Raw genomic sequence first — 124,790 nt, forward strand, 5'->3', positions numbered from 1 at the left:
CACACTTCCATCCCCAGCTAGACCATAGCAGGCAGAGACAACACCTTCTCCTTCGTAAGGCCCTTCCCTCCAGGGCACTGTAGCCATCCTTGCTGACACTGTGAAACTCCAAGCTGGCCCGGGCATCCCAGATTTATCACCCCAGAAGGCAAGTAAGTTTGTAGAAAGAACATGGGTTCTAGAATTAGAAAGATTTGTGTTTGGATTCTGACTCTGCCAATGACTAGCTTGGGAGACCTTGGGTAAATTACTTAGCTGCTTCAATCATCCTTTTTTTTTCTTATCAAAACTAAAGATACGAATATCCACGTTGCAGTGCTGCTGAGGAATAAATGAGTTGACAGTTGAGAAAATGCTCAGCACAGGGCTCAGCCCACAGGAGATGCTCAAAATAGTCTCGTTCTGTCCCTGTTTGTGTTCTAAGGGGCTGCCTGCCTCTCCCTAATGTCAGAGATCAGGAAACTCCTTTGGAATTCTGAGGTAGCAATGGGCATCTACGTGCCCCTGATTCCATGCTTATAGCTATTGAGAAGGGGGCATAGGGACCATCATGGGTCTAACCCTGGTTTGATTCAAACAAGAAGATGTAGAAGTTGAGTTCCAGGCTTCTCCTCCCAGGAGCCCGGATGTCTTGGGGTAGGTGGCTCGATCTAGTACTCATGAAGCTGTGTTCAGGCCTTCTTTATTTGAGGTTGAGGGTACAGGTTGGCTGCACAGATTCCAAAGTGTGCCTTGTACAGAGAATTTCTGCAAGTCCCTTTATATCTCCAGGTCTCCGTTTCCCCATCCTTACAATGAAGGGGTAAACACCCTATCAGCTGTTTGCCAACTGAGCTCGGGGGAGTGTGGAACGGGTCCAGTGTTTCCCCTGCTACAGCCAGAGCAGCGCTGAGTTTAGCAGTTTTACAGGAAGGCCTTAGTCACTGCTGTCATTTAAAGGAAGGGCTCCACAGCTACAAAAGTTTGAAATCCACTGTCATAGAAGCTGTTCTCAAAGGTTACTTCCATCTCTCAAGTCTGTTTCAGGCCCAGCCCGGCAAAGCTGTGGCCTCTCTTCTCCACCAGATGGCAGCAACCTGCCTGCTGCTGCAGGTGCCAGGCTGTGTTGACAAGCACAAGATGTTCAGAAAAATATCCTAGGGAAGGGACCAGGAGGACATTAGCACCAGCTCTAAGGGTAAGTAAATAGATTGAGGTGACCGTCTGCAGGCGACTTCCGGATACAAAACCCCCTGGGCATCTGTGGCTGTAAACATACCAAGTGTCCTGCCCCAACCACCAGCCAAACTGGTGCTGCCCCTCTCTTCGCCAGGTGGGAGATTGCCACCAGCTCAGCTTAACTCTTTCTAAAACCAGGGAGGCTCCAGGTATGCTGGGTAGTGAGGCTTTGGCAGCCTGAGGTCAGCTTGGGGAGCTCAACAGTTGTTAATGAATTTGTGAGACACAGAGGAGACATCACATTCTCCTTCGAAGGCCCCAAGAGTTTCCTTCCAGCTTCCCCAAACACTCGTGAGGAGGAGCAAAATCAAATCTGATAGGCTTAGGGGTGGTTTGACCTTCCACCTTGCGGATACTCTATGAATGAACAGACCTGAAAAGGACAAGCGTCATGTACACAAGTTGTTCCATTTATTCATCCAACAACTATTGAGCACCTACTGTGTGCAGTCCTGGGCTAGATGCTTCAGGGGATTAGAAGCTGAATCAGATACAGGTCTTTTATAAAGAAGCGAATACAAGTTAGTCCAAATGACAGGTGATCAGGTCGTGTGTATTGAAGTCATATTGTATATGTTCTTCTCCCTTCAGATTTCTGTTTCTTATTGTTTGGTTCAGGTCAAAAGTTAAATGATGAGGGCTTCCCTGGTGGCGCAGTGGCTGAGAGTCCGCCTGCCGATGCAGGGGACACGGGTTCGTGCCCCGGTCCGGGGGGATCCCACATGCCGCGGAGCGGCTGGGCCCGTGAGCCATGGCCGCTGAGCCTGCGCGTCCGGAGCCTGTGCTCCGCAACGGGAGAGGCCACAACAGTGAGAGGCCCGCGTACCGCAAAAAAAAAAGAAAGTTAAATGATGAGGCCATGAAATGGGGGAAGACACAGGGAAAGGGAGTGGTTAAAGGAAACCAGAGACAGCTCAAACATTTGCCATAAGGAATCCACAAAGTGGAATGTCAAATGGCTCTGCTGTTACTGATGTGTACTGATCTTAAAGCAAAGCACTTTCCCCATCTCCTCCATCAGTTGTCCTTGAGAATGTATGATCCTAGCTCTACCCTGTTTCATCTTGCAAATGCACACTGCCCGATTCTTTAAACTGGCTTAAAAATAATACTTATAGCTTTGATATTTTTTATTTTAAATGATACAGAGAAGTACAAAGAATTAAACAGAATGGACCATAATCCCATTGCCCACAGGTAATATTTTTAAAATATGTATATCTATCTCAATATCATATATACATCACTTTAAAATGCAAATGGTACAGGAAGATACATAATGAACACTGAATGCCTTCCCACCGCTTTTCTTTCACAGTTCCTCTCCCCAAAATAACCGCTGTTAGGTTACTTAAATTTCCTTCCAGTAAAAAAAAAAAAAAAAAAAAGTCACGCATTCTGGAGCACATACATCTCTAAGCCGATATGAACATGTCCTCTGCTGTTCATTATTTGCAGAAAAGGGACCACGCTGTTCTGTATCTTGCTGCTTTCATTTACTGAAATATCTTGGACATCTCACCACAGCAGCACAAACAAATCCACCCCATTGTTTTTCATGGCTACAGCGTTTCCCCCAGTATGGATCTAGCATGGTTTTTTGTCACGAATCGGCTTTTGGATGACTTGTCGGTGGTTTTTCGTGTGTTTTGCTGTTGCAAACAAAACCACAATGAATGTTGCCCCATTTTTCAAAGGGTCCAATCTCTGCACAAGGTTTTCTGACAAGGCAAAAGGGTTGTGTCCAGGGTCCTAGGAAATAATCGTTGGGGTGGGGAGGTGGCATTCCTTGAGCCCCTGGAGCTGCCCAGAGGCTTCCTATTATGAATGTGTGACTCTGACTTCTTTGGGGAAGTCATTACTCCACCTCTTTACCCTGCCGACCTGGCATGGCTGCTACCAGGCTAGCCCTCCAAGTGTGGCTGCCCTGGGATGGGTCTCTGCTCTGGAGTCCCAGATGGTTGAGGACTTGCTGGGTTGGTTGGTGGGTCTCCCTGGAACTCTGGGCTCAGGCTGGGCTTGTTCTGCTTAGCTGGGGTTCATGGCTGCACGGTGCTGCTCTGAGATTCACAAACAAACAGGAAGCCAGGCCACTTCCTCCTTGCTGGGGCTGGTCCCCCGTCCTTATCGCCCAGTTGGCCCAGAGGGGAAGGGGCAGCCCAGGATTCACAAGGCAGCTTCCTGGCAGAGGTGGCGGGGGAATTCTGGGTCCCACTGCCAGGATGAGCTTCCCAACCCTGGGCACCGATTTGTTCAGCTGGGACAGCCCTACTGAGAATCAAAGTTAGGCTCCAATCTCCCCATTTCAAGAAGACTTTTCTGATAAAGCCCACCCTGTTTGGCTCCCCGTTACCCCTCTGGTTCTGAGACGGAGTTCTTTTGAACTTGTAGTAAGCAGCTCTCTGGGTGTTTGTGGTGGGAGAGTGTTTTCTCCCGAAGACAGCACCAACATTTTCTTGACTTTTCCCAGTAGCCACGCAGCACGGCACTCTGCTCATGCGGGATGCCCAATAAATGTTTGTGGACTGAATGACTGACCAACTCCAAAAGGGGTGCCAGGGAACAAGCGAGACGGAACAGGGCTGTAGTCCCAGCTCATGGTGGGGTCAGAAGGCTTCGCTGCTCAGGACCGGACCACGGGGGCGTCTGACCGGCGGGAGTGGTGGGGACTGTCAAGAGAGTGTGAAGCAGAGGTGTGGCTGGGGCCGAGGCCGGGGTTGAGGGCTGCAGATACTATAGTCCACAAGTCCTGAAGGCCCACTAGACTGCCCGGAACATCAGTTCCCTGGTTTCCAATCAATAATCAGTTAGTTGCTATATACACTACACCCGGGGTTGGGCGGGGGGTGGGGGGGGTGGGGTGGGGGGAGGGTGCCCTTTTTTTAACAAATTCAAATTTATAAAGCACAGTCAACATAAAAACAATGCTGACTATACTTTTAATCCTTCATGGTGACTCAGAGGGCGCAGTAGGACACCTCGGTGCTTGGGGCTGTCCTTACGCCTATCAATTACTTTAGAGAACATTAGCCGTGGGCCCAACAGCCTGCAGTGAGTCACTATCAGTTGCTTAAAAACAAAAATCTCGGCTATCAACTCGTTTAGTTGCCACTGTTCTCTTTTTTTTTTAAGAAAGCCAAGGACAGAAACCAAACTTAAAAACAAACAATAACTAGGAAACCCTAAAAGCTCAGTTATCTTCCCTTTGCAGTTGTTTGGGCTTCAAACAAAAGTTTCTCTGTTAAGCACCCGTGGTGCAGAGAAGCCTGTGGAGGTTGGAGGCCATCCGTGAGGACTGAGCGATGGGGGGCCAGGCTGGGGCTGAAGCGGAAGGCAAAGCAAGAAGGGCTGCCTGGAGGTGGGGACCCTGGACATTACAGGAGGGCAGAGAGGGAGTTGGAGCTCCCTGAGCCACATCTCCAAAGCTGCAAAGATGGTGCACACCACGGACCAGCAGCTCCCCCGACTCCACCTAATGTGGGTCACACAGGTGGACCGAGAGGTGACCCTGGAGGCCTGGTGAGGTTCCAGCACTCGTGACCTTCACCTGGCTCCATATACAATCTTATAGCACCGCGGGAGGGGGTCAGCTCCCTACGTGTCCTGCACAGTTTCCAAAGCTTCGACCAACAGCCAGTTTAGGGTGTTTCCCCCGAAAGTAGAGAAGGGGGAGCTTTATAGAGATGGCTAAGGGTGAGGGCCAAGGCTGGGCCCAGCATGAGGCCACAAACTGTAGCCTCCAGGGCTAGCAAACTACTGGACAGTAAGAGATGAGTGGAAACCTCAGCTTAAAAATACCCAATCTTGTTGTAAAGAGAAAGAACAGGAAGGAAGCGTGGGCAGGCAAGGCAGAATAGACAAAAAGCCCCAGAGAAGAATGAGATATTATTAATGGCCAGAAGCTGATCGGGTAGAACAGGTGGGGAAAGCCCTCCAGGTGCCCGAGGGGCTGGCGGGCAGGGGAGGGGATCATGTGCATGGTTCAGCCACACCCTCCCAGAGAAATGATTTGGACCTACTGAGACCAGGATTCAGATCCCCCCCAAAGAGCCCTTGGCCCAGGAATGGAGTGGCTGGGCATGGGGCCGCCCCAAAGGAGAGTGGGGCAGGGGGGACCAGAGGTAGACTGTCATGTCTGTCCTTCCCTCTCGGGGGAGAGAGCCACCTGAGCCACCGGACCCTCAGCTCACACCTGGGCAGGGTGGAAGGGTGTTCAGTTGGCCTTGGAACAGCAGCCACTCTTGTGGAGGGAAGGGAGAACCGTGAGAGGGCTGAGTGAAGTGGCATGGGACCGACTCCACGCCACAGAGGTTACAGTCAGGGCTCCGGATCCAGGGTGCTGAGTTTCACTCCTGACTCAGCCACTTACTAGCTGCATGACCTGGAACTGATGCATAACTTCTCTGTGCTTCAGTTTCCTCATCTGTAAAGTGGAGATGCCAGGAGTGGCGACCTCATGGTGTTGTGGCGAGGAGAGGATGAAGTGAGCAAATGTGCCCAAGCCTTCTAGAACAGTACCTGGTACCTAGTATTGTTTTTTAAGTGTTAGCCTTTGGGGGGTGGAGTAGGGGGCAGTGCAGGTGATGGGTGGGAAGAAGCTCCCAACACCTCCTGTCCGTGGGACAGCTCTTCACAGAGAGCCTGCACCACACCACGCTAGGAAGAAGGGGATAGAAATAAGATAGATGTGGTCTAAGCTCTCAGGAACCAGTGGTTTACGGAGGACACAGACAGCTAACCAATCACATTTCAGCATAATACAAGAGCGTTTCATACCAAGTGCTGGAGCGCTTGGAAGATGGAGTAACTTTCCCTGCCTTCAGTGTTTGGGAGGTGTGGGGCATGCTAGTCTTAGAGGTTTAGTAACATAAGTCATCAGGCCGAGAAGGGAACATGGTATTCGAGGTGGGGCTCCTGGGCGATTGCCCAGGGGCCGAGAGCAGGGAGGGTGGCTGGGAGTGAGCAGTTTGGAAGGGTCAGCAGGGCCTGGGCTGGCAGTACTCTGCTAAGAGTTCGAACTTTAGCCTCTAGGCCTGAGGAAGTGGAGAGGCTAGGAAGGGGGGACCCAAATCAGACTCTTGTATTTGAAAGAATTCTCTGGCAGAGATGTGGAGGGGAAATGAGCGGGGACGAGAACAGTGGCAGGGAGGCCAATTGGTTAAGTAACCCAGCAATGGTCAGGGCCAGAGACACCAAAAAGAGGACCCTTAGAAAGTAGACTAATGGGGGGTAGGGATAAATTAGGAGCTTGGGATCAACATATACACGCTACTATATCCAAAACAGACAATCAACGAGGACCTACTGTATAGCACTCAATATTCTGTAATAACGTATATGGGAAAAGAATCTGAAAAAGAATGGACATATGTATATGTATAACTGAATCACTTTGCTGTACACCTGAAACTAACACAACATTGTAAATCAACTATACTCCAATATAAAATAATTAAATTAAAAAAATAAGCTACAAGCATATATAGTACAACACGGGGAATACAGCCAATATTTTATAATAACTGTAAATGGAGTATAACCTTTAAAATTTGTGAATCACTATATTGTACACCTATAACGTATCATATTGTACAGCAACTATACTTCAATTAAAAAATAAAATAAAAATACTGCTCAAGGGAAAAAACAAAAGAAAGAAAGTGGACTAATTTGGAAGGATGGCAAGCAGAAAGGAGGGGAAACTGACCCTGTGGTTTCTGGTCTGGGCAACTGAGTGTTTAGTGGTGTCCTTTTTGGAGATGGGGAAGAAAGGGAGCAAGGTGGGCTTGACAAAGAAGGTTTAGAAAGGGTGAGCTTGAGGCAATTCCCCGGTGGTCCAGTGGTTAGGACCCCGCGCTTTCACTGCTAAGGGCCTGGTCAGGGAACCAAGAGGCCCGCAAGCCATGCATCGTGGCCAAAAAAAAAAAAAGAAAAAGAAAAGGAAAGCAAGCAAGCAAGCTTGAGCTTGAGGTGGCTGATATAGCCAGGAGGGGCTTGGAGAAAGAGGAAATGGTGGTGCAGTGATGGAAATGACGTGGGGTTGCAGAAGACTCCCTTCAGAGTGAATCAGGGAACCTTGGACATGGAGCCATGGGCAATGTACGACACGTGGGGTCTGCAGGGGGAAACACAGAAGCAAGGGTACCAGAGGGGTTGACAGGGCTCCCCCACTCCCTAGCTCATGGCTAGAAACCTGCAAATTATCACAGTTTCCATTGCCTAGTTAAATGACATTGCGGATTATATTATCTAAATTGAACTAAATTAACCTTCACGAAATGGACACGGGGTTTAAAAAGATTCCTGCAAAGGAGCTGCAGGTTAAAGATCACACTAATTCAGCAAAGCACTGCACTGGCACACAAGAAAGTGTCACCACTGGCGCTTGTCACACGAGCTCTTTGTCAGCCCCATCAGGAGGTTAACACGGGGACAACCCGATCAGGTCTGACACGATGACAGCCACAAAACTTTTTTTTGTAATTTGTAATTATCAAGGTCACTATTTGATATGTGAATTATACTTTCCACCATGGTTAAAAACAAACCTCACCCAAGTATATACTGTGCCCTGAGATATAAGGATAGTAGGCTGTGTGTACACTTTGTAAGTAATTGAACTTATATGAAGGGCGCATGCTCGAATTTTATAATTGATGAGACGTAACTTCTCAGTTTGAGAGTTAACATCTCACTCAGGATTTGATTTGGGGGGAAAATTCTTAAGTCATAGGTTTCGGGTCCCAGGGCACGAACTGCTTTCCTACTTTATCAGTTCCACACATCTGCAGTGCTGTGTATTGTATTTACCTCTTAGAACAAAGGATGCTTGTACTCAAAGTGTGGCCGCAATGGCTCACTTCTCTTTCATTGCCATGGTCCTTCTCTTCTTTCTGGGGATGAGGGAAAGATTAGTTGAGCTCCCTGGAGAAAAGCATTAAGTAAATACAAGGCGTTGCCGAAGTTATTCTTACTGTTATTAACAACACTAACAGGCAGCAGCAGGGAACACGGCTCCAAGGTGTTCTCATAGGATCCAGGTGAGAGGCTTCGAAACACATCCAACCTCTCATCTCTTAACAACACTTGAATCCAGGGGTCCTGCTGGCATATGAGTCCCACGGCACATGGAGGCTGATGGGGCTTAGAAAAACGGAAGCCCCCAAGGGATGGGATTGCCATTCTCTGAGGAAGGGAAGAGCTCGCCTCCTGCTAGGCAGCGTCCAAGTTCAGACTGGACCAGCGACTGGTTGAGAAAAGCCTTCCGCATGTCGGCCCAATGCTAGGGAGCTAATACCTTCACCGGATACTTGGGTACCTGCGTTCCACTACCCCGAGGAAACTGGGGAGAACACACATGCGTACAATTTTATATTAAAATAATTACTTTTACTTTTTCAAAGCACATTTGTGTGGGGAAGTTAATAGGGTGGGGATGATTATTTGCCACAATTTATGCCCGACACTTATTTATTGAGCATGTGTCGTGTATGCAGGATGCTGTACTAGGCGCTATGAGGACACAGAGGTGGAGACCTCAGCACACTGACGACCCCAGTGGGCAAGCTGAGATATGCACATAACCAGGGCAGAGGGTGGACCCAGGGACTTGAGGTTCAGACAAAGAAGAACCAGCATTCCAAGGTGGGAAGAGAGTCAGGCAGTCATGGAAGCAATGATCTCTGGCCTGGACCTCAAAGGCTAGGAAGGTCTGGCCAGGTAGAAATGAAGAAAATGACATTCCCAAAGAAGGATGGCAACCCCAGAATGGGAAAGCATGGGATATGCATGACCAACAGCAGGGAGTCACTTGTGGCTGGCATCTGGAGGGTGAAGAAGAGTGGGGTTGGAAAGGTGAATTAGAACCAGATCTTTGGGACTTCCCTGGTGGTCCAGTGGTTAAGACGCCACGCTTCCATTGGAGGGGGCCGTGGTTCGATCCCTGGTCAGGGAACTAAGATCCTGCAGGCTGCACGGCACGGCCAAGAAAACAAAGAACCGGATCTTCAACAGCCATATGCTGGACTACGGGATTCAGAGTTTATCTTCAGTGAACAAGGGGGAACCTTGGAAGTTTTGGGGCAGGTGAGACAGTGAACCCAAAGAAGTTAAAAACAAAACGAAACTTGCTCAAGGTCCTACCGCGAGTTAATGTGTGGCCCAGCCAGGACTTGAATTCTGATTTGTATTGACACAGGCAAAGCTCCTGGACCTCAAGCTGACCAGACAAAAATGGGTCTGTGGGAAAGCGCTCCAGGCCAGGGATGGCCAGAGTGCTTCTCTGGGAAACCCAGGAGCCCAAGCCTCCAGGGAGCCTGGCGTCCTACCCTCGACCCTCTAGTCGAGCTCACTCTTCCCATGGGGAACCTGGGGGCTGGATGAGCCAGGAGCTGGACTGCAGTCCTTGGGAACCCAAATGGATTGGGCTGGGAATGGCTAAGTGTGGGATCACTGCAGTAAAATCAAGGGAAAGGAGCCCTCGGAGTGTCTCGGGGTGTGGGGAGCGCAGGGCGTGGGCCTCGCATTCCTGGACGGTTGAGACGCCACAGCCGATGATTATCATTATTATTCCTGCTCTGGCGTCTCCGAGCTTTCATCCTGCAGGACCCTGCCTTGCTGGCCGGGCTTCACCAACTAGCAAGTCCTCCTGGGGTGGGGCAGGGCAGGGCGGGCGGCTCCTGGCTGCAAGGGAACACAACACCATTGTGGGTTTCTTCCCCAGTGAGACCAGGGAACTTCCGAACCCTGGAAGCAGGGGCAGACTTTCTCAAGGGGGAAACTGAGGCACAGAGCCAGGGTATGATGTGACCGAGATCATGGGGGCCTCCCTCTCCTGCTGCTACTCATTAGACCATACTACTTATCCTTCCCCAACTGGAGCAGATCTTGTCGGCCTGGAGGGGAGCCAGGGAAGGCGTGGATGCTGGAAGAGAGAATTGGGTCTGGGCCAGGACAGCAGAACTGGTACCTTCCTTGCCAGGTGCTGTGGGCATCACGAGGTCAGGCTCCTGGTTTCTTGTCTCTCTGGAAGTTCCTTCCTTATGGGTGGATCTTCCCCAAGCCCCTGAGGGAGGCCAACGCTGCAGACACGGATGTGCAAAATGCCTGGCTCTCTCGCCTCAGATGCTACCTTCAGCACCTGGAGAGGAAGAGCCCCGGCCTCATAAAGATGGGTCAGGCCAGGGGCAGAGGCCCAGATGACGGCTCCGAGACAGGGAAAGGGTCGTGTGTGCCCGCACGCACACATCTGCTTATGCCAGGCTTCCAGCAGTGACACGTCCCTGCCTGCCCAGATGAGATCAAAGAGAGAAAGACTAGGAGGAAACAGCACCTGATGGCTGGGTGGGGGGCTGGGTGGGATCCTATCGGCAGCGGGAACCGCAAGGAGAAGGGAGGGAGTGACCTGACCAGCTGAGGCTGAGACCCAGTTGGCAGGCGCTAGAGTCACCTTTCCTACTCTCTGCTGTCCACCTAGGGAGCCGCGATCTTTGGGAACATCTTCTGGCTTAAAGCAGAGGTGGGACGACACAGAAGAGTGGGCTGAGGAGCTTGGAGGAGAGAAGACAGTAAACAGGGCTTCAGGGGCCCGCACAAGCTCTCACATCCTCAGTGCCTCCCAGAGCCAGCCAACCAGCATTCATTTATCTAGCATTTACTAAGCAGCTACTGTGTGCAAGGCGCTCACTCTGCTTGGAGCTGTGGGTGTAGATGCTTAAGACACGGCCTCTGCCCTCGGGAGAAAGACACATCTTCCTATTTGGTTTCACCCCCACTCCACACAGCGCAACGCCAGGATCCCGGGCTGGGTCCCAAGGCGTCTTCCTCTTTGGCCATTTTTGGCTATTACTGCACTGGCTCTTCTGTTTCCACCGTCAGCTCTGAGTTCACACAGCAGCAAGGCTCCCTAGAGCTCTTACCGCATTCTTGACACTCACCCGGCTGAAACATTCACCCTTCAGCCACAAAAGTCATCTCTGGAGCTCGCCACTGCGATTAGGTGGCTCCCAGAAGATGCACTGTTCTTCGGGTAACCCTACCCTCTTCCAGATCAAATACAGCCTGTAAAACCCGCGCCCGCTTGCCTTCTCCTGTCGGCGATCCGAAGAACCTGCAGGGGTTCCCTGTTACTCAGCAGATACAAATGGAACTTTGGGGCTATTTTCCAGAGCCCTTCCATGCATTTCTTACCCAATGGTGTCCCTACGCACCCCCAACACACCCATCTTGTAATGTAACTCAACATCTAAGCAAGAGCGAAGAGCTCTTTAAGGGAATCACTTCCACATTTATAGTTGATTTATTCAACAAATATTTAATAACAGCCGCTCTGTACCAGGCACTGTGATACACACTGAAATGGCTCTATTGGTGTCTAGGGCACACATGCCTCCTGTCCTGGGGGAGCCCATGAACTAGCAGTCAGGACAGACACTAATAATGAAAACAGAATGGTATGTGTGGTCAGACTGGATGACCATCCGGGGTTCCTGAGAGTCTGGGCATTTCCACTGTGGCCGCAGAGATCTCCTTTACTTCCTGCCTGGATTCTTCACAGAGCAGAGTGTGCCTTGCTGGGGAGGAGTGAAGAATGTTCCAACAGGATGTCCACATGGTAAGACCCCAAGGGCATCAGCCCCCATTCTGTTCTCTCCATGGGGGCGGGGGTGCCTAGGTCCCGCCCTTCATGAATTCAGTCTCCTAGGGAAGTGACACAGGAAGCAGGGACAGAATTAAGAGCTTAAGAATTCCACGTCCATATATGTATACATATAGCTGATTCACTTTGTTATAAAGCAGAAACTAACACACCATTGGAAAGCAATTATACTCCAATAAAGATGTTTTTAAAAAAAAAAAGAGAATTCCACGTCCAAACAAACCATTTGGGCCATGAAACTGACAAGGGCTGCAAAAGGCACTTCCCGATTTCACCATGCTGGGAAATACCAGGTCCCGCCACCTCTCCAGAAAGCAGCCACCTTGTTGAGGGTGAAATCCACTCTCCTCTGTTCTCTGACTACATCGCCCATGAGAGGTAGTACCCCTGTTTCATTTGGAAACTTGTCCATGAATGAAGGCTCTAACCTCTCATGCAGATGTTGGATGTTGAGTCAGTGTTTAACCACTGTAATTGGCAGAAAAAGTCCTCCAACTATCTAACCAAGAAGAGACACTGCAAATTCCACCCTCTTGCTCATCTGCTGCTCTCTGTGGGATGCAGAAAATAAGGAAAAGTTATAAAGCATTCCCTACTCCTGATGTTCCCAGAAAACTTCTGTAAAACTGACATACGGGGCTTCCCTGGTGGCGCAGTGGTTGCGAGTCCGCCTGCCGATGCAGGGGACACGGGTTCGTGCTCCAGTCCGGGAAGATCCCACGTGCCGCGGAGCGGCTGGGCCCGTGAGCCATGGCCACTGAGCCTGCGCGTCCGGAGCCTGTGCTCCGCAACGGGAGAGGCCACAACAGTGAGAGGGCCGCGTACCGCAAGAAAACAAAACAACACCTGACATATTTTAAAGGGCTTCAGATCTGATGACCCTCATTCTCTCTAAGTGTCAGCATCCCATATGGAAATTTTTTTAGAGGTAGTGACGGTGGGTGTAGGTGGGGGGGACACATTCTTGAATACAAGCCTCCTGGGTGCTTTCCTGGGCCCCTCTCCTGGTGGGGGTCTCTCCCTGTTTGGTGCCTCTGACACCTGGTTGTGAAACTGGAATGGGCCCCAAGAATGCTGTGGAGGTGGCAGGCGAGGCGTGGCTGGCATGTGCAGGGCAGCAGCAGAGCATTGCTTCTGAGGGGTGCCTGGTAGAAGTGAAAGGGGCTTGAGCTCTAAAACAAGAAAAGCGTCAGAGAAAGAAAATGTTCAAAGGCTGCTGCCCTATGTTTGTGGGAGTTTCCTGAATCAACGGGCAAATCCTTACATTAGAAAGAGTTTCTTTCCCTCCTTCCTCCCTCCCTCCCTCCCTTCTTTTCTTCCTTCCTTTCTTTTCTCTCTCTTTTTCAAGGGAAACACCTTTCTCCTCTCTTCCAGCCTCAATTCTACCATCCTTTCAGGTCAAGCTAACGGCCAACCTCTTTCATACAACTTTCCCATCTAGTCAGTCTCTGGTGGTCCGCTCCTTTCTCTGAATTCCCATTGAATTCTATTACACTCCGGGGTTTGGTATGACTCCACAGTGTCTCGTGTTCCCCAGCTGTTTTATGTACATGAGTCTTGTCTCCCCAACCAGGCTGTAGATGTCTAGAGGGCAGAGGCCATTCCTTACATTTTGGAGTCCCTCAGCCCAGGGCTGGGTATGTAATAGGCCTTTATTGAGACCTTCATTTGCCTTTTGCTTCTCATTAAACATCAGATAATTCACACAGGAAAAAAAATTCATAAGTGTAATAAATGTGAATAAGCCTTCATTTGGGGAGAGTCACCAACCGTCTTATACAACATCAGAGAATTCTTACTGGAGAGAAACCTGTATCTGATGTGTCCGTGCGAGAGCCCTCGGGTGAGTCTGGAGGCTTGGACGGCACATCTGACTCAGTGGCCAGGAATTTAATTACATAGAATGTGATGTGCGGAAACCTTCGCTCAAGATGAGACCCAACATCGGCGTGGACATTAGAGAGAAACCATGAATCCGAAGAATGTGGAAAAACCTCCCTCGAGATCTTCACCAACCAGCATCAGAGGATTCACCTGAGAATCAAGAGCAGTGTAGATGCAGGGGATACAATAGGCCGCGAAGTGGCCACAGCTCCTGTCTCCGTACAGCTCGTCTCTAGACCCATTTCCCAGCTGAAAAAATTGAGACTTGGAGAGGAAGCATTGTCTACCGTGGGTACAGCTGGAATATCACAAAACTTCGATTAGCACTTCTTCTTTTTTAACTTGAAACACTCCCGTGTCTCACTTTCTTTGTCATTATCTCTCACTAGGGAAGGGAAGGGATGATTTCCCCCCTAACGCTTGTTATCAACGGAGAAACGGGGCTGGAGGGGCTGCATCACTGGTCCAGTGCACAGGTCAGGATAAGAGCTCTATTCTCTGGGGACCTTAATTTGATGTGCTGGGGACCACGCTAGGTACTAAGGGAGACCAAAGGTGAGAAGAGAGGTCCTGTGCCCTCAAATAGCTTTTAACCCAGGGAGGGAAGTGACCGGTCCTTAATATCTGCTTTAACAAAAGTGCACATGAATTGCAGCAGAGGCATGAAATGCAGGAAAGGAGCCCTACGTTCCTTTGGGGGAAGTAGGAAAAGCCTCACAGAGGAGGTATTGTTTTAGCTGAGACATAAAGGATGAGGAGTTTGCCAGACAAACAAGGGAGGATAGGGTGTTCCAGGCAAAGGCGTTGACGTAAGAAAGGGCACGGCTGTCGAGGATCCTGAAGAAGTTCAGTATGTAAAGCATGGGGTGGGGGGCATAAGCTAGCCAGGCACTCAGACAGGGGGAAGATAACGTGAGGCCCTTGAACGCCTTGCAAAGCAGTTCAGATTTCCCTTTAAGCAATGGAAGCTGTATTAGTTTCCTACTGCTGCTGTAACACATCACCAAACACTGAGTGGCATGAAACAAGACAGACGTATTATCTGACAGTTCTGGAGGCCAGAAGCTTCACCTGGCCAGAATCAGGGCGGCAGCGGGCTGTGTTCCTTCTGGAGGCTTTAGGGAAGGGTCCGCTCTTTGCCTATCCCTGTTTCTAGAAGCTGCCCACATTCCTTGGTGCTTGTCCCTCTCCCATCTTAAAGCCAGCAATCACACCGTTCTGACCACCGCTTCCTGGTCACATCTCCTTCTCTGACTCGCATGTTCTTGCCTCCCTCGTCTAAGGACCTTTGTGATTAGATTGGACCCACTGGATAATCCAGGCTAAGGTCTGCATTTCAAGATCCTTAACTTTAATCCCATTTGCGAAGTCCCTCCCACCAATGTAAGGTAACATAGTCACAGGTTCCAGGTTTAGGGAGCCACTATTCTGCTTATCACAGGAGCCGTTCAAGAATTCTGAGCAGGAGAGTGGTGTGACTGAATTGGGGTGTCGGGCAGTACAGCATTGTGGTTCAAAGGAGTCTGACCCCCTGGGTTCAATCCTGAGTCTGTCACCTAAGGCTTATGTGACCTTAAGTTATTTCCTACTTTACTTCCCTCTGCCTTGGTTTCCTCATCTGTGAAATGCGGATACCTACCTCAAAAGGAAGTTGGAAGGATTCTATGGGATAACAGAGGCGCAACATTTAGGACAGTGGAAAGCACTCAATAAGCTGGGGACATCTAGGTGCTTAGTAGGTGCTAAGAACAGCAACCTGGTCAGGAAAAAGACATGCACAGTCAATGCCACGCAGAGCAGAACCAAGCTTCCTATGGGGCCCATTTCCACAGGACCATCAACACGACAGGAAGGAGGTCTCCAAGCACCAGGGGATTCTTAGGCACAGAGGAAATATGCAGCTCCTCCGAATGGCAACACATTGCTCAGGGGAACACGCACCTTCTTCGTCTCTGTTGGCAAAATGAAATGAGGGATGTAAGTTGCCCCTGTCTGTTCCCATTCTTAGGTGAGGCTCCGTCTGTGTTGGATAATATTAGAGAGTAGGTGATGTTTTGTCTTAAGCTCTTCCCTGAGATCTCTGAAACAGCTGTTTGGTTTGACACAGGGCCAGTTAAAGACCTGGTGACATCTTACCTATGCACCCAGTGTGATGGTAAGCGTGCTTCTGAGTCGATGGGCACCTGGTTTAGGGCCTCTTGCTTCCCTATCTCCTCTGTCCCCATTTTTCTGTCACCAATGAACCTGAAGCTATATGAGAATATCTCTTTCCTGTTGCTTTTTTCTCTAAGGAACTCCAAAGGAGTGGCTTTGGATCTCCTAGAAGTTTACCTGCAAGTGGATAAAACACAGGACACCCAGTTAAATCTGAACTTTTGGATAAGCAATGAATAATTTTAGTAGGTCCCAAATGTTACTATGTGTTTAGTACTACTTTAAAACCAGATTATTTGATTAACCAGAATACTCCGTTCCCTTAGTCCACCATATAACACTTTACTCTATGTTCTGTGATGTAATCTGCAAGGGAGATTGGTATTCAAGCCCTGAAAGTTCTAGTACCTTCTAGAAGGTGGCTTTCTCTGGACTAATACAGGGAAGGCAGGGAAGGCTGTGTTCCTAGAGGGATGGCAAGGGTCAGAATAGTAAGGACTGGTCCCTCTTATTTCCCTGATACGAATGGTGATAGCACTTCAGCTGTGACACAGTTTCTTCTTCTGCCCAACTGTGAGATTCAGCGAAGCTCAGATCCTGCTCTGTATCTCACCTGCCCTCGCCATTAATGGGGAGCATCATTCCCACTGCTCCATGACCTAAGGATACCCATTCTGTTAGGCATACTGAGATTTTTTTGTCTATATTGCTGTCTTTGATGTTGAATAGGTTAACGAGGATGACTCTCACCATCTATGGCATGTAAGTGAAAGTCTGTCTTCGGATTGAGTGTGTGTCATTGGTAGTCACTGTTACGTGAAACACACAAATAAAAGAACGGTTGAAATCTGCAAGGGTAGTCACTATTGGCACTAGGTTTGCTCAGCGTTTGGCTCCCAGGCTGCATCCCATATGACTCTGCAATCTAGAATGATCCTCCTTTTTTTACTCACCTCTAGCTCTCACTCTAAACTTCCGTCCTTGGTCTGTGGGGGGGTAAACACCTGAAATCCTCCAATTTACCTTGTTTGCAGGCCAAGGCTCAGCCTTGCCACCAGTTCCGGCTTCAAGCAGATGGTCAGTTCCTGGTCACTCCCTGGTTATCTGCAGGCCACTCTCCACTGCAGCATATTATCCAGCCTGGTGCTGTCAGGTGGGACTTGAGTTTTCACATCAAAGCTGTTTAGACGTGTTGTGATGGCTGATTTCTACATCTCTATACGCACCCCATTTAAGTATCATTTCAGAGACCCTATAAGTAAACGCAAAAGATTATAACAGTTTATGAAATGGGAAGTGAACCCTGGATTTTACCCCCCTGGATGTGAACGAACCCACCCAGCCAATGGCAGGAGGCTGGGCCCCACAGGATTAACTGTGTCCTCTAGCGCCTCCATCACTTCTAGAAAAAGGTGGCCCTGAGGGGCCAGGGGAATTAATGACTTAATGCCTACAAAGCTCTAGGAACAACTTGCTGCAGGTAAGGTCTCATTATCGTTAATTGTTGTTATTATTGTTGTTATTGTTGTTCTTAACCCAACTCCTGTGAAAAGCTGCCACAGCTTAGTTAACGCCCTCAGGTCAGGGGTTTAATGAATACCTCTGAATGCCAGAGGCCCCAGGCACTGGGTTCCCGCCCCCCCCACATCCAGGCTCCACCTCCTCTGAGCTCCACCTCCTCTGAGCTCCGCCTTCAGGGTCCTCTCCACCCCCAGATCTTCCCAGGCGCTACCTGAGGGGCTCCATCATTCTTCAGTCCTGCTAACAACTCCAGGTCCCACTGCAGCCCCCAGTTTCAGACACCCTCATCCCCTTTGCCACCCCTCCCCCATAATCTCACACACCTCCTTTGGCCATGCCTTCCCTTTTCTGCAGTTTTCTGGCCCCCCCCAACACGATTATTGGGGCTCCCAAACTGTTCTCCTGAGACGAGCCTTTTGAGGGTCACAAAAGCTAAGAGGGGGTTCCCTGAGCCCTGTCCTTCCCCCTTGCAGCCCCCATGTCCTGCACTGCATCCCAGGTCTCCCATCCCACCTCTGTGAGAATTTGGGGATTGTTCCTCAGGTAGCGAGGCCGGTTGGGCGGATTGCCAGGTTTAGGGTTGCGGAGTCTGGCATGAACTCACAGCCCCGTGCAGCCGCCTTCTTTAATTAATTAATTCCAATTTTTAAAAACCATGTCTTCCATTGGACCTCAGTGCATGCCTCTGGGGCATATGTCACATCAATTACTGACAACAATTAAGCACGCTGCCTAAAAGAATCCCAGAACCTCTTTAAAGACTCCAACACAATTCGGGCCTAACTGCCTTAGATCACTCCCCTGCAGATGAACCTTGAGGCAGAACCCCCCCAGGGGAGGAACTGGGCTGCAACAGTCCATTTAGAGATGGGAGATGTTCTCCTGCTGTGGGTCCCTGCCCTGGGCTGCCCACACTCCCTAACCCCAGGATTCCTCTTGGCCTTTGCTTAGATATCCAGGAAGCTAAGCTATTGCAGGTAGTGTGGTAGCCTGTTTTCTCTGGGGTAGTACCAGCGTCCCTCAGATCCCAAAGCCCACCTCTCTACTGTCCTAACTGGCCATCTTGCATGGATAAAGATGAATCTCAGACCCTCACACAACAGGACAGAGACTAAGTTAATCTGTCCTTCCATCCGTAGAGATGGTAGACGCAGGGTTAACTGATGCTTTCACAAGTGGTTTGAATGAGGAGGATGGTTAGAGAGGCTGCTTGAGGGCAGAGATGATTTCTTCATGGTCCTTGATTCCCACCTTGCATGACAGACACTTAGTAGTTATTTCAGGAAGGTTGATAGAATGTTGAAGACAAGAAGGGGAAAGAGCAGCAGTGCAGCTGCAAATAGTTTTTCCGCGCGTGAAGCAAGTAGGCAGAATGGGATTGGCCTAAAACCTTAGCCTCATTAACACTGTCCTTTCTACCCAACTGGAATTTAAAAAATCATTAATAGGCCAGCTAAGCATGGCTTTCCTTATCTATTTAACTCATTTCTTTATTGGCGTATGTGAGTCGACCGTGAATCACTTTGTCCTTTTATGTTGGCCAGAATCGTGGCTGGCCATCTGAGTCCAAACTTCCAGACAGCAGAGACCACATCTGTTCCATGTGCTTTGTATGGTGTCCAGCAAAGGGCTGCAGTACCGTGTCACAGACAAGTCCTGGACTTGGACCCTGGAGACCCAGGATTTCATTCTGGCCATGTTACCCTTAAAATCCGGACGTTGTTTTTAATTTGCTGTGAAAAATAAAGCGCAGAAATGTTTTCTGCCCTTCCTACCTCCCAGGGTTGAGGGAAGGATTAAATGAAATACTGTAAAAGAAAGATTTGTAGAAACTGTCACATATGTGTTTTCTGTTTGTTTTTTGGGTTTTTTGTTCGGTTTTGGTTTGGGGTTTTTTTGGCTGCATTGGGTCTTTGTTGCTGTGTGCAGGCTGTCTCTAGTTGCAGTGAGCGGGGGCTACTCTTGGCTGCGGTGCGCGGGCTTCTCATTGCGGTGGCTGGTCTTTGCTGTGGAGCACGGGCTCTAGGCGCGCAGGCTTCCGTAGTTGTGGCACGTGGGCTCAGTAGTTGTGGCTCGTGGGCTCTAGAGCACAGGCTCAGTAGTTGTGGCGCACGGACTTAGTTGCCCCGCAGCATGTGGGATCTTCCCAGACTAGGGATCGAACCCGTGTCCCCCACATTGGCAGGTGGATTCTTAATCACTGCGCCAACAGGAAAGTCCCCATATGTGTGTTTTCTTTTTAATTATGAAATGCATTTTGATGATAAGGACACCAGAGGAATCATGATCCAAACTCTGAGATGTTTCAAATGGAGAAGCTGATGTATAGAGACCACAGCTGTAGGGAACTATGAACCAAATGATGGTCCCAGGCCATGCTATGGCTAAAACCAGCCGAGACTGAAGTGACACTGGCTATCTCAATGGCCTCCCTCATCTCCATCCCCAAAGCAAAACAGCTCCACTCACATACCTGGCCTTGTGGTGCATTCTGGCATTTGTTTTAACTTTTCTCTGGAATTTTAGTGGGGGTGGTGGGAGCTGAGGGGGCACAGAATGAAAGTGCCCATGGACCACATATACACATGTCCACAAGTGCACGCACACGTACGAGCCCCATGACAGACAAGCCAAAAGTCCAGCTTTCTGAACTGTCTTTAAACATTATTGCTTAAAGATCTGAGAAAAAAGAAGTGAATACAAAATGGGAGTCCAGGACAGCTTTATCCATTCTGTAAAAGGGGCAGTTTCCAAAAGGAAGGGCTTAAAGATGAGAATTGGATAGTAACTCTTAGGAAAGGAATGGAATTCCAAGGTATTAACGAACACAGTCAACTTTCTAAAGTAGAATCCTAGGTATCAGCTCTGGAAGGCACTAAGAGCCATATAATCCCCTCTTTTTACAAAGCCTCAGAGGTGGAGTGACTGTACAAAGGTCACAGCACTACAAGTATTAGGGCCTAGGAGACCACGACCAGGGCTCTGGCCCCAAGTCCGGTGCAGTAGGACGGGGTTACATTAGTTAATGGGTGGGCAGGGAGCCACAACCACTGCCCCTCTATAAGTACAGGTGGCAAGAACTATTACTGACTATAATTGACTGGGGGTACACCCCTGGAAACTTGGGGAGCAAAGAAACGCAGTGAATAGGGAGCTTGTACCAGCCTGTCCAGCTCACCTTACAGGAACAAGATAACTCTGCTGCTGTTTAAATTAAATTTGTGAAGGTTTCCAGAGCTGTCAAAATATAAAGAATTTTCACTAAAATTTTTAAATCAAAAAAAAAAAAAAATGGTGGGCCTAGTGGTTAGGATTCCAGGCTTTCACTGCCATGGCCCAGGTTCATTCCCTGGTCAGGGAACTGAGATCCCGCAAGCCACGTGGCGTGACCAAAAGAAAAAGGCGGGGGGCAGGGGGTTCTGTTGGTTTCTGCCCACGGCCTTAATGAGAAAGTTAGTGAAGAACTATCCAGGGCCAGGAAACCAGGATGACAGAAGCCTCGTCTTCCAATAAGGCCAGATGTGGGTGCTAAATGTTGCCTATAATGACTGCTAAGACGAAGAAGGGAGGCACTGGGACTAGCAAAGTGATGACAGCCCTTCTTCCTGTAGCTTCTCAAGGGGGAAGAGTTAAGGGAGAGCAGAGGGACTGGGCTCGCCTTGCCAGGCCCAGGGCCTTCCAGAGTACCAGTTGCCAAGGCTTCAGATACACAGGGCAAGTGCCAGGGTCCTGGAGAGAGCAAGGATGAAAAAAACCATGAACTAAAGGAGATGCAGATGTAGAACTGAATATTAGAATTATCGTCCCTCACATGGCCAGGCTACCTGTTTTAAATCCAGAGGAATATGTAGCTGTTTTTCCGAGAAGGCCTGTTAAACCCTTTGACAGGACAGCACATTGGGAGTCCTGCTTTGCCTCCATTGTTGACTGGGCTGGGTGACATGGGCTGAGCCAGTAAACACACCTTGGCCTGGATTTCCTTCACTGGGAATAATACCTGTTCTGCCTGCTTCATGGGGTTGTTGCAAGATCTGATAATGGACATAACCTTTCTGCAAAAACCATAAAGCATGCTTCAGATGGAAGGTGACAATATTACTATTCCAATGACTAGGAGCCCTTCAGAGGTTTGGCCTGTGGGTAGAAACTCCTAGAGACTTGGTTCTTTAGCCGTCACTCTGCATACCCCTCTTCCAAGCAGGATAGCCCTGACAGGCAGAGGGTGGGGGATGGATCAAATGTCCAAGAAGGCAAAGCTGGACACCTCAGTCAGATATTCTAGGCTCACCAGCCTCCACGGATGCCAAGTTATTTCTCACACTGAATCTAAGTCTTTTCTCTTACTACTTATGCTTGCTTCCTCCTGTTCTGCCTGAAGATTTTCTCTACTTGCTAAAATATGATATCATTTTTAGTGTTTACCTACTGAAGACACTCACTATTGAAGAACACGACCCAAAGTTGCTAAATTGCAATCCCTAGAGTATGGAGTCCAAGTGTAATAAAAACCAAGCATAGGTTTTTGGAAGTAGCTAAGGACGGAGTTAACCCTCAAACCCCTTTATAAAGTTTCCATCTCTTCCCTAACCTTTTCCCAGACTCAGGTCATTTTACTCTCCACAGGAATTTTTGGGGGGTGCTATTTTGGGGAGAAATACCTGCATGTGTCTTCAAAATGTTGAGAGCTCAGCCTCAGTGCAAGAACATTTGTTAAGTGTGCTTTTAATAATGGAAGGATAGGGCTTCCCTGGTGGCACAGAGGTTGAGAGTCTGCCTGCCGATGCAGGGGACACAGGTTCGTGCCCCGGTCCGGGAAGATCCCACATGCCTCGGAGCGGCTGGGCCCGTGAGCCATGGCCGCTGAGCCTGCACGTCCGGAGACTGTGCTCCGGAAGGATAATAAGGAATTCCAAGTAAGATAAAATTTGGAGGGACTTCCCTGGTAGTGCAGTGATACCGGTTCGCTACCTGGTCCGGGAAGATCCCACATGCCACAGAGCAACTAAGCCCATGCGCTACAACTACTGAGCCTGCTCTCTAGAGCCCACAAGCCACAACTACTGAAGCCTGCGCGCCTAGAGCCCGAGCTCCACAGCAAGAGAAGCAACCGCAATGAGAAGCCCCCGCAATAAGCCCATGCACCGTAACAGAGTAGCCCCTGCTCGCCGCAACTAGAGAAAAGCCCGTGAGCAGCAACGAAGACCCAACACAGACAAAAATGAAAAAATAAATTTATTAAAAAAAAAAAAAAAGGGGTTTCCCTGGTGGCGCAGTGGTTGAGAGTCCGCTTGCCGATGCAGGGGACACGGGTTCATGCCCCGGTCTGGGAAGATCCCACATGCCGCGGAGCGGCTGGGCCCGTGAGCCATGGCCGCTGAGCCTGCGCATCCGGAGCCTGTGCTCCGCAACGGGAGAGGCCACAACAGTGAGAGGCCCGCGTACCGCATAAAAAAAAAAAAAAAAGTTAAACTTTGGAAATCATCAAGGAAGTTTGGTTTATGGTGGGAAAGGTCATGCCTTGGTTCTACTCCATCTAAGGCCTTTACCTTGCTGGGTTCATTTCCCCTCTCTGTACTCCAAGCACTTTCAATTATGGACTACTTCTCTTGGCTATGAACTTGGATAAATGCTACCTTGTTAGCTAATAGTACCCTTAATTATATTAATGATTAATAGCTAATTAGTCATAATGCTATAATACTTAAATGGAGGCTTCCTTTCTTTCAGCAGCTCCCTGTCTCAAGCGCACACGCGTGCGCGCACACACACTCACACACATATCCCCTTCCCTATTTCTGGCCACAGAACAAGCACGGCTCTAAATATGTTCTTCTGACCACCCTGGGTGATCTCTAAATTTCTCGTTTTATTAGCTGTCCCATTACTCTAGCGAATGACCACTACTGCTTATATTTTGCTTCTTTTATTTCTGTCTTCTGTCACTCACACAGCTCTTCAGTAACAAGGAGGGCAGAGTCAAGTTGTTTGTTTTCTTACCTTATTTCATAAACCAAAGAAGTTCTTTTACTTCTAAATCTCACTCGGGCCTACTTTTCTTCACTTCACCTTTCCCTAATCTTAACCCGCCCCCCACTTCGTGGAATCCCACCCCCCAGAACCCAAAGCTCCCTCCCACTCTACATTTTGGCTTCCTTTCAGCAGCCACGCCCCCAAACCAAGAGCGGTGCGCACGCGCACTCCACGCCTTTACCTGGGTGCCCGGGAGTGGGTGGAGTGGGGGAGGCGGGGGTGGAGCGGGAATCGGCAGTTTTGTGGGCGGCGGAGCGCTCACAATGTGAGCAGGAGGGAGAAAAGGTGCGCCGGAGCCAGCCCCGAGGGCTGCGCATGCGCGCCGCCGCGCCCAGCGGCCGGGATGCCAGGGGGGCGGGCGGAGGGAGGTGTCGGGCTCCCCGTAGGGCGGGGGGGCCGGAGAGGGAAGGGGCCGCGGGCGCGCGCGCGCTCTCGCCGGCGCTCGCCCTCCCTCCCTCCCTCCCTGCCCTCCTCTCCGCACACACAAGCACACACGCACACCCCCTCCCCTGCCTCCCTCCCCGCGCGCCGCCCGCCCCGCCGGCCCCGCTCGCCCTCGCGCGCTCGGAAGGGAGTCGCGAGACGTCGGAGCGGCGGCCACGTAGCGCTGCGGCGGCGGCGGCGGCGGCGGCGGCGGCGGCCGAGGCCGGGACTGCGGAGCGGCCCTGAGGACAGACGTTGGGCAGGGGGGAGGGGCCGGCCCGGCCGGCGGTTGTTACTCGAGCGCCGCGGCTACAGGCCCCCCGCCGCAGGGATGGACCGCCGAGGCGGTGGTCGGGGCGGCGGAGGCGGAGGCGGCCGGCCCGGGTGAGTAGGGGCCCCTGCCCCCAACGCACACGCCACAGTCGCGGCTGCGCCCCTGGCAGCAGCCCTTCCTCTCCGCCGCCCGCTGAGCCGACTGGGGCTCTGGGCGCCGGGTGAGCCCTTCGCCAAGGCAGCTGCGTCCAGTAGGCCGGAGCAGCCCCCATCCGGCGGGGAGGCCCGGGGCGCTGCGCTCTTCTGGCCCCGAGCCTGGGCCGGGGGCGCCCGCTTCTGCACCTTCGCCCCCTCCTTCCCGGACCCGGGCCGGACTCCAGTTTTGCAGAGTCCGCTCGCCCCGCGGCCCGAGGAGAGGCTGGTGTTGCACGGGTTAGCGGGCCGAGGGGGAGGTTTGCACCGGTCCTCGTCCGAGGATTCGCCTGCCCTGAAGCTGGTGGCTTGCACCCCCTACCTCCCCTTCCTTCCCTGCGGCTGCGCCCAAACCCCCAACCCCCGGGAGTATTGTGCCGCCTGAGATAAAATGTATCTAGTGTACAACCGCCCAACACTCACCCGGAGGGTAATGCAGACCTTTCTCCACCCCCACCACCTCCTCCCCTCCAATCAGGCTCTGCTTGAGATTCTTAGATGGGAGCCACTAAAGGTAGTGACACCCGCGTTACATCTGCACAGAACATGTTCATTGTCGAGGAATGTCTCCTGTAGAAATGATAAATGCCCCTGCCTCACCCTCGAAGACTGTCTTCACGATTTAAGATCCCATATGCTCTTCTTGAAGAGAGCCAGTCTTTGATCACATCTAGCATATCCCTCCCCCACAAAACACACACGCACACTTCCTGATTGCGGAACAGTCCCTGTCATCGCGGATCCATTGTCAGGAATGGCTTGTGCCAATCAAAGGAATGTGCTTTTGCCTTTGGAGAAGGGTGCCTTCCACAACCATGTTCTCAGGATGGTGCTGCGTGAGTCTGGCTTTGATTGTCCCGTGTTCAAGCATCATTATTACAGTGTTTCCCCTATATGCATCTCCCATGGACCCTCAGTAATACCTGAGTGATGCTTTTTTCCCAGTTAATTACATACATATGGTGTGTGGGAATTTCATTGTATTTTAAATTTCGTTTATTTTTGTTGTAATTTTTAACATCTATGGTCAAGGCATAGTAAATATATAGGGTAATATTTTAGGAAGAACGTGTATTTTTTCCCAGAGATGGTCAGATCCATATTGTTCTGGGAATGGCAACTAGCACGTGCTTTGTTGACACATGTATATGCTTAGGGAATGAAGAGCTGCTGTGGCTGGCATGTGAGAGTGTGTGCAGGTGATGTTCCCATGTAGGGCTGATTTGAGAGTGGTGAGCTGTACTGTGATAGGGCTGGCAGGCATCTTGGATGTTTGTATCAGGACTGTGCACATGTATTCAGATAGATACTACCTTTAGTATAATTTTGTTTAAAATGTTCACTGCTGAGTTTTAGGGATTCTGGAAAAGTCTACTTCAGTGGTTCTTAACCTTTCTTTGGAGTCATGGAAGCCTTTAGGACCCTCTTCTGGGTGAAATAGACACACATAATTTTGTATGCAATTACAGTCATCTTGAGCCTGGTCCTGGGACCTCAGGTTAAGATCTATATTATGCAAAAGTGAAAGGAATTTGAGTTTTGTGTTTTGCTTTGTTTTGTTTGTCTCTTGAGGATTGGCATTACTTTGATCCTGAGCAGTAAGCAACAAAATAGATTAAATATGTATCCTTGCATTCTGTTCTTTGATTACAGTGAGTTAGGTATTTGTAAGGTATCATTTGCCTGTCTTCCTGTAAAGAGATGTATGTGAGAGTTTAAGAAACAGTTAAAACTGAACTCAAAAGAACTTGCCTAAATTTGACCAGTTGATAACGTATATTCCTTGCACTATCTTCTAAATGTAGTAAATTTCAACAACAGTCAGTGGTCTGTTTTGTGATGTGTATCTGGAATTGTTTTGTGTTCTTTGAGGTTGATCCCATCTCTTAAAAGAAGGCCTTATCATTCCCCTAATAGAGCACCTGCTCTGTGAAGGTTTTTCAACTTTATTAAATATGATTTCATGTCTTTTTTCAGGGTGATGTTGCCATCAGAATCATCCATTTTTAAATGTTTTAATGGAAGGATTTTCAATAAACGTGATTGAAGGGGCTTATATTACAGGTTATATATTTTTTTCATGTCATGCCTAAAGTTTTACTGTCAGAAATTATTTGCCTATCCTAAACTCAAAAGTATTTCAAAGTTGCAAATTTGTTGCTTTTCTTTGTCAGCGTAGTATAGTGACAAATCATTAAAATCTCAGGGGACAGTGTGTGCTTCCTTGATTTAATATTGCAGAACCTCTTCTAACCAGTCACTTACTTAAACACCCACACACCACAAAGCAGCTGATCATGTAACTCATATGGCTGTGAGAACAGCATTCTCTCTGCCAGATTCAGAGCTTGGAAGCTGGAAAACAATTGCATAGCAGTGAAACACTTACGGAGTAGTGGTGCCAGCAGCTCACTCTCATTAATACAAACAGCTTTTGCTTTAGTTTTTTCAATGCTCTTTGTCAGACACCCTTCTTCAGACACCCTTCCCTTGGGAGGTTTCAGATCAGCAGCTCCTACTCAAGGGAAACAGCACCTACTTTCTGCAACTGTGGCCTCAAGATCTGATTCGTGACACCCAGAGCTGTTTCCATTTCTGCTCTAAGTATGGGAAGTAATCTTGTAGTGTGGTAAGAAGATACTTTTCAAGTCTGTAGAAAAAAGTTGATTAGTAACGCTGCGGATGTGATTTTGTTTTGGAATGTCTGAAGCCTATCAAAGAAGTAAACTGTAAAAGTGAATTGCTTCAAGAAATCACCTTTTTCTCAAGAGTTTTAGAAAATTTCACCAAAAATGTGAATACACTCTTGAGTTTCATTTCCCTTGTTCCAAAAAGTCAGTTGATTTTGAATCATAGCCTTTGGAACTAGTTATTCTGAAGGAGGTGACTGAGTTTCCTCGCTGGGAATTCCTGGGTCTTGTGCCATGGTTTTAGGTATGATATTTTTCTCATCTTTGTCATCATTTCAGACAGTTGGCCCTTGAATTTACTTTGATAAAGGAGAGCTGCTGTTGGAGTTAGTGACTTTAGCTGAGGGAGGATCACAGAGGTGGCTCTTTGGAGCCAGGGAGAACGAAGTTTGAATAAAGCGCCACTGGCTTTATGGCATTAGACAAGTCACCTTGACCTCTCTAGCCTCAGTTTCCTCATCAGAACAGGATTTGTTATAGGTATTAGAGATAATGTATGCAAACTTCTAGAACAGTTCCTGGCACATATGCACATTAAGGACTCAATAAATGGTAGGACACAAGTGATGTGGGAGTGAAACTGCAGATCATTTTGGCTTCCAGGATTTCGAGGGCTGGTTCTGCGATCTGCATACTTTCATCTGTGCTGATTTGGGATGAAAAAATTGCAAATATTTGACTTGGAGCATACCTAAGACTTGCAGGTGCACTGTGCTTATTGGAACTTTGATTTGTTGCTCTATGGCTGGCTGAACTTCGTGGAGACAATAAAACTTGGCTCCAAATTCTACAGTGTTACCCACAGGCTGTGCTTGTTTTAAGCCTTTACAGAGCTTATGCGGTGAAAGGGGTGTTTTAGGACATTAATGTAGCTCAATAAGTTCTGTGTCCAGAGTTGAATCACGTGCAAAGCCTTGTGTAAATTTTCATGGTTAATGCAAGCCATAAAGTGCTTGGTAGAATCAGTGAAGACATCAGATGCTTTAGTTAATCTGTTTGTTTATATAGCAGTTACCTTTGATTTTTGAAGACGCTTATGAACATTTTTTCTTAAAGAATCCCCATTGCTCTTCTGAGGTTTTTAGTCAGAAAGGCAGTTTTATGGTAAAATATGACATTATCTTTTTCCTTTTTTAAATATAGTTTAAGAGACTGGTTACTCTGAAAAGTAGATTCAAGAGCATGTATACAGCTTTATTCAGTGCATAGAGCTTTTAAAATAGGATTTCTTGGGTTCTATAGAATTAAATTATTCTGTCATTTTTGCAGAATATCACTGTGTTAAGTCTGTGAACCCACCAAAGTTAGCTAGAGACTTTTCAGATAAGGTAGACACATCAGTAATGCATTAGAATTTACCTCAAGGGAATCTGCTAAGCCTTATTTTCTTTTATTATTGAGCCACCTAGGGGCTTGCCCATCAGTGGAATCAGTCACTGGTATTGGGTTGCTGATAAAGAGGGATTGGCAAATAATGGTCTTAGACTCTCCTTAGACTTTGCAGAACACTTGAAAGAACTTAACTTCGGCCAGAATGTATAATATTAATAACACCATCATTAATGCTGTGTGAGCCCAGACTGACTAAACAAATGAAATTTAGATGATTGAGTTACATATTTTTTTCTCAACTATAATACATTTTGCTAAGTAAAATTTTTCTTGGAAAGGGGTGCTATTTTTTTAATTATTATTTTTTCTAGTTTACCAGAGTCAAATGGCTTAGCAGATAGCTAGTTGCTTTTGTCAGTTTCTTGATAGATGAATCAGTGTGTGGTGAGCAGGGTTTGTTGGAAGAGAGTAAGAATGGAAATGATGCAAAGAATGGCTCCTTAGCCTGATTCTTTGGTCTTTACTCTGCATGTGGCATCAGAGGGTTGTGACTCTACCTGGATTTCACCAAGACATGCAGTGGTAGGTGATTCCTTTTGTCTTTAATGCTAGTGTAGAACATAGTCTTTTACACATTTATACTTTTCAGCTTTGGAATGTTGATTCAGTTTGGGGAATTCAATGGAATATAACTTCTTAATTACACTGCGTGAGCTATAAAATGAGTTCTCTAACTAGGTCCTTATGAATTGTTTTCACCCTTCTGAATGTGTCATTTTAATAGATCTAGAGTAGTATCAGTGGCCTAGAAACACTGAAATACATGGGAAGTGTTTCATTTTTTGAGGAGGTGGCAAGGAGAGTGTTTATGATCTCAATTTTGTGCATAAATAAATATGTATTTCTTCCCAGTTCCTCTTAAAACTGTGACCCAGATGCCCAGGGACTTTTCCTGTATTAATATACTAGGAGCTAGAGTTTGAAGTTACCTTGTCTGAAAGATCCTGAGCCCTTCAGTTTTCTTTTTAGCATACCAAGCATGCAAAGTCATTTAAATTAACTCATCAAAAGTTTGGAAAGAACCTAAATGCCCATCAGTAAGAATTGGATAAATAAATTAACATATATTCATGCAATTGAATAAATTTTATATGGCTACAAAAACAAATGAAGAAACTGTATATTACTGTGGAAAATCTCTCAGCCATATGTAAGTGTAATACAGTGTGTACTCGTTTGAGTATGGCTTATAAGATGCACCCATATCATTATATGTAAGAATAATTAGTTTATTCTCGTATAATATTCCATTGTATGCGTATATTATAATTTATTTCTCCATTCTACCATTAATGGACATTTGGATTGTTTCTGGTATAGCTGTCATGAGTAATGCTCTAGTCACTGTATTCTCTTCTGTATTTAAAATTTTTGATCCATGCAAGTGTATACTACATAATTTTTTTTTAATTTAAAAATTACCTCATTTCAAATGGCTAGTTTCCTCCTGTCAGGTTGCGGTAAAGAAAGTATACACTTCTGCATCCATTCCAACTTGTCGGGGATTGTAACAATAACCAAAGGACAGTTTGTTCTGCCTTTCAGTATCTCCTCAACCTTTTCATCACCTCAAATGGAAAGTTAGATTTTTTTTCTTTAAGATGACTTGTGTCTCTAAGGTCAGGTGGTGCAGTGAGTACCAAAAAACATGTCCAGAGAAGCCAACTGTTGCAGGGTTGTACTGTTCTAAATCTAGAGCTGATGTTTATTTAATCCCTGTAACACTGTTTCTCGAACTTTTGGACCATGATCCACAGTAAGAGCAGTATATGCATGCCTACGTTATTCACTCGCATACATGTCCCCACCCACAACTGAAACAAAAGCTTCATGAAACAGTATTTACCCTTACCATCTGTGAGGCAGTCTGTTATTTTATTCTATTTCATTTGTAAAAATTGGGTTGGGACAGACAGTTTGAAAATCACTGCCCAAAATAGAGCTTAACAAAAAGTGTTTTCTTGAAGTAGGTGCTAAGCAAATGCTTACTGGATTAAATGGGGGTGGGAGAGTGATAAAACAAAAAGCTGGGCTTAAAGGTATGAGTTTGAAAGTAGAAAGCTAAGAAATGTGGCATGAAGAAAATCATCATGTTTATGACCTTACTCCATATAGAGGGGTAATTCTTAACGACCTGAAACTCTGGAAAGGTTAAGGTTAGATTCTCATTTTGCCTAGCATTTAAACTGTGTTCTTCTGAGAGGTAGGAAACCTACTATTACTTAATACACACACACACACACACACACACACGAGAGCACTGGCTACCTGTCTATTCATTAAGTTAGGTAGAATTAAGAGGACTACGAAATACATACAAACAAATATATACAAATATATACAGTGTAATCTTCTTTAACACAGAGTCTGGTTTAAACAACAATTTATTTGTGTAGAGTGGTTACAGAATAAAAATACATCAAGGACTCAGTAGTGAATTTTTACTTCTATGTGAAAATCAGACGCCGGGCTTGGACTGTATTTCAGAGACAGCTCTATCAGAAAAGCAATCTTCAGAACCTGGTTCTCTGGAAGGACAAAACTTAAAAGTTACTTGGTTGGAGTTGTCTTCCATTTCCATACCCAAAGTTATGTATACTGTGAATATGTCTGTATTTTTATTTATTTATTTATTTATTTATCTATCTACCATTTAATTCTCATATAACCCTTTGAGGTAGGTATTATTATCCCCATTTTGCCAACGGAGAAATTAAGACAAAATGAGGCTGTGTAACTTGCCAAGTTGAATGTATTCTTTTCTTGGCATTGAGATTTTATAGGAAGAGACCCATCAAATCATTTTATTTTGCTAATTGAAAAATTAATTTTAAAATTGAATTTAAAAATCCATAAATATTTCTGGCTTTTAGAAGCCAGAGACTGAGTAAGTAATTTGTTTTAATTTTTTTATTTTATGTATTTTTTTTTTTTTTTTGGCCACACCATACAGCATACGGGATCCTAGTTCCCCGACCAGGGATTGAACCCATGCCCCCTGCAGTGGAAGCGCAGAGTCCTAACCACCGGACCACCAGGGAAGTCCCTGGGGTTTTTGTTGTTTTGGGGGTTTTTTTGGCTGCATTGGGTCTTCGTTGCTGCACGCGGGGTTTCTCTAGCTGCAGCGAGTGGGGGCTACTCTTTGTTGTGGTGCACGGGCTTCTCATTGCAGTGGCTTCTCTTGTTGCAGAGCACAGGCTCTAGGCGTGCAGGCTTCAGTAGTTGCAGCATGTGGGCTCAGTAGTTGCAGCACACAGACCCCTAGAGTGCACGGGCTTCAGTAGTTGCAGTGCGTGGAAGGAAGTCCCTATTTTAATTTTTAAATTAATGTACAGTAAAATTGACATTTTGACATGTGTACAGTTCTTTGAGTATCAATACCTGTATAGATGCGTGTAACCACCACCACAATCAGGATACAGAACAAGTCCATCACCCAAAGACTCCTTCTGTAATCCCTTTTCATTCATACTCTCCCCCACCCTCCACTCTGACAACCATTGATCTGTTGTCCATCTCTATAGCTTTGTCTTTTGGAGAATGCTATGTAAGTGGGATCATTCAGTAGGTAACCTTTTGAGACTGGCTTCCTTCACTCAGCATGACGCCTATGAGATTCATCCAAGTTTTTGTGTGGATCAACAGTGTGTTCCTTTTTATCACCAAGTAATGTTCCACTGTGTGGATGTACCACAGGTGGTTTATTCATTAACCGGTTGAAGGACATTTGGATTGTTTCTAGTTTGGAGTGAATGTAAGTTCTCATTCCTCTAGAGTAAATACCTAGGAGTGGGACTGCTTGATGCTATGGTGTGTGTATGTTTCACTTTATAAGAGACTGCCAAACTCTTTTCCAGAGAGAGTGTGCCCTTTTGCATCTCCACCAGTAACACATGAAAGTCCCATTTGTTCTGCATCTTGGCAACACTTGAAATTGTCAGTGTTTTTAATTTTAGCCATCCTGATGGGTATGTAGGAATAATTCATTTTGAGCCTTATGACCAGAATCTGGGTGATAGGCCCAGCTCTGCCATCAACTAGCTGTTGACCTTACAGGAACCATTTAACATTTTAAAGCCTCCTCTTCCCTCATCTCTCATATAATGGAGAATACTGAATGTGTTATAAGTTCTCTTGCAGCTCCCCAATTCATTGGTACGGAAAGATAAACCCTTGGCAAGAGGACAGATTTCTGTTGCTTGTGCAAAAAAAAAAATCTATTGACTGATCTCAGCTAAGGTACATATTTATAAATAGAATCTATGTGAAATAACGTGATATTTATAACTATAGTGTAGCTCTAGCTAAGCATAATAATACTGTGACGTGTCATGTCTGTTAGCTATTATATAGCTAATGTTGCAGTTAACATTGACAACCTAGAGTCTTTGGCTAATGTCTGATGTTTTTATAGTAGAACTATTCTCAGCTTTCTACCTTTATAGTTTACAGTAAGTTTAATAACAAATATTTTGCCTTTTTCAGTTGTGAACAGGGGATCGCTTTTTAAAAATTACATATTTGGGTACTTAATGTCTTATTTGAGTGTGACACAAATTGCTTCTATAGCATTATGAAGAATAGCTTTATTATTTTTCTAAAAAATTGTACAGGTTTATCCAAAATTATTTAAAGGGCTTTCCTGGTGGCGCAGTGGTTGAGAGTCCGCCTGCCGATGCAGGGGACGGGGGTTCGTGCCCCGGTCCGGGAAGATCCCACATGCCGCGGAGCGGCTGGGCCCGTGGGCCATGGCCGCTGGGCCTGCACGTCCGGAGCCGTTGCTCTGCAGCGGGAGAGGCCACAGCGGTGAGAGGCCCGCGTACCGAAAAAAAAAAAAATTATTTAAGGATTACAGAAAATATAAAGAAAGAAATAAAATATCTCCTTCCCCATCTTTACCCCTGTCCTGAGATATCTCTCAATATGAGCATATATATGCATGATTGTATATGCATAGTTTGACATAGTGAGATTGCATGATTCCATTCCCACACGTTCTTTAGTCTTTTTTTTTTCCATGTGGACATATTTCTGTGTCTTTTAATATAAACCTATGTCATAATTTGGTTATGTAGTATGCCAGTGTCTGTGTATATCATTATTTATGTTTCAAATTTTTGTTATATTAAATAGTGCTATAACGAATGCCCTTGTGTACACATCTTTGTATACCTGTCGTATTATCTACTAATGAGGAATTCTCGATGGCTGGGTCCAAAAATATGCACACTTCACAATTAGGAAAATAGTGCTAAGCTGTTCTAAGGAAGGTTATTCCATATTCACATAGCATTCTGAGCTGTAGTCGGCCATACCAGCTGATGTCAGAAGTCAGTCAGGTTATCTTGGCATTAGCCATTTTGGGATTTAAGCCATAAAACATACCTATACGTGTTTGTAGGTGAATCCGGCTGAAAAAACCCAGCCCGTTTCATAATTGATAGTCTTTACCAAGTAAACCTGAAAAAGTTTAAAAACATCAAAGTTTAAAAAAACAGTTTTTTAGAGAATTCCCTGGTTGTCCAGTGGTTAAGACTCTGAAGGCCCCGGTTCAGTCCTTGGTGGGGGAACTGAAATCCTGCAAGCCTAGCGGCACAGCTCGCACCCCCCAAAAAAAAGTTTAAAAAAAACTCACTTTTGAGAAAAACTAATAAACCAACTTGCTTTTTTAATTCAAAGAAAATCTTTTAATTAATGCGATTATGTCAATTTGTGTTATCCCAGTAAGTTATGTGGCCTCTCCCGTTGCAGAGCACAGGCTCCGGACGCGCAGGCTCAGCGGCCATGGCTCACAGGCGCAGCCGTTCCGCGGCATGTGGGATCTTCCCGGACCGGGGCACGAATCCGTGTCCCCTGCATTAGCAGGCGGACTCTCAACCGCTGCGCCACCAGGGAAGCCCAAGTTCTCTTTTTTAAAATAAAAAATTTAAAATTTTGGAATAATTTTAGATTTACAGAAAAGTTACAAAGAGAGTACCTATATACCACCTCATCCAGTTCTCTTCTTTTTTCTTCCTCAAAATGAACACATATACATTTATTTCTTGGTTATAAAAAAAAAACCTTGGATTAAAATCTACACTTAAAAATATTATAATAACAGAGTACAACTAACTATATAGAAATATTATAAATGGTGATTGATAATCTTTAATAACTGTGTGGTCTTTTTGTGGTTTATGGAATAATGGTAGAGTTTAAGGTCCAGTGCTCTTAAAAGTCTATTTCCCTTTTTTCTATAACTATGCTTCCATTTCCTAACCTATTACTGATACTTAGAGTTTTACCTAACAGCCATTTAAGATAAAATAATTTAGTCTTCCACATTACTCTGAAACCTAAATTGAAAACAAATATTTCTTTAAAAGCAATTACATATTTCCGTGCTTATTACTTGCTCCACATATATTATAAAAGTTGAGTGCTTTATATTAGAGAAGTTAATCTGAAATCATTCTTAGCTAAATTCATTGTTATAATTGTTAGAACAGGTAAAATAAAATGGTAGGAACATTAAAGTTGGAATATTTTTATTGTATGTTTGGCAAACTATGAAAATTAACATTTGAAAATTACTTCACTGTGTTGACATTTTGTTGTTTAGTTATAAAAGTAGAAATATGAAAATATTGCAGATGGTTATATCTTATGAATAAAGTAGAAAACCATATAAAAAGCATAATAATGAGTATAACGTTTGTATAGGATTTTGAGATATTTTTCACATATATTACTCTTTAAAAACTTTTTCATTTAATTTAATTTTTTATTGAAGTATAGTTGATTTACAATGTCATCTTAGTTTTAGGTGTACAGCAAAGTGATTCAGATATATATACATTTTTTCTTTTTCAGATTCTTTCCCTTATAAGTTATTACAAAATATTGAGTGTAGTTCCCCTCATCTAGTTCTGTTATTGTTTACAGTCTTAATTACACTAAGAAACCAATACTGGTACATTACTATCAACGTAACTCCAAACTTAATTCAGATTTCACTAGTTTTTCAACTAACATCAGTTTTCTATTTGGAAACATCCTAAATCAAGCTTTTAAACTCTATACTTGAATAAGCTTGAATATCTGTTCATAGATTAAGTTTAGTCATACAGTGTACCTATGTATATACCATATATAATGTATCTGGATGTCTATATTTGTTTAGACAAATTTAAGTTTTCTTTGACATTATTATCTTTGAAAGTTATCTTTTGATGTTCACAGTCATTCTCTCCAAGGCTATTTTAGGGTAAGTTTGAAGGTCTTTTTCCCCATCCTTCTTGTGTCCATGCAGAAAAATGGTTTATAACATGGATGAGTCTAGCTCTTGCATAGTGATAACCCTTTTCAGTCCAGTTACGGGTCCCTGTCTCCAGGAGCACATGGAAAACAGCCACCTTTTGTTTACTAGAAAATTAACTTGTGCCAGATGGTTACGCTGTCTGCAGTGTCTGGCTCTGAGAGAATATAAGTATTAAGCAGTTCTTGAAGGAGAAAAAGGTGCTGGTCTTGAGGCAGAATACCATTACAGATGGGGTACTACTTGAGTATCTTTCACTCTGCGCTTGCTAATGCAGAAAATCCCTCCCGAGGCAAACCATGACATCCAAACTCTACATTAATTTAAATCATTCCCTGAAACAGTTTATTTTATGGAAGAGGAGGAAGAAATTGACAATATCACATGGATATGGATTTTTAAAAATCACTTTCCTCCCAGCCTAAACAGAACTGTTGCGTATTCTTTCCATTAGCTTACACGTCCTTTTAAAAGGAAATAAAAATCCTCCTGAGCATTCTACGAAACAAAAATGGTGGTCAAGGAAAGCTTCATGAAGAAGGTGCATTTGAGCTAGGTCTTGACAGGCGGCTAGGATGTTATGGTCATGTGGATGGCAGGGGGAGGGATGTTCTAGGTAGAAGGAAAGAATGACATAGTCAAAGGTTTAGAAGTGGAAAAAGTCAAGGTTCATTTGAAAAATAGCATGAGGATGTTAGGTGGGCGGGGAGGACTTTGGGAGCCAAGACTGAAAAAGTCAGCTGGGCGCAGGTGGTGGAGGGCTTCTGAATGCTTTGCTAAGGAACTGAACTTTACTCCAAGGCTCTAGAGACCAGTAAAGGTTTGTAGCTAGGGAGTGACATGATCCAAATTCTTTAGGAAAATGGAGTTTAAAAAATCTCTGTGTAAGGGGGTTTGAAAGAGGGAGGCAGACAGACTGAGGTGATGAGGGCCTGAACTCAGAGGTTACGTTAGCAATTGGAACAGGGAGGACAGGGCAGTTTTTAAAAACAGGACTTGTTGGTTCCTTGGATATTGGGGTAAGGTAGAAGGAACAAGCCCCAAATGAATATGAGGTTTGGATCCTCAGTCAGAGACTGTAGCTGCTTCATTTGGATCTTCCACAAACTTGACCGTAAAATAAGAACTTAACATCAGTAGCATCCAGGGCTTCCCTGGTGGCGCAGTGGTTGAGAGTCCGCCTGCCGATGCAGGGGACACGGGTTCGTGCCCCGGTCCGGGAAGATCCCACATGCCGTGGAGCGGCTGGGCCCGTGAGCCATGGCCGCTGAGCCTGCGCGTCCGGAGCCTGTGCTCCGCAGCGGGAGAGGCCACGGCAGTGAGAGGCCCGCGTACCACAAAAAAAAAAAAACAATAGCATCCTAGAACTGAGGAAAAGTATGTAGCATCCTTGTTTTAGAAACAATAAAATGGAGCTTAGAACTGAGAATACATGATATTTGCTGGCTCATGATGGAGGGAGAAAACCAAGGAAGGAAGAAGGTAGTTTTTCATTGAATGGTGAGAACCGTGGCTATGGCCTGTGCTTACATCTGACTTTTATACAGTGAAATGCTTACGGCCATTGCACTTACGGTGATAGCAACACCACAACACTGACTGAATAAGAAGAGAATCCTGGTCACCTCATAGTACAGCAGATTTAGAAAATCATCTAAAATGGTCTTCTGCACACCCACAAGTCTCTCTGTATAAGCATACATGTATTTTGTTTGGATAATGGTTTCTTAGTTCGACCTGTAAGTATGAAGGTGGCAGAATGTACTGTGTAGCATATCAGCTGGAGAACACACATAAAGCAGCTTTAATGGCAGTTCTTACTAAAATATTGGCTATGTACTTAAGCAATATAGATCTAAAACCTTACCTGTAGCCAGGTCTACATAGTAAGTTCCACATGAAGACAGAAGTTTGTGGTTCAGTTTTATTGTCCTGTCACTGAAACATTAAAAGCTAACTTAGTATCTGGGATACAGTAATGTCTACTCTCTAAAGGCTGGATTCTGATCTTGACTGAGTGATGACCTTACTAGGCAAATTGTTTTACTTCTAACATGTTTAATTTTTCTTTTATACTTTTGATCATTCTGTGTTAGCGTATTTGGGATTAAAGTTTTATTAAATCAGAAATATACCATAAGACCTGTATGCAGAAAAGTATAAGACACTGATGAAAGAAATTAAAGATGGTACAAACAGATGGAGAGGTACACCATGTTCTTGGATTGGAAGAATCAATATTGTGAAAATGACTATACTACCCAAAGCAATCTACAGATTCAATGCAATCCCTATCAAATTACCAATGGCATTTTTTACAGAACTAGAACAAAAAATCTTAAAATTTGTATAGAGACACAAGAGACCCCGAATAGCCAAAGTGGTCTTGAGGGGAAAAAACAGAGCTGGAAGAATCAGACTCCCTGACTTCAGACTATACTACAAAGCTACAGTGATCAAGACAATACGGTACTGGCATAAGAACAGAAATACAGATCAATGGAACAGGATAGAAAGCCCAGAGATAAACCCACGCACCTATGGTCAACTAATCTATGACAAAGTAGGCAAGGATATACACTGGAGAAAAGACAGTCTCTTCAGTAAGTGGTGCTGGGAAAACTGGACAGCTACATGTAAAAGAATGAAATTAGAACACTCCCTAATACCATACACAAAAATAAACTCAAAATGGATTAGAGGGGCTTCCCTGGTGGCGCAGTGATTGAGAGTCCGCCTGCCGATGCGGGGGACACGGGTTCGCGCCCCAGTCCGGGAGGATCCCACGTGCCGCAGAGCGGCTAAAAAAAAAAAAAAAAAAAATGGATTAGAGACCTAAATGTAACACCAAACACTATAAAACTCTTAGAGGAAAACATAGGAAGAACACTCTTTGACATAAATCACAGCAAGATCTTTTTTGATCCACCTAGAGTAATGGAAATAAAAACAAAAATGAACAAATGGGACCTAATGAAACTTCAAAGCTTTTGCAAAGCAAAGGAGACTACAAACAAGATGAAAAGACAATCCTCAGAATGGGAAAAAATATTTGCAAACGAGTCAGCGGACAAAGGATTAATCTCCAAAATATATAAACAGCTCATGCGGCTCAATATTAAAAAAACAAACAACCCAATCCAAAAATGGGCAGAAGACCTAAATAGACATTTCTCCATAGACGAATACAGATGGCCAAGAAGCACATGAAAAGCTGCTCAACATCACTAATTATTAGAGAAATGCAAATCAAAACTACAATGAGGTATCACCTCACACCAGTTAGAATGGGCATCATCAGAAAATCTACAAACAACAAATGCTGGAGAGGGTGTGGAGAAAAGGGAACCTTTCCTCTTGCACTGTTGGTGGGAATGTAAATTGATACAGCCATTATGGAGAACAGTATGGAGGTTCCTTAAAAAACTAAAAATAGAATTACCATATGACCCAGCCATCCCACTACTGGGCATATACCCAGAGAAAACCATAATTCAAAAAGACACATGGGGCTTCCCTGGTGGCGCAGTGGTTGAGAGGCTGCCTGCCGATGCAGGGGACACAGATTCGTGCCCCAGTCCGGGAAGATCCCACATGCCGCGGAGCAGCTGCGCCCATGAGCCATGGCTGCTGAGCCTGCGCATCCGGAGCCTGTGCTCCGCAACGGGAGAGGCCACAACAGTGAGAGGCCTGCGTACCGCAAAAAAAAAAAAAAAAAAAGACATATGTACCCCAGTGTTCATTGCAGCACTATTTACAATAGCCAGGACATGGAAGCAACCTAAATGCCCATTGACAGACGAACAGATAAAGAAGATGTGGTACATATATACAATGCAATATTACTCAGCCATAAAAAGGAACAAAGTTGAGTCATTTGTAGAGGCGTGGATGGATCTAGGGACTGTCATACAGAGTGAAGTAGTCAGAAAGAGAAAAACAAATATCGTATATTAATGCATATATGTGGAACCTGGAACAATGGTACAGATGAACTGGTTTGCAGGGCAGAAATTGAGACACAGATGTAGAGAACAAACGTATGGACACCAAGGGGGGAAACTGGTGTGGAGTGAGGGTGGTGGTGGGATGAATTGGGCAATTGGGATTGACATATATACACTACTATGTATAAAATGGATAACTAATAAGAACCTGTTGTTTAAAAAAGTAAATAAAATTAAATTTAAAAAAAAAGTACACACAAAGTACTCTACACTTACCATAATGTATAGCTGGGTTTATTTCTATTTAATAATAAATATTTTTTCTCCCGCAAAAAAAAAAAATATACCATACTGCTTACATTATAGTTTTTAGAGATATAAAATTTAAGTTGTATAAAAGAATATTAAATGTAGTCATAATACAGAGGGATTTTCACACTATATTTTACTTCTGTAATTCCTTAGTCAAAAGATTAATTTAGAGTTAATTGTACTTGTCATAAAATATATTTTCTCCATTGTTGTCAGGTTAACAGTGTCCTGTATGTTTCTAAATTATGATATTATTTTTGGTTTTTCAAAACCCTTTTTATATTATAGAAATTCTCAAATATAAAAACAGGGAAAATATAATGAGCCGAAATATACCCATATCCCAGCTTCAACAATTATTGTACATGGCTAATCTTGTTTCATATATATCCACCCTCACTATAATTCCCTCCCTCCAATTACTTTGAAGCAATTCTAAATGTCATATCATATTATTTTTATATACAAAAATTCTTTTTTAAAAAAAAGACAGGGCTTCCCCGGTGGCGCAGTGGTTGAGAGTCCGCCTGCCGATGCAGGGGAATGGGTTCATGCCCTGGTCCGGGAAAATCCCACATGCCGCGGAGCGGCTAGGCCCGTGAGCCGTGGCCGCTGAGCCTGCCCTTCCGGAGCCTGTGCTCCGTAACGGGAGAGGCCACGATAGTGAGAGGCCCGTGTACCGCAAAAAAAAAAAAAAAAAAAAAAGACAATACCATGATTATACTAAAAGACTTCCTGACCATCATTAAGTGTTCAGTGTTTTTTTAAGTCTTTTGTCATTTACAGACAGTTCTGGGTGTACTCTGATGCTTTTGCAAAAATGTTCCTATAAAAGGGTTTCATCTTCAAGGAATTCATGGAAAAGGCTCTGACAAGTACAGGTTTCTGGTAACTGACTATACTGCTGAACTGAATGAATAAGCATTTTCAGAACTCTAATGGAAAACTGATGATTTCATAAAAGTGCTAACAAAAGATCAAAATGAAAAAAAATTAATTACGTGGGACTGAGTGAACTGATGAGGATGATTATAATTTTTGTGACTTTCTGTTTGAATAAAAAAAAAATCCCACAACGACTCAGAGGCAAAAAATATACACATCAATTTTCACTGCAAAGTAAAGGAGCTGTTACGGTGGAGGATTATTGGACTGAATGTCAATATTATGACGTAGTATGAGAGTGTTTCGTGTTTGGTAATTGCAATCATTGTTGCTTTTGTTGTGGTCATCCATTTACAATGCTTGGTGTCAGTTTATCTCCTGTAAAAATAAAATACAGTGTGTGTGTGTGAAAAAAAAAAAAAGACAACTTAATACTATGATTATACTAAAAGACTTCCTGACCATCATTAAGTGTTCAGTCAGTGTCTGTACTTCCCAAATGACTCATAATTGTTTTTTCAGTTAGTGTTTTCAACATTTAGACACAGGCTAGAATGTTGAATTAAGTTCAAAAGAAGTGATTGGCTAATATGTCTGTTAAGTCTCTTTATAAGTTCTCCTTCCTTTCTTTCTCTTTTTCCTTGGAATTTTTGTTGAAGAATCCCTATCATTTGTTGTATAGTCTCCCATAGTCTGGATTGTGCTGCTTGTACCCACGTGATATCGGTTAACATGTTCCTCGGTGCCTTCCTGTAAATTGGCTTTTAGATCTACAGGCTTGATCAGATTAAGGTTCAATTTTTCTTGTGGGTGCGGAGCAAGACTAATAGCTGGTGGTGTGTAATTCTACCAGGAGACGTACAGTGCTGGTTGTTTCTTCTTCGGTACTGTTACCAGCCACTGATGATCTTTGCCTATATCTATTAATTCATCATGGGTTGCAAAATAATACCAAACACTATAACTTCTTCTTCAATTATTAGCTGGAATGCTTCTATAAAAAGAAATTTCCCCTCGGGCTTCCCTGGTGGCGCAGTGGTTGAGAGTCCGCCTGCCGATGCAGGGGACACGGGTTCGTGCCGCGGTCCGGGAAGATCCCACATGCTGCGGAGCGCCTGGGACCGTGAGCCATGGCCGCTGAGTCTGCGCGTCCAGAGCCTGTGCTCCGCAACGGGAGAGGCCACAACAGTGAGAGGCCCGCGTACCGCAAAAAAAAAAAAAAAAAAAAAAAAAAAAAAACTTTCCCCTCAACAAATATTTAGTTTCCTTGAGGTACAGATCTCATAGGAATGGCAGACTAAATGCTTGATTCTTGCCCTTCACTTACCAGTTTTCAGAAGAATGAGTTGGTTCTCTTAGCATCCTCTAAAGGTGACCAATGGATTTAAGCATATTTGAAGTGTTGCAGTGCATTACTGTTATTCATCCTTGTTGATACTCAGTTGTCCTGTTTTTGTCCATTAGGAGCTTATCAGGCTGGCTCCTGAGTCTTTTTTTTAATATATAAATTTATTTATTTATTTATTTATTATTTTTGGCCGCGTTGGGTCTTCGTTGCTGCGTGCAGGCTTTGTCTAGTTGCGGTGAGCGGGGGCTACTCTTCATTGCAGTGCGCGGGCTTATTGTGGTGGCTTCTCTTGTTGCGGAGCATAGGCTCTGGGCATGCGGGCTTCAGTAGTTGTGGCACGTGGGCTCAGTAATTGTGGCTCGCAGGCTCTAGAGCACAGGCTCAGTAGTTGTGGCGCACAGGCTTAGTTGCTCTGGGGCATGTGGGATCTTCCCGGACCAGGGCCCAATCCCGTGTCCCCTGCATTGGCAGGCGGATTCTTAACCACTGCGCCACAGAGAAGTCCCTCCTGAGTCTTTTTTTTAAAAATTTTTTTTTATAGATTTATTTTTATTTATTTATTTTTGCCTGAGTTGGGTCTTCGTTGCTACAATACAGGCTTTCTCTAGTTGTGGCGATTGGGGGCTACTCTTCGTTGCAGTGCGCGGGCTTCTCATTGCAGCGGTTTCTCTTGTTGTGGAGCACGGGCTCTAGGCGCACAGGCTTCAGTAGTTGTGGTACATGGGCTCAGTAGTTGTGACTCACAGGCTCTAGAGCACAGGCCTCAATCTGGACCTCATTATGTTCTCAGTACTGATCTAGACACAGGCTAGAATGTTGAAGTAGTATTTTTAAAAGAACTATCTCTCCTCAAGGGGCTTATAGTCTTTAAAGTTTCTTTTTTATTCATTTGATTTGTTTACTCTGTATACATGTTTTTAAAATAAATTTATTTATTTTTGGCTGTACTGGGTCCTTGTTGCTGTGCGCGGGCTTCTCATTGCGGTGGCTTCTCTTGTTGCAGAGCACGGGCTCTAGGTGCACAGGCTTCAGTAGCTGTGGCTCGTGGGCTCTAGAGCACAGGCTCAGTAGTTGTGGCTCACGGGCTTAGCTGCTCCACGGCATTTGGGATCTTCCCGGACCAGGGCTCGAACCTGTGTCCCCTGCATTGGCAGGCAGATTCTTAACCACTGCGCCACCAGGGAAGTCCCTCTGTATACATTTTGATGTGGTAAAATCAGATTTTGATTTTCTCTTATTTGATTAAAGCAAATCTTTGATTTTATTGTATGACAGGTATATATCAGAATGAGACGAAGGTCTAAAATAAGTTACTTTGTATAATTTAAGAAAATCTAATGTGTAATAAAAATGAATAAAATGAATTTAAAGAGATAAAATCTGGAAATGATACACATTTTACAAACCTATTGCCATATAGGAACAGTAGTATATTTGTTTTTTGCATAAATGGTAACCATTTATTCTCCAGACTGGGAGAGATATGTGAGAGGGGCATTATTAACGATTAATCTGGGCTTCCCTGGGAGAGAAGGGAGTCTTGGTCATATGTCCCCTCTTTTCTGGGAGAAACAGGTATAAACCAGGACTTTGCTCATTAAAATAGGATATAGGGCCACCCTGTCTAATTGGCGATATTGTAAGCTTCTGAAACCGGGGTCATATGTATCATGTCCGTAGTTATGTCTGTGGCACCTCATACATGGTAGGTACTCAATAAATGTTTGTTGAGTGTTACTGAAAGTCTGCTGGTATTTTGAGGCTTGGTGTAGATGTAAGTGCTTTTTATGTTTAGTTAACTTACGTTTGCACTTTCATCAACACTCGCATCTAAATGATCTTTTATGTTGAATCTGAATTGGTTTGATGAATTCATTTAGTTTTTAAGTTTAGGATCAGTTGTTTGGTTTATTATAGAAATAATAGGGACTTCCCTGGTGGCACAGTGGGTAAGAATCAGCCTGCCAATTCAGGGGACACGGGTTCGAGCCCTGGTCCGGCAAGATCCCACATGCCATGGAGCAGTGAACTACCCCGTGCACCACAACTACTGAACCCCGCCCCCCTAGAGCCCACGCTTCACAACAAGAGCAGCCACCACAATGAGAAGCCCGCGCACCACAACAAAAGAATAGCCTCCTCTTCCCGCAACTAGAGAAAGCCTGTGCACAGCAACGAAGACTCAACGCAGCCAAAAATAAATAAATAAATAAGTAAATTTATTAAAAAAAAAAAAAAAAGGAATACATGTCCATTGTAAAAATATTAGAAAACCTAGATTACATTACCTCTTTACCAGCAACCCTCACCTCCACTTCCAAAAAAAGTCATCTGTCCTCCGATTGGGTTTTATTTTAAGGGAGAAAAGAGCATAGCAGTTATATACTCAACTAGTTCTTACTCTCTCAGAGCCCCTCTCACCTTTTAGTCAGCAGGCCTTAATTTCCTCTATTTATGAAAGAGACTAATACTTACTTGACAGGGACTTTGTGATCATAGATAGTTGTGGGGTTTTGGGGGGGAGGAGCTGGGGAAGGAGGGAGCAGTTACTAGAACAATGGTTCTGTGATCAGAACTCTGATTGCCCTAGCCACATTTCTTAAAGGTATTGCCAAAAGTAGTTGGTAGAAATTTTACATTGATGTGAACCAGTGTGAAAACTCTTTGATTTTGGTGAGGGAAGTATATTTAAAGATATTACAAGAAAAACCCACATTACTAATTAAAATATTTTCTTCAGCATAAACAGGTGCAGGGGAATTCGTCTTGGTCCTGTGTCCCCAGGCCTTTAACTGGGCAACCTGCTTGGTCACGTTGGCTTGATTATCTTGATCACGCATTGGATTTGGGTTGTGACAAAAGTTATTTGAAAACAAAACAAGTAGGCAAACAAGTATTTATTCAGGTTTTTGACTGATTACATCTATTTATAGCACCTATATTGCGAAGAGCTGTGGTTTTCTTTAGATTAAGAGAAGCATCGTGTAAAAATCATCCTCCCCACATAAATATTTCCTCCACCCACTCATTTGTCTGCAAGCCAGGAGTCTGTTCACTTCCTCTTGGGCTCAGTACCTTTGCTGTTCATAGGCTCATTTTTTAGACATTCCAGTGCAGTTAAAATATAAATGTCTAAAGTGTGTATTGTTACTAATTAATTTATTTTATACCCTCCAAGTAACTTCTCTGGGGCTTATAGGGAGATAGTGTCTTGGAACAGGTTGTTCACTCAGAAATGCGGTGTTTGGGATTTTTGTCTTTCTGAAACATGCATAGTATTCACAGCTCAATATAGAGAACCATGTTTTGGGAAAAAGTAACTAAGAATTCTATGTGGAAAAACCTTTGTCTATTTGAACATCTTCCACCAGCTTTCTCTGCTCAGGTTATTACTGACCAATTATTGACCCAGGGAGCAAATAGTCAAGCGGAATTTTGTGTGATGCTGGGGATCTTCGCGCCTCAGAAGCAGATTGTTAAGTTGCCACATGTTCTATAGGTTAGCCTTGAGTTAACATTTTAGTTTTATGTCACCAATAGCTAACAGAAGCTTATCAATGTGATACGTGTATATGTGTGCGTGTTTGTATATGTATGTGTTCGTAAGTACTGTGCTTTTCTTCCCTTAAACTGAACAGTTGAGATGTGTTGTAGCATGAAGATGTACTGACTTTTTTTCCTCCTCTGCTTTACCTGTTATATGGCATTTAATGAAAAAATCTTGCTCGAAAGTTGCAGATCCCTTGAGGGCAACAAACACTACACTCAAAGTGAAACTAGGTTACTGCTTCTGCAACATGCAGTGGTTTGTATCAAAAGCTGTTTTTGTCTTAACTTTGAAATTATCCCCTTTTCTTTGAAGTGGTCATATTTTAGTTTGGAGTGGTTTTAAATTTTAGAATTTCCTGAAGTGAACATTAAAATGTTTTAATATTTTCTTATGTGGCTGTGTACACAAGCTTATAGAAGTCTTATCTCCGGACAGCGTATTTCTTCAATAAGACCAAAGGGAAAAAATACTTCAGATTTGAGAATGTATTAAAGACTGATACAACGACGTATCACCTCACACCAGTTAGAATGGGCATCATCAGAAAATCTACAAACAACAAATGCTGGAGAGGGTGTGGAGAAAAGAGAACCTTTGCTCTTGCACTGTTGGTGGGAATGTAAATTGATACAGCCACTATGGAGAGCAGTATGGAGGTTCCTTAAAAAACTAAAAATAGAATTAACATATGATCCAGGAATCCCACTACTGGGCATATACCCAGAGAAAACCATAATTCAAAAAGACACATGCACCCCAGTGTTCATTGCAGCACTATTTACAATATCCAGGTCATGGAAGCAACCTAAATGCCCATCGACAGACAAATGGTTAAAGAAGATGTGGTACATATATACAATGGGATATTACTCAGCCATAAAAAGGAATGAAATTGGGTCATTTGTAGAGATGTGGATGGATCTAGAGACTCATACAGAGTGAAGTAAGTCAGAAAGAGAAAAACAAATATCATATATTAACGCATATATGTGGAACCTAGAAAAATGGTAGAGGTGAACTGGTTTGCAGGGCAGAAAGAGAGACACAGATGTAGAGGACAAACGTATGGACACCAAGGGGGGAAAGTGGTGGTGGGGAGGGTGATGTGATGAATTGGGAGACCGAGATTGACATGTATACACTGATGTGTATAAAACTGATGACTAATAAGAACCTGCTGTATAAATATATATATATATATAAAAGACAAAGTGTTTAGGAGGGTATTCCGAACAGTTTTAGGTAGCTATGTTATGAATTTCCTTAGCTTTAAAAATATCTGAGCTTTTATGATTTAGTACTTTGTGTTTTAATATTGGAATCATCTTTAGTATAACCAAGAGAAGATTAGGCACTTTTTATTAACTATTTACTATTACTACTTATTGTGATAGATAATCTTTTTTCTTTTGGTTGATAGGTTCTGAAATGAGGTAGAGATTAAGCTTGTGGCTTTATTATACTTTTTCATCTGTATTTTTTTTTTTTTTTTTTCTGTACGCGGGCCTCTCACTGTTGTGGCCTCTCCCGTTGCAGAGCACAGGCTCCGGACGCGCAGGCTCAGCGGCCATGGCTCACGGGCCCAGCCGCTCCGCGGCATGTGGGATCTTCCCGGACCGGGGCACGAACCCGTGTCCCCTGCATCGGCAGGCGGACTCTCAACCACCGCGCCGCCAGGGAAGCCCTGTATATAATTTTTTAAAGCTTAATAAACTAACCTACTCTAATAAATTCCAAAATGTTTTCTTGTAATGGGTTCCTTGTGGTAAAAGGTGTTCCTTCCCATCAGCGTTTAAACACGCTTAAGTCTCTCCCACCTTTAAAAACCGAATGCAAACTTTTTGTCTATTTGGAGTCCAGTTCCGGCTGCCATTCCTCAGCTGCCATTCCCTCCTCCTCACAGGGCAGGCCCCACAGCTAGGAGTGGTAGCTCCAGGACTCAGCCCAAGTCTGAGCCCTTAACCATTATACTAATTAACTCAAGACGGCTGTGTCTCCAGGGCGAAGGAGGCTGTGGAAGGCCAAGGTGGCCTTTATGTTAAGGAATTACCCAGCCACTACATTCAGTGGTCATTCTTCTCTTACTCAGTGTTTTAGCAGCATTTGATGCAGCTGAACAGCTCTTTCTTGAAGCTGAATCTCTTGGCTTCTGCGTATTGCAGTTTAGTGTTTTCATTTTACCTCAGTGTTAATTTCTTCTCTCTTCCTTGTTGGCTTTTTCTCCTCTGCCCATAGGGTGCCCTAAAGCTTTCTTGTCTCTATCTGTCCTGTCTTCCCAGCCCTGAAATGTAAATTCTTTCTGTATGCTGCTGTCTCCCAAATATATGGGTCCAGTCCTGACTTCTCCCGTGATCTTCTATCCAATTGACTACTTGATGTCTCTGCATAGATGTCTAATTTGCATCTCAAACATGACTCTATAAATTAGGATGCCTTGGGCTTCAAATGATAGAAAATCCAATTCAAAATAATTTGGAAATAAGGAAAATTGATCATAACAAGTGACAAGATGCCTCAGTCTAGGATTGGCTTAAATCTGTGGTTCAGTGACATCATCAAGGACCCACATCCTTTCCACCTTTCTGCTCTGCCATCTTGGACTTGTCTGCTTTGTCCTTTAGCCAGTTCTCATCATGGATGCAAGTTGGGTACCACAGTTCCAGGCATCATATCCAGACAAGATGACATCCAGCAGAGGGTGGTGGTTAGTGCTTTCTTATGCTTTTTTAAGAGTTTGGAAATCTTTCTCAGAAGCCTTCCATGATTTCCTTTAAATCTCTCTGTCCAAAACTTAATCATGGACCCGCCTCTAAATCAATCGCTGGCAATGGGAATGTGGTCATATAAACAAATTTTATACAATATGGGATGAAATAAGTATAATAAAGCCAGGAGTAGTAGAGTAGAAATACACACAGGAAAAGTGATAGGGGCTGGGGATTTTTAGAAAGAGTTAGTGGTGTTTGAACTGAATATTGAGAGATTAGTGAGATTCAGTTGATAGGGAGAGAAATAAGGGCATTCTTGGCTGATGGGGCAGGATACACAAGTGACTGGCATGAGAAGTCGTATGGCATGCTCAGGGAACGTTGAGTAGACAGACCTTAATAGAGTTTGTGGAGGGATGTGGAGGGAAATGAGGTTAGAAAGGTAAAGTGAGGGGTCTAATCTTTTTTTTTTTTTTGGCTGCGTTGGGTCTTCGTTGCTGCACACAGGCTTTCTCTGGTTGTGGCGAGTGGGGGCTACTCTTCGTTGCGGTGCTACTCTTCGTTGCTTCTCATTGTGGCTTCTCTTCTTGTGGAGCACGAGCTCTAGGGCACGCAGGCTTCAATAGTTGTGGCGCGTGGGGTCTAATCTTGAAGGAGGTTTGGACTTAATTTTTTTGGTAGTGGTTGTCATTGCAAAGGAATGTTAGGAATATTTAGCAAAAAACTTGTCTAGTCACTCTGCAAAAGATAGAACTAGATCTCTGGATTGAGGCTGACTGTCTTAACAGTAATAAAAAAGATGTGCTCTCCCACCTGTATTTTCCTGTTAGATATGGGTATGGAAATTCAAGTTGTCTAAATCATCTTTGATATCTTTCTTTATCCTTCACATCTAATGAGAAAGCTCTGTTGATTTCCCCCTTTTTTTTTTTTTGACTCTCTCTGCCACTGTTCGTGATGCCCACATCTCTCAGCTCTACAGTCAAACCCTTCCATTTTCTGTCCCTACATTGACTACGTTTATAACCTTATCACCAGCTAACCCCTGGTAAAGTCCCTTTGACTGGGCCTAAGTATACTGTGCTTCTTCATGGTAACAGCCTTACTCTCCTCATCCTGTCTTCTCATTTCCTGTCTGCTTCTTCAGATCCCTCCATCATTCAGGACCTAGCTCAGATCTCATGCTCTTCACAAGGCTTTCCATAGCCTGTCCATTCTACATCTTTCTTGCCCTTTTAAATAGTTATGTGGCACCTTTTTTAAAAATACCATTTGTTTTATTTGGCAGTTGTGACTTTTTTAATAAATTTATTTATAATTTTTTTTTTTTGGGCTGCACTGGGTCTTCGTTGCTGCGCGCAGGCTTTCTCTAGTCGCAGTGAGCAGGGGCTACTCTTCGTTGCGGTGCGCGTGCTTCTCATTGCGGTAGCTTCCCTAGTTGCGGAGCACAGGCTGTAGGCGCACGGGCTATGGTAGTTGTGGTGCGTGGGCTCTAGAGCGCAGGCTCAGTAGTTGTGGCGCACAGGCTTAGTTGCTCCGTGGCATGTGGGATATTCCCAGACCAGGGCTCAAACCCCTGTCCCCTGCATTGGCAGGTGGATTCTTAACCACTGAGCCACCAGGGAAGACCCAGTTGTGACTTATTTTTTGTGTATAGTTCTTGCTCCCCAAACAAATTTAAGCTTGTGAAGGTTGGGGTCAATACAATAATTATTTGAAGGAATAAATAAATAAATATCTTCTTATATTAGACTCTTGGTACTTTGCGTGTAGATGATAGTTAAGGCTTGTGAATGAAGAGTGGAGTGTGGTAATTGGACAGAAAACACAGTGCATAAACCCGTTTGACCTATAAACTTTGCCTTCATAATCAGAAAAACAAAAGTTAAAAGCTGTATCTCTCTTTAGAGGAAAAAAGGAGATCTGGGCATTCACAAATAGACCCTATGTTTGAGAAGTAGCAATTTTAGTAAAGAGTCCTATCACTTCCAAGACTGTGACACACTGGATATCTCGTGAGGATTCATTAACCATAACTCAGCGTGGTTAGGGTTACAACCCAGACCCCAGTATCAACCTCTTCTCTATGTTCAGCTGTACTTCCCAAAAGGGAGGGAGGGAGGATCCATTGGCTCCGTTTGCCACCATCCAGCATAGAACACCTCTGTTGGGTAGAGTTGTGCTCTACACCACCTACAGAGTGATTGGGCACTTTTGCCTTTAATTTTGACACAGTTGTGGCATTGCTACCTGGCTTTGTTTTACTCAGCCTACAACTTATGTTTCAAAAAGAAAGGACTATTAACAGTAAGGAAGCAGTGGATATGGCACGTTATCTGAGGCTTCATAGGTTGCTTCTACATCCCATTTGGCATGTTGCCTTAAACGCCTTCTGATCAAGGCAGAGGATGGAATAGAATCATCAAGGAATGGTGTTATACGGGGTCATACCTCTCTCTACTCTGAGAAAGTGTGGTAGACCTAGTGTTGTTTTTGGAAAAAGTTACCTATACCATGGTTAAGGCTATGGGCCAGTCCCATTTAGTGTCATACTTATTTCAAGATTGTAGATAGCATATTCCCTTAGCTCAGGCATCCCCAATCCTGAGATTAATAAACTAATTTTAGTATTCAGAAAGTCAGGTAGAAATTATGGTAAAAGCTGGAGAGTCTAACCAAAAAGTTAGGCTACTTTTTTATATTTGGTCAGCAAAAAATTAAAAAGTATGACCTAAATGCAATTTCTTAGACGCAACTTTTTTTTTTTTTTTTTGGCTGTGCCACGCAGCATGTGGGATCCTAGTTCCCGGACCAGGGATCAAACCCGCACCCCCGGCATTGTAAGTATGGAGTGTTAACCACTGGACCACTAGGGAAGTCCCTCTGAGACATAACTTTTAAAAACAGTGCTCCAGGGCTTCCCTGGTGGCGCAGTGGTTGAGAGTCCGCCTGCCGATGCAGGGGACACGGGTTCGTGCCCCGGTCCGGGAAGATCCCACATGCCGCGGAGTGGCTGGGCCCGTGAGCCATGGCCGCTGAGTCTGCGCGTCCGGAGCCTGTGCTCCGCAACGGGAGAGGCCACAACAGTGAGAGGCCGGTGTACCGCAAAAAAACAAAAAACAAAAAAAACAGTGCCCCATGGGAACATGGGAGGGGCGTATGAAGAGTGGCGAGCCCTTAATTAAAGGGCTCAACATTAAAGCCCTTAATGTTGAAAAGGTTGGGAATACTGTGTGGCAGTAGGTGACCAGATGAGCTAGGCAAGAAAATGGAAAGAAACAATCAGGACAAACAGTAAGTGTCACGGGTGGGAGGGAACCCCTTAAGTGTGTAGCTGAGAAAACTGAGGGTTCGAAAAGTAAAGTCACCTGCCCAGAGCAGTATGGAAAAGCCCCAAATAGAGCCAGTCCAAATTCTGTGACGCTCAGCACTGTCGGTGGTTTTGAATTTTCCACTCAATCTCATTGCATCACTGCTGTTAGAGCCCAGTTCATCACTTATGACCTATCCAGTAAATCAATAATGTCATTTTTATATAAAATACCTAATTTTCAGATGATCTTTTATTTCAGACCATCTTTGGACTACTAGTGTCCAGATAGCCTATTTCATCTCATTTCATTTATTTATTTATATTGAGATATAATTTATATACCACATAATTCACCATTTTAAAGTGTACAAGTCAGTGTTTTTTAGTGTATTCAGAAAGCTGTGCAACCATCACGAATATCTATTTCCAAAATATTTTCAGTACCCCAAAAGGAAACCTGGAATCCATTATAGCAGTCACTCCCTGCTCCTCCCTAACCCCAGCTCCTCTCAGTCACTAATTTACTTTCTGTCTTCATGGATTTGCTTATTCTGACCATTTCATGTAAATGCAATCATACAATGTGTTGTCTCTTGTGTCTGGCTTCTTTGCTTAGCATAATGTTTTCAGGATTCATCCATGCTGTACAACGTCTCAGTACTTCATTCCTTTTTATGACTGATAGTATTCCATTGTGTGGATATAGGTTTTAGGTATGCATTCATCATCAGTTGGTGTATAATTGGATTGTTTCCACTTTGGGGCTATTATGAACAATGCTGCTATGAACATTTACATACAAGTTTTTGTATGAACGTATATTTTCAGTTCTCTTGAGTACATACCTAGGAGTGGAATGACAGGTCATGTGGTAACTCTATGTTTGACATTTTGAGGAACTGTCAAACTGTTTTCAAAAGTGACTGTACCAGTTTATATTCCCATCAGTAATGTATGAAGCTTCCAATTTCTCCACATCCTAGCCAACCCTTGCTTCTTTCCAGTTTTTTATCATAGCCACCGTAGGAGGTATGAAGTGGTATCTTATTGTGGTTTTGATTTGCATTTTTTTAATGACTAAAGATATTAAACATCTTTCCCTGTACAAATTGACCATTTGTATATCTTCTTTGGAGAAATGTTTATTCAAGTGTTTTGCCCATTTAAAAATTGGGTTATCTTTTTATTGTTGAGTTGTAAGAGTTCTTTATATATTGTGGATACTAGGCCCTTATCAGACCTATGATTTGCAAATATTTTTTCCCATTCTCTGGGTTATCTCTTTACTTTTCTGATAGTGACCTTTGACACCCCAAAGGTTTCTATTTTGACAAAGTTCAGTTTATATTCTTTCTTTGGTTGCTTATGGCCTACTTCAGTTTTTAAACTTTCCGTTCCCCATCTTTTCTTTTCTTTCATCTCCTGCATCATGTTCACTGTGGGAAAATGCATGCAACAAACTCTAAAATTACATAAATCTCTGCTCTGCTATCCATAATCTATAACTTCTTTAGGAATGATCCTCTCAAGTAGGAAGGAGAAAGGAGCCAACACTGAAAGCCCCCTATGTACTGGGAACTTTGCCTGTGTTATCAGATTAAATAGGTGTGGGTACTATTATTCTTCTTTTACGGGGGAACACACTGAGATCAAGTGAGATTAATTGACTTGTCTGAGGTTATACATCTGGTTAATTAGCATATTGGGGTTTATACTAAGATCTTTTATTCTACATTTAATGATGTTACTCAACACAGTTCTTTCATTCAACTGTTAATTCTTTTATGACCATAGATATGCTGGAGAGATTCAGAGAAAAAGATGTAGGAAAGAAGAGCAAAGGAGGTAGAGGAAATTTTAACTTACAAGCCTAATCTAAGTGTATATTACAAATATAGAAAAGTAAAAGCTGCTGTACGACAGGAGTTCTTAGACGGGGGTTTGGAGATCCTTAGGGGGATCCATGGATGGGTTTCTCAAAATGGGCAGACTCCTTGAAATTGCATGTAAATGTTTGTGTGTTCATTTTTGTGGGGAGAGAGGATTTGTGGTTTTCCAAAGATTCTTAAAAGTTTAAGAATTACAGCCAAGGAGAGGAAAATACAGACTTAGGAAGGAAAAGGCAAGTTGTATGTTAGCAATTCATCTTTTTCCGTTGGACATGTTTTGGGTATGTCATGGTTTGGGTTAAACCTTCCCATAGGGTTTCAAATAATTTGTTTTAGATTAGTTGTTTATACCTGGTTTAAGACTAGTTCAGTTAAACTTTTTTCCAAATGTTAATTTTTGAAGTGTCAAAAATTTTTTGTTAATGAGAAAATGGTAACAATCCTTTGTCTTTTGGTAGGTCAAATATATAAATTAAATTCCAACATCTCCTGGTGGTGTTCACACACTGTAAAATATAACATATGAGTGTAATGAGGGCATTTCTCAGTTCTTTTCATTTTCTAAATGAGTTTTTAATTCAAATTCACAATGATCTAGTCAACTTGATGTATACATAGGCCTCTCGCAATGGCTTACATTATAGTAGCCACAATGTGAACATCTGAACCTGCTAAACAGGTCTCAGTTCTAACTTAAAGTGTTACTTTTAAGGAGTTTAAGAAAAGTAAGATTCACAAGGCCTTTTAAGTCTCTGATTTTTCTTAATAAAGCTAATAGGCAGGATATCAACTACTAATGATCAAGGTACTCACATTGATAGCCATTTTGAAAATGGACTAGTGCATTAAATGTGATAATTGCGTTCCATAAAACAACCTTTGGTTAAAGCTAGACTGAGACTTTCTAAGTAATACAAAACTCTACTCTTCTTTTAAAAATAACTCCTTTGTTTAAATTACATTCTCCTGTCTGTAGATGACTTTTGTGAATTGAATTGAATAATGGAAAGATGTTGTAAAAATATGTTGTAATCATCCAGGTCCTGCAGTGTAACCTACTTAGTATTAGGTTTCGTCTTTGGCCCTAGGGGTTATTGGTGAAAGTTAAGGTTGCTTAAGCCACTGTGTGATGAGTAATGCACATTAGTTTTTATTATCTTGTAAGGAAATGTGGAGACTGTTGATGCTTGAAGGTAATTCGATAGTGCTTAGGAAAAGTACCTCTCCTTTGTACTCTTCTACTAGCTTCACTTGCATACTACTTAGGAAACGCAACGACAGTCCCATTTAAATGCATATGTGGGGCTTCCCTGATGGCGCAGTGGTTAAGAATCCCCCGCCAATGCAGGGGACACGGGTTTGATCCCTGGTCTGGGAAGATCCCACATGCCACGGAGCAACTAAGCCCGTGTGCCACAACTACTGAATCCCACGCACCTAGAGCCCCTGCTCCGCAACAAGAGAAGCCACCGCAATGAGATGCCCGCGCACCGTGAAGAAGAGTAGCACCCGCTCTCCACAACTAGAGGAAGCCCGCGCACAGCAACGAAGACCCAACACAGCCAAAAATAAGTAAATTTATAATAAATAAATGCATATGTGAAAAACTGCAGTGAAATTTTATTTTTACAAAAGGTTTGTCCAAAGTTGGAGGTGACAGGCATTTCTCAGTTTCATTTCTTACAGATAACGGATTAAATGGACTGCTTAAAAATAATTATTTGACGTTAAATTTTGTTAGATGAGATTGCATTAAAACTAGTTATATTTTTCAACTGTATAAAATATAGGCATCTGAGAACACTTTATGATGTTTATCTAAAATGTGGTCCAATGATATATGTCATTTGAGGTTTTGTTTATTGTAAAGTTGACTTTTACATGTTGGTGTTGGTAGCTTTTCTAGTGCATCCCAGGTCGATTTTGTGAGCACCTTTAGAAAGTAAGCATTTAATAAATGTTTAACAAATGTATGATAAATGTGCTTTATGTAATTTAAAGTATCATATAAATGCATATAACTGTCACCACTACCGTATGTGTTTCGTAGATCAGAGGGTAGAATTTACCAAGTTTTTCAGTTTTGCAGTTTGTTTTCTTGGCTCCCGCTTTTCAGGTTGGCAGACTGAGGCATAGGTTGGTAAAATTTAAGGGTTGACAGTACCAAAATTTAGGTTAAAAATGAACCCCGGGACTTTGCTGTTGGTGCAGTGGTTAAGGATCCGCCTACCAATGCAGGGGACGTGGGTTCGATCCCTAGTCTGGGAAGATCCCACATGCCTCAGAGCCGCTAAGCCCGTGCGCCACAACTACTGAAGCCTGCACTTTAGGACCTGCGTGCCACAGCTACTGAAGCTGCCGCGCCTAGAGCCCATGCTCCGCAACAAGAGAAGCCACCACAATGAGAAGCCCGCGCACCACAAAGAAGAGTAGTCCCCGCTCCCGCATCTAGGAAAAGACCGCGCGCAACAACAAAGACCCAACACAGCCAAAAAAAAAATGAACCCTAATTATCGATCCCATCATTAAGCCTGTATGGTCACACATTCTTTACCATAATAATATGGCTTTTTTAATATAAAATAACAAGATCTTCATTTCCCTCACTTATTTCTCTCCTCCCCCTCCCCCCCCTCCGGCTCCCCACCCCTCTGGTAACCACCTGTTTGTTCTCTGTATCTGTGGCTCTGTTTCTGGTTTGTTGTTTGCTTACTTGTTTTGTTTTTTAGATTCCACATATAAGTGAAATCATACAGTATCTGACTTATTTTACTTAGCATAATACCCTCTAGATCCCTCCATATTGTCGCAAATGGCAAGATCTCATTCTTTTTCACGGCTGAGTAATATCCGTGTGTGTGTGTGTGTGTGTGTGTGTGTGTGTGTGTGTAAATATATATGTAGGCATACACACTGTATCTTCTTTATCTATTCATCTTTTTTTTTTTTGGCCGCACCGCATGGCATGCGGGATCTTAGTTCCCTGAGAAGGGATTGGACCTGTGCCCCCCTGCCATGGAAGCGCAGAGTCTTAACCAGTGGACCGCCAGGGAAGTCCCTCCATTCAACTGTTGATGGACACTTAGGTTGCTTACATTTCTTGGCTATTGTAAATAATGCTACGTTGAACATAGGAGTTTTCTTTGGATATATACCCAGGAGTGGAATTGCTGGATCGAATGGTAGTTCTATTTTTAATTATTTGAGGAATCTCCATATTGTTTTCCATTGTGGCTGCTCTTACAGATTGTTTTTAAGGAAAAGACAGGACATGGTGAGATTTCATTTATTTTAGGCCTACTGAAAGTAGAACCTACTGTATTATCAAAAAAACAAAATTAAGATTTTAGTGTGGACATGAGTCTTAAACTCAGTTTAATTACTAGGTGGGGAAATTAATTATTTCATAAGGAATGCATTCTTGTAGAGAACTTTTTAGAATTACAATTTGGATATTTTAAATTTTATTTTAGTCAGTACTAATATAGGATTTAGTGTAAAATCGTTTGTGCTTTTATTTTGTTTTTATCCTAATTCCTGGTGGTATTTTCCTACTCCTTTTCTACTTCAATTTCTTTACTTATTTTAAGTTTATTCCATTTTGCTTAATTGTATATCTGTTTTATCATATATATGTTTCAAAGATACACTTACATATAGGTCTACAATTGTTTGCCGTCATGTAATTTGACCCCTAAAACACAACTCTAATTATATTCGTTCCTTCCTTAAAAACCTTTGATGCTCTATCTTGTCATCCATATTAACTACAAACTCTTCAGTCCAGCCTTCAAGGTTGGCCACGATATGGCAGTAACTCACCTATTGGGACTTCCCTGGTGGCTCAGTGGTTGGGAGTCCACCTGCCAATGCAGGGGACACAGGTTCGAGCCCTGGTCTGGGAAGATCCCACATGCCACGGAGCAACTAAGCCCGTGCGCCACAACTGCTGAGCCTGCGCTCTAGAGCCCGTGAGCCACAGCTGCTGAGCCCGCGTGCTGCATCTACTGAAGCCCGCGCGCCTAGAGCCTATGCTTCGCGATAGGAGAGACCACCACAATGAGAAGCCCGCGCACCACAACAAAGAGTAGACCCCGCTTGCCGCAACTAGAGAAAGCCCGTGCGCAGCAATGAAGATCCCCAACACAGCCAAGAATAAATAAATAAATAAATTTATTTTAAAAATAAAATAAATAACTCACCTATCTTGCCACCTCTCCCTTCCTCAAGCCCTATATGCTAGCAAAACTAAACAGCTTACACGGTCTCTTGTTTAAGAATATACCTCACTAGTACCCCATTCGAATTTCACTTTACTAGAAGTGACCTTTTCTGCCTTCATTTCTGCCAGTCTAAAACCTGCCTGCCCTTGAAGTTTTCCTGAAATGTACTATCCTTCACAAAACTTCTACTGATTTTCCCACCTGCATGCAGTGTCTCTTCCAAACTTTCAGATTTCTAGTTTTTGGTTTTTTTTTTTACTCATAGTAAGCACACAGTAGTTGTTAAATAATTACCTGACCATCCAAAGACTTTGAGATTAGTTGTTATTTGACAAATGTATCACTGACATAGTTTCCTAATGAGAAAAAAGTGAGTAGCCTTCAGCAAAAGCAGGAAAGCTTTGACTAAAGTATCAGACCAGTGCATTGCTGTCACAGACCCAAGTGTCATCCTGTCCGTTCTTCCTAGTGGATCTTTTTTTCTTTCTGAAAGAACTTTGCTGATAGGCATTTATCTTTCCCTCCTTGATTCTTTCCATTTCTTGGTGGTTTTAGTTCTGGCCTGATCCTCATAGGTAGTTGTATGCTTTAGAAACCTCTCCATTCAGCAGGACCAGGGTCTGGCAGTACATGGGTGGTTTGAGCTTTGGAAAGAGGTCAGGGGCCATGGCTCTGAAGGAGTGGAATAAGCAGAGGTATCAGACTGATATACCTTACCAGGCTGCCTTTTCAACTTGCAAAGACTCGTCCAAAGTAGTGTCTTTTTAACATACAAGGAGGATGCATAGGTACATATTTTAATAGAAAAAAACTAAATTTTTTGAAAGTAACTATTAAAACTTCTCAGGGAACAAAATTGTTTTCCTTTTAAACCTAATAAACACTCTTGAAGACTGCGTAAACTTATTTTGTGGTCCACGTGGGGAAAAAATGGCATTGAAAAAAAGCACATTCTGGAAGCTGTACTTTACTATCTGTATATATGCTGTCATATGTTCTAACTTTTTTTAAAAAACTGTATTTTCTTCCCAGTAGCTGGCCCAGCTTTTACAGTACTAGGACTGACTGCTTCTCAGCTGGTGAACCCCTGACATACACACCACGTTTTCTCCCAAGTTGTGTACACTAATTGTAGCAAGACACTAAGGAATGACCCACTTCATTTTGGAATTTATTTTATGACACTTCAGACAATTATCTTTAAGAACAGATGAACTTGTGTTGTTTTAATACCATAGAGAGATGCATTTAAACAGCTTTAAATATCACTGAGGGTTATTTCTTATTTGCCTCTTCTGTCTACCTTCAGGTTCTTAGAGCTCAATACATTCACTTAGAGAGTCTTCTAAAAAACTAAGATGATTTGTAATAAGTAAGTTAGAACTGAGGATACGCATGAAGAGTTGGATAATGGAACATGGAAGGTTCTAATTTCCCTAATGCGGTTTTGGTATTGTAAAGGTTACTCTGTTGTGCCCTTAGGAGATATTTTAAGTTTTCTGGAAAGAGACTAAAGAAAGATTATTACCAAAACTCAGACAAGGGAAAAGGTGCCAAAACCAAATGAAGAAAGTAAAATGTGGGCAGAATGCCCATATGTGTCTCAAAGTGAACAGTTAGATTGTGTCTTCTGTTGTGACAGTGTGATTTATTGGTGTTTCGATGAGCCTTCCTGATTTTAATAGTGGTGAGATGTCACTTTCAGGTTCATATGGGGGGACTTCCCTGGTGGTCCAGTGCTTAAGACTCAGCTCTTCCACTGCAGGTTCATATGGTAATCCTATATATGTGTACATCATTTAAAATCATATAAAGCAAAAAAGGGCAGATTTCCAAGTGGTCCAGTGGTTAGGACTCAGCGCTCTCACTGCCGGGGCCCGGGTTCAGTCCCTGGTCGGAAAACTAAGATCCCACAAGCCACGCAGAGCGGCGCGCCCCTCCCCCCAAAAAAAATAGAATACAGCACTTTAATTGTCATTTTTTAAATAAGGAAAAGTCTTATTTTCAAACTTGTTAAGTAGAGAATTCCCATGTGAATTGATCCCTTCATCTGTCTGATTTTTAAACTTTTCACCTAGCAATTCTGTCTCTGCTGTCTAGCTTAAGACTGAGACCATTGATATATGTAATACGTATACATATTCATAAAGAACTGCATTAGCTAGGTTATGCTGCAGCAACAAACCACCTCCCAGTCTAGGTGGCTTAAACAGTGAAGGATTTGGTTCTCACTACATGACCATGATAGAGGAGCAGGGGAGCTCTGCCCGTGTCACTCAGTGATCCAGGCTGATGGAACCACCACCTTCTTGTACACTATTGGTCACCGTGCTAAGAGGGAAACGAAGTCTGGAGGGTCTCTCACTAGCTCAGAAGTGATTCACGTTGCTTATTTCGCAACATGATGGCCAGATCTAGTCATGTAGTCCCATGTAACTAGGCAGGGCCAGGAAGCACAACACTGCCGGTACCAGGGAGACAGCTGAAAATATATAATAAACAGCACTGTTCTTTTGGTCACCAGATAGTCGATCTACCCTCTCTCACAGGCAAAATACACTCACTTCCTCCCCAAGTAGGGAACCCCAAGGTCCTATCAAATCATGGCATCAAGCTTGAAGTCCAGGATCTCTGAGTGATGCAAGGATGTGATGACTGGTGGTCTGTTCGTGAGGAGATGATGCACATAATAGTCTCTACATCAGGCCCAGATGTTGCTCTTTCTGATCCATAGATTTGTGAAAGAAATTGGCAAATGATTGGCTGCCGTCACATACAATATACAGTGGTGACTAGCGACAGGATGATAAAAAGAAACACTCCCATTTGAAAGGGGGAAGAACAGGAGACATATAGCAGTCAGTGGACTGCAGCAAATTCCGCAGTTCCTCTGAGCAGTCATTGAGAGGACCCCTCCAGGGATGGGGAATGTTCTCGAAGAGACCCAGACTTGGCTCCTTAGCTCACTTGTCTGTTCTTTCTTTGCTCCCGTAGCTCCATCTTATTGGACCTCCTCCTCCTCTTTTTCCTATTATGTTCCTTGGCTGTATCCCAAATGGACAATGAGGAATATACCCCTTTAAGGGGACGAACAGCTTTCTTAGTCCACTTCCTGCCGTAGATGCCTGGGACCCCAAAGATCATTTTAAGAAGGCTTGAATAGTCATAGGCTCTCAAGCCCAGGCTGGTGGTCGTTTTGGCAGTATAACTCTCAAAAACTTAGTTGGATTTTTACTTATTTGTTTCCAGTCAGCTCCATGTGCCCTAGCCACGTCCACCAGTCTTTTCTAGCCATACTTCATAGATTTGCTGCATAACTCTGCCTTGTTGGTCTCATACTTCTTCCTTGACTTAATTTTGAATACAGGTATTTCTGCCATAATGCCGTATATGCTTTCCTGAATTCTGCAAAATTGCACACTAAAATAAACAGGGCTTATGGGAAAAACAGGATTGGGCAGACCACTCCAAAGCTGTGGAACACTGTAACCAGTGCACTAATAAAAGCAAAATTAATTAAAATAAAAACAGTAGCATATTAAATCTCCAGCGGCGTGTGCACTCAGCATCAGTTGGTTGGAGCTTTACAGACTCAGTCCCCTGGGTGCTTGTTTCCGCCTCTGAGATTTTGGGGTGTTGAAGACATTTACGTATAATAGGACTAATTTCATTACGGTAAAAATTTGATCTATGGTATGGTGTATGCTTCAGCAATCAAAAACTTTCTTTCTTTTTTAAACACAGGAGGAAAAACATATACCCTCAACTTCACCAGATATAAAGTGGAAAGTGCAGTGGTTCATGAAGCAGCTGAACCAGCCACAACTTGCATTAAAGGAAGGTACAGAAGTGGGATGCTTAGCATTTTTCTTAGTGTTTTCATATATTGCTAAAGCTTTCTTTTTAATTTGGGAAAGCTTTCTCCTGATCACTTCGAACAGGAAAATTTCGTATAAACCAACATGACTTCTGTGTTATATTGACATCATTTCCCTGTTTACTAATAGCATTTGAACTAATTCACATCAAAGAAACGTGCTTTGTAGCAAAACAGACTAAGAGACTGCTTTGGTGAGAGAACCTCTCTTTAGTCTCTTTTTAGAAAAGCTATTTTATTCAGCGCTACCTTAATCAGTTGGGAGGTTTTATCAGTGGTTGTGAAGGCCAAAACTTTCGCTTGATCCTTGCCTCAAGACTGAATTCTGATCGGCATTTGTAGCTCAGAGACCTTCTCAGTTGTGTGTTAAGCACCTGCTTCTTCTAACCCTACAAATCACTGACCTTCTGGACTCCTTTTTTTAGGATTGGAAACTGACTGATTCTTTTCTGAATTCATCCTTTTCAAATAATAATTTGTCAAATACAGCCAAGAGTAACCAACACACTCTTTTAATAGTCCATTTTCCCACTAGAGCTATAAGTTTTTATGGCATATTAACTCTCGTCACCACCGTGCAATATGAGCTGCTCTCCTTTTAGCCTCTGATAACTTTTTCCTTGCCTCCTTCTAGCCAGCTCCTAAGCCTTCACCATATATTTTAGGTTTTTTGGTGAGGCAGCACCACACTTCTGGATTCCACCTGTATCAGCTAGGAGAGGCCAGGTTATGCTGCAGTAGTAAACAACACAAGATCTCAGTGGCTTTGTAGTGGGAAGCAGCAGCATAGCACAGGGAGATCAGCTCAGTGCTTTTCGACCACCTAGAGGGGTGGGATAAGGAGGGTGGGAGGGAGGCTCAAGAGGGAGGAGATACAGGGATATATGTATGCATATGGCTGATTCACTTTGTTGTACAACAGAAACTAACACCTAACAGCATTGTGAAGCAATTATACTCCAGTAAAGATGTATTTAAAAAAAAAAAAATCTCAGTGGCTTTGAAAACATGCTCTCCTTCAAATTAAATAAAAAACAAAAAAATTTAAAGATCCACAGCCTTATGCATATCCTGTGGGTCATTTTGTTACTTGGTGTCCCAGGTTGATAGCAGTCAGAGCAGTCATCACCTTAAGGATCGCTGGTCCCTGTCTCAGAGGGAAGAGAGGTCTGGAGGGTCTCATATTGCTCTTCCATGTATCACTTCTACTCAGCTGTACTGGCTGGAAATAGTCACACAGCCCCACCCAACTACAGGGGAGGGGGCAGGGTCAGAAAGTGCAGGTCTGTCATGTGCCCAGAAGGGCTAGGGTCAGGGGTATTTCAGAAAAACAAATTGACCACTACCACAGAGGATATCCTTTCATTTATTTTTCTTTGTCTTCATGATTTTGTTTTATTCCTCTCTTTTTCTGGTTAATTGAATTTTACTGTCTCTCCTCCCTTGCTTAATTTGAGATAATTAATGTGGTTAAGTTCATTTACTGGTACTTGTAGTAGTTTACATTATTTCCACGGGTCAGAAGTTTGGGCAATACAAAATCAAGCTACTATGATTTTCCTACTTAAAATGCAAGGTACAAAACTGATGCAAAAAGGTATGTGGTTACAGGAATAATTGAGTTTTAATTATTTTGGAATGTCATTTGTCATAGTAGAAATAGACCATGAGCTTTGGAGTCAGGCAGGCCTGAAGTCAAACATTGCTTCTGTCATTTAATAGTTAGGTGATCTTAGACAAATAATTTGACCTCTCAGAGGCATAATTTCCTCTTTTATAAATTCAAAAAAGTATAAATATATCTATTCAGATGTCAAGTAAAACATGGTGGCACTTATCACCTTTTCTTTCTGAAATTCTACTAAAATGAAAGTAAAATAATTTTTTATAATTAATTAATTGATTGATTTGGCCACACCACGCGGCTTGTGTGATCTTAGTTCCCCGACCAGAGATTGAAGCTAGGCCCTCGGCAGTGAAAGCACAGAGTCCTAACCATCGGACTGCCAAGGAATTCCCTAAATAATTTTTTTAAAAGAATAAATCCATAAGGAGAGAAAATGGAAGAGAGACAATAGCAGAGGAATGATAGAAATAGTTGTGAATTACGTATTATAGTCATAATAGTGTAAGCAATAAATCACTTAACAAAAAAGTGATACAACTATATGGGGAGGATGAAGGAAGAGTTGGGAGCAATAAGGTAAGAAAACTATAGTGGGAGACAAGTGGTACTATCTAAAATTGAAAAAAAAAAAGTCAAGAAATAGAAATACAATCACAGGGACTTCCACGGTGGTCCAGTGGTTAAGACTCGGTGCTTTCACTGCTGAGGGCCCAGGTTCAGTCCCTGGTTGGAGAACTAAGATCCCACATGCCATGCGGCATGGCCAAAAAAAAAGGAAATATAATCAAATTGTTTAGAAATATGAAAGTACATACAAGGGGAAGGGGTTTAGGAACCGAGATGGTGGAATAGAAGGACGTGCTCTCACTCCCTCTTGCGAGAACACCGGAATCACAACTAGCTGCTGGACAAACATTGACAGGAAGACACTGGAACTCACCAAAAAAGATACCCCACATCCAAAGACAAAGGAGAAGCCACAATGAGACGGTAGGAGGGGTGCAATCACAGTTAAATCAAATCCCATAATTGCTGGGTGGGTGACTCACAGACTGGAGAACACTTATACCACAGACGTCCACCCACTGGAGTGAAGGTTCTGAGCCCCACGTCAGAGTTCCCAACCAGGGGATCCAGCAATGGGAGGAGGAATTCCTAGAGAATCAGACTTTGAAGGCTAGTGGGATTTGATTGCAGGACTTTGACAGGACTGGGAGAAACAGAGACTCCACTCTTGGAGGGCACACACAAAGTAGTGTGCACATTGGGACCCAGGGGAAGGAGCAGTGACCCCAGGGGGGACTGAACCAGACCTACCTGCTAGTGTTGGAGGGTCTCCTGCAGAGGCGGGGAGTAGCTGTGGCTCACCGTGGGGACAAGGACACTGGCAGCAGAACTGGGAAGTACTCCTTGGCGTGAGCCCTCCCCGAGTCCACCATTAGCCCCACCAAAGAGCCCAGGTAGGCTCCAGTGTTGGGTTGCCTCAGGCCAAACAACCAACAGGGAGGGAACCCAGCCCCACCCATCAGCAGTCAAGCGGATTAAAGTTTTACTGAGCTCTACCCACCAGAGCAACAGCCAGCTCTACCCACCACCAGCCCCTCCCATCAGGAAACCTGCACAAGCCTCTTAGATAGCCTCATCGAGGAGAGTGCAGGCAGCAGAAGCAAAAAGAACTACAGTCCTGCAGCCTGAGGAACAAAAACCACATTCACAGAATGACAGACAAGATGAAAAGGCAAAGGGCTATGTACCAGATGAAGGAACAAGGTAAAACCCCAGAAAAACAACTAAATGAAGTGGAGATAGGCAACCTTCCAGAAAAAGAATTCAGAATAATGATAGTGAAGATGTTCCAGGACCTCAGAAAAAGAATGGAGGCAAAGAACGAGAAGATGCAAGAAACGTTTAACAATGACCTAGAAGAATTAAAGAACAAACAAACAGAGATGAACAATACAATAACTGAAATGAAAAATACACTAGAAGGAATCAATAGCGGAGTAACTGAGGCAGAAGAACAGATAAGTGACCTGGAAGACAGAACGGTGGAATTCACTGCTGTGGAACACAATAAACAAAAAAGAATAAAAAGAAATGAAGACAGCCTAAGAGACCTCTGGGACAACATTAAAAGCAACAACATTCGCATTAAAGGGGTCCCAGAAAGAGAAGAGAGAGAGAAAGGACCCGAGAAAATATTTGAAGAGATTATAGTCGAAAACTTCCCTAACATGGGAAAGGAAATAGCCACCCAAGTCTGGGAAGCGTAGAGAGTCCCATACAGGATAAACCCTGGGAGAAACACGCCGAGACACATAGTAATCAAACTGGCAAAAATTAAAAACAAAGAAAAATTATTGAAAGCAGCAAGGGAAAAATGACAAATAACATACAAGGGAACTCCCATAAGGTTAGCAGCTGATTTCTCTGCAGAAACTCTACAAGGCAGAAGGAAGTGTCATGGCATATTTAAAGTGATGAAAGGGAAGAACCTACAACCAAGATTACTCTACCCGGCAAGGATCTCATTCAGATTCAATGGAGAAATCAAAAGCTTTACAGACACGCAAAAGTTAAGAGAATTCAGCACCACCAAACCAGCTCTACAACATATGCTAAAGGAACTTCTCTAAGTGGGAAACACAAGAGAAGAAAAGGACCTACAAAAACAAACGCAAAACAATTAAGAAAATGGTCATAGGAACATACATACTGATAATTACCTTAAACGTGAATGGATTAAATGCTCCAACCAAAAAACACAGGCTTGCTGAATGGATACAAAAACAAGACCCATCTATATGCTATCTACAGGAGACCCACTTCAGACGTAGGGACACATACAGACTGAAAATGAGGGGATGAAAAAAGATATTCCATGCAAATGGAAATCAAACGAAAGCTGGAGTAGCAATACTCATATCAGATAAAATAGACTTTAAAATAAAGGATGTTACAAGAGACAAGGAAGGACACTACATAATGGTCAAGGGATCAATCCAAGAAGGAGATGTAACAATTATAAATATATATGCACCCAACATAGGAGCACCTCAATACATAAGGCAACTGCTAACAGCTATAAAAGAGGAAGTCGACAGTAAGTGGGGGACTTTAACACCTCACTTACACCAATGGACAGATCATCCAAAATGAAAATAAATAAGGACACAGAAGCTTTAAATGACACAATTGACCAGATAGATTTAATTGCTATTTATAGGACATTCCATCCAAAAATGGCAGATTACACTTTCTTCTCAAGTGCGCATGGAACATTCTCCAGGATAGATCACATCTTGGGTCACAAATCAAGCCACAGTAAATTTAAGAAAATTGAAATCATATCAAGCATCTTTTCTGACCACAACGCTATGAGATTAGGAATGAATTACAGGACTTCCCTGGTGGCACAGTGGTTAGGAATCCACCTGCCAGTGCAGGGGACACGGGTTCAAGCCCTGGTTCGGGAAGATCCCACATGCCGCGGAGCAACTAAACCCGTGTGCCACAATGATGGAGCCTGTGCTCTAGAGCCCGCGAGCCAAAACTGCTGAGCCCAAATGCCACAACTACTGAAGGCCATGTGCCTAAAGCCCATGCTCTGCAACAGAGAAGCCACCCAATGAGAAGCCCGCGAAGTGCAACGAAGAGTAGCCCCCACTTGCCACAACTAGAGAAAGCCCGCGCGCAGCAACAAAGACCCAAGGCAGCCAAAAAAATTAGTTAATTAAAAAAAAAGATGAATTACAGAGGAAAAAAATGTAAAACACACAAACACATGGAGGCTAAACAATATGTTACTAAATAACCAAGAGATCACTGAAGAAATCAAAGAGGAAATCAAAAAATACCTAGAGACAAATGACAATGAAAACACGATGATCCAAAACCTATGGGATGCAGCAAAAGCAGTTCTAAGAGGGAAGTTTAGAGCAATACAAGCCTACCTCAAGAAACAAGTAAAATCTCAAATAAACAATCTAACCTTACACCTAAAGGAAGTAGAGAAAGAAGAACAAACAAAACCCAAAGTTAGCAGAAAGAAAGAAATCATAAAGGTCAGAGCAGAAATAAATGAAATAGAAACAAAGAAAACAATAGCAAAGGTCAATAAAACTAAAACCTGGTTCTTTGAGAAGATAAACAAAATTGATACACCATTAGCCAGACTCATCAAGAAAAAGAGGGAGAGGACTCAAATCAATAAAATTAGAAATGAAAAAGGAGAAGTTACAACAGACACCGCAGAAATACAAAGCATCCTAAGAGACTGCTACAAGCAACTGTATGCCAATAAAATGGACCACCTGGAAGAAATGGACAAATTCTTAGAAAGGTATAACCTTCCAAGACTGAACCAGGAAGAAATAGAAAATATGAAACAGACCAATCACAAGCAATGAAATTGAAACTGTGATTGAAAATCTTCCAACAAACAAAAGTCCAGGACCAGATGGCTTCACAGGTGAATTCTATCAAACATTTAGAGAAGAGCTAACACCCATCCTTCTCAAACTCTTTCAAAAAATTGCAGAGGAATGGACACTCCCAAACTCATTCTGTGAGACCACCATCACCCTGATACCAAAGCCAGACAAAGATACTACAAAAAAAGAAAATTACAGACCAATACCACTGATGAATATAGATGCAAAAATCCTCAACAAAATACTAGCAAACAGAATCCAACAACACATTAAAAGGATAATACACCATGATCAAGTGCGATTTATCCCAGGGATGCAAGGATTCTTTAATATATGCAAATCAATCAATGTGATAAACCATATTAACAAATTGAAGAATAAAAACCATATGATCATCTCAGTAGATGCAGAAAAACCTTTTGACAAAATTCAACACCCATTTATGATAAAAACTCTCCAGAAAGTGGGCATAGAGGGAACCTACCTGAACATAATAAAGGCCATATACGACAAACCCACAGCAAACATCATTCTCAATGGTGAAAAGCTGAAAGCATTTCCTCTAAGATCAAGAGCAAGACAAGGATGTCCACTCTCACCACTATTGTTCAACATAGTTTTGGAAGTCCTAGCCACAGCAATCAGAGAAGAAAAAGAAATAAAAGGAAGCCAAATTGGAAAAGAAGAAGTAAAACTGTCACTGTTTGCAGATGACATGATACTATACATAGAGAATCCTAAAGATGCCACCAGAAAACTACTAGAGCTAATCAATGAATTTGGTAAAGTTTCAGGATACAAAATTAATACACAGAAGTCTCTTGCATTCCTATACACTAATGATGAAAAATCTCTAAGAGAAATTAAGGAAACACTCCCATTTACCATTGCAACAAAAAGAACAAAATACCTAAGAATAAACCTACCGAGGCTTCCCTGGTGGCGTAGTGGTTAAGAATCCACCTGCTTATGCAGGGGCACGGGTTCGAGCCCTGGCCCAGGAAGATCCCACATGCCACGGAGCAACTAAGTCTGTGTGCCACAACTACTGAGCTTGTGCGCTAGAGCTCGTGGGCCACAACTGCTGAGCCTGCGTGTCACAACTACTGAAGCCCACGCACCTAGAGCCTGTGCTCCGCAACAAGAGAAGCCACTGCAGTGAGAAGCCTGCACACAACAACAAAGACCCAACACAGCCAAAAATAAAAATAAATAACAAATAAATTTAGAAAAAAAAGAAAAGAATAAGACTATAAGACACTGATGGAAGAAATTAAAAATGATACCAACAGGTGGAGAGATATACCATGTTCTTGGATTGGAAGCATCAATATTGTGAAAATGACTATACTACCCAAAGCAATCTGCAGATTCAATGCAATCCCTATCAAATTACCAATGGCATTTTTTACAGAACTAGAACAAAAAATCTTAAAATTTGTATGGAGACACAAAAGACCCCGAATAGCCAAAGCGGTCTTGAGGGAAAAAGATGGAGCTGGAGGAGTCAGACTCCCTGACTTCAGACTATACTACAAAGCTACAGTAATCAAGACAGTATGATCCTGGCACAAAAGCAGAAACATAAATCAATGGAACAAGATAGAAAGCCCACAGATAAACTCATGCATCTATGGTCAACTAATCTATTACAAAGTAGGCAAGGATATACAATGGAGAAAAGACAGTCTCTTCAGTAAGTGGTGCTGGAAAAAGTGGACAGCTACATGTAAAAGAATGAAATTAGAACAGTCCCTAACACCATACACAAAAATAAACTCAAAATGGATTAGAGACCTAAATGTAAGACGAGGCACGATAAAACTCTTAGAGGAAAACATAGGAAGAACACTCTTTGACATAAATCACAGCAAGATCTTTTTTGATCCACCTCCTAGAGTAATGGAAATAAAAACAAAAATAAACAAATAGGACATAATGAAACTTAAAAGCTTTTGCACAGCAAAGGAAACCATAAACAAGACGAAAAGACAACCCTCAGAATGGGAGAAAATATTTGCAAACAAATCAACGGACAAAGGATTAATCTCCAAAATATATAAACAGCTCATGCAGCTCAATATTAAAAAAAAAAAAACCCAATCCAAAAATGGGCTGAAGACCTAAATAGACATTTCTCCAAAGAAGACATACAGATGGCCAAGAAGCACATGAAAAGCTGCTCAACATCACTAATTATTAGAGAAATGCAAATCAAAACTACAATGAGGTATCACTTCACACCAGTTAGAATGGGCATCATCAAAAAATCTACAAACAATAAATGCTGGAGAGGGTGTGGAGAAAAGGGAGCCCTCTTGCACTGTTGGTGGGAATATAAATTGATACAGCCACTATGGAGAACAGTATGGAGGTTCCTTAAAAAACTAAAAATAGAATTACCATGCAACCCAGCAATCCCACTACTGGGCATATACCCTGAGAAAACCATAATTCAAAAAGAGTCATGTATCACAATGTTCATTGCAGCTCTATTTACAATAACCAGGACATGGAAGCAACCTAAATGCCCATTGACAGACAAATGGATAAAGAAGATGTGGTACATATATACAATGGAATATTACTCAACCATAAAAAGGAACGAAATTGGGTCATTTGTAGAGACGTGGATGGGTCTAGAGACTGTCATACAGAGTGAAGTAAGTCAGAAAGATAAAAACAAATATTGTATATTAATGCATATATGTGGAACCTAGAAAAATGGTACAGATGAACCGGTTTGCAGGGCAGAAATTGAGACACAGATGCAGAGAACAAACGTATGGACACCAAGGGGGGAAAGCGGCGGGGGGTGAGGGTGGTGGTGTGATGAACCGGGAGATTGGGATTGACATTATACACTGATGTGTAGAAAATGGATGACTAATAACAACCTGCTGTATAAAAAATAAATTAAAATTTTTTTTAAAATAATAAATTTTTAAAAAAGAAGAAGAATACAAGGGGAAGGGGAAGAGGAGCAGCTAAAAGGAACACTTTTGTCTCAGGTATGGGACTCAGATGGGATGGAGCAGGCAGAGGATGGCTGCTTTTTTATAAACCTTGCAGTATATTTAACTTGTAAAACTATGTATGATTTTTTTGAGTGATTACTTTGATAAAAAATTTAAAATCAACCCCAGGACTTCCCTGGTGGCGCAGTGGTTGAGACTCCGCCTGCCGATGCAGGGGACATGGGTTTTTGCCCCGGTCCGGGAAGATCCCACATGCCGCGGAGCGGCTGGGCCCGTGAGCCATGGCCGCTGAGCCTGCACGTCCGAAGCCTGTGCTCCGCAACAGGAGAGGCCACAGCAGTTGAGAGGCCCGCTTACTGCAAAAAAAAAAAAAAAAAAAAAAAAAAAAAATCAACCCCAAAGTTTTGTAGTGAATATTAACTAAAAATAATAAATAATGAGCACCTTTACAATTCTGTGCACATAGCAGGTATTCAGTAAATACTAGTTTCCTTCCTTTTGTCAATTAATAGGGTATGTGCTTGCAGTGATATTCATATGACTCAGAGGTTAGGTGGTTGGCTAAGCAGCAATGTGAGGTATGTCACAAAGCAAATTATGTGCCTTTCTCATCTTTTTTTTTTTTAATGGATGGTTTTATTTTTCTTGGAGCCGTGTCAACCTTATGGTTACTGTTTCTTAGAATTTAGACTTCTGTGCAGCTGACACTTCAAAAATCACCTGGTCATTGAGTGGATCTAGAGAGCTATGCATAGAACAAATTTAAAAGTACTTAGCCACTCTGAAATTACTCTAAGAAACCTGAAAACAATGATATCTATACCTAGATTATAAATTATTTAAGGCCAGTGACGTTTCTCTCTCTTCTGTAGTTGTCAATTCGCTGCTTTATTTTCGTGGTCCACAGTGCCTAGCCCACTACTCCCTTTGTTCCATGAGCTCTCACTGTGGTGGATGGTGGTGACTGATATTGAAAAGAAAACCAGCCAGCATAAGGTCCTTACATGTTTCATGGACAACACATATTGTGTAACTGGACTGTAAACTCCTTGGGGACACAGACCATATATTCTGCCACGTCAGTACGTCCAGGATAATGAATGCCATGCAAAAACAGATATTCACTTAGTCATCAAATATACACTGAACACCTACTAAGTGCTGGTAGTCACTGTGCTAAGCTCCAAGAATACCTCAGTGAACTGGACAGGCAAACTCCTGCTGTCTTAGAATTTACATTCTAACAGAATGTTTGCTGAGTTCATGTAACCCAGTAAAATGATGGCCCACGATGAACCATTTAAGCAGGATAAAGAATTGTATACATAAAGAGTTTAATCATTTTAAGATATGTTTGTTGTATGATGTCAGTGCATGCTATAAGAAGGAAATAAGAGACATCTGATCTTTTTTGTCTTTGCTTTTCTTTGCAGATAAGATGCTCCACGTCATTTGCAGCTTTCTTCAAAAGAAAAATCACTAGTGCTCTGCTCTTGCCATAATACCAAACCTTTTGACTTATGCTTTGGTGCTGCATCACTGGAAGAATTGCACACAGGTTCCAGGAATACCTTTTTTTTCATCTGAGTGATCCTTTGTGGATGGAAAAGGATTTGAGTCTTAATAATTGCCCTGTTTTAAAGCTATTTCTCTATAGTCTGAACTGCTTCATAAATTAGGCCACTTACCAAGGAGCCACACAGTCAGTTCTTGTCAGGAGCTGGTTGAAAACTGTGCTGTGCATGTAGCAGGGATGGCACAAGAAGACAGCCGTCGTGGTCAAGTGCCACCTACCTTTTATCATGGTGCCAACCAGGAGCTTGACCTGTCCACCAAAGTGTACAAAAGGGAATCAGGAAGTCCTTATTCTGTGTTAGTGGACACCAAGATGAGCAAACCACATCTCCATGAAACAGAGGAGCAGCCGTATTTCAGGGAGACAAGAGCAGTGTCTGACGTGCATGCTGTGAAAGAAGACCGGGAGAATTCTGATGACACAGAAGAGGAGGAGGAGGAGGAAGTCTCCTACAAAAGGGAGCAGATCATAGTGGAGGTAAACCTTAATAATCAAACATTAAATGTATCTAAAGGGGAAAAGGGTGTCTCTTCTCAGTCCAAAGAGACTCCTGTTCTTAAGACAAGCAGTGAGGAGGAAGAGGAAGAGAGTGAGGAAGAGGCCACGGATGACAGTAATGACTATGGAGAAAACGAAAGGCAGAAGAAAAAGGAGAAGATAGTGGAGAAGGTCAGCGTTACACAAAGGAGAACGAGGAGAGCTGCCTCTGTTGCCGCAGCTGCCACTTCCCCTACTCCCAGAGCTACAAGAGGTCGTAGGAAGAGTGTAGAGCCACCTAAGCGTAAGAAGCGGGCCGCAAAGGAGCCCAAAGCGCCAGTCCAGAAAGCTAAGTGTGAAGAGAAAGAGACTCTGACCTGTGAGAAGTGCCCCAGGGTGTTTAATACTCGCTGGTACCTGGAGAAGCACATGAACGTTACTCATAGGCGCATGCAGATTTGTGATAAGTGTGGCAAGAAGTTTGTCCTGGAAAGTGAGCTGTCCCTTCACCAGCAAACAGACTGTGAAAAAAATATTCAGGTAGGTTTCATCACCAAGAGGGCAAACTTTCCAGGATAGAACCTGGCTGTTCACACTCACCTGGTATCTGCCCAAGAGAATAAATACCATAGAGGCCGAAGGGACAGTTTTCACCAATTTATCTTTTTAAAAGCCCCTGCTTTGGTCTTTTCAAAAGCAGCCTTAACATTTTCTTTCAAAAGCATTAAATTTAACTGACGCTGGACTAGTGGGAACCCAGGTACATTGGAAGGGGGATCTGTTACAGGTGATTGACAAGGAGGTAAAGTCAACACCGACTTTGCACTGAGATTTACTCTTGTAAGACATGTAATATAATTCATTCTGGCATCTTCTGTGTCAAGGTGGGAGATATCAAGGAAAGGTCAGGAGTAGAGAGAGGTCCTTTTCTAAGGTTTGAAAGGATGCCAGATGCTAGTGCAGCTGATGGGGACAAAAACCATAATGAATCAGACTGGTGGAAATGGAAGATCTCCAGGAGTGAGTTTGCTTTTGCCAGTGGAGAGATGACAACACTAAATTTGTCAAGAGGCTGAGCCCATGGGAATATGCAGACTTTAAACGAGGCTGAGCTGGTTGAAAAGGTTGCCCACCTGGCAGTAGGGTTATATAATGCTACTGTGCAGTATTGTTAAGGTAACAAAACATGGTATCCAAACCAGGCTAGTCCTTGAAAGGACTATATTGTGATAGGTTAAGAAGTGTGCTAATTATATCATGTTGAGTGAATTATATTATGTTGAGCTATGTTGGTTTGCACATGTGAATGCATATTAATGAATATTCGTAAAAGGTAAGTCTATTAATGTCTCCAAAAGATATGTAAAATAGAAATTTCTTGTACCATATTTAAGCTAAACTTCTTTTAGAAGATGAAATTGTTTTGTTTCAGTGTGTTTCTTGGAATACTCCTGATTTGGAGTGCTCCTTATTTTTCACGTTTCTTTCTTGCTTTTAATCGACAACCAAGATCATTGCTTTACTTTAAAGAGGTTTTTTTAAAAATATAAATTATATTTGCTAAAAACTCACTGCTTTTTGATTCGTCAGTTGTGACTTGATCTCTGACACGCTTGGTAAATAAAAGAAGACTGAATCATGGTGCCTACCCTCCAATAACTACTGGTGCCCAGGGCCTGGTTCTGAACTGGTTGCTGTTGCAATTGTTGTTCAGGCCAAAAGGAGTGCAATGCTGTGCTGCACCCTAGGGGTCAAACTTAGTTCTGTAATGATTCGTTGCTGAAAAAGGTATATCTTGATCTTGATGTTATATAGTTTGTTTTTTTTTACTCAAATTTGCTTCATTAAGTACAGAAAACATTTAATAAATCCTTTTTTTGTGTGACTTTCTTCACTATTCCTCACCATAATTTCATGTAAACTTGTATTTAGGTTTTGTGGATTCTGCTAAAGGAACTCTTTTTGCATTTCTAATCCTGATGACCTGGTAACAAGTAAACATTAAAACTGTGCCCTACAAAATAGCTTATAGGAGTTGTCTGTCCTTCTCTCGAACAGTATCCAACCGGAGGCTTATCTTTGTGACTCTCCTCAGAGTCCTTGTTTCCTGAAGGGATAATGTGTTCAGAGATCTTTATTTACAGTGAATAACAACTTGCTCCCTTCAGCATCCCAGAGTCCGATGGTTACCTAGAACTTCCTAATATTGCTTTTAACCATTTTATTTTGATACATGTTATGATAGCCTAGACTAGTGATGATCCATCGTACAGGGAACCAGGCAGGACCGCCTGTGTCTCCTGCAGATGCCTATGTGAGAGATCCGGAGCTGGGCTCCCCGGGAAAGGCGAGGATGAGGCCAACAGCTGAGGGGTCATATTAAATTCTGCCAGGGGGGAATGTTTAATAGAGAAAATTAGATTTGGGAAAATACAATAAAATCTCAATAATTTGTGTCAATGAAGGCTCCAAATGCATTCTCTAAGCTACAAAAACATTGTTATATTTCTACAGATATATAACCATTAACGTATGCTTTATCTTGTTTTTATTTATGTTCATTTAAAATTAGTTTGTATTCTCTGGAAAACACGTATTAACTGCATAGTAACCCACGTGTAGGAAACAGCTGCTCTTGGTAATCCATATATTAAAAAAAAAAAAACTTGAAGGTTCTTTTCAAAGGTATAATGCTAATTCGGTCAGTTCTTTGACATTAGTGGGACTTCCTTTTTGCCTTACGTTTTGCCATTGTCGTCATACTCCCAAAGTGTCTCTAAAAAAATTCATCTTGGAAAATAGAACATGAGGACGTTGGTGTTGGAATCTGGACTCCGTGGATTTGTTTTGGATTCTGGCCTGTGCCACGAATCTAAAGCACACCCGTTTCGTGGGACTTCCCTGGTGGTCCAGTAGTTAGGACTCGGCGCTTTCACTGCCGTGTCCCAGGTTCAATCCATCCCTGGTCAGGAGAACTAAGATCCTGCAAGCTGTGCAGCTTCGCCAAATAATAATAATAATAATAATAAGGCACACCCATTTCAGCTGCCAGTCAGCAGGCGTGGCTTTCTGGAAGCTCCTATAAATAAAGATTATTTCTATTTATCCTGCTCAGTGTGTTTCCTGTAATAAATCATTCAAGAAACTCTGGTCCCTTCACGAACATATCAAGATCGTCCATGGATATGCAGAAAAGAAATTTTCCTGTGAAATTTGTGAGAAGAAATTCTATACCATGGCTCACGTACGGAAACACATGGTTGGTAAGTCTTTTCTGTTGCTTTTCTCGTACACCTATAATTTTCCCTTGTTTTTTGGTGTGTTTTATACTTGGGATTGGGCAGGATATGAGGAACTGCCGTATTTGAATCGGTTTTGACTTGTTGAAACTAAATACAACATGTCTTCGGTGAGCATCACCAAATTGGATGGTAGAGTCCTCCACACCCAGGTTTCTTTGCAACGTTGTTATTTTTTCCTTCAGAACTTTGCCGGTAAAGCCTCACAGATGAGAGAACAATCAATTAAGGTGGCAGGACCACCTTACAGTAGGACGTATCTCTTTTCCCATTTGAGCCCTTTGGTGGACTGTTTTTGAGTATAAGTGCATTCTGTGTTGCAGCACACACGAAAGACATGCCATTTACCTGTGAAACCTGTGGAAAGTCATTCAAACGCAGTATGTCACTCAAGGTGCACTCCTTGCAGCACTCTGGAGAGAAGCCCTTCAGATGCGAGGTAAGGCATGTGCTGCCCACCAGGCCCAGGCATGGGGGCTGGCTTATGTTTACGTGGTGAGCCGTGGGAGAGAGGTGTGCCTCGTGCAAGGCACAAGGCTGCGTTTCCCCAGAGCCGTCAGACCCGTGCTCTGAGCGTTGCGTTATCTCACTGCTGGATAGAGAGCGGTCATTTTTAACACAGAGTTAACTCAGATTAGGTTAAGTTTGGGAATAACACGTGACGAGTCATTTTACTTTTCTCAGTAATTCAGAGAAGTCAGATATACTTCAGGGATAATTATTTGGGAAATTTTCCCTTTTATTATAACTCAGCTACGGAAATATAGCAGAGCCAAACAGTTGACACAAGCAGGTTCTATTTTGAGTATGAAAAATATACCTAATCTCAGGCTATGTAGGGTGGGCGCAGGTAAAGCTGCTATGCTTGGCATTCAAAAATCTCCACTGTGTCCAATGCAGAACTGTGACGAAAGGTTTCAGTACAAGTACCAGCTACGCTCCCACATGAGCATCCACATTGGGCACAAACAGTTCATGTGCCAGTGGTGTGGCAAGGATTTCAACATGAAGCAGTACTTCGACGAACACATGAAAACACACACTGGTAAGAATTTCTTGGGAAAGGTACAGATATGTCTCAAGCACTTGTTAATGATCACCTGTGAGTCTGTTTACTTAAAGTTCTAAGCCACGAGTCTGCATTCTAAGTGCAAATTCTGCTTTAAATAAACCTGATATATAAAAATACAAATTTATAATACCGAAAAGTTAGGCGTTCATAATTTTATTTATTTAAAAAAGGATTGTTAATGCCTTTTAACTGTGGGTTCCTTCGAGATGATGGACTCTTTATTTGGGACACAGGATCTCCTGAAATTGTATGAAACTTGTTTTGCATATGGGTCTATGTTATTTTTCTAAGGAAAGGGTTCTGGGTCTTTAAAAAATGGAGGCCAGGCTTTTTTTGTTTTATTTATTTATTTTATTTTTGGCTGCGTTAAGGTCTTCATTGCTGCGTGCGGGCTTTCTCTAGTTGCCGTGAGCGGGGGCTACTCTTTTGCGGTGCGCGGGCTTCTCATTTCAGTGGCTTCTCTTGTTGCAGAGCACGGGCTCTAGGTTCACGGGCTTCAGTAGTTGTGGCACGCGGGCTCGGTAGTTGTGGCTTGTGGGCTCTAGAACACAGGCTCAGTAGCTGTGGCGCACGGGCTGAGTTGCCCCGAGGCATGTGGGATCTTCCTGGACCAGGCCTCAAACCTGTGTCCCCTGCATTGGCAGGTGGATTCTTAACCACTGCGCCACCAGGGAAGTCCCTGAGGACATTGTTTTTAATAGGATACCCTCTCAATATTCTTAAAATTGGATTGGATTTTATTTACCAAAATTCACTACTTTTTACGAACACATCCATCAAATGAGTTTAAGTAGTATTTTAACTACATTGTGTTTTCAGAGGTATGTGCTTCATAGCGTCGATTTGAGTCTTGAAAGCATTGGATCACACAGCCTCCAGGAAGCTAGTTAGAATAATAGCCCCCTGTAAACACTGGGGCATTGTACGTCTGTCTTATCTTGACGCTCTGGAATTAGCTGTCTTGGCACAAATTGAACAGTGTGAAACATATTTCAAGTTTCTAAATAAAATCTAATCACAGGATTCTAGGTTCTATTAGTCTACAGAGTAGCAGAGCCAGAAAGAACCACAAGACATTATCTTCCTTACCCTGCTTAACTAGTGGTGAGGAAGTTCTGCCTGTAGCTGCGCCTCTGTAGTTCCCATCTCTGTTAAGTCCAAAGAAAAACACCTGCCTAGTGGGCTTCTTTCCCATTCAGAGCAGGACCTCTGATTTCAAGGAATAAGCTAGAGGAAGAGCCATGAGAGGAGTTTACGTAAATTACATCTCAAAAGGTAGTGATAACTTTGAAGCCTAAGTGGATAGCAGGATATGTCAGAGTATTTTAACAAATTCTCCTCTTAAAATCTGGTGGCTCTTGGATAGGCTATTAGTTCTGAGTAGCTTTTAGGGTGCAGTTTTCTGTTAATTCAGCAGGAAACTATGGAACTAGACAGAAAATAAGTTTTTTTGAAGGCAGAAGCTGTGTCATATTTACACACGGTGCTTGGCACATAGTAGATGCCCAGTAAATGTTTGTCGCAAGATTGGAAGGAACCTCCACCACTTAAGCCTCTGCGCTCACCTTCTCTTTTCTGCCCGTCTCCCTGCGCTTCTTCCTCCCGGGTCCCCCCTCTCTCCTTCTCCTTCTGCGTTTCTTACTCTTTCTTCTTTCCCCTTTGTCCTTCTTTCTTTCTTCAGGCCCTTGAATGTCCATAATATGAAACTGAAGTGTACATTTTGTGATTAATGTATAAGTTGAATAAAACTTTATGCTAAGTGTTCTTCTTTGACCAAATAGGCAAGCTGAACATTCCCTGTTTCTTCTAAAGGAGTACAGCCACCTAAATTCACTTAAGTTTTTATTTTTCTCATTAAAAGTAGTAGTACATACTTATTAAAGTATATTAGAAAATATGAAAATTGAAATGATCTATAATCTTATCAATGAGAGATGACTACTGTTAACATTTTAGCACATATTTTTTTAATTCTATAGTTTCTTAATATACATATAGATACTATGCATAAGTGTTTATACGTTCATGTATATAGTAAAAAAACAAAAGTTGGGTCTTTACGCTCTGTTACAACCTGCTTTTTATTTTACTGTATTATGTCATTAACAGTAATATCATTTTAATGGTTGTATAATAGTCCTTCTTATAAATTTGCTGTAATAATAGCCATCATTTATTATGCACATGTATGCTGAGTACTATCTTAAATACTTTACATACATTATCTCATTTAATCAGTATAACCTTTACAGTGGTCCTGTTAAGGATGTTATCTCTATTTTATTTAGCCAGTTCCCTTTTGGACATTTAGATGGTTTCTATTTCCAATTTTTCTACTGTTATAAATAATACTGTGACAAACAACTTTGTGGCTAACACAGCCATGATTATTTACTTAGGATAAATTCCTAGAAATGGGATTATTAGGGCAAAGGGATGTGTATAGTTTTAAGACTTGGTGGTATGTATTGCAAAATAGCCATCCACATACACTCTTACCAGCTGCGCGTGAAAATACCCATTTTCCCAACCCTATCCAATGCTAAGTAAAATCATTGTTGAATTAATAGGTGAAAAATGGTTTCTTACTGTGTTAATTTGCACTTAATTGCTAAGTAAGATTGAACATGTTTTTTCATATGCTTGTTGGGTATCAGTATATTTTCTTTTCTGAATTGCTTGTGCCTTTTCTGTATTCATCTTGCCATTGCAGTGTTTGGCTTTTTCTTATTGTTTATGATAGCTCTTTATATATATAGCTCTTTGTATATACTTAAATATATGGGACCTTGTCTAACACCGATGTTAAAATCCTTTTCCCTGGTTTGCATCTGCCTTTTAGTATTGTTTGTAATGCTCACACTGGGAAAGCGCTGGATGGTGGAGTTGGACACACCTGGCTCTGCCGCTCACTAGCAGTGTGACCTTAAGTGAATTATGCAACCCCTGTAGGCCTCTGGTTCCTTGGTACTAAATAAGGATTACAATAGTACCTGAAAGGATCCGAGAAGGGTTAGCTTTTAAAGAAGAAAAGGGATAGGTCTTTTAAGGCTGGATGAAACCACATTTAGAGTATGTTTTGGTGGGGGTTAAGGCCATTGCAGGAACTGACACTGATTGGGCTGTTTCTTTGCAGTTAAAGAGAAGTGAGGTAGATCTTATCTAGGGAAGCCGACCAGCCCTCAGGCAGGGTTTCCTGGGATGGTGTGGACATGGGGTGAGTTCAACATAGAATAATTGTTGATTCTCTTTGTACCAGGCACAGTGCTCAGTGCCGAGGGATACAGGATGAATTAAGACCTGTTTTTTGCCCTCAAGGAGCTTACAGTCCAGTGGTAGTGATGATGATGATGATGATAATAGCAGCACTAAAATGCACTGAATGTCTGCCATGTACCAAATACTGTTCTAAGCACTTTCTTCGAATTTCTAACTTATTGCAATAACCTATTATTATTATCTTCATTTTTCAGATGAGGCTCAGAGAGTAAAGAACTTGTCCAAAGCAGTCTGACTCCAGAAACACACACTTAGTTACTCTGATACAAATTTAATGAAGCAAGTAATAAAATGGAGGGATACGCAGGACATCATGAGGGCAAAGAGCACCACCCCAGAGTCTGGTTCTCAGCTTCCAGAATCTGTCAGTGTACCCAAGCAGATGAGGGCCAGAGGGATTGATCTGTGCTAAACAATCTTAATAATATATAAATAAAGTTGCTAATTTACAGTGAAAAGCCTGAGTGACAAGTGCTTCCGAACTCTTACGTTCTTTGGTCTGAATATTCTTTGCCTAAAATAAATTTATATGAGAAGCTAAATTATAATCACAAGATCATCAGGGACAGAAAATTACAGCAAAGGAAGGTAATTGAGTGATCTTAATTGTGAGTAACATCCTTCATGGAATCCAAGAAGCCATCAGTTTTAAGACAAACCTCATTTATCTATCACTAAGAAAATGCTGCAAATTAAAGAATGACACGTCACCGTGTCATATGGTGTATGTCAGTTTCACAGATGTAAATATTTGGGGGAAAATGCATGTCTTAGAATTAACTAATACTTATTTATAAATATTAATCAAGAATCTACTAAACGGGGCTACTGTAGCGAACAAGACTGAAATAGTCCCTAGATTCACAGAGCTTACAGTCATGTTGGGGTGATAGACAGGCAAGGCATAACAGTGGTTTGGTGATGAGAGCATAGTAAGTACCACTAAATGAAGTTGGTTAGAGTTTGATGGATGGGGGGAGGAGGGGAGGCAGGGAGTATAATAAGACACGGTACTGGGGAGCAGTAAGCAAGTACCGCATCACAGAATAAGCCATGTAAAAAAGTTTGAGCTTTATTCTGAGGACAGTGGGACGTTCTTCAGTGGCTTTAAGCAGAACGTGACACATCTGAAAGGTCGCTCTGGCTACAGTGTGGAGAGTGGATTGGAGGATGGGGAGCAAGAATAGAGGTGGTGAAACCAGTCGGGTGGATATTGCAGTAATCCAGGTGAACGACTGTAACGTGATGGTAGGCCAGATATATAGATGCACAGATTTCTGATGCTGCTCCAGGATATTCATAAGCAGACTGGGGTGCTTGTGTTCATTGGCCAGATCACTTTTTCCTTTGAAAGTTCAAAAGACAGCTAAGTAGCCCAATTCCTGCTCTTTCTATCTTCCCTGCAGATTCTGTCTTCATTTGTTATGTGCGTTCTTCAGACTCATTACAGTACCGTTTCTTATCATTAGGTTAGCTTTATCTGTATGTAACAGTTAGGTTACATCATAAGATGTATTGACATACGTGCTTTCTAGTTACCCTGATGGACTTAGCTGTTAGTACCTCCTCCAGCCACCCATTTACTAGCACTTCCTTAAAGTGGGACATTGTGCAGGTGGTTGATTTCAAATGTTACATTTTGATTTTTCCTTGTTTCAGCCTCATTGTAATCTTACTTTGAGGTTTCAGGGAAACCTTATCATCAGTCATTAGCACAGTTAGGAGATGGGGCCTCATGAATAATGAGAGTTAGAGTTGGGTGGGTTTACGTCTGGAGTAACAAATGTGGAAAATTTGGTAGGACATCAAGAAATGGATAAAAGATTACTAAGTAGTTAAAAGGACCCATTTAAATTTGAATACATAGATTTATGGTAGGCCAGTTCTAATAGTTTTTAGTCTTTCTGCGGCAAATCATTATAGCCTAGAAGACTACAAATGAGAGATGGATGATGAGAGAGATCCAGGACTGGATCCGGGTTTGAGCACATAACAGAAAGTTACATGTCCACGCATTAAGTAAACTGTCAATGAATAAAGTGTCTAGTGAACCTAGGAAGTGATTAGTGAATTAAGTGGAGAATGTTTGCTTGTATTAGACTAATAATTCAAACATTAGGTCCTTAGGCTCTGGTTCCGCATGGCTGTTAGCAGCGAAGACTGTTAACTCTGGAGAGTCAAGGAGGACGGGGTCAAGGGGATTGATAGGTTATCAAACAGGTGTGCTTTTAAAACATTTTATTATACAAGTAAATCATGTTTAGTTTAGAAAACAGGAAGTACATATAAGCATCAAAAATAGAGTAAAATAAATAAATAAATAAATAAAAATAAATTTAAAAATAGAGTAAAATGTCACTCATAATCCCATTATCTAGAGACGATCACTGGTAACATTTGTTGTATTTCTTTCCATATGTTCCTACACGTATTTTTCATTAAAAATGGATAATACCATGCATACGTGTTCATAACTTGCTTGTTTTACTTAATGGACTATAGATAATAGATTATAGATTTTCATGTCAGTAACTACATTTCTATACTTTTATAATATTGTTTTTAGTGGTACTCTCCATTAGCTGGGCATACCACAGCTGATTTAATCAATTCCATTTAACATAGAATTTGAAGTTTTTAATTGGAGGAAATGGATTAAAAGGAAGGAACACAAGCCAGGACAGAATTTATCTAGAAAGATGTGTGTGAATCACAGTGAAGAGCCTAGCAGTGGCAGTGATTGAATAATGAAAGGTAGGGAGATAAAAGAAATATTATAGTCAGCAAATAGTACCGGTAACTATGGAGAAAACTGATCCCCCCTGACGGTTCGATTCAGTCTCTCATGGGAAGTGAGGAAAAGTCTGGCTTCCATGGAAGGAAGCAACAGGAGATGTCAGTTTTCAAAGGCAGAGAGAAGAAATAAGGACTACAATATGGATAAAGGGGAGTTTGCTCGTAGTGTTAGAAGGAGTCCCAAAGTGGAGGAAAACAGTAAGAAAATAACATTCCTTTGTGTGTTCAGGAATGCACAGAACGTTGAGGTGTGAAGCGCCGTTGTTTTACGTGTCTGGCGCCAGACTGCAGAGTTTTAAATCCTGCCTCTCCACTGACTGTAGAACCTCCAGCAAGTTTCTTAATTAATTTTCTTAATAGCGTACCTACCTCATAAGGCTGTGAGGATCACCAGAGGTTAATAAGGTGTCAAGGGATTAGAACAGTGCCAAGCACACACTAAGACTCCATACACAACAGCTCTTATTTATACAGAGTAGAATAAGGACACCTGTTAGAAACAAAGAGAGTAACAATTGAAGTGAGAGCAAACTCTTGCAGCAGGAGCTACAGTAGAGATACAAGCGACATTCACTGAGCATTGGTGAAGGAATTGCTAAATACAAGCACATGGTCGCTGAAGCACACGTGGACAGGTATTCCGCACCGCACCACAGCATTCTGGATGCAGTGACCATGGACGTGTATGTCCAAACATCATTTTGTTTCTCCCTATGGCCTGGGGAGAGAGGCAGGCAGACATAGCATAGAACTAAGCAGTAAGCCCAAAGGAAAGTTAGGAAGTTTAAAAATTAAGCCCTTAGAACCCAAACCTAATTTCCTCCCTAAGTGCCCTTAGAACTAGGGGGTTTTGTTTCCTTTTTGGCTCATTTTCCCAGTGGTTCTCCACCAAGAACGGTAGCCTGCCGCTCAACCCTCCCCACACCCGTGGGCATTTGGAAATGGTGTGGGGACATTCTTGATGGTCAGAATTTCTTGGGGGCATATAAGTAGTCTGGCGCCAGGACCGCTGAGCGCTCTTCAGGTGTGCAGACAGCCCCACGTAATGGAGAGCCGCCTGCAGAGAAACACTGTGGTGCGAAATCTGTGTTGTAGGGTGAGTCAGTCCAGAATTTCCCCAGATAGCAAAGCGTAAGCCGCATTCTAAGGATTGTGTTCGAGTTGACGTGCGGAGACTTATGTCCTCCACAAGACATTTTCAGCAAAGTCCTACTCTGGGTTGGAATGTCAGAAATTGCTCACAGATCAGCTCGCCTATGCTTAGAGGCAGAGATTCATCTGTGGGCTTGGTTCCCTGGAACACAGGAAAGCCATTTGAACACTTCGTCCTGTAGGATGTGGAAGATCACTACTGTAGAAGCCCTTTTTGTTCTTTTAACCAAGCCCAGATGGTAGGTTGTAAGTAAGTTTTCGTTGTATCTGCTCCTTTTTGTGAAGTCCCAACCTTGGGGAACTCTGTTATGACTACTAGAATGTAATATGCCATAAGGGAGAGGAGTGGTAACCTCCTTTTTTAGTATGAGGAATAGCTGGGGCAACTACTTGCCGCCTAGTGTGTTAATCCTGTTTTTGTGTCTGTGTTCGTCTCAGGAGAGAAACCCTTTATCTGTGAAATCTGTGGCAAAAGCTTCACCAGCCGCCCCAACATGAAGAGGCACCGCAGAACTCATACAGGCGAGAAGCCCTATCCGTGTGATGTGTGCGGCCAGCGGTTCCGCTTCTCCAACATGCTTAAGGCCCACAAGGAGAAGTGCTTTCGGGTGACCAGCCCCGTGAACGTGCCGCCTGCTGTCCAGATCCCACTCACAACCTCCCCGGCCACCCCAGTTCCTTCTGTGGGGAGCACCCCCACGACCCCCGCCCCTCCCATCAGCATGAACCCCGTCAGCACGCTAACCCCTCGGCCCATGCCCCACCCCTTCTCGCACCTTCACATCCACGCACACCCTCACCACCCACACCACCTTCCTATCCCCCCAGTCCCTCACCTCCCCCCACCTCCAGCTCTCTTTAAGAGTGAGCCTTTAAATAACAGGGGCCAGGGTGAGGACACCTTTCTGCGGCACCTGGCAGAGAAGAACAGTTCAGCCCAGCATCACTAACATCCATCTCCTTAAACGTGTTCTCCGCGAGTTCCGTGCCCCGGTGTGAGTTTGCAGAGTGGGGGTTGGTGAGCGTTTCTGTAGCTGTCAGACTCTCCTCAGCCTCCACCCAGAGCTTTGTCATTGTCTTGGTGAATCAGCGCATCCGAGGGAGTGGACGAGAAGACCCTGAGCTCACGGAGGGAACTGTCGAACCAGGGAACCACCGAACTAAAGCCCAATTTGCTTGCATTTTCTGGTGACTTTTATAAATTTCAAATACTCAGACTTGTGGAATTTTATAATTTCATATCAGCTGATGAGGTATGCTTGCTTTTATATCCTGGACTTCTCCTCAAAGAGGGGACAGGCCTGGTTTCCTTTGTACTAATCGGGAAGGCTGTGACATTAATCCAGAGCATTAATTGTATCACTGTGTATCGTAACATTCTTTTCAGCTTTCGGTGCTGGCTTCGGAGTCGAGCTAGCCATGTTTCACAGTATATCAAGCATTATAGAGAAAGACAGAAATTTTCTTCTTTGTGTAGCTCTCCTAATGCACTCTTTATTTTACTACAGAAATTATTTTAGAGTTTTTGTATAGACTTCTTTAGTAGTCTGTTTCTAAAATGAAATGTATTTCAATAAGCAGTGTAATTTTTTCAGTGTAGCTGGACCTATGTTGTAAAATAGAAAAAATTTTTATAATCATCAAAATGTGATTCTTAAAGATGCATATAACTTCTATAGTTCAAAGTTATTCTTACATCCGTACAACTCAAAGGTGCTTCAGAGACTAGATGTATCTGAAAGGGTCTCCAGACCAGGTTACTGCGAAAATGAGGTTTTGCTTTCGGAATCCGGCATAAGTCCTTGGTAGTTTTTTAATCTCTGCTTAACACTCGGGGGCCTGTTAGGCTCACGGACATGCTGTGTCCTCCATGTTTCGTTCGGTTCAGTTAGTACGTTGAATGGAATGATTTGCAGAGGGTTGAGCCTTTTCCAGGGAGGTCACCTGAAGCTGGCCTGTTTTGAAAATCTGAGTAAAGCTGCTCGCCGTCAAGAGGAGGACGTGGCGGAGGCTGTTTCCTCTCAGTCACGTCTCGCTTCCCCCAGAAATGTGTTCAGGTTCAGCCTCTGTGGGACGACCAACTGAAGTCTCCTAATACACTGCTCACTTTAAGGTTGCTTTATTTTTCTAATTGTCACAAAAAGATAAAATAGTACACTAAAATCACAAACATGATGTTGCCTGATAGCGGCTGAGAAATTCGGATAAGAACACAAATTGGTTATGACTTTTAAAATGTCTCTTCTATCCATGGATGTAGTCACAACTTCGAGCTATTCTAACACAGTTTAAATTGTGGTGAGAGGGAGAAAACGACGTTTTGCTGCCCTGTCCTCTGCAAGCGATGATGTGATAGCAGCCTTCTTGGTGATAAGGAGAGCCGCAAATGGGGCAGGTTTGAAAGAGTTCGGGTAACTTCTAAAGAGCATGGTCAGTCAGGAGCTCATTAGAAGAAAGGCTGAACAGAAGGGCTGACAGATTGGTTATATTTAACTGATCACATTTATCCAGACTCAGTGTAGATAAAAATTTTGTAATTTTTCATCTCAGCGAACTGAGTTTCAAAGCGAGGTCTTTCTTTCTCCCTCTCTCTCTCTCTCTCTCTCATTTTTTTGATCTTGAAATCTCTTCATTTTTCTTTCCTCAAGGTTTTAAATCTTTGCCTGAATCAGAACCCTGACTTTTATTTATTTTTTGATTTTTAATATTAAGTGTGCAGATAGACTTACAGCACTTTTTCTGGCTGATTAGCTCTGTGGTAGGAAAACTGGAACTCTTTCCATTGAGGTTAAGTCCCTATTTTTAAAATATCGCATTCTCTGTTAGCTTTTTGGTTTAATATTTCCAGATTTTTTTCCTTCTGATTACTGCCTTTGTCTTCTATAATGAGCATAGGAGAATTTGGGAATGAGGCGGAAAAGTATCTCAAGACATACTTTTCCTGTTTCTGGATGTAACTTCTAAGGAATGTGGTTTTAAATATTTGTATACATTCTTGGAACACTCAAGTACCCAAACCAATAAGAAAAGTTAATTCCTTATTTATGACTGTTATATCTTTAGCGGCTGCCTCCCCTTATTCACACAGTCTCCTTGGCGTTCCATGACAAGTTTGTGGATATACCATGTGTGGACATACCATTATTTCATGTCCAAGCTTGTAATATTAAAATGATGTTCAAGATGTAAATTACAGCTTAGTTAATTGGTTATACCTTATTTTGTTCTAAATAAATTTACAATATTGGGCAGCAGTTCTGAATTCTAGACTTGAGACCATTGAATCAACCATTTTACGAGGTGTACTATAATTACACACTGGAAAATTCAGGTAGTCGTATTTGATTTTCCATTCAAGTGAATATAGCCATAAGAAAAGAGCTACTACATAGGAAAACCAATATTAAGCAAATAATCACCACCACCCTTAACAGAAGCAAAGAAAGGATTATCTTTTTTTTAAAATCAGCATTGTCAAACAGTACATTTCTTAGTGAAATGTATTGTGGAACAATCTGGAAACTTCCAATTTTTTTTCCCTAGATAAGCATACCCTCCCTGATTTGGGGTTTGTGGTCTTCGGGAAAACTGCTCAGAATATAATGACTCCTCACCAGTGTCATATTACATATGCCTAACGAAATGCATTAAGAATATTCATACCATTAATGCTTCTGAATAGAAGAACTGAAGAATTAAGCCTTAAACATATACGTGCATCAGGTTTAACACGCTTAAGACTCAAACTCAGGGTTAAAATTTTGATTGGGGTCCTTTACTAAAATAAAAGTTGCATTTATATATGGTGTGTTCCCTCCCACCTATAGTACAGCACCCTGTGACTTATTCAAGACTTATTAACTACTTGTTATCTGTTTATGAAAAAAAGAACTGGGGAGGAGTTTGAGTTCTCAGCCCTCATCTGTACTTAAATTTTAAAGACGACAGAGGCCACATTTCAGCATTATATAGATACCAAATTGAGGCTGTTTCTCCTGACTTAATTCTACTGTCTTCAAAGGCTTGTATCATTGCTAGAGTTAAGACTTACTTGAAAATTCCCAGCTTGAGTTGCTATTGCTTTTTAAATTTTTTTTGCACTTTTCTCTTCTTTTCTCATAGATTTATCATTCAAATATGAACTCTTCCTTAGCCTGAATGAAAGGCTGCTCGTTGCTTTCTCAAATTGAGTGGGGCGGGCTCATACTGAGTCAGACTTTACATCTGAATGAAGAAAATAAGATGAACGGTTTAAAAGCACGTGGCTTCCTTTCCGTGTATATTTGTGATTTGATCCTTGTTTTTAGCAAGCAGGGAAGTCTCCACATAAAACTTTACTACAGTAGTTCAAAGTAACCTTTGCAAATCAGTTGTGTATACTTTTACAGTCTGCCGTTTTTCCATTAACCGTTCTAAATTAATGACTGAGCGTGGATATTACCACAGTTGTACCATCTTTTGTAAAACTACATTGGTTGAAAGTACCTTTTCATCGCGGTTAGAATGCTCCCTATAATTTTTTTTTTAACATCTTTATTGGGGTATAATTGCTTTACAATGGTGTGTTAGTTTCTGCTTTATAACAAAGTGAATCAGGTATACATATACATATGTTCCCATATCTCGCTCCCTATAATTTGACTGTCCCTTATATACTAACTGGAGGCAAAATACTCGGAAGAGATACTTGTACACTTTTTCTACTTCTTGAAATTTTTTTCACTTTTTATGTTTTTTGAATGGATATGCTTGTTTAGCTTAATTTTTATTTCACTGGAAGTTTTAAATCTTAAGAACATCAAGCAGAAATAGAACTCCATTGCAGACGTGTACTATATTTACCACATCTTGAAGATTTCCGTTAGTGAAACACAGAATGGTAGGTGGGGTTTTAATGTTTAAAGAGAGAGAGAGAGAGAAGAAAACTAAAGTTAGAGAAACCCATCTGTTTGAGCTACTGCATAGAAGAGACAACTTTTATTACATCGCTGATCCACATATGAACATTTCGATGCTGTTGCAGACCGTATGGGAAGTATTTGATGAAAAAGGGATGAGTTACACCTAAGAATTTTATCAACTATCTCCCATTACAAAAATCAACTCACTTGGAATTCTTCAGACTATAAAATTGAGCAAGTGAATATTGGGTTTTAATTTTCATTTACCTAAACCAAGATAGGAAATTTCCCAAAAGATCATTTTTTTCAGGAATGAAAGGTCATTAGCCACTAGAGATACTGGCATTATTATGTACTAGTGACACCCTAGCTAACCTGCTTCTGTCACCTGTAGTGTTTATAACACATGACAATGACCTTCCGACCCTGGATGCTACCTCGATAAAGCAAACCAGAGATCCTCTCTACACTTTCTATGGAAGCCATAAAAGTTGCCATCGATATATCTACTTTCATAGTTCTGTACTTTTATACTCTCTAGACTTTTTATAGACTTTGTGATCAGATCTTTTTGTCTTAGAGGATAGGTTTTGCAAGATTCAAAGGAAAATCAAACTCCTTGGTTGTCCCAGCTCTGAAGCCTTAGCCTCAGTAAATTTGTTTAAAGAACTAGATAATGTACCACTTATCAACTTTTTCATTAAGCTATTTTGCAGAATTGCATATCGGGAAAACAAACTTCTCTTTCTCATTCCCTAAGTAGAAGCTATATTGTTGTAAGAAGCTACTTACAAAGCGGATTTCTACCTTGTTAGACTCTGTGTATAACTTGATAATATATGTCTCGTCATAGTGTTCCTGGAGTTGTTTTTATTTCCTTATGACAGATTAGTGCGTGTACATCTCTCACTGATCCTGTATTATCTCACTGCAGCTTCAGTCTCTCTCACTCTGTTCTTGAGTGCCTTCAAAAAGCCAGCATCATGGAACATTCTTTTCCTGATCTAAATCCTACCTCTGATTATTCATCCTCCATGAGTATTGGAACTCACTCTTATTCCAATTGATTTGTCTCTACAAACTAGCTCTAAAACCTTGGATGTGAATTTTTTATGTATTTCTGTTTTGCTCCCCCATGTCACTTTTAGATTATGTTTTAAACTTTTATGTATATCTTATTTCTTCACGTATTACATCTCTAGTGATGAAAGGCTTTCTCCTTATCGTAACTGCTCATGTTCCTTTCTTTCACCAGAAAGTAGATGTTCCTTTCAAATTAAAGGTCATTGAGTATCTCTTTTGAACATCTTTTTCTCGTCTTAGTCTTCCTGAAATGCCTCCCCTTTCTGATTAAGGGATCTAGATTGCTGCTCTTGCTATGCCCTGTTCTGATACGCTCTCTCTCTTCGAGAAACATTTGGCCAGGTTGTACCCATAATGTTATTTTAGTCAAATCAATTTAAAATTGCTCTCTGGGTTTATCAGAAGTCCTTTACTGATGTTTGATCTGCCTCTCTCATCCTTCTGTCCCTCAAAAACTTCCGGTTACTCTCTTCTACTTGTTCACATCTAATTAATTTTTAAAATATCGTTGATAACGTAGTATATGAAGGATGTCATAAAAAGGAGGTTTCAGTGTGTTCTCCATGTGATATGAGCACCTTATTGATAAAACATTGTAGCGATTGGCTCATCTTTCACGGTCAGAACTGCAGTTCGTGCTGCGTACAGGTGTCTTGCTCCCTTTCAATTCTCCTCCCAAACTGAAAACAGATAGACCTCATTAAAATGAGGAAATCAGATTGCTTTTTTTTTTAAGTGCATGAAAGCTATTGAGTTGAGTATTTTGGCCTTAGTCGAAATTTTTCCTTTCTGACTTAAAACGTCATGCCTCTTTCCTTAAAGTGGATGATACTAATACTCAGGTTTTCAAGGCTAACTAACAACCACGTGAAGTGGGAGTCTAAGAAGGCAGCTGTTAATAAATTCTTGTTCCTTTTATCTGGCGACAGTATGTTATGGTGGGATGGTGTGATATTGTGAGAATGCTTATGTTTGATAATGAATAAATTCAAGACATTTGAAGATGTCACTGGTTGTTTGGAATGGGAATACTCGTTTACAAAATGCAAAAAGTAGATTTCTACAGAAATAAGTGACAAGAGTTTCTTGTTGTTTGAAATCTTCTTGCTTTAGTATGCCTCGATAGTCCCCAAACCTAGAAGTTTGCCTCTTTTAGGTGGTAACTGGCTACCTAAAGTAACCACTTTGAATCTGTGGCTTTTCTCCTGGGACTCTCAGGCAGCACAGCAGTGGGAGCCGTGCGGGGAGTGGGGGAGGGGGGCGCTCACACCTGAGGAGCCACATCCCTGAGACAGACTGTTGGCTTGTTTCATGTCTTTGTACGTAGGAGACGTTTGGCACGAGTATCAAAGGGCCTTTGCCTCTAAGAAGTATCTCCTCCACCTTCTAGTTTCACACCATTTGAGCTTCCTGGTGAGATCAGGGATGTTACAAATTACTTGAAAATGATTTTGGGGATGGGGCAAGAAGGGGTAGGAGCTGAATTTTGCTTAACTTTGGAAGGAAATCTGGAACTTGCATTGTTGGTTTTGATCAACCAAAGAGCCTGTCTCTAGAGCGGATGTGCCAAAGAATCAAGTTGTTTCTAAATATCCAGCTCCTCTGAGCACACACAGCTTCCTTCTTACCTGACTTCTACAGGTGAAAAGGGACCGTGTGATCACAAGGCCAGAGACACCAACTCACATTCTGCGTAGGACTTGAGGCTGCGTTTAATCGCATTCAGAAGCTGGTGGGAAATATTTTGTTCTTTTAGAAGCTCCAGCCCATCCTAGAAGTATCTTTTCTGTGCTTCATTATTCAACTCATTAGACTTGTTCCAAAAGTAAAAAAGGAAGAAACCGTGTGGCGTAGTTTTGGTGTTTACTGCTGACGTTGTATCCCCAACCATATCTATGCAGCCTCTGAAAATCAGATGAATTCTTCTCCATCTTCCATACGTTCGAATATGCATCTTCCTCTTGACATGGGCAGCATGATTCTGCTCCACCAGCAGTACGGGCTTTGTCCACAAGGGAGCAACAAAATACTTTAGCTTCTTTATTCTTGCCTTCTAAAGAAAGATCCCGCTTTTAAGTCTCTTATAGAATATTCTCTCTAGGCTCAATATTTATTTATAGATCTTGGTTTTTAAGACATTTTCCCTTATTACTAAGTGCTCAGCCTTCATGATGGAAACAAAGGTTGATATGTGGGTCAGAGGTCCTTGTGGGTCAGGCATCTGAATTAGCCTTTTTACATATCGGTGCCAGAGATTGAAAGCCAGAACCTTCCCATGGGGGATCCGTTGTGTGCTAAGTGCAGAGCAGGAAGGCCACCCTCCTCACTTCTTTTCTCCCAAGTCCCACCGCCAGCGCAGGGCCATTACATCTCTGAGAAGGACATGAGCGGCAGGGGTAGCTCTGGAGTATGAATGAGGAAGTGCTTCTTACCTTCTCTGCTCCAAGCAGATGTCTGTTACAGCAGGGACCAAGTCAGCGGGGTCAGCCCTGTGTCCTGACCTGTAGGGAGTCCCCTGCAGCAGCCGCTCCTCCCGGGTAGGATTCAGTGTGTGTTCCCTCTGTGTCAGTTACTTGTCTTAGGGCTCCTAACTGTCATCAGCTCTCTGACCACAAGTTTTGTTTGTGCTCATAGCAGCACCTTCCTCACAAGAAGCAGGTCAGCAGTCAACTAAGAGGAACACCAGACCCTAACTGTTCAGCCCGTAGAGCCAGGAGGCATTTGCACCTGGAATGGCCTTGCGAACAGATACCTGCCTGGCCCTTTTTCCCCAGCCAAGTCTGACCCTGAGCAATACAGACAGATAGAGGCATCCACTTGTAACCCCAGCACTTGGCAAAAAACAAAACTGAAGCTGTGATTGGTTTAGGTAACAAGGGGGCCAGGTGTAACTTGTCTGTCTGTATTTTCGTTTTCCCCAACAGTACTGAAATCACTTGCACTTTTCCTCTTTTCTTAAAGAAAAAAATCCAGTTTGCTTGCCAGGAGTTGTTCAGCGTTAGGTTTACAAAGCTTGTTGTTGAATGTTGAACATTTGTCCAAAGGAGTTTGACAAAACAGAAGCTGCTTGGTCCCTGTTCTGCCTGCTAGGTCATAAGGATTAAGGCCATGTAGCTGGGGTACTTGTGTCAAGTCCAGAAGAGGGCAGTGTCCCTCTCCTACCTCTGTGAGGACGCAATTGAAGGTGAAGGTGGACTCATGTAGGACAGGTACCTCTCGTGCTGCAAAGAAGTTTAGAGGAGTCTTTCAGTTGGGGAGGTGACAGGTAATAGGACAGGATCTCGTAAGATGGGAAAGATACTGGGGAGAGGAGAGCTGCTTGGCCCCAGGGAACCGTAGGGAGGGGGAACCAAGCTTCCCTCCTGGGTCCCCAAACTTGCCCAGCTTCCCTGAGTCCTCTGTATTCCAGCATCCTGTCAGATCCCTCAATGTACTGATTTTCCCCCCTTGTGTTAACTATACCAATATTATTTTTTTAGCAATTGAAATGCACTTTTTAATTTCAACTCAATCATGATTTTAAGTATAAAAAATTTATAGACTGTTAAAACTACTTTTTTGTGTATTTTTAACCACTTGATGTAGCATTGTTTATTTTATTCTTATGAGACTCTGGTACAAGGTGTGCCACTTCATGATATTTCTGAGATGCTGGGCCTTTGGATGTGTACGGTAACCAACTTAATGCTAATGTTCACAGTAAAAAAAAAAAAAAAGTAGTCATATCCATTGTGTGTATTTCTTCACTTCATTTCTTCCTTCCTTATCCTCATGTGACCGTCCTCATAATAGGCTGGCCAGCCCACAAATCCTGCTGACCTCTTTATGAAGGGTAACATGTTTTCAAGGCTGCTGGCCAAAGTTAGAGTGATTAGTTCTCTTTTATTCTGTGCCGCCTGGCTCAGTGCTGATTGGTTTCAGTAACACTACTCTGTCTAGCTGAACGATAATCTGAACATATCCTAGAAAACAGTATTTGAAAAAAAGGATCATGATTGGGTTCTGAATCAGTCTGAAGAAAAAGAAGACAGATGGAAAGCGCTTACAAAGTACACTCAGTGAAAAGCAGTGATTATAAAATGTGGTACCTGGATGAGGCTCCTTTTCCTTCCCCTATTCCCATTAATTCGTGCACTCGTTTGTTTACTCCACGAATGTTTATGGAGTGCCTAACATGTATTGGGCCCTGACCTGGCCACCGGGGGTTCAGCCGTGAACAAGACACAGTCCCTGCTCTCATGGAGCCCGTGTTCCAGTGGAGGAAATCTGACAACAAACAAGTAAATAATTCTCCAACAGTGAGGCTTGCCCTCAGAGCTGTTACTGTAGCCACTGGAGGATCGACTATTTTCTACCGAGCCTTTCACGCTCAGGATTCCCGTTTCTTTCTGTCTAAGGATTCCAGTGAGGGAGTTAAGCACAGAGAAAGGAAATCTTGTTCAAGGTTCCTTTTGTTTCAAACCTCTTAGAACGGAACAAAACTGCCCAAATCATAGAATTACCATTCTTATTCTTCATCATCTTGTAACTCTGACTAGATGCTGATGTTAACACACTTTTTTCATGAATATAAAGTGGATATTCCCCCTACCCCAGTGTATACTAAATCAGTGGCTTTCAAACTTTGGCTGTGACCCATAGTAAGAAATGTATTTTCTCATTACTTGGCTATCCAATATACATATCTATGAATTTATTTATAAAAGTGAATTAAAAGTCCAAGAAAAATATCTTTGTGCTGCACTTTGATATTTTCTATTCTTTTTTTTTTTTTTTTTTTTTTTTGCGGTACGTGGGCCTCTCACTGTTGTGGCCTCTCCCGTTGCGGAGCACAGGCTCCGGACGCGCAGGCTCAGCGGCCATGGCCCATAGGCTCAGCCGTTCCGCGGCATGTGGGATCTTCCCGGACCGGGGCGCGAACCCGTGTCCCCCGCATCGGCAGGCGGACTCTCAACCACTGCGCCACCAGGGAAGCCCTCTATTCTATTTTTTAAATGCTGATCATGAACTACTAAATTAATTTTAAGACCCACTAAGCCCTACCTGCAGTTTGAAGAATCTTTTCCTAAAGCAGTGTATATGTGTATTATTTTATTCCAGCAGCAGCTTGAATTCAATTTCCTACAGAATCGGGTTGTTTTAACTGGATCTTCTAACATTTTAAGTCTTACGTGTTTCTATTTCTGCCTGGGTCCAAACTCTGAAGCTCCCTGCACAGATTAGCCATCTCTCATTCCGGTGCCCTGCAGCGGAGACAGGTCAAATCTTGGGCACACTGCAGTCAGTCCTGTTTCATGGGGCCTCTAACCCACTGCCCGTACAACGATCCTCGATGAGTCACGCCTCTTTGTGTCCACACCCTTCTGTAGTCTGTCCTTGCCCCTCCTTCCATTAAACTCCCAGTAAGAAGTGTGGCCATTCTCAGCTCCCTTGAATCTGGGCCGGTCTTAGGAATTCTTTGACCAATAGGATGTGGGGAAATGATGTTGCAAGTCCTGGAGCCTGTGCAGCTTCTGCCTTTAATTCTCTTGGAACGTGACTGAGGAAGCTCAGGTGAGACCCCTGACTGATGAGAAACCGCGTGGAGAGAAGAGGTCCCAGCTGTCCCTGTCAAGGTTCCAGGCACGTGGCTGAGGCCATAGCAGGCCCTTCAGGTCAGCCGACACTCCAACTAAACGCATGCTTAAGAGCCCAGGTAACGCCAGCAGAGTAACTGCCCCACCAACCCAAAGAGTCACCAGAAATAAATGATTTTTGTTAGAAACCACTAAGATTCGGGGTGGTTTGTTACACAGCAATAAGATAACCTGGAAACGCCCTCAGATTTAGGTCTAACAGTTACTAAGAGCTTATAATTCTGCACAGTCCGTTATGCAAGAACTTTGGGGGGCATGACGAAGTAACAGTTTTAGCTCATGTGTAACCCTGCTACTTCTATTTCCAATCCCTATTCAGCAACTGTGGACTTGGAGAGGAAGGAGGGTTTCCTCATGTCCACAGCTGATTTCGTCAAGAACGCCACCATTTCAGAATTGCCCTCCACCCAGATTTCTGGCCTGCTCTTCTGTGTTCCCAGAACTTCCTGGGTTAGGTACTGCCTGGGTTTAGAGCCCTCTGACTGGTACATCTCACCCCCAGTCCCTGCACCTAAAGCATGGTAGCCCCTTACTTAGCTTCAATCTTTGCAATGACATCGACCTTCCCAAGATGTTATCAGGGGAGACAGTATAAGAGTTAGAAACACACAGGCTTGTTCACAGACAAACTTGGGCTCGACCTTTTCTCCCCTAACCGTCACTTCTGTGGCTGTAAGTTATCTAACCACTCTGCGCCTGTGTCCACATCTGCAAGGGAGGATATTAATAGCAACTCCCTTAAGGTCACTGTGAGGATTGAATAAAGCCGTGCAGGTAAAATGCTCAGCTTGGTGTTTGCCGGGTAGTATTTGTGACAGGCCGCTCCAGGGTGGCCCCCACCTCCAGTCACACCCTGTGCAATCCTCTCGCCTTTGGTTGGGCTGGTTTCGCAACTTGCTTCTCAGGAATGGAATATGACAGAAGTGATGCAGTGTCACTTCCAAGATTAGTTACAAAAAGACTCTTGGTCATGGTCTCTACCTCTCCAATCACCAGCTGCCATGTCATGAAAACACTTAAGGCAGCCCATGGAGGACTTGTCCAGGAACGGAAGCCTGCCAGCAACCCCATGAGTGAGCTTGGAAGTGGGCTCTCCAGCACAGTAGAGTCTAGAAGTGACTTAGCCCAAGCCAATAGCTTGGTGACCCTGAGCCAGAGACACCTAAGCTGAGGTCAGATTCATGACCAACAAACTATGGAATAATACATGTTTGTTGTTTTAAGCTACTAAGTTTGGGGGTAATTTGTGCAGCAATAGAAAATTAATACGAAGTACAAATGCTATCTATTAGCAGATGGAGAAAACAATGATTGCAGCGGATGCTGTGGTGTGCTTCCCAGATTCTCCCCTCTTCAGGGTCGAGGCACTCATTCTCCCAGCTGCTCCAGAGCGTTTGTGCTGACAGCTCTCAGCTGAGTCTCTCTCCAGGAATGGCTCTCAGCTGAAGAAAGCCACCTGCCCCAAAGTCACACCTCCTCTCCTCCCCAAGGGCAGCCCACATCCAGTGACTAGCTGGCACAGAGGTGTAATGACCCGGACCTGTTGCCTCAAGGGGGAAATTTTGAAGAGTTGCCGTCTCCTGAGCTCCTGTGAGATCGGCCGAGGCCTTTATTGTGAATTCATCACGGTTCAACTCTGCCCAACTTGACCTCTGTCCAATCCTTCTTCTTTGAAGACTTTCCAAGTTTTGATTCTTGGGAACCTGACCTAATACAGTTGGTACCAGGATTGGCTAGGGGAAGCAGAGTCAGAAACGGGATTTTGTACCCTTGGCAGGCAGCTGGTGGAGACACTATCACTAGTGATAGGTGGGACAACTGTTCAAACTGTCATCGGTGGTGACCCTGTAAAAGGGAATGCACTTCCGGGGTGGCAGGGGGTGGGGGGGCGGCGATATCACAGGCTTTTGAGAGGCGGGGGAGGTACTAATTCTAAGGACAGTGGACTCTGAAGGCTGTCCTGAGCACCACTGACGCATTAGGGAAAGATAATGAGTGGCCAAGGGTGTCTAACCACCAACTGAAGGCAAGTGTGAAAGCCGGAGGGCCTTGTGTTGTTGAAAGTCCCCCTCATTTGTGATATTTGTTATGTAGCAATAGAAAACTAAAACATGTGTGGGTACCTGGAAGCAGGCTGCCATAACAAATACCTAAAAAGGTAGATTGCCTTGAACTGACTTTTAGTAGAAATATGTACATTAAAGACAGTGCAGGTCAAAAGAACGTGAAGACAATGTCAAGATCCTTAATTGCCTTAGAGAAAGCCTCCGTCTCCACGAACAGATCGTTAATAGAAAGATGAACTTAAGACGCTGACGGTAAGGGCTCAGATGGAAGTGAGGAATATGTTATTGGAACTGAAGGGCAGGTAACCCTCGTTCCGTAGTGGCAGAAAGCTTAGCAGAGTTGTGTCTAGCAGTTACGTGGAAAACAGAACTTGTAAGCAAGGAATGTGGATATTTAGCAGAGATTTTCTAGGTTTCTGGTTTCTTTTTGCTGCTGAGAGTAAAATACAAGAGGAGAGAAATAAATTATGGGAAGAACCGTTCAGAGGAACTGGGACTTGATGATTGGAGAAATTCTCAGCCTATCCAGATTGCAAAAGATACTAAAATGCAGAAATGGCTGCCACACCCTGGCGTAGAGAAAAGCCCTGGCGTGTGGCTGTACCACCTTTCGCCGAGGCTTCAGAGAGATCTAAAAGCCAGTCACAAGAGATCAAGGACTGTATCGGTTTGCCAGGGCTGCCACCATGGAGTACCACCAACTTGGTGGCTTAAACAACAGAAATGTATGGTCTCACGGTTCCTGAGGCTACAAGACCAAGACCAAGGTGTCAACAGGGTTGGTTCCTTCTGAAGACTGCGCATCTGTTCCATGCCTCTCTCCTAGCTTCTGGAGGGTTACTGGCAATCTCTGGAGTTCCGTGGCTCATAGAAGCATCACCCTGATCTCTACCTCCATCTTCTCATGGCATCTCCGTGTGTGTGTATGTGTGTGTGTGTGTGTGTGTGTGTGTGTGTGTGTGTGTGTGTGTGTGTGTTTACCCTTGTTATAAGCACACCAGTCATATCGGATTAAGGGTCCACCCTATTCCAGGGTGACTTCATCTTAATTGCCTCTGCAACAACCCTATTCCCAAATAAGATCACATTCCGAGGTACTGGGGGTTAGGATTTCAAGGTACGAATTTTGGGAGGACACGATTCAATCTGTATCAAGGTATTTGACAAATATCTCAATCAATCCAGGGGTCCTCTAGGAAGCTCAGGGGTTATTGCCCCTTAGCCTTCTCAGCAGAAGCCAAATATAGAAGAGGGATTATTCCAGAAAGACATGTGGGAGAGACTTCTGTCTAATGGAGTGATTCCCTGTGCCATGAATGCAAAGCCCACAAGGTTCTTGAGAAATTTATACCCACAGGAAAAGAAAGACAGAGTAGAAAATGAAAGAAGGCTTTTGGGTCCCCCAAATTTCACTGACAGGAAGCAGTTTGATAAAAAGGTCTCAGTTACAAACATGACCTGTCTTTCATGAAAAACAAAGAGGGGGGATCCAAGAGCCCAGAGGGCAGAGTCAAGAGCCATGAAGAGTTGTTCCCAGGCCTTGAAACCTAATAGAGTTTGCTTGGCTAGATTTAACAGCTGCTTTGGACTGGTGACATTTCCTGCTTTCTGAACCAGAACACGACCATTGTCCTAAGCTTGTCCCACCACTGTGTGCTGGGGGCATATAACTTATTTCTTTAGCGTCACAGGCCCCTAGATGCACAGGAACTGTGCCCAGGAGCTGTACTTAGTGGCTAATACTCAGCAGATTCATCTGCACCTGACTTACATGATGAAACTTCATACTTTTGAGCTGATGATACTTAAATGAGATTTTGGATTTTGAATTGATGCTATAATAGGACGAGACCCTTGGGAACATTGGAAGGAGATGAGTGTATTTTGCGTTTTTAGGAGGGATGCGAATCTTCGGGGACCACAGGGTAGACTGTAGAAGGCAGAATTCTAAAACTGGCCCTCCAAGATTCTGTGCCCTGATCCATGGAACCTGTTAATTCGATGGGACTCTACTCCTGTGATTATGTTATGAGCTGCCACAGCTGACCTGACACCCTGAGCAGAAACCAGTCCAGCCTGCCCAGGCTCCTCACCTACATAACTGCACGATACTAAGTGGATGTAGTTTAGAACAGCTGTTTGTGGCCCCTTGTTATGCAGCAATAGAAAACGAACTGCCTTGGCAGCATATAAGGAGAAACTCTCATCTCCTGCAGTCAGAAAGCAGAAAAGCTGATCAGGTCCAGGACTTAAATATAAGAGTAGCAGAGCTCCAGATACAGTTGAATTCTCGTCCACTGCAAGTCTGCTATGACAAGTTCAGGGGCCTGGTTGGGAAGGGGTGGAACCCTGAGGTCTGTAATGGGGACACATCTGAGTCCAAGGAGTCCCAGGTCTCCCTGAACCCTCTGGTACTGCAGAAGTGGTTCACTCCTTCCTGGAAGAGACTAATTTCCCCCTCTTGCTTAAAGAGGATGCAGAGACCTCTGCCTCGCACACCTTGCTGAGTCTACTCCATCTCTCCTCCTGGCTACCAAACCAGTAACTAGGGCCAAGCCACAACATAACCTAGCCAGGGAAGTGCTGGCCTTGCCAAAGGAAGACAAGGACTGTGCCCGTTGTCAATTTTTGCCTCTTCGCTCCAAATATACCCTTCACTGCCTGCTCTGGAAGAATGGATCTGAGCCCTTGAAATATTTCTCCTTTGCCAGTTGGCAAAATGCTAAGCTTCATCACTAGAGGGCCATGGAGGATCTTTGCAGGAGAAAGGGGTTTTCCTTCCTAATTCTAGTGTATCCCTCCTGGCAGCCAGCCTCCTGCAGCTCCTCCAGCTCCTGGCTTCTGCAGCATGGGCAGCTTCCCAACTGTCCAGTTCTGGTGCATGACAGTCAGCAGCGCCTGGCGGCCAGCAGCATTTCCCAGCACTCCCCTCAGTAAGTTACATAGTGGACTGTCTCCAGTGACACACCTCCCCGTGCATGGCTTCCCCAGGCATCCCGGAGGGCAGATTTTGGTGAGTTTGCAGGGCAAACTTCCAGCAAGTGCACCTGCTCGTCACCACAGTGACTTTTCTGCCGTCCTTCGAGCCACGACCATATCCTCTCAACAAGATCCGGATCTTGGCCCGGGGGTGGATGGCCTCTTCCTTGGGGACTCCATCCCAGCATTAGGGGTACTGGCTGTTCCTTAGATCTGCTACTCCTATACTCTTGAGTTCTCTTTGTTTCTTACTAGCCAGTCCTTTATTACTCCAATCCCCTATTACACTTCATTATTCTACATATTGAACTTTTCCTGTCCAAATTACAATGTGGTTTCTGTCTCCTCCTTGGACTCTGACTGATTCAGCCTCCATATTCTGAAGTTGCAGGACCTAGCCAGCATGTACTAACAGAAGCCAGGACAGTATTATGGGACTAGATCAAGGGATATAGGGTGGCGTAAGGTTGGATAGGTGACAGTTTATTGATACGGGAGCATTCTGATAATGAACCCTAGCAAAGATCCCAGGAGATGGTGCTAATACACTGCTAAGACGGCTGTTGGAAACTGGGAGAAAAGACATGGCCTACACTAAGAGAAGTAGAAAAGTTAAAAGTGCTATGGAAGGCCCAGAGAAGTGAGAGTGCTGGAGTGGATATACTATGAAGAGCTAGAAAATTCAACAGCTGACTATATTCCACAGGAGGGCCTGAAGGACACCCCTTTTACCAAAAGGATTAGAAATCTCTGGTAAGGGACACCATCATCACTGAGAAGCTCCATGTGTCTGTCCTCTGCATACCAGAGCTGATGGTACAGAGCTAGACTCCCTAATAGCAATAAAGATGGTAGCATCCGTACATAACGGAGGCAGATGGTAGCACTTAAACATCAGAGGCAAGGTGGATTCAAGTATAATGAGTGGCTGTGTCAGAATTTGGGGGCGTGGTGTAGCTGATCTACAGAGAGCTACGGAGGTGATTAATAGAACATGACAGGAAGGACAGTCTTCATTATATCCTTGCTAAATTCACCAATCTGGCCTTTGCAAAAAACAGACATGACCTAGGGGATTAAAATGGACCACTGCGGACTTCCCTGGCAGTCCAGTGGTTAAGACTCCACGCTCCCAGTGCAGGGGGCTCGGTTCAATCCCTGGTTGGGGCAGATCCCACATGCTGCGTGGCACAGCGGAAAAGGAAAAAAAAAAAAAGGACCACTGCAAACTCAACAAATGGTAGCCCCATTGAAACTGCTGCGCCAGACGTAGTATCTTTGCTAAAGGTCATTAACCCAGCCTCAGGTCCATGGTTTACAGCCATTCATCTAGTGAATACTTTCTTTTCCATCCCTGTCAAGGAGCAGCAGAAAAAATTTACATTCACTTTAAATGGATAAATGTACATACTATGGCCTTATTCCCGCTACCCTCTACCTGTGTTCTCTCTCCTGCCCAAAGAGACCTGACTGTCTGGACATCCTGAATAGCATCACATTGATACACTACATTGATGACATTATATTAATCAGACTGGAGGGGCAAGAAGTGGCAAGTGTTTTGGAGGCTTTGCTAAGACATGTTTACTCTAGAGGGTAGAAAATAATCCCTCAGAAGATTCTAGGGCCTGCCACGTCAGTGAAATGTTTAGGGGTCCAGTGATCTAGGGCATCCATAAGAAAGGACAAATGATTTCATCCCGCACCTCCCAACTCAAAGAAAAAATACAATGCCCTGTGGGCCTCTATGGGTTCTGGAGACATCTTTCCATACTTGGCAATGCTGCTTCAACTCATGTAAAGGATGGCACGAAGGGATGCCAACTTTGAGCAGAGTCCAGAGTTGAAAAGAGTTCTTCAGCAGGTCCAGGCCATGGTGCAAGCTGGCCTACCACCTCGCAGATAAGGGCCATACAACGGTGGCATTAGAAGCAGCCGTGAAGAAATTATGTGGAGTTTATAGCAAGCCCAAATAGGAGAATTATGTAGACACATGGGGTCTGGGGCAGGTCTATTCTATTTGCATAAGATCATTATAAACTTTCTGCAGAACAGCTTCTGGAATGCCACTGAACCCTGGTATAAACAGAACACCTGACCACAGCCATCAGTGTTCATGCAGCCAGAACTTCCTATCATGAGGTCGATTCTGTCGATCAGTTGAACTTGAGCAAAGACAGAGGGCACAAGTAAGACGTACAAGTAAGCTACACAAGCACGTGGCCCAGACCCCCATGTCTCCCGCCACACAGGTACCTCTCCACTAGTTATCCATGTTTGGTGGATACGTGGGAGTGGGGGGGCACTTTATGATCATCTGAAGGAAGAGGGGGGAAAAAGGAGAGCTTGGTTCACAGACGGGTTGGCTTGCTGGACGCACGCTGGGAACAGACTCGTGCTGCACTGCAACCCTCTCTGGGTCTCCCCGAGGAACAGCAGTGAGGGAGGATCCTCCCGTGGGCAGAGCCTCAGCGGCACACCCAGACATCCACTGCATGTGGATAGAGAAGCAGCCTGAGGTAAGAACATACCAGAAACACGCACAGGGGCAAATGGTCTGACTAGCTGTCCAGGGACTTGAGAAATAAAGTTTGGAAGATCACGACAAGGAAGCATGGTAAAGAGATATGCAGAATGACCTATGGGAATGGGCATGAAGTGTGAAGATTTTCGCAATACACGTTGAAGGCCATCTGAAACATCTACCATGTCTACACTACACATGCCAAGTGGACCAAATAACTGGGCCAGTTGACATTAGCCAGTCTCCATCATTGGTCAACCCAGTGCTCACTCAATGGGTGCATGAATGGAGATCCATGAGAGCAGGGAATGTAAGTTATAACTGGTCCAACTAGCATGGACTCCCACTCACCAAGATTCGCCTAGCTACTGCCAACCAACCCGCCACGAAGAGGCCAATGCCACGGCCCTGATTTGGCACCACCACTCCTCAAAGAAATCACCTAGCCACTTGGTGACAAGTTGGCCACATTGGATCCCTTCCACTCTGGATGAAGCAAGACAAGACTGGAATCAACACATATTCTGGGTACGGGTTTGCCTTTCCTGCCACAGGGACGGTGAGGGTTAGTTCTCTATCAACTTGACTAGGCTATAACACCCTTATTCAATCAAACACCAATTCAATCTAGGTTTTGCTGTGAAGGCAGTTAACATCTACAGTCTGCTGACTTTAAGTAAAGGATATTATCCTCGATAATTTGGGTGGGCCTCATCTAATCAGTTGAAAGGCCTTAAGCTCAACTGAGATTTCCCTGAGGAGGAAGAAATTCCACTGTGGACTGCAGTATCAGCCCCTGCCTGAGAGTTTCAGCCTGCTGGCCTGCCTAATAAATTTGGGACATGTCTAGCTAGCCCCCCACAATTGTATAAGCCAGTTCCTTGCAGTAAGTCTCTATAGCTATAGATAGATACAGATATATCTCCTACTGGTCCTGTCTCTCTGGTCGAGCCCTGACTGATATAGGGCCTGTGGTAGTATCACTATCTGAGGGCTTACTTTTAAGAAAAACAGAAGCATGGGAGTGGACAGGAAGCCTCCGGCTCCCAAATCACCAATTTCCCAACTTAAGGGAACCCAACTTAAGGCCACAGCTCACCTGTCCCAAGCACCTGTTGTGTGGTGGCCATTAATGTGGACTTGATGTTAAATACACGACCAGGGAGGAAGAGAACTATTCAGGATCACAGCTCTCCAGGCTAATAATCATAGATGGTGGCAAATCACATTTTGTAATGTTGTCAGTGGATGACAGGAATGGTAACCAGGGAGTGTGGCCAGCCTGAGTGGGTGGGCACAGATTCATCCAAAGAAGACTTTCATCGAAAAGTCTCCCCCTTGAGAAATGGGCAGGTGCTGATGTTGGGGTGAAGTCGGGGTCGCTGCAGGATGAATGCAGCACGGCCCCCTGCAGTCCCTCACGTGTGAAGTGACCGGATCAAGCCCTGAAAGGGGTCAGAAGCAGAGGAATGAGAGGTTGACCAGTCAGAGGAATGAGAGGTGCTCCGCTGGAGTCAGGAATATTGAACTGAAAAATGAGAACAGTCAGCATTCAGCGTTTGGAAGTTACTTTTCTTGCTTTCTGGTTGTGACTTTGTAAAAATCCGTTTAGGAAGCCGCTGAGCTGCCGTGACTGATGCATTGATTTCCCAGCTGGCTTTGTCTTCGTCTCAGGCTGGGCCCAGGTGAGAGGACATTCATTTCCGTAGGCCGGCCCAGCGGAGGATTGAAATCAGGGAACTCATTGGGGGAAATGCCAGCCCAACGCGGGCCTAGAACCACAGAACTTTTAAACAACGGGAATGCAGGCGGGCAGAGGTAAATGACGGTGGCTTCGGTTAGCAAATAATATCCCAGACAATCTCAGACCACAAAACAGTGCTCACCCTGGAGAGCTATAAAATTAGAACTTCAAACATTAGCTAGTTACCAAATTAAGACTCTTTTATTTACCTTCCTCACCCTCAGCGAGCCACATCTCTCTGCCCAGGTCGGCGCCACAAGGAGAATGACTAGAATGATGTACTGGGGGATGATGTGACATGTTTGGGTTGGGTCTGTGAAGACCCACACCCGCTGTCTTGAGTGAAAGAACAGGGCCCTTTTCAGAGGATTTGGTTTTTTCCACCTCTTTGTGATCCAAGTTACCAGACCGTACGGAAGGGTCAAGGAGACAGCTGGGGACTTCAGCTCAGGGGACCAAAGGTGGAGCATCTGAAACCTCCACTGTACTCGGGGACCCATTCTAGTGGATCCAGAGAGCGGCGCCATCAGTTGAATCACAGCTTGTGGGCCTGACGGGAGAGCAGGATCCATTAAGGCCACCTGACCAGCAACTGGCAGCACTGTCTATAGCCCCTCTGCCTCTTCCACCTTCCTTCCTCCAGACCAGCCCTCTCACCGCCACACGGCCCCTCCGCCTGGCCCTGATCTCACCCTCCACGTGCTCACGCAGGCCTGGGCCCCAGGCGCAGGCTCTCCTCCTCCACTTTCACTCCTGTGTTCGAGACTGACGGGCAGGACAGTCACCAGGAGACACTGTTATCCACGTGACAGGGGATAAAGTTAGCCTGGTGGGCTTCAGTTTCAAGAGTCTCAGTTCCCTAGGTCTAAACTCCACGTTTCACAGTGCTTGGAGTCTCAGCCCTCATTTTACAGGTGAGGAAACTGACTCCTGGAGAGTAGTGACCAATCAAGGCCACACTGCGAGCTCATGGCAGAGCTGAGGCTGCATCCTTCGGAAAGTCAGTCCCAGGACCTCCGTGTAGCACTCCTTTCTCATCCTTACACTTGCATGTTGGTATTTCTCTTATACCAGTCTTTCAAAATAATATAAAAGTTCTAATTCATTCATATTTTAAAGGAGGGGAAGCAATATATTCAACCCAAAAAACACCTGTAGGTTCCAGCTTCATTTTTACTGGATATTCATTCTATAGTCGCGTGTTTAAAGCAGCACTTTGCCATTCTGAGTTGGCTTTGTCTCGTGCTGAGACATTTGAATCCTCTGAGCACCCCATGCCAGACAGCAGGGACCAAGGAGACTGGGAAATAGTTTCTTCACTAGTGGATAAGCCACACTCAGATCATCGAGAATCAAATGCTCAGATTCACCAGGCTATCCTTGTGGTGTCTACGAGTGGAGAGAGAAATGGAAACTACCTCTCCTCTCCCGGACTAGGATAAAGGGAACGCTAGACCCTGGTTTCCGTCCAGGTGATGCCAAGATTTTAAAGGGTTCGGATCCCTACTGCTGCTGCCAGCTCGGTCTGTGTGTCTTCGAGGCTGTCTCTCGTTTCCTCCCTCAATGGCCCAGGCAGCTCTGGTCTTGCTGATGGATGCTGGGTCAAGGCTGAACATAATAATGGCCTTTTCCAGACTGCTGCATCGGTGCCCCATTTCAGGCAGCTGGGAATTCACGTCTCCAGCTTCCCCAGCAAGTCATCTCAAGATGACAGAAACACTGACCATGTACGCAAAGAGCACCAGCCTAGAAAACACGTGTCTAGTTCTAACTCCAGCCTCTATCACAACCCACCTTTCCGGGCCAACCATCCACCCTTCAAAACCCGGCTCAAGCACCACTTCCTCTGTGTATCGTCCTACTGTGAGCTCCTGAGGGAGGAGAACTGTCTTGATCATCTCATCTTTCAAGATACTCAACATACAAATAAGTAATTATGGAATTTCTCCAGAATGAGATGGTGGTCTTGAAGATGGGTTCCTTATTTAAGAGTCTGTGATGGGGCTTCCCTGGTGGTGCAGTCATTAAGGATCTGCCTGCCAATGCAGGGCACACGGGTTCGAGCCCTGGTCCGGGAAGATCCCACATGCCTTGGAGCAACTAAGCCTGTGTGCCACAACTATTGAGCCTGCGCTCTAGAGCCCACGACCCACAGCTACTGAAGCCCATGCACTTAGAGCCCGTGATCCACAACCACAGAAGCCACCGCCATGAGAAGTCCGAGCACCACGACGAAGAGTAGCCCCCGCTTGCCGCAACTAGAGAAAGCCCGCCCGCAGCAACAAAGACCCAACGCAGCCAAAAATAAATAAATAAGTAAATAAAATATATATTAAAAAAAAAAAAAAAAGAGTCTGTGATGACCCCAATCTGACTTCCAGGATCGGGACCTAATGCCTGAGAGGCACAGAGAGGTGAAAGACCTAGGATTCCTAAACCCTCAGACCACGTGTTCCAACCTAGTCTCTGAGAAGTTACATGGATACATCATGTACACAGGCATGACGAAGATCTGGAGTTTAGACGTGCCCCTCTTATTTCTGTGGGCACAGATCAGTCATCTGTGGGCATGAGGTCTGTCATCACAGTGTGAGACGACATGGTGTTTCTCCAATAGGTGAGAAAATGGAGTGGTTCCCCAAGGGAATGGGGATGGAAAGAGAAATATCTAGAGGGGTTGAGTGATTTGCTGAACCACACACATGTTGAGGGGTGATCCAGATTCTCAGCTGACATTCTCAGTTTCCCCTCTGGGTTTTCCTGACCAAAGAAAGTCTTGACCAGGCTAAGGTTTGCAATCAACGCAGCGGCCATTTCCTCGCTGAACTGTTTGGGGACAGGGCAGGGATCCAGGAAGAGCTACTTTTTTTTTTTTTTTTTTTTTTGCGGTACGCAGGGCCTCTCACTATTGTGGCCTCTCCCGTTGCGGAGCACAGGCTCCGGATGCGCAGGCTCAGCGGCCATGGCTCACGGGCCCAGCTGCTCCGCGGCACGTGAGATCTTCCCGGACCGGGGCACGAACCCGTGTCCCCTGCATCGGCAGGCGGACTCTCAACCACTGCGCCACCAGGGAAGCCCTAGAAAGAGTTACTTTTGAAGTGGGACTTATATGCCGAGGGTCTTCCTTGATGTGGTTTGAAACACTGCCATGGTATGTCTGGATAATGGCTAAATTAGCCCTCCATAAAGACTGAGAATGAAGGGATGTCTAAATAGTACTCTGGGACACAGTTTGAGAATCGCCTGTGGGTAGAATGGAAGAACCCCATCAAGAGGTACAAGATAGCAGAATAATCAAATCCACCTCCCATCCCCACTTTCCCAGTTCTGGGCATTTTTTAAAGGTAGAGAAAAAACAGGCATTCAGAGGTCAAATCAGGTCTCTGGGCATCTCCGCCCCTTCCAGGTGCCAGAGAAGAAAATGCCATTGTGCGTGTGTGCTGGGGGAAGAGGGGGCCTGGGGCTGTTGGAAGGCCCACTGCTGCCAGGCGGCAAACGGCCAGCAAGGTTGTGCAGGTCATTTGTGGAGCCAGTGGGTGAGACCTTATAACACTCTGGGCCCCTGGAGGCAGGCTTTTATTAGAAACCTTCCATTTTCTGGCATTTCACTAATTTAGCCAAACCACTCCTGGCAAAAAGTCTGACTGTCCTTAGCCCCAGGGTGGGTTTGATTTAATTGAACGTAGGTAGGAGAGTGTTGGAGAAAGGGCCCTGGGATGGGCGACGAAAACGTAGGCCCCAATCCCGGCCGGGCAGTAACTTACCTTGGGACCTGGACCTTGAACAAATCAACCCCCTTCTCTGGGCCGTTGTTTCCCCAGCAGTAAAACGCACAGGGTAAACCTTAGGCTCGCTCCACCATGGGACGCCATCCTACAGTTAGTTCTACGATTGGCTCGTGACTCGACTCCGGGCATCGGAGGCGGGGGCCCAGCGTAAGTTGTTTGAGCCCCCAAGTTGCCAACTCAAGTTGAGCAAGTGTCCTGAGGTGACCAAGGGGGCCAGCGAGGTTGCCGTTGCCCTGCAACCGCGAGCTGCCGCCCCGCGCCCCGGGAGCGCCACGTGTGGCCGGGAAGGGCGTCGGCTACCCGGCCAGAGAAGCGACGCTCCCGGCGGCCGCACCCGTCCCGGAACGTGGCGCCAACGGAGGCGTGGCGGGGGCCAGGGGGCCGCTGCCCGCCCGAGCCCGCCGCCTGCCCCGCCGCCGGCCCTGCCGCGGGTCAACTCGTCCTTCCTGGACGTGACACGCTCCGCATTCCCGCGACCGCGAGCCAGGAAGCGCAAGGGACGCCAGGCAGGCGCGGGGCGGGGCAGGATGGGGGAGGAGCTGGGAGCCGGAGGGGGCGGCCATGGCAACGGGTGGGGGCCGGGAGGGGACGTGTGTGCAAAGCTGCTCTCTCCAAGTGTCGCCGCGCGGCCTCCGTTCACCGCCCCCGCCGTCTGAATAGCTGTTCTGTCTCCGCTGATCCCGTCGTCGGCTGATTGTTTAACTCCCAGACTGGCTGGCTCTGTTGAATTTCCAGACGCCTCTCTGGGACAGGTCCTGGAGGAGGGGGGGCGGAATTTTTTCGGGAAAAGCCGGGCACAAATAATCTTGCCTCTGGTCGCCTCTCTTTTGATCGTCATGCCATCTGGACCTGCGACTCGGCGGGGTCAGTAACCCCCTTTTACAGATGGCAAAACTGAGGGACGAAGCCACTTAGCCAAAAGCGCATCGCGAGATACAACTAACGGAAACGAGAGAATTCCTATCCCTCCATTGTCAGCGCCCACAGTGAAGCTCTGGAAAACCCTCCGTTGCAGGGCTCAGAATTGGACAGGCCAATCTCCCTCTTTTTCTACCTGCATCCCCTGGTGAGGGAATGGCAGGCTTCAAGGATGTAAGCCAGAAGGGAGGCAGGACCTAGGTCCTGGACCCTGTTTTGGGCTCCCTGGCTTCCTTTTACTGGATGGCTCCACTTGCCCCCTCCCGTCTCCCCCTTTCCTGGCTTCACTCCATCAGGGTGGGAGGCTGAGGACCACTCCTATTTTCTCATTAATAAATCTGATTAAAGACCACTTGAGTGTTCTAACTTGTGGAACTTGAGCAAGCTCCTTCCTCATTATGGGCCTCAGTTTTCCAATCTATATAAGGACTCTATTAACCCCTAAGAAATTTTCCAGCACTAATATTCCAGGATTCTAATTCAGATACTTTCTCTGCAGGCAATAGCCTGCTGTAAGGAGTTAACTTTTCTTCCTTTTCTCCATATCATAATTATACTTACCTCCCCAGCACCTGTGCCCATAGTAGCACTCAATGAAAGGCTATTAAGTAAGTATAAAGGTATATCTTTGCCTGTCCGCTCTCTCCTAACAAATTCCTAATGATGACCAAAGAAAAAAATAAGTGGGTTTATCAACTCTTTCCAAATATCTCTGCATCACCTTGCATGATGGGATGCTGACAGCCACCTCCTGAGGCTGGTGGGGCAGCAGAAATATTTCAGTTCAGAATCTGGGTTTGAATTTGATCTCTGCCCCTCCCTTACTGCCCCTGGCACATAGCCTCTTTGAACCCTTGGAGTCTTAGGTGTTCCCTGGCCTGTGGGTTTATCAGAAACAACGGCTCCCATTTTACAGGTGACAAAACCAAAGAAGTGAAGTGACTTGGCCAAGAGCATACCACAAAATACAAGATGGCAGATACAAGATCATTTCCTCATTTGTTCAGTGAAGACAATAATAATGCCTGTGTTACAGGATTGAAGGAAGCTCAGCTGGACTAGAAGGGAAGGCTGTCTATAAGCTGTTAAACTGCTAGTTGTTGGACGCTGCGGTGGGAGCGGTAACACTGTGACCTGGCGTGGGGCTATGAGAAGCTTTCTTACCTTAGACATTTGCATCTGGTCCATAAATAGGGCTGGGCATAGGCACTGGACTCAGAGGATGAGCAAGACAAGTGCTGGAGGTAGAAGACAGCCAAGTACGAGCACAGAACCTCAAGGCGGTTTTCAAGAAGTACGCAGCCCCACCGGGCACGTAAGCAGCACCTCCCCTCCCAGTGTATCGGGTTGGTTGATTCTGTTCTGTTTGTTTGTGTTGTTTTACCGTCTCTGCCATCATGAGCAGCTCCCTTAAGGGAAAAATGCACAGTTCAGGACCTGCCACCCTTCACCCAGCTTGGCTGCCACACCTAACGGAGAGGTCAGTTGGGTGACTCTCTGTCATCTTTTCTTGAGGTCTCCAAAAACCTTTCCCCCAAAACCCCAGGGACAAGTTTGCTGGCTTTCCTTGTGGTTCAGCTTCAACCTGCAGTGGAAACACAGCAGGCGGTCATATTTGGGATGTTTGGTTTGTCACCTTGTACCTGAACAATGCTCTAAACATTTTACATTTATTTTTCAAATAAATTTACATTTACCCATACATGTATATGGTTCAAATACTCATGCATGTGGTAAAAAATTGAAAAGGTACAAAAGAGAATATAGTAAAATGTAAGTCTTCCTCACTCCCCTGCCCTCAAGCCTTGAGTTCCCCTCCCTAGAGATAACCACTCTTATTCATTTCTTTTATGTCCTTCTAGAAATCAAATATTCTCTTTTAGGAATTTTTTTTTGGGGGGGAGGAGGATTGTTGTTTGCTTTATTTTATGGTACTTTTTTTTTTGGCCGCACCTCACAGCATGTGGGATCTTCCCCAACCAAGGATTGAACCCATGCGCCCTGCAGTGGAAGTGCGGAGTCTTAACTGGACCCCAAGGACGTCCTGTGGCACATTTTAGATGATTTTAATTGTTAAAGTGAAAACATTCACTTTGAAATGAAATTTAAAGGAACGTTAAAGTGAAAAATGAATTTAATCGTTTTTGTCTTTTTCTTGATCTTTTTTTTTTTTTTGGCTGTACGTGGGCCTCTCACTGCTGTGGCCTCTCCCGTTGCGGATCACTCCGGACGCGCAGGCTCAGCAGCCATGGCTCACGGGCCCAGCCGCTCCGCGGCATGTGGGATCTTCCCGGACCGGGGCACGAACCTGCGTCCCCTGCATCGGCAGGCGGACTCTCAACCACTGCGCCACCAGGGAAGCCCTCTTGATCTTTTTTTTAAACTTCTTTATTTTTATTGAAGTGTAGTTGATTTACAATGTTGTGTTAGTTTCAGGTGTACAGCAAAGTGATTCAGTTATACATGCATATGTATCTATTTTTTTTCAGATTCTTGTCCCTTATAGGTTATTACAAAATATTGAGTATAGTTCCCTGTGCTGTACAGTAGGTCCTTGTTGGTTAGATAATTTTATATATAGTAGTGTGTATATGTTAATCCCAAGCTCCTAATTTATCCCTCCCCTCTCTTTTAGCAATTTTTTTTAAGCCATGTTTGTCAGGACATGCTCTATAGCCCACCTGAGTCAGAATCACCAGAGTGTCTGCTCCCTGAGTTGCAGTCATTAGAGTTGGAGAACACTTGATTTGAAGAATTTGACAGCTTATCATCCTGTGGTTGGAAAGATATTTCCATATGTTCCTATTTCTAGATGAGGAGACTGTGGCCAAACCTGGTCAGCTTCATGCCAGACCTAGAACCGGAGTTTCCAACACTTTCAGCTACCCCAGTGTTTTACAGACCCTGTGTGTGTGTGATTTATAGCAAATCTTTTTTTCGAAAGGAAAATGTACCTGTACACATGTAAAATAAAAGTAGAGCTCCTCCTCCTGTTGAAGTGGGTTGGGGCAAGGTAGGGGGCACTCAGCAAGCCTCCTCTGCCTTATAGCAGCCCCTGTGGCACCTGCTTGGAACCAGGGGTTGAAAGACCACAGTCTCAGCTGACATCCTCGAGGTGACAGGAACTTGGTATTCAGATGGTCAAATCCAAGGTGGGAGAATCCTAGATACCCCCGGTGCCTGGTAAACTCCACCAGGCTTTCTCGAATCCCTCAAGCCCATGAAGGCAGTTTACAGAGAAAGCTGCTCGAAGCCCCAACGTCCCCAAGAAGAGAGGTGGCCTCCTTGAGCATCTCCATCCCGATCAATTCAAGTACATTTATGGAGACCTCCCATATGCCCAGTGCAATAAACTCCAAGCAGTTTAAAATTAGTCCCTGCCCTCCCATTGCCCTCAATGTACCTGGAGAGAGAAGACATGAATAGAAGTGATGACATGAGGCAGGTGTGTGCTGGGTGAGGGGTGAAGGTGGGCGAGCAGGCAGGTAAGTCATCTTCTCTCCGGATTTGGGGGAGCTGGAGAAGGCTTTGGGTGGAAAGGCAGGAGGAACAGCAGGACACCCTTCCTGCGGGGCAGAAGCTGGGCCACTGTCCCTCCAGACACGGTCAGAGTCGAAGAAGCAGCAGTTCGGGACCTGAAACCTTAACTCCAGCTGAATTAAACTAACTGGCTTGAGGGACTTGGGTTTAGATCTTCACAGCCAAAACGTCCATCCTTCAAACCTGCTTCTCCATAAATAGCAGCTCTGTCCTTCCCGTGGCCCCTTCCAGCTCACTCGACTCTCTCACAAGCACTGGCCTCCTGCTGCCTGTTCCGTCTGCCGGAAGCCTCCTCCCCAAACATCTGCACAGCTGGATCCCTCACTGCGTCCCACACCTTATCAGCTGGGCTTCGTCCAGCTGTCTTTGAATAAATATCGCCCTTCTCCCCACTCTCAATACCCTTCCCTGCCTTATGTTCTCCGTAGCACATAGAGCTGTCCGGCCTTCTATACATTTCTTATTGGTTGCCTCTCCCATTAGATGTGAGCTCCATGAGGGCAAAAAGGGCTGTGCCCCTGGTGCCTGGAATAGCCCCAGACACATAGTACGTATGTAATAAGCATCGTTGAACGGATGAGTGCGTGAATGACTCCCCCTTAAGGATTCTCCGTAGAATCCTCCCTAGGATGGAGAGGGCTCCTCATGGTGGCAGGAGCTCTGGTTTGGGGACAGCGTAGGAGCCAGCTACGTCCTGGGGCAATTTCGCCACGAGCAGTCATAAGAGCAGATGGTAAATCTCAGCAGAAGGTGCAGGTGCCAAGTTGAAGCAGTTCCTCACAGTGAATGATGAGATCCCGGGGAGAGGAGGGAGACCCGGCCTTGGGAAGGACCACCACAGGGCTGGGCGGAGCAGGTAGAAGGCTCGGTTCCCTGTTCCCTGCACATGCTCAGTCACCACAGACCCTGAGCCAGGGACCGAGAGAGAGAGGAGCCAGTCATGTGTGATGGGAGTGGCTGAGGCTGTGGCCAGGTGTCCCCTCCTATCCCCTGACTCAGTGCCCTTAACCTGACCTTGGCTCCCTGGATGAATCAGCAAGCTCCAGCCTCTGGGGTTTGTGGCCGCACTTCCGCTGGGGCCAGAGGATCTTGCGCGACATTAAGTAATACACCTGGGCGGGCAGGAGGCTCAGGAAGCCAGCAGCAGCCTGGGGTCAAGGGTCATCCAGGGCCAAGGCTGTGTCTCCGTATAGAGACCCCAGCACAAAAAACAGCTGATGCTGGGAACTTGGGGGGGGGGAGGGGTTCCCAGCCTCAGCTGAAAATCAGCACCTGGGGTACAAGTAGTTGAAGATATACAGTTTGACAAAGTGAGAGAGCGGCATGGACATATATACACTACCAAACGTAAAATAGCTAGCTAGTGGGAAGCAGCCGCATAGCACGGGGAGATCAGCTCGGTGCTTTGTGACCACCTACAGGGGTGGGATAGGGAGGGCGAGAGGGAGGGAGACGCAAGAGATATGGGAACATATGTATATGTATAACTGATTCACTTTGTTATAAAGCAGAAACTAACACACCATTGTAAAGCAATTATACTCCAATAAAGATGTTAAAAAAAAAGAAAGAAAAGAAATACAGTTTGGAGGCAGCAAATCCTCACAGAAAGTGAATATGAGTGTGCCTTGCTTTAAGCCACCACTTATAGGAAAACTGCATAGCTCCTGAGGATAGACCAAGGAGCAAGTCCATATTTTAAAGAAGGACTCTCTTTGGGGATAGTGGGCATGCGTGAGCTCCCCTAGTGAACTGGAAATTGTTGCCTTTATGAATATTCCGCTTCCACATAATAATCATTTGAAATGTGGCACTCTCTGATTTATAACATGCCTTCAAAGATGTAAATACTTTTCCACATATATATTCTCATCAGATTATCAGAGGGTCCTATGAGATCCCCATTTTACAGATGAGAAAACAGAGGCCTAGAGTGGGTAAGTCGTACAGTTCAGCCAGGTTTTTGGACTTGAAGATCTTCCCAGCCCAGCATGCTGTCCCCATGTGATTCCTACAACATCTCTACAGAGCAGGAGACTATGATCCCTATGACAGAAGAGAAAACCGAAACCCAGTGGGTAAAGGCTCCAACCAGATTCCCAACTCTGAGCCCAGGCTTTGGAGTCAGACAAAGTTTACAGCTCACTAGCTCTACTTAGCACTTACTTGACCTCTATGGGCCTCGGTTTCCTCATCTATAAAATGGGGGTAATAATACCCATGTCACGCAAGCTGTGAGGGTGAACGATGTACGTTATTGCTTAGAGCAGTGACTGACACGTAGCTGCTATTTTTATGCCTGTCATTCTTGTTATTTTTACAGTTTCTCACACTTGTATGTGAAATACCCACAGAGACGTGTTATGGAGTCTCCTCCGGGGTGAGCAAGACGTCAGCCCCTCCCTCATCCCAGGCTTTCACTCCCTTCCTGCTCTCGCCCCTTCCAGAAGGTCACACCAGGCTGATTCTCTCCCAACCCCCAGGAGCCACCCTGCCACCGGGCCTCGGCCCCACCTCACGGCTGCCTTGGCCAAGGATGAAGGGCAATCCCCACAGCCCCTGCCAGCGTGTGGTCACCCCACCTCTGCCTGCTGCAGGGCCCGGAGCCCGGACGGGCCTGGCAGGCTACCAGTACTTCCTTGGTAGGATGCCCCAGCGCTCCCTCCGGGTCCCTCTATTCTGGGAGCTGTAATTTAGACGGCCTTCCCCGCCCCAATTGCTATCTGTGGTAGCAGTTACCCTTCCCTCAGGCCCTGCCCACCCCCACTAGGCTGCCTTTTCATAAACAGCTCCTAGGCTGCCCTGTTATCTTAGGCGCCCGTGGCTCTGGGGAGGAGGCCCTGCCAACCTGGAGATACAAATGACCCCTCAATCCCAGCAGAAGCCAGCTCAAGGCAGGCAAAGTAAGGATGGAACCCTCACCCACCAGAGCCCAATATAGCAGCCCTCAGAACCTGACCCTGCAGTCTGCCAGGGCGGGTGGGGCGCAGAAAAGAGGAGAGCCTGTCATTATGCCCCCAACACCCTGAGGACTGGGTCAGCTTAGGCTGTGGTCTCCCCAGAGGCCCCTGCCTCAGCTCAGCCTGCTCAGCCACAGGGGTGGGGTGGGGGGCATGGGGGGGCATGTGGCAGTCAGTAACAGCAGCAAAAGTGATGTTTCTAAAATACAGCTGTGACTGTGTCAACCCCTAGCTCCACACCTTCAGCGGCTTCCCATGGCCCTTAGGGATGAGGCTTATAACACCCTCTGCCCTCTGCCCTTTCTACCGCCTCTCTCGCTTTAGGACCTTTGCACAAGCAAAGAGTTCTTCTCTTCATCTAGCTCCTACTCATACTGCAGGTCCTAGCTTAGAAGTCACTTCTCATGGACCCTTCCCCCGACATCACCACACATCACGCTCCTCCCAGGTCCTCCCTTAGACTGGAATGAGTGTCCCTCCCAGGCTCCCCTGAAGCACCAGGCCGTTGCCTATACACTTGTCTCTCTCGCTTGCTGGCTTTAAGTGCTCCCAGGGCAGGAACTCTGTCTTGCTCAGATTGTTTCTAACACCTAGCCCAGTCCTGGTATACAGTAGGTGTTCAAGAAAAGTTTGTTGAAAGGCAATTTCCTGGTGGTTCTGTGCTTAGAACTCTGCGCTTCCACTGCAGGGGGCCCGGGTTCAATCCCTGCTCAGGGAACTAGGATCCCACAAGCTGCACAGCACGGCCAAAAAAAAAACGCTTGTTGAAAGAACTCATTGATGAATAAAGGGATGGCTCCTCTGCCCTCCAGGATGAGTGGGTCTCTTAGGGGCAGGGGTATTTGCTGCTTTGGGCCCTTCATTTTCCCAGAAAGCCCCATCTTCAGTGTTCTGTCCCTTTGTCCTCTAAGTATAACTTCAGGCTTGCTGCACTGTCTGTCCTTTCTGATCTGGAATATACAGTTGCTATCGTCATGGGCCTGCCATTGTGGAGCCCTGAGGGGCTCTGAGGACACACTGTAGGACAAGGCAGACATCCCTGTGTTGAGAGGGTGGAAGGCACAGAAAGAGGGAGTCCCCAGGCCATGGGTCACTTACAAGCAACAATTCTGTTACTAGGAGGCAGATGCGGGTTCTTATTTCGGCACTTTTTGCCGTGATACGTCCGTATCACACACTTTGTATTCTGCTTGCTCCAAAGACAGACATTGCAAAGAAGAGCCTACAACTACAGAAATGAAGCTGGAGTTAAATTGTTCTACCTGTTATCCCCCTAAATTATGGGAGGATCTCTGAAATTTGATCTCTGCATCCAAATTGCATTTCCTCCATCGTTTCTCTCATCCTGAAGTTTCACTTGAGTTTCTCCCAGACCGCCTGCCTGGGAGACTGGGAAAATATGGGCACTGCAGCTGCTTCTACTTCCCAAGAGCCTGAGACGCACTCCCAGGAATACAGCCACAGAGCCAAGGTCTAGGGCCCAGGCCTTTTAGGGGTAGAAGAGAGGGGGCTCAACACACCACCTCCCTGCTCCTGGAGGCTGCCTGATGATGTGGCCAAAGCCAGGCCTGGTTAGGACAATCAATCTAGAGGCAAAATATATTACAAAGTGCGAGCTCTGGTAGGTCCCATGATCCAGACATGCTCCCACCTCAGGGCCTTTGCACTTGCTGTTCCCTCTGCCTGATGCTCTTCCCCTCAGGTTTCTCTAAGGCTCACACCCATGGGTCTTTGTTTAACTGACCCCTTCGCAGTCAGACCTTCCCTGGTCGCCCTATTTAAATGGAACCTCCCTCACTCCCACTCCATTTCCCTGCTTTATTTTTCTCCATAGCACTTACTGCTTATCTAACATATAGGGTTCCTGTTCTCCCTCCCTCCCTCCTTTCCTCCCTCCCTCCCTCCATCCTTTCCTTCCTTCCACTGTCTCCTTTCTACAGAATGTAAGAAATACATGTACAGATGTATCACTCATTTAGTTCTCTATGGCTGTGTAATAGATGACCCTAAATTTTTAGCAACTTAAAACTAGCATGTATTATCTCCCACAGTTTCTGAGAGCCAGAGGTGAAGTTGCAGTCACCTCAAGGCCTGACCCAGGCTGAGGGTCTGCGTCCACACTGGCTTGTGTAGTTGCTGACAGGCCTTAGATCTGCGCTGGCTGCTGGCCAGAGGCTTCAGTTCCTTGCCTTGTGTGCCTCCCTATAGGACTATCCATGACAGGGTACCTTGCTGCCACGAGAGCAAGTAATCCAAAAAGAGGAAGCGCAAGAGAGTGAGAGAGCCCCAGGAGGGAAGCCACACTCTTATAACCTATATTGGAAGAGATGTCCCTTCGTTTTTGCCCAATGCCACAGGTCACTCAGACTAACCCTGGGTGTGGCCACCGGGAGGCAGGCATCACTGAGGCCATCTTGGAAGCTGGCTACCAATCTCCAACACATCTTCCACACAGAGAAGATGCTCAAGAAACAGTTGTAGAATGAAAGAAGGAAGATAGGAATGATTTCAGCAGAAATCAGTTCTCATGGGGAGCTAATAGCTGTGACCACTGCCCCATCCCTGAAGGATCTGGACCACATTCAGCTTCCCTCCCCCTCCCCCCCCCACCTCTGTCCCTGCGATGCTGTCTTATAGTTCACCTCCACCTCTTCCCAGCCATGTGACCTCGGGCAAGCTGCTAAACTCACGGGCCTGTTGTGGGGATGAAAAGAGATGAGGGTGTAAGCATCATAGTGTCTGACCCACACAGCCCTCAAGAAATGTAGCCATCGTGGGCCGTACTGTGTGTTACTAATACCAGAGGGAAAAACCAAAGTATTTCCCTGGCGTCAGGAGCAGTTTTAGAGCTGCGTGTGGCATGTGTGTGTTTCTATATGTTGACTCCTCCAGAAGTGGCTGAGAGGAGCTGTCCAGGGTCTCAGTGCCGAGGATGGGTCATGTGGGCCAGAGACGGTCACGTGCTGGGGCCTTAGTCACCCAAACAAGCAGGACAGACTGTTGAGCACATGGGCCGCTGTCCATTTACAATAAGTAGCATGTGTTACCCCAGTGGTGCTTAACATTTTTGCAGGAAGGGGAGAGGAGGGCAGGTGGTGTCACGAAACTTTTTGAAAGTTTACATAAAAAATGCACGTTGGTACATAAACACACAAAAATGTATGTACTAAATTCAGGCCATTTCCAGATGGACCACAGATTCAAAATGCTAGCACTGGACTGTGACCTTCTTGAAGGCAATGAGGAGCTTATGTCTCTTGGACAAATTAATGCATGAATGAATAAAAAAAGAACAAAAGAGTCAACTGCCAAAAAGGCCAGAATCTTGGACTCTTTGCTGGTTAGCAGCACGTCACCTCCCCTGGTATAATCACCTCTGGAAAACTAGCTGGTTTCATAAGACCTGGGTTCAAGTTTTGCCTTATCCACTCTACTGACTGTATGACCTTGGACTTGTCACCTAACCTCTCTCAGCCTCATTTTCCTCATCAGGAAAATAATGTGAATTACAGAGAGTGTTTTTTTTGTTTTAAGTTTTTTTTTTTTTTTTGGCCATGCAGCGCGGCTTGCGGGATCTTAGTTCCCCAAGCAGGGATCGAACCCGTGCCCCCTTCCGTGGAAACGTGAGCACCAGGGAAGTCCCCAGAGTGTTTTGTAAGCTCCAAAGTCTACTGAAAACATGAGGGACTCTTATTGTTGGTGCACCTGGACCTAGGCAAAAGGAACCCAAAATATTGTTCCTATCAACCTGCCCTCAAGGCCTCCAGCTCCCAGAAGCACAGGCCTGCCTTGGGATAGGAGATTCCTGGGTGGGTCAGCTTGCTCAGAGGAAGGTGTAAAGACACGCTGAGCTGCCAGCACCATCTGTTGTTAGCAGATCCACAGTCAGACGGCCAGGTTGCAACACAACTGAGGCTGAGACAGCTTGCTTTGGTCTCATTCCAGGCCTAAGGCCACACCCTATACCAGTAGATGAGGTAGACTCCTGCAATCCTTCAGGCAACAAGTATTTATGGTGCGGCTGGCTGCTCTAGATCAAGGCCTGTGCAGCTGCTGCGGATATCCTGGGAGCAAACGCACTATGGCCCTATCCTCGTGAAGGTGACAGTCTGATGGGAGGCAGATATTAATCCATCACCCAGGACAAGTACAGGGTGCTGTGGAGATGTGGAATGGGAGGTCCCCACATCAAGGTGGGAGGAGGGGTTGCGGGCATAACAAATTTCCTTTTAGAAGTGACTTACAGAGCTGAGCCCTGAACTCAGTGAGAGGCCATGGATGGTGTGGGAAGAGGCTACAGCATGTGCAAAGGGCCTGTGGTAGCACACGTGAAAGTCTGAAATAAGGCTGGTATGTTTAGAGCACACAATACGAGGAGGAGAGGGATGCAAGAAGTAACCATGGACACGAGGCAGGCAGAAACTAAATCACCCTGTTCTCTCTAATGTGACATTTGCAAAAATGAAGAGACTAGAGTGGCGGATTTCAAGCCTCTGAAAGTTGTTTCACAGAAGGAGGGTGCTTAGAAGCCAAATGAGAGGACAGCAGACAGCTCAGTCCGGGTGAGCCCGTTGTATGGAGAAGGGGCCGGGGCTGGAGAAGGCAGGGAGGGAAATGTTACCCGAAAAACCTGGAAAGGGATTTATCCAGCCCTGGTCCCTAAGCCCCAGCACAATGCCTTAGACCCAGAGCACCTAAAACAGATCTTGCAGAACTGCCTCAGCGGGGTCACTCCCAGTGGCCTCTTCCACTAAGCCCACCTGCATCAGTTACCAGATCCCCAAGGGAACCTCTACCTTCTGCAGACAGAGAAGTGCTGACCTGAACATCGGGACTGACCACCACTTGCTACACAGCGTCTTTGGGCAAGGTGCTTTCTTAACGCCCCCAAGCTTCTGCTTTCTTATTTGTACAATGGAAATACTAAAACCCACCTGCCAGGGTTGATGTGGGGATTACGTTCTTGGCACCCCGTTGGTGCCCAGTGCCTGAATGCAATCGTCCCGGCGGCGATCTGCTCCTCCCTCTGGCCAGCGCCCCTCTCACCACCGGGCAGATTGGAGAGTCAGAGGTCACATTCCTGGCCTCCTGGCCTCCCAGGCCTTACAACCAAAACCTCGGGCAAGAGTTACATCCTCTTTGTGAAGACCAGCTGGAGAGCTCCATTCCTGGCCACCTGAGTCAGGGCTCACCAGGGACTCCTGTCCCTGTCACCTCAGATGGCTCCCATCTCCACAAGCTCTCTGCCAGATGGACTGAGCTGAGTTCTAAGGTGAACCCCATGGGAGGGGAGGAAGTTCTGCAGCCAGAGAGCTGGGCAGAGGCCTCAACCTGCTGGGGGTGGGGATGGGGTGTGGTAGCAGGTGAGAATTCCCATTCCTTCTGTCCCCATCTTTAGACACATGGCTGAGCATCCAACTTGCTTACTCATTGGCACAATGAGAGCGGAAAGTTTAAAGAGAAATACAGGGCTTCCCTGGTGGTGCAGTGGTTGAGAGTCTGCCTGCCGATGCAGGGGACACGGGTTCGTGCCCCAGTCCAGGAAGATTCCACATGCCACGGAGCGGCTGGGCCCGTGAGCCATGGCCGCTGAGCCTGCGCGTCCGGAGCCTGTGCTACACAGCGGGAGAGGCCACAGCAGTGAGAGGCCCGTGTACCTCAAAAAAAGAAAGAGAGGGCTTCCCCGGTGGCGTAGTGGTTGGGAGTCTGCCTGCCAATGCAGGGGACACGGGTTCGTGCCCCGGTCCGGGAAGATCCCACATGCCGCGGAGCGGCTGGTCCCGTGAGCCGTGGTCGCTGGGCCTGCGCGTCCGGAGCCTGTGCTCCGCGACGGGAGAGGCCACAGCAGTGAGAGGCTCGCGTACCGCAAAAAAAAAAAAAAAAAAAAGAAAGAGAGAAATAGGTTTGCGTCCTGAAAATTTTACTGCAGGGAGAGCTAGGAGTTTCTACATTTATTCCATAAAGGTGCTTTGCACGAAGCCCCTGTTGAACTTTGGTATTCCTGTGGCTGGAAGGCGAAACCAGGCAGTAAGAACTCACTACAGGCGGCTACAGGAAGCTCTCTGCCCACCCCTCCTTCAGCCCCAGGGGTGAATTTGGAAACAAGGTTAAAAGGGCTAATTGCATCAAAGGGATTAGAATCTAGTGCCTCCTGAGAGCATGTGACCCTGGACAAGTCATTTGATCTCAATTTCCCTGTTGTAAAATGGGAATAAATCCGAAGTGACTGTTGGTGTGAAGATTTAACAGGGAACACAAGTGGAGCACTAACGTTGAGGAGACTAATGTTGAGGTGAACACAGCAGGGGACTTGTTTCATCCAACAACAAATATCTAAGGCCTACTATGTGCCAGGGTCTATATGCTAGGGACTAGGGGGACACTAATAAATAAGACAAGCATGGTCTCTGCCCTCACGTTGCCTACTGGAGAAGCAGCGAGGCAGACACTGAATGAGAGGGTGTGGCGTGATGATTAAGGTAGCCAGGTTGGAAGCCCAGCTCTACCATTCACCAGCTGAGTGACCCTAGTCTAGCTCAACTCTTTGTGCCTTGATTTCCCAACAGTAAAATGAGCCATGCACCCACTTCATAGGGTGGTGAGGATTTCATGAACTGACATATGGAAAAATATTTATGTTACCTGAAAACTAGGTTCGCCCCTTGGTGGGTGCCAAAAGACACAACCAAACCAAAGAGCAGGAGAAGGAAGAATTTATTATTTAAAGCACACTTTCACTGCTGTGGCCCGGGTTCAACCCCTGGTCAGGGAACTAAGATCCTGCAAGCCAGGCGGTACGGCAAAAATAAAACAAAACAAAACAAAAAGTCAATAAGGAGAACACCAGGCATCTTTCCCAAAGGAGATTCAGCATAGAACTGGGGCAAAGGTCAACAAAGTTCAAGCTTTACTTGACTGAAGTCAGGAGGGTCAACATCTTCATCCCATCCTCCACCTGGGCAGGGGCCTTAGTTCCTACAGAACTCAAAGATATGTATCAGATTGTCATGCAGATCCCTTGAGGAGGATCCAGGACTCTGTTTTACAGCTGAGCTATTGGTTCTTGACGGCTTTTCCTTTTTTCCTGCATTCCCTCACTTTCCTTAAACTCATGAATTACTGAGACCTGTTAACGATAAGCACCGTGGCCTGGATCAGATCACAACACGGCTTAGGTCAAAACGGCCTCTCTCACGTCAAGAAAGCCATGCCTGACCGCTTTCTCCAGGGACCCCCTACATTTACAGCACCTACTACGCGCTCTGTTAGCACACACGTGATCAGTATAATAAAAGGAAGTGCAGGATGTGTAACAGGGCAAGAGATGATGTCCAGGCTGAACTTGCTCAGCAAATGGGGTGGGTGTGGTCCTGAGAAGGAAAGGGCCCCCTGCAGGGGAGCAGGAGGAAAGGGTGAGGCGTGAAGACTGGGCTGTGAGATGAAGTGGAGCAGCAAACCAGTTGAAGGAGCTGGGGCACTGGGAGTTACTGGCAAGGGTTTTAAGGGTCAGGTTTGCAGATTTAAAGCCTTGCTTCCCCTTTGTATATATGGAAACATGGCACACGTTTGTCCTATTCATCAATGTACCCCTAGCCCCTGGCACAGAGATTAGGGTACTCCCTGGCTGACCCTCGCTCCCTCTGGTTTCCAGTCCCACTGGCCTCCAGATCACTCAGGGCCTTTGCATTTGCGCCCTCTCTTCTCCTGGGAGTGGAGCCAGGGAGACTAGCCCCAGGCCTGGGGCTGCCCACCTTCTCCCCACCCACACAGCCCCTTTGTGACCCCCATGAGTTAGGTGTGCCTGGGTTTGAACTCAATTTTTCCTGCTGTCAACATTCAACCATAAGTGCTGCGATCTAGTACGATACCCGGTTCATAGTATGTTCTCAGTAAATAAGTTTCTTTCCTCTCTAAACATAATCTTCTCTCCTCCTCACCACCAGGGTGGGAGGGCATAAGGGTGGGGCGGGTGTGGCTAGGAAAGGACTCAGCGAGCGAGGAGAAAGTGGGTTTTTTATTTACCACACTACTTGCAAAGGGGCAGAGAGTTTGGTCCCCAACTTAGTGTTTACAGGGTAGGGGAGTGGGAAAGTCGGCAACCCCCTGTGACCTGTAACGGGAGCAAGGGTCCCAAGGAGCGGGGCGCAGTGACTCTGCCTGGAGGGCAGAGGGCACC

General features: G+C 44.5%; 1 protein-coding gene across 4 annotated transcripts; it reads left to right on the plus strand.

Annotated features, from left to right (window-relative positions):
* The first annotated feature begins 23,711 nt into the window (after positions 1-23,711).
* Positions 23,712-94,175, plus strand: ZNF652 (zinc finger protein 652). 4 transcript variants are annotated; one of them, XM_079903652.1, is made up of 8 exons: positions 23,712-24,271; positions 61,654-61,750; positions 72,258-73,417; positions 75,993-76,140; positions 76,500-76,615; positions 77,077-77,221; positions 84,914-85,083; positions 85,359-85,454. In XM_079903652.1, the coding sequence occupies exons 3-8, from the start codon at positions 72,578-72,580 to the stop codon at positions 85,368-85,370; spliced, it is 1,431 nt and encodes a 476-aa protein (XP_079759778.1). In that variant the 5' UTR covers positions 23,712-24,271; positions 61,654-61,750; positions 72,258-72,577; the 3' UTR covers positions 85,371-85,454. The 4 variants fall into 4 exon arrangements, with proteins under 4 accessions (XP_079759778.1, XP_079759775.1, XP_079759776.1 ...); XM_079903649.1 differs by having other exon boundaries at positions 84,914-94,175; XM_079903650.1 differs by lacking the exon at positions 61,654-61,750 and having other exon boundaries at positions 84,914-94,175.
* Positions 94,176-124,790: the final 30,615 nt, after the last annotated feature.

Source organism: Stenella coeruleoalba (assembly GCF_951394435.1).
Source record: "Stenella coeruleoalba genome assembly, chromosome: 19".
NCBI lineage: Eukaryota > Metazoa > Chordata > Mammalia > Artiodactyla > Delphinidae > Stenella > Stenella coeruleoalba.

Bases quoted from the DNA above. Each gene is read 5' to 3' on its own strand.
- ZNF652 (XM_079903649.1), top strand. From the start codon at position 72,578: ATGGCACAAGAAGACAGCCGTCGTGGTCAAGTGCCACCTACCTTTTAT. The intron at 73,418-75,992 runs GTAGGTTTCATC...TATCCTGCTCAG, and splicing joins ACTGTGAAAAAAATATTCAG to TGTGTTTCCTGTAATAAATC. The intron at 76,141-76,499 runs GTAAGTCTTTTC...TCTGTGTTGCAG, and splicing joins CGTACGGAAACACATGGTTG to CACACACGAAAGACATGCCA.